Here is a 108788-nt window from a genome sequence, read left to right on the forward strand (position 1 = left end):
AAATTTTTATTTTTTTTTATCACTTTAATTCTATTACACATTTTCAACGGATGAATTTTATGAAATTAGCAATACACAACCAATGTAACTATCTATATATTGGAAAAATTATTTTATTGAATTTTATCTTAGGCGGGTGTGTATGCTTAATTTTGCTAAATTTATTAAACAAAGTTGCAACACTAGATTAATGTGACAAAAACATAATACTTCAAGGGGTAATTAAATCAATTGATTAATTTGAAGGGTAAAATGCAAAAAAATTAATTGTTAAGGATGACAAAGTGTAATAAAGCTTTATAATTTGAAAAAGGATTTAATAATCTTTGGTGTATAACCATTAAAATATAGGAAATATATGGTTTTAATAATGTAATTTAATTGGACAGTATTGATTGGACGAGAATAGGTTAGGTTTTGAACCAAACTATTTTATGTAAAATCTAACTTAATTGGATAACTTGGCAGAGGTTTAGAATTCACTATTTCCTTGAACAGATGTATTTGAATCCCTCAATTTTGTTATTAAAAAAAATATGTATAATATTTAAAAAACAAGAATGTTGGAGGCATTAATTTTGTCAGTTTCAATTGTGTCCAAAGGACAAGGAAATAAGCCTAACATGGGTGAATATGCAAGCGTTAGTGGATCTTGTTTGGCTCGATGAGATTTGAATATATATACATACCGACCGTGTGTTTAATATCTTAGAATATATTCTGGAAAGTCAGATAACAATTTTTTTTTTTTTAATGATGATTTTTATAATTCTATAGGTAGATAGATATTTTTTAAATGATGTTTTTTTTATAATAAAAGTGTATATAATATATATATATACATATATGTTTTCGGTGGATGATGAGATTTAATTATATGTTTGGTTGAGAGAGTAGGGCCATGCACTATTATTGCACACTCAGACAAACAAGAGGCTGGGAATTGAGAAGAGCCATGTCAAATTCATGGACCAACTTATTCTTCAATCTTTATCTACTTCAATTCACCAACCCACAAAACAATCCCCCACTATACATTTTAAAATATTGTATTAAATTTACTAAAAATACAATATTAAATTATACAATTAAATATAAATAAATGCATTTAGATTCTGATCAGTGATCAGGATCCCCTATTCCAATCACCCTTATGTACATGTCATGTCATGCATGATCAAATAAAGGTTCTTAGTTCTTGTTTTTCTTCTTCATTTTTGACTCGCTCCCCTACATTGACTTTGACCGTTCTTTCTACATCTGACTTTTCGCCTCTTCCAAATGCACTGTCCATGGAGGCTTTGACCATTATTTGCTATCAATTATTGTTGCAAACACTAACAATGAATAAAATAAATACTTTGTTAACTTAAAAGAAATATAAACGTGAAACATGTAAGAAATTTTGGATCCCTATTTAAAAGTAAACAATTGACTTTTTTTAGTATGATATTACAGGTTTCTTAAGTTGTCTCATGGTAATTATTCTACCAATGCATGTACCTAAACCTTACAAACGAAAGGATATATATATATATTTTTTTGGTAGATTACAAAAGAAAGTAAATTTATCAGAATACTGATGCGGTTGTCCCAACAAAATTAAAAAATATTATTTTTCTAATTTATCTAATAATTTTGAAAAAAAATTAGTCATATAATTTTAATAAATGGGAGAGGAGATTTAATTTATCTATTTTTTAACTGAAAGAGAGAGGAGATTTTAGTGCTAGACCTTATCGAACCAAAATGTAAAAACGATCATTTATAGCCATTATCATCTAAAGTTGTTATAATTAATAAATAATTGCACAGTTGAACTTGGTATACATAAAAAATGCACTGCTGAAAAAGGAAAATTGTCATTATTCTTTAAATTGAAGAAAAAAAAACAAATATATAAGGTAAATTATAAGTTTTCAATTTATTATTTTAAATATTATTTTTATTTTTTATTCAAAACTATTAAAATTAACTAATAAAAAGATATTTGAATTTTTTTAATAAATATAAAAAATTCAAAAAATTAACATTGATTTTTTTTTTAAAAAAATACGTGATTTAAATAAGCAAAACTGATGAAATTACCCATTATATAATCTCTGTTAGAATAAGCAAGCCCACATTCACCCAAAAAAAAAAAAAAAAAAAAAAAAAAAAAAAAAAAAAAAAGGCAAACAAACAAAAAAACAAAAGAATTAGTAACCCCACATATTCAGTTTTGATTAAAAATGGACAGCGTATCCATTAACAAATCAAAATGGGTCCCTTTATTGATTTGACAAGTCGATACATCTTCACCTCATTCTTTCCTTTCACGGCCAGGATTTATTATTATTATTATTGTTTTTTTCCATGACTTGGAGTTTGCCCATCTTTATTTCCATAACCTTTTTAGTCCTGCTCTAACAAAAATGAGTGGTCGCAAGTTCATTTGTCTCACACGTTAGTTTATTTTTTCTCGGTCGAAGCACGTCGGTTTACTTTCAAAGGTAAGATAATATTTTGGGTGAGAAAAACTTACATGTAAAAGTTATCCAAACAAATAATGAGTATGAAATAAAATCTATTTTATTTAACAAATATATATTTTTTATTATTATTGTTTTTTAAATTTTATTTTTTGAATACAAATTTAATAATTATGAAAAATATATTTTAATTTAATAAAATAAAATAAAATTTATTTGTGTCTAATTATCCTAACAAATAGTTAAATATACTGAAACAATTTATAAATTTATACACTATAAAAATATTGTATGTGAATCTTATAAGGTAATTATTTTACCATTTTATGTAATTATTTTTAAATGTTTGTAAATAACTAGTTGACTTGTATTAGATTATCCATCTAATGATTATATTTAGTATTTTTTTGGTTTGAATAAAGTTAGACAAAGAGATTCTTCCTTTTATTGCCCTTTAACAATCCATGTTGGTGAGAAAAACTAATCGGATTCTTCCTTTTATTGCCCCTTAGCAATTCATATTCATGGAAAAAACTAATGGGTCCGTTTGGGATTTGATTATAGAGAACGTATTTGACTGCTTCTATCTTGATTATTCAATAATTTTAATGTTCACAAAAATTATTTGAAAAGCAGATTAAGCTATTTTGAAAATTTGGTTATTTCATAATCAAGATAAACAGTTTTAAATTTTCAAAATATCTATCATTAATCATCAAAATTACAATTTTATTATTAATAACATTTATTTTTATTTTCCTTTTAAAACCAAAGTTGTCAAAGAATATGATGTTGTACAATTAACCAACATAAGTTCATGAAACTCCTCCAACCACGATGAAGTGGCTAAGTTTTGATGGTCAAGCACCTTTATTGATGTCTAAAGAGCATGAGTTGGAGTTATTTGGATAGATAGTCTAAGAGCTAATAGAAAAAAGAAAAAAAAGAGAAAAAAGGAAACTCTTCCAACGACTATCCTAATCCTCCCATAGCATTTTGTTGACATAATTGCATCCAATTGACATAATGGATTCCTTTTTTACCACTAAAATTGCCCCTTCAAAATCGACCCATTAAACTATGAAGACTATTAAGCAAAGGAGTTTAAAGCAACTCATCGAATAGGTTGGGATTGACTGCTTTAATAAATATTAGACAACATTCATTCCACCCATTTAATTTTCGCCAAACTCGTTCAGCCAAAGAAAAACAAAAAAAAGTTTTTGCCAAACTCCATCCCTCATTGGACAGCGTAGGCTTGACGGTAATCAAATTTTTTTGGCAATTTTAGAACTTTTTTTGAACTTTATGCAGATTTTGCTGTTTAGGATCATTGATGAATGTATATTTTGTATGTTGTTGCACGAAACACACATTAGAGGACTTGTGGGAGTCAAAAAATTTGTCAAGTGTAATTACTGAAGGACCTTCAATAATTATCAATAAAACTTTCGATAATTTTTACAGCAAGGACAATTTGATTACCGATGATTTCATCGGTAATTACCTAAGGTCCTACGGTAATCAAATTTTTTGGGCAATTTTAGAACTTTTTCCGAACTTTATGGAGATTTTGCTGTTTAGGATCATTGATTAATGTATATTTTGCATGTTGTTGCACAAAACACATATTAGGGGACTTGTGGGAGTCAAAAAATTTGTCAACTGTAATTACCGAAGGGCCTTCGGTAATTTTTCCAGCAAGGGTAATTTGATTACCGATGATTTCATTGGTAATTACAAAAGATCCTACGGTAATCAAATTTTTTTGGCAATTTTAGAACTTTTTCCGAACTTTATGGGGATTTTGCTGTTTAGGATCATTGTTGAATGTATATTTTGCATGTTGTTGCACAAGACACACATTAGGGGACTTGTGGAAGTCAAAAAATTTGTCAACTGTAATTACCGAAGGCCATTCAATAATTACCGATAAAACCTTTGGTAATTTTTCCAGCAAAGGCAATTTGATTACCGATGGTTTCATTGGTAATTATCGAAGGCCCTACGATAATCAATTTTTTTTGGCAATTTTAGAACTTTTTCCGAACTCTATGGGGATTTTGCAGTTTAGGATCATTGATGAACATATATTTTGCATGTTGTTGCACGAAACATACATTAGGGGACTTGTGGGAGTCAAAAAATTTGTCAACTGTAATTACCCAAGGGTCTTCTGTAATTACAGATGAAACCTTCGATAATTTTTCTAACAAGGGCAATTTGATTACCGATGGTTTCATTGATAATTACCGAAGGTCCTACGATAATCAAATTTTTTTGGCAATTTTAAAACTTTTTTCGAACTTTATGGGGATTTTACTATTTAGGATCATTGATGAATGTATATTTTGCATGTTGTTGCACAAAACACATATTAGGAGACTTATGGGAGTCACAAAATTTGTCAACTGTAATTACCGAAAGGCCTTCGGTAATTACCGATGAAACCGTCAGCATCGGTAATTACCAATGCACCATCCGTATTCATTTTATTTTTAAATGTTTTCACTTCTTAAGGTCTATTTCTCTCTTATTTGGTTTCGGATAAACACTATTTAAATGTTTTCACTTCTTAATGTCTTTATTTCTTTTATTTTGTCAACGGTTATCATTAATAAAGCTAGATTTAACACATTATTGGTAGAAACACACACTATCGAAGCTGTCGGATAGAATTGTGGTGATTCTTTTGCGACGGTGAACAAACGTCAATTACCAACGATGCATCGGTAATTACCATTGGGCATTAATAGCATCCTTGTAACAGTAAGAAACTTACAAAATACTGAACACAGAATGATATTTTACCAACACAATACGATAGATGACTCATAAAAAGGAGAAACGCAAATCTAAAAGAGATTGGAAGAAGCTTTCAAGCTGGGAATAGTCTCCAATCTAAAACTAACTAAATTTTAATGCATACCATTCAAACAATTGTTAAATCTGTAAATCCAAGAGAATCCTTCACTTGCACGGATAACTTTTGTTTTCTAGGATTCGCAACAAGCATATGAAAATCCTGCCAGCAAGCATATATATATATATATATATATATAAACATATATGATCATTTAGAAAAACTTTTACAACTTCATTTGAACACAGATGTCGAAGCAGAATTGAACCATGAATGGAAGACTTGACTCACAATCAATGCAATACTAACATTTCTCAACTGCATTGAACCATGAATGGTTAGCTTGCATATCTCTTCAACGAAAGTATCAATTCCACCCACCATGCATCCTTTAAAAGGTGCAACATGACTCATCCGCATGAAAGTTCTATTCCATGGACACAAATCTTTTAAATTTCTCATTTCTTGACATTGGCACATCACCATCTGCTGGAACTCAAGCAAGTTCACACGATCTAACTGAGCATTGACTTGTAGTCTCCTCAGAGTTTGCTCAAGCTTCATCAGCACTTCCTGCTCTTGTAATAGTTGTGTTGTAGCAGCGACAAATCGTTTCATTTTCTTCACTTTCCTCTCCATTTTTTTCAATCTATATTCCTAGCCAAACCACTAAAACCATTCTGAATAGGATCATTACAAAATTGTTCAAGACGGTGATAAACAGGATTGGCACACTTCCCATGTATGCACAATCATACAAAGAAACCAAAAGATATTACGTGTTATTGTTTACATTTAGATGGAAATTTCAATTTTTAAATAAAGAGAAGCACTAAAACAAAAAGTTAACATCACACTGGTAGAACATATTCATAAATGAATCAATGAAACCAAGTTGGCCAGGAAGAGTTTCCAATAACCTACTAAACGAGTGGCTAATATTGATTTAGATTTCCCATTTTCAAAAGAAAAAGTCAAAAAGTAGTTTTAAATTCTCCAAGATTCTTCATATCCTATCACCATTAATGCAAGTACCTTAGACATTTTTTAACGCAAGAAGAATTACATGTATCATGCAATCATATTAATCCAATCAAACAACCAATATCAACCAGGAAGACCAGATTGTTTATACTTTTATGTACCTTCCAAATCTAGTTCCTTGATCTTTTCTAATAGTGGAACAACAGGCTCCATGACAATATAGATAGCAACCTTTGTCGCATTACTATGAAAAGTTTTAGTCTCCATACTATAAAGGAATGATAAAATATTTGGATGTTTGACCTGAAAAGAACAAACGTGACTTTTTTATACTAGTAGGTATCGCAGAAAAATTCCTTTACAGAAGGCTAGTAACAGAAGGATAAAGTAGCTAGATAGGGAAACAAAACATGTATTAAAGCTTTAGAAAAATAGGCATACTATCAAACAAAATCTATGGACTCTGGAAAAACAACCATGTTGAGTTAATACTTGATAAAACTAAAAATTTAAACATTTTGTTACAAAAATATTACACTTAAATTTTATCAGATTATTGGATTTCAAATTTCAGGGATGTGAGAATCTTTCATATCAATTCCCTCTTTGATTTTGATAGGTGTATGTGACAAGAAAATCCATAATGCATGAATCCGCTAATATCTAAATTCAAAAAAGTAGCAATCAAAATATTGAAAATTGCAAAGAGAAGGATATTTAAACCAATCCAAGAAACCAAAGAGAATAGGAACTTTCTCAAGAAAAATACTAACCACATCAAAGAGTAAAACAGATGAGAACTTATAGTTCTGAGGCGCTTTACACCATTACGACCAGCAGCTAAATGTCCATCCTGGGCATTACTTCCAAAAAGAGAAAATATACATACAATAGATCCATCATCCTAAAATACCAATTAAAAGTATATCAACATATCATGTATTTATATATGATAAAATTTTCGTAGATTAGAGAAACTAAAGATTGAAATTCGTAATTGACGTATAGGAAATAGCCAATAATAAGATCTTAGGAAGATCTGAGCATATAGACACATCCAAGACTTTAACAAAACAGGTTATGCAATATCTTCACTACTAAAATTTTCTCTTCATTTGTATAAGCAAAAGCATTATATAAATTCCACCACACACATGCAACCCAATAAAACATATCAACAAATAGTTAAAATGCATATGATTTTGGCCCCAAATAATAAAACCCAAAAATAATAGCATTCTAAAAACAAGTTCAGTAATTAATAATTACTATATCCCATCTATAAGATCCATTAACTTTATATTTTCAATTGTAATAATCAACAAAATTTCCAGAATAGCTAATAAAAACAAAAACAAAAGCAGACCCAAAAAACTGGATGGAACAAAAAGTAAAAAAAGATTTAAGGAGGCTGAATGATCATCGTCACCTGATGAGGTTATTGTTTTAGTTGTCTTAGTGAGTCAGTGAGAAGCAGAGGAATGAGAAAAGTGGTGAGAAGAAGAAGAAGCAGAAGAAGAAGAGGAAGGAGGAGTTTGTTGTAGACCTGCTCGCCGACTCTGAGGCCAAGACCAAGAAGGGCATGGCAGAGCTGACTACTGAGCCTTGGATGCTTCCTCCACTCGCTCCTCCTCCTGAAGAACTCCGATTGTCCTAAAACGCTTTGCCATTCTCTCTCACTTTCTCTTTCTCTTCTTCTTTGTGCTCTGTTTAGGGGAAAAATAGCGTAACCTTACATTTTCATTCTTCCTTTTCACATTTGAAAAGGGTAATATGGGGATATTTAAAAATAGAAGAGTAAAACAAAAAAGATTGGAAACGGATGGGTAGTTTTCATTAAAGCCTTTAAAACAAGGGTATTGGGCCAAATTTCCCATATTTCAATTGTCTTTTTAGAATGTGGCTTTTTGGGACAGAAAACTGGGCCGTTAAATGTCATATTATAAACGGGTCGATCATTACTATGGGCCTATACATTTGAAACATGGGCTTGGACCAGCAGATCAATTCATTCCCCCAACATGGGCTTGGGCCTATACAACTCGATTTTATTTTATTTTATTTTATTCGTGTAGATGCTAATCAATGACAAATATGTGACAAACATTCGCCCATCTCTAATATTTAATATAACAATTTACCGTTATTTTATAAATAAAAACAAAGTAAACCTTAAAAAAATAAAATAAAATAGTGACGATTAAAAATGTAAATTTTTTGTAATCAATTATAATATCCAAGCTTTGACCGAAAAAATATATATATAATATCCAAGAATATCTACCCAAAAAAAGATAATGAAACCTTATGGATTGATAAACACATATTCAACAATAAACTTAACATACTAAACCGTGCATAAAATAATGAATGAGTTTTTATCATTTATGGTTAATTTATTTTATGTGTGTCTACAGCCCTGGCTGTGCATGTGGCCAGAAAGCCTGCTCTCCTTTCCAACCCAAAAACAATGGTTGATAATTCTCAAACACCCAAAAAAAAAAAAAAAAAAAAGAAAAAAAGGAAACAAACAAACAAACAAACATGAAAACAATAGGCACGGCTAAATCAAGCCTCAAACAGGATATAAAGAAAACAAAAACAGAAAAAAAAAAAAGCCAAAAAAAAGAAAAAAAACCATTGATTGATTTAAATTCCCTCCTCAACATGCCCACTTTGGCATTCTTCATTGGTCTTCATCGGGAGCTCCGCTCCTCTTTTGAAAGATAAAAAAGAAAAAAGAAAAAAAAAAGGCTCTCCTTCTTCTTGCAGATCTCCATTTCAGTTCAATTCACTCTGTTTCTCTCTCCAATTCCCTAACAATGGAGAGCTCTGCCCTCCACTACTCTCTCTCCACCACCTCCTCTTTCTCTCTCTCTTCCCGCACCTCTCTGCTGCTTCACAATCGCTCTCGTCCCTTCTCCAAATCTCCACCGTCCATCCCCCATGGCTCTGTTAATCACTCCTTCCCGACCCTCCGATCATCCACACCACTCTTTTCCCACAAACCCAGTATCCTTTTCTCTCCCCTCTCAAAACCCCGCAAAACCCACTTCTCTATTCGAGCTTCTTCTTCTTCTTCTTCCCCACCACCACCACCACCACAATCCCAAACCAATAATCCCCCTCCGAACCCATCACCGTTTCAGGGAGCGAAACCAATCCCATTAATCATCTCCATCGCCATTGGCGTCGTCGTTCGCTTCTTCATCCCCAAACCCGTCGAAGTTTCACCGCAAGCTTGGCAATTGCTTGCCATTTTCTTATCCACCATTGCTGGTCTGGTTCTGAGCCCATTGCCGGTCGGGGCTTGGGCTTTTCTCGGTCTGACGACTTCGATAGTGACTAAAACGCTTTCTTTTACGACGGCATTTAGCGCCTTCACGAACGAGGTGATTTGGTTGATTGTAATTTCTTTCTTTTTCGCTCGTGGCTTCGTGAAGACTGGGTTGGGGGATAGAATCGCTACCTACTTTGTGAAGTGGCTGGGGAAGAGTACATTGGGTTTGTCTTACGGGTTGACGATCAGCGAGGCTTTGATTGCTCCGGCAATGCCCAGCACGACGGCGAGGGCCGGCGGGGTCTTCTTGCCGATTATCAAGTCGTTGTCGCTCTCGGCGGGAAGTAAACCGGGTGACCCTTCAAAAAAAAAGATTGGTTCTTATCTAATTCAGTCCCAGTTCCAGGTTACTTATATTTCTTTACTCGCTATTATTTAATTATCATGCTCAAGGGTCGTTTTAGTTTTTACTATTTTTTCTTTTCTATTTTTGGTGTACCTTTTTTGGATTGAATTTGTTGAAACTTAGATATGTTATATATTTATGTATGTATGTATATATTTATATGAATGTTTCTTTCTATCAAGGCTTGTTGAATTATAATTCTCTCTCTGTTTTTCTATGTTTTTTTTATGAGTAGTTTTATTATCATTTTGCTTTTCTGGTTTTGTTTTACAAGTTGGTAGTTTGTTGTGTGACAAGGTAAACACGTTTTATACTAACACTCTGGAAGCCTTAAAAGCCGTTACTTTTAGATTATTTGCAGAGGAAATCATCTTATTTAAACGTTAGGGACACTTCACTTCTGCATGGTTCAGTTGAAACGGGGTCTGGAAGCCTTAAAAGCCGTTACTTTTAGATTATTTGCAGAGGAAATCATCTTATTTAAACGTTAGGGACACTTCACTTCTGCATGGTTCAGTTGAAACGGGGTTGACTGTAGGAATTTCAATGTCCCCAGAGATTGGTTTGGTATGATATGCATTGATGGAATCCGTTTAAGTGTGCAAGTGGTGGTTCCCATGTCAAACATTGAAGTTTTTTTAAATGAGTTAATCTGAAATGCTTGTTCAGACAGAGAGATTTCAATTTGCTGATGAACTAAGCAGATGACTACATTCTCTAAATTATAGTGTGATTTGCTTCTTGTTAGACCAAGGGATTTCTTGTTGCGCTATTTCAATGCTGAAGCATGGAACTTTGAAGATTACATTGCTCAAAACTTGGTTTTTCTCTTAAGATCTTTATCAAGAGGTGCTTCATTAATAACTTACAGGATGAGCGTCTAAGAAAGATGATTTGTGTAATGGATAATGCAATTTTCAATGTCTTCAAATTCAAGAGGGAGGCAAAATTGACATAATGTAAAGGGTAAGCTTAGATATAGATTTATTTTATCATTAAAATAACTTCAGCCACTAGATATGAATTATTAGGTTTGAATGGGCATAAATCCGTGGTAAGGAGCCATAGTCAATGGATCTTACTGAAGTATGTAGAATCCATTTGTATCAGGTAGACTTGATTGTCAATATGAGATGGGATTGATAGCATCAATGATGTTGCATGGAATTGAGTTAGTGTAGGGTGCAGGTGTATCTGATGGTGTCAAAGTGGATTTTCACTCACCTTACATATTATGGAATATTTTCTTAGGTTAAAGCAAAAGTTCCAGTCCTTTGACATAGTCCTCCTATAGTGACTGGATAGCTAAAAGTTTCACACCTTGTCAAAAGAACCTTCTTAGAGTGTCATAGAAGGTGTCATATTTGCCTAATCCCAAAGTCTTGGGACATATAGTCTTGGTTAAGTTATTGTCTGTTCCTTTTGTGGCTTCTACTTTGGCAGTGTGTTTGTGCACATTCAATAATGACTTTGATAGCGGGTGGACACATTACTCAAAACTGTGTTGTAGGTTTACTAGTATATAGATATTATGTAAAGCATTCAGAGAGTGTCCATCTTGTAGGTTTATGGGTATGTCAACTATTCTGGGGCATCTATGTATGATGGGCACAATGCTTCCTGATCATCAGATATCTGCACTTGTATCTTTCCTCAATGTGATTATTAGCTTTGAAGGATTTGGTAATAAATTTTACATTGTAGCATATAAGGTTTTTTTGGTATATATTGGCGGTGGTGGACATCATCCCAGAATAAAATAGAAAATGGATGGAGTTTCTTTATGATTTAGGTTATTATGACAAGCTTTATTATGTTTCTGATGGAGTTTTCTATTAAACATCTATAATTTTGTCACTGTCATCACTATAATTTTGCCTTTTTTGCTTAGCTGGGTTAAATATGTTTGTTCTTCTTCAGCATTTGAGATGATGCCGTATTCTTTTACTTTTTTTAAATTTTTTTTATTTATTAGAGCACGGTAATGATTATCAAGAAAGAAAAAGGCCATCTGATACAGTTGTGACATGCATTGTCTTGTATGATGTGGCAGTCTGCTGGTAACTCTAGTGCTCTTTTCCTTACGGCTGCGGCCCAAAATTTACTATGCCTTAAATTGGCTGAGGAACTCGGGGTAATAATTTCAAGCCCTTGGATTGCTTGGTTCAAGGCTGCCAGTTTACCAGCTTTTGCTTCGCTTCTAGCTACTCCACTAGTTTTATACAAGCTTTATCCTCCCGAAACGAAAGATACACCTGAAGCCCCTGCTATGGCTGCCAAGAAACTGGAGCTTTTGGGTCCTGTGACACGAAATGAATGGATCATGGTTGGTACAATGCTTCTTGCAGTGTCACTGTGGGTCTTTGGGTATGTAGCATTCTTTGCTTCGATTATTATTTAACTTCTCCATTACAACATGTCATCATAATTTTATTTTTTCTTAGTTTTTATTTTCTTTTTCTCCCTCTTTGGGATTTGTAGATGCAAATCATCAAGAAAATGACAGAGCCTACTTTGTACCTTCTATATGCCTTAGCTGTTAACAATACTCATTATATTTTGATTGAAATTGTTTGATGACTATGGGAGCTAGTTGATGCAACGTGTAGAGCCTTTGTTTGTTTTGTATTTTGGTTCTTCACGCATTGAGTTTGTGTGTACATGAAATATTTCACAAGTATATAATCATTTGAAGATTTTCTCATCTAAAATTGTCTTTGCAGATATTGGTTCCATGCTGTATTCTCAAGATATCAAGTAAAAGGTCATTTTAATGTGTCAAGTCTGAAATGTAATTATTTTGTTGATGTAGTACAGATAGGGTAGAAAAGAAGCAGAAAAATTAAAGATAGGGTTCTAATATGACACTAGAACAATTTTAGGAATCACTCCTAAAATCCCTAAGCATCTCACCTAATTTTAGTTTGCATCATGCAAAATCAGATAAAAGAATTTCCTAGAAAAATTTTCTTATTATCATCCGTTGTCTCATAGGGTTATAAAGACCCTATTTATAATAAAACCACCTAACAACATAAGGAAACTAAAATGATAGGAAACCCTAATTAAATAAGGAAACTAAATAATAAAACCACCTGAAAACATAAGGAAACTAAAATAATAATAAAACCCTAATTAAATAAAGAAACTAATTAAACTAAAACTACTTGGATCCTTAAAAGTCCCAAATAAGCCCATCTTCACCCCCTGATCATGCCAAATCAAAGTTTAGGTCTTAGAATCTGGTTTTCCTTTCCTTTGATAAGTTTTCAAAGATTGTTTCCATCTTGCATCTATCCCTTTTTCCATCTTGCATCATTTATATACATGATAAAAAAGTTGTATTTAACTTCCGGAATGCAAGAGGAAGAAAGGTCCTGTGGAAGATACATGAGCAGTAATTGGCTAACTGCCATATCCTTTAATAATATTTACTTTAATATATCAGAAGCATAAAATACCTCTGCTTTTGTGTGCTTCATGGTGACTAGAATAGATAATGGAGCCATTCAGAAATTAATTTTACTTCTTGTTTACCTTGACATGCCCTAGTTATATTCTTTTAAAGATTAGTTCATGATCGTAGTATTCTCAAATCAATTTGCTTTTAGCTTTGGTGTAATCATGACTTAGTAGTTGCAAATCAGCTTGTTATGTTCTTATGAACAATAGTCAACAGCTTTCATAAAATCTTTGAGATATGCTATTTGTTAAGAATATACATCCATTTCTCTTCTATTTCTGATTTACCATGTGTTTTTGGTATGGTTGCAGAGAAGCTCTTGCTGTAGCAAGTGTTGTAGCTGCAATGATTGGTTTATCTATACTCCTTTTGTTAGGAGTCCTTGATTGGGATGATTGCTTACGTGAGACATCAGCATGGGATACCTTGGCGTGGTTTGCTGTTCTAGTGGGCATGGCTGGGCAACTGACAAATCTTGGTATTGTAACCTGGATGTCTGGTTGTGTTGCCACCTTACTTCAATCCTTCTCTCTGAGCTGGCCGGCTGCATTTGGTGTTCTTCAGGCAGCTTATTTCTTTATCCACTACCTGTTTGCAAGTCAAACGGGTCATGTGGGTGCCTTATACTCTGCATTTCTTGCTATGCACTTGGCAGCTGGGGTACCTGGTGTTTTGGCAGCATTGGCTTTAGCTTACAATACAAATCTTTTTGGTGCTATAACACATTATAGCAGTGGGCAGGCTGCTGTATACTATGGAGGTTTGCTCCTCTTTACCCATATGTCACTACTTATCTGTTTTCCGTTTAACTTGTCATATGTAAAATTGGTACCTTTTTTTTTTATGAAAACAAAGTCTCCCCTCTACTTTGACCATATTGTCGATTTGACCCTGAAAGCCTTTTCTTCCTCTTGAACAATGTTAATCTGAAACTTCAGTTATCTGCAAATCAGGTCCTTCAGTGAATATTTTTTTCCCCTTAAATTTAATAAAATTATAGCATGTATATAATGAGTGTATATCGTAAGTGGTACAACTAAAAGATCATTTAAGCTTATTTGACAAAGAAAAGAACTTAGGAGGAATTATAATATTGAAATAAAATAGCAAATCATAGTCAATCTTACAAAGACTTTATAATATTTTTTGATCCATTATTTTTTTCTTCAGAAAAATAACATTATTATTGATCGGTTCCTTTTCAATTTTCTCACATTATTGTCAAAATTAGCAAAATTTGATATGATGGACTGTATTTCTAAGTTTTTGGTACTTCAAAAGCTTAGAATCAAATTTATATTGGTCAATGCTTTCCCTTCTCTCTCTCTCAATGGGTTTCTGGGATTTTGGACTGACAAGTTTTATTTCCCTTTTTTCCCTGCAGCTGGTTATGTAGATCTTCCTGACGTGTTCAAAATGGGCTTGGTGATGGCTTTTATTAATGCTATCATCTGGGCAGTAGTTGGATCGTTCTGGTGGAAATTTTTGGGCCTATATTGATTTCCAATTTTCCTGTAAGTAAATAGTGGTCCTTGCTGTTGTATAATGTCCTATTCCAGGTCCCAGTAGAGCTCATCACTTTTTCTGAAAGAAAATTTTCAAATTATAGTTTTGAAATTATATTAGGTTCTTTCTGTTTTATTTACAACTTGTTGCAATGGTTCTCAACTTCTCATTGAAAAAAGAATGATTTTTTTCGGTGAAAGACAAAATAAATTATCAAATACAATTTCCTCAATTTCTTCTTTGGTAACTGTGCATGGTTTACTCTTTCCTTTTGCTCTATTCTTTTATATGACCTTCTCTAAATTATTACCATGTAGTTTTGTATGTTATTGATGTTTAATTTGTTTACCTAAAGAGCTTTTCTTTTATGTTGTCTAACCTTTTTGGATAATTTTTCCTTTTGGGACATGTTTACAACCTTTCTTTGTCATAGCATTGGGAATGAGGAGTGTACTTGAATAGGTGGGTAGAATTTCTGTCTGAAAGTCTTTGCACACTTTCCAGTTTATTAGAGTTGATTTTATCTAGATTGCATTATTCATTTCATAAGCACCCTTATTTGGTATTCACTGAGGCATTATTCATCTAAATTTGACAGATAATGCACATACAGTATAGAGAAACCTGGTACTCTTTGGTGGGTAATTTTGTTTAGCTGCGGCAATATGTCCCTGAATATTAGACCACAGCACCTGTAGAGTGCAGTTTTATTTAAGCTACTATTTTTCTTGCTTCAATGTCACAAGCAACCAACAAATATACAACCCATGCTCATCCTGCACCATTGTTAATGCCGAATAATCTCTGGTATATACAGTTATTAACAATAGATTCTGTGATTTTGTATTCTACAAGGGTAATTACATAAACATCCCCATTTTTCTGTTTTTCTTTTTTCACATATTTACCATTATGTTCTGATTTATTAGAAATATATCCCTTTCTATTTATTTTTGATGAATTATGTAGCCGTTTGTCATTTAAAGATGACAGGCAAAGTTACTCAATTGAGATTAATTTCTCCAAAATATCCTTTCTATACTTTTATTCAATTGTAATGCAATATTCCATCAATATTGTTGTGTTTTCCGTATTATATCATTTTTGTATGCTTAAGATTGTATTAAATGTTTTATTTCTTTATTTTTCTATTTATTATAGTCTTACTATCGAATGCATGTGTTCCTTGCCGTGTTGGCTTATGGTTTGTTTGTACCCATCCTTTAATCTATGAACTCTTCTTAGTCATTGCTCACTGTCATTATCATAGACAAGCAAACCTGAGATGATAGTTGTTTTATGCTTTTACTTGCCAGTTTTACTCAAGAATGAGTGGGAGTTTGTGTTCAACCCTAACACCTAAAATATTCATAGCTTGCTCATATGATTGAGCTTGATTTCAGCTTAAGCTAGATTTAAGTTATAAATTACATAGTTTGAACTTAATTATACTTTATGAGGTAATAAGTGGAGCCTAGCTCACTATATGATTTGCCTCATAGAATGGTTTATTTTGCTGCTGCCTCTGCTTAGATTGTGAAAAATGATGGCATGGTCATGTTGCATATCTATCAATGATCAATGTTTGAGACTCTCATATTTTGTGCAAATTGGCTTTCTTGCTCAATTCTGCAATTCAGGATGGGTTGATTAGTTTGTTTGAAATTAAAGTTGCTAGAAAATAGATGATTGTCACACTGCTTCTTTTGGTGACATTTTGCGAAATAGTTGTAGAGCATTTTAAGTTTTAATTTTCCATATCGAAAAAAAAAAAGAAAAAAATGGAATTGTTGGATTTGGAGAAAGAATGAAAGAAAAAGCAAAAAAGACAGACGGAGGAGAAGATTGTAGCCACAATTTATTTCTGATAATAGTCTTGACTTTTGGCGTGAATCTCTTCCGTGGTTCAGGCCGGGTAACATATTTTTTGAACAATTTTATTCTTTCTTTCAGAGTCCTAAACTTCTAGTGCTTTATCAAGTTTGACAACGTAATTAAAAAAGGAAAAAATAAAAAAAGAAAGCATTTTTCCGAAAGGAGAAGTGTTCTATCATGCCACCAACCAATCAATTGTTGCACAAATGATCTATCAAATGTGTAATTATATTTTTAAACGCCTAAAATCTCATCCTTACAACCTTACAATAAAATTAAGTAAAATTATTATTATATTACATTTTTTATAAGCTTATCATTCTATCCTTCAAAACATATTTTTTCTAGTTCAAAATTCCTTAATTTTCTGAACTCATAATTTATTTAAATAATAATGATAATTATATTTTTTTCGTATTAACTGAAGCATAAAATTTTTAGTTTTAATTTTATTCAAACAGTATTTCATCTCTCTCTCTCTCTCTCTCCTTTTTTGTTTTTTAAGAAAGTGCATATATTATTTGTTGTCCAATAAATAAAATAGTTATTTAAATGCATAGAAAAGTTCAAATAAGAAAATCAATAATAAAAAAGCTAGGTACTTTTGATATATAGAATAATTATTTTTATAACGAACAATAGTTTCTATTTATATATTTGATAAAAATATTGAATTAAAATTAAGGTTTAACTTTTATAAATATATTTTTTTAAAATGTTGAAATTTGATAAAAAAAATAATTTTAATTTAAATTTTAAAGCTCCTAGAGATTTAAATATAAAAATATAAATTTTGAAATTTTAAAAAAAAAATTGTTGTTCTTTCAAAAGAGAAATATCTATTCTATAGGATAATTATTTTTAAATTCAAAAAATTATTATAAAAAAACTAAATTTATGTAATAAATATTTAGTTACTATATTTATTCCATTAATCATAATCCTCTCTTTATTTCTTATTTTTGTTGCCTTTGCGTAAAAAGTTTTGCTATAAAATAAAAAAATATGATTTATTTTTGACCCAAAAAAATTTGTTAATGACCTCTTTTTTATTTTTTATTTTTTTTAAGAAAAACTTTGTTAATGACTTAATGCGTTAATGAAAATGCTCTTACTATGGAATGCTTTTACTAATTATTAAATGTGTTAATGAAAATAAATAAAATAAATAGACAGTCCGTGCAATTTGGGTAAAAGTAAAGGGTCTCCGGCAGCAAAATTTCCCAAACGCTCGTGTTAGTGGTATTATCGCTATTCCTCAAAGATGCAGAGCAGGTGACAGAAGCAATTACGATTGATCCACGTTCTATTCCCAACTTTCTGTTTGGTTAAAAAAAAAAAAAAAAAAAAAAAAACCCCTGAGGTATCGTAAAAGAAACGGGCTTTCAGAGTCTTTGCTTTTCAAGTTGTTTATCTGTTTATCTGTATCTGAAATTGTTCTTTGCTATCTTATCGGATCAAAATGGCCAAGAAATTGAAATGCGAATGGCATCACGAGTTGTAGAATGAAAGAAGAAAAGCAAGAGGAGGCTGAGGCCTGGGAAGGTAAGTCTGAGAAGCTTGTTTTAATGGTTTTTGTGGATTCTAATTTCGACTTTTTTGTTTTGATTTGTGTAGAAATGCACTTTTTTTTATTTTTTTGGTGGGAAATTGTTCCCTAACTTATTTTGTTGTCGTATTATATTTTGATTGCAACAGAAGGATGATTTTCTCAGGTAAATGGTTTTGTAAACACGATTAAACTGTCTTATTTTGAACTGAAACAATCGTTTTTCTTTGATAAGTTCAATTTAAACTTGATTTGTAGCTTAATAATTCATGTTTAGTTAATTTCACATTGAAATTCTAATATAATAATATGTATCCCTAAGCATAATTTTATATACTTAGCATGGAATTCAATGTTCACATTTATAGTCTGACACATTTATATTACATTCAAATTTCTAATATATTATTACCTGGTTGTTAACGCCTAGATCCTTTTAAGTAAAGGAGATGAAAAAGAGGGAGGTTAGGTGTTGCAACAAATGATCTCATACAAACCCATAGTTAGTTATTTTGATTGACATTATAATGTAAAAAGTGCAGCCTGTGGAGTGGATGCAGCTAAAGTGGAATGTGATAAGGACCCAATATTTGCGGTCCTACGACGAACTACATGAAATGAACAATCTTATCAGAATAACTCCTTTTTTTGTTTTTTGTTTTTATGTTTTTTTTTTTTTTTAAAAAAATATGCCATGTATGCATTTCCAAAAAAATGTCTAGGAGATAGATAATTATTCTCTTTATCTCTCTTCTTCTATCTCATTGGCAGATTAAAATTCTAGTTTCATGATGTTTGTTCCAATGTCTCCTCTTACAGGCTGTTTCTAACTTTTGACCAGAGATTGTAATGCTTTGTCACTTTGCAGCCAGGAGAGCCTTTTACTTTTCATAAGTTGAACATTAAGTGTGTTAAGAGTCCTGGATTATTTGAAAGCTTGAGTTATGGAAGATTCTTATTCTGTTAGCAGCCCCAGAAGAACTCTTAGTGTATCGAAGAAGGGGGGAGCAACGTTGTCCTTTCAAGAGCCAGATGACAAGGCATTTGGATTTGGGTCGTCTGGAGAATATGGTCCCAAATCTTCAGAAGTTTATGGATTTGTAGGGTCTATCACAACTATTGTCGCTACAGGTCTTCACATTTCCTCTTTATCTATCATGCATGTTAAGTTGAACTCATACTTGACTGCAGTGGATACTCTAATGCTGTGATAATTTTATGGTATTAACTTTTGAAACAATAATTGGGTTTTTTTTTTTTTTTGGTTGTTGTTGTTGTTGTTGTTGTTTGAGAACATATATTTTGCTAATTTGGATATTAAACTTTTAATATACTCATGAAAAATGCGTGAGCCTATTTGTATGATGTTGCTTGGACCTCAGTGTCAATTATATGTGCATGTATATATAATATTTGATAATGCATTTAATTATTGTATGTGACTACACAAAAGTACATGCATCTTTATATGTGGTGAGGTTTTTTAAGAATACACTGTTGTATTGTACATTGCTATGAACTTGCTAAGGCACTGGGTTCTTGAGTTCTCATATGGTTTAATTACTACCTCTTAGCAGCTGTATTTTTGGTATGGGCATACGTTCCAGAGTCTTGGCTACATTCTATTGGGATCTCTTACTATCCTAGCAGGTCAGCTAATTTCTATGATATGTGCATCTGGTGAACTTTGATATACTTCTGCTATAAGTAATTTATGGTTTATTGAACATGCAGTAAGATTTATTTAGTGTTTTTTTTTTCAATTTAAAAAAAAAATAAATAAATAAAAACCATTTGGTTGAAAGAAAAAGACCATTCGCACTTTGATGTTGTTCAGTTAGTTTGGGCTCACAAAGGATGTGCTAATCAAATTAAGGTTCAATTTTTTCACGTTGAGAGAACTATATGGCAAATGGTCCTTCCAAATTAGTTAGTAATGGAGTTTTTTAGAAGCTATTTAGATATTTACTATCCTGGCTGGTCAGTCTGGTTTGTTTCTACGATTTCTGTATCTGGTGTGGCTTAAGTGTTTTACGTTTTAAGGAAACTTATTGAAAGAAAAATCTATTTCATTTTCTCATGTACAAAACCTTTGAAAAATAAAATTATCAGCAAATCTTGATGCGAGTCAGCTAATTTCAGACTCACATAAGGTGTGTAAGTCCAATTGAGTCTCCAGAAACAGTGTGGCGAATCCTTTCTAAAATTAGTTGAATTATGGTCTCTCCAGAAACATCCCTGAGGAAGTTGACTATGTGCATAATAAAAGTTATGACAAAAGTCCAGAGGAAGTGGCTTTTGGTGATTATATTCAAATAAATCAAACATGCAAAGAAAATATTGTAGCTGTTTTGAGGTTCAGTGTTTTGGGGAGAGAAAAATTATATAGCTAAAATTTCCTTTTGTTTGGATTGAATGATGGAATCTTCTGAAACTATATCAAGAAAATAAGTAGAGATGGGCTAACTTGCTGTGTTGATGATGAATAAATTTTGACAAAAATGATAAGAAGCTTGGTTTTATGAACAAGTTCAATAGATAATATTAAAAAAGAGGAAAAAGAAAAGAACAATCTTAGCTATTATTAGGTTCTACTTTTTGTAGTGAGAAACTTTTTGGTTTTGTATTTCCTCCAAATTTAATGGTCAAAAATTTCAACAAGAAAGTCAACTATGGTTATGCAATATGAATAAATACTTTTTGAAGAAAATGATGAGGATGCTGCTTTTCTATGAATTTATTTCAGAATATGTAACAGCTTTAAAAAAGATAAAAATGTTTGAGCTGTCTAAGTCTAAACTTAAAGACACGTTTTGCAAAAAAAATAAAAAAATAAAAAATAAATAAAAAATAAAATAAAATAAAATAAAATTTCCAAGGCTACCTATTTTGAAAATCTTTTAAGTTATTGATTATCTGAGGATATTCCTTTTGAGTACTTGTCATTGAAGTGCACAAGTATTAGTAAGATGTATGTTTACCCTTTTGCCTTTTCAGGTATTGGGCACTGGCAGTGCCAACCTACACTATTATGGCAATTGTATTAGCATTGGGATTTTACATTGGCCTCAACTTTATGTCCACTCCTCCTCCTACTTCTTTAAATACAATGTTCGGTGAGTCTCAAATTCTCTTCTCAGAAATATGCTTTGGAGTTTAGGAAGTTCCTTGCCTTGCTAAAAGCTTGAAACTTTTTTATTGCATAATAGTTTGAGCAATTATAATAGTATTAATATTCTTTATATTATTTTCTTAATTTTGGTTCTGCTCATTGTAATAATAAGTTTTGTAAAACCTTCTTTGCAGATGAATTCAGTAGAGAACCCTTGGCTTTTATGCTTTCGCCGGGAGGAGAAGATCAGCCAATCGAACCCATATCTGATATTGGCATCCACAAAATCAATCATTTCATGTTTAATGATGGTAAATGATAATCCACGCATAAGGCGTGATTAACCTTCCTTGCTATTTGATTAGTTTTAAGCCTTTTAGCAATAACTAGATCAATGTATATTTTTAATTCAATGAGAATTTAGTTCCAGATAGAAAATGTTTCATTTAGGCGTGATTAACCTTCCTTGCTATTTGATTAGTTTTAAGCCTTTTAGCAATAACTACTTTTAGCAATAACTAGATCAATGTATATTTTTAATTCAATGAGAATTTAGTTCCAGATAGAAAATGTTTCATTTAGAATAGCAGTACTGAGTAGCTTCTTGTTCATTAAACTGACCTGCTAGCAGGGCTAAAGATTCCAAAAGAACTGCAGCCTCAGTGATGTATATGTCCATATCAATATTATAGCTGCTAACAGGAATGAATTAATTATGATATACAATTATTACTTATTTATTTATTTTTTTGTGATATACGATTGTGATCTAGATAGCCACTATTATTGACGTGTATGAGATAGGACTCTTATATTAGCATGTTCAATCTCGAATGATGGTATAGGTGAAATATTTTAATATTTGAGATTATTTTTTAAACTTCTTTATTTAGACAAAATTATACTTATCAAGCATGTTAATAGTTCTATTTTCGATTTTTCAGAAATGAAAAAGAAAAAGAAAGCAAAAAAATAAAATGAATACCGAACAGGCCCTTGGCTTTCAGTCCAAGTTGAATGGAACAGGAAGCTGAAAAGATTCACTTCTACTTTCCTGAAAGCAATGCAATATTGGGGAGAACATTTTACAATTACATTAATAAACATATTTAGAAATGTGATTGTATTCGTAGACTTTCAATATAACAATTCTTCATAAGAGCGTTTTAATTTAAAATTTTTTCAGCGTCTTATAATTTTACAAAACAAAATATCATGCAAGATTTCTGTTAACATACAAAACTGCTGCAAAATCAACCAGTATATTAGCCTCATTCATGAGTGGGAAAGAAATTTTCCCATTTCCCATTCCAAAATACGGTCGTGTTAGACTATGCATCGTGGTCATGTAAGTTTCCTGGTGTGACCTTATCGTTGATCTGCCTTTGATTTCCATTCAATCTTATCTGTTCAAGCTTTCCGTACCTTCAGGGAATTCATTGAAGGATCCTAACCTTTCAAGGATCAGATTCTCTTGCTTTGTGTCTAATGATTGAGTCATTAAGATAGTCAAAAGGCAAATGTGGCATAGAATATTATGCATGCAGAAATCTTTAAAAATGTAATTGATGTTGATATAAAATTCAGGAAATTAAACAAAATTTCTAGATCAAACACCTCTATGAAAGAAGAATAACGGGGAAAAAGAAAAAAATACAAAAAACACACACACACATAACACAAAGCCCCTAGCATAGTCAGATAGGAACAGTGTCAAAGGGCCACCGCAATGCAAACGGGGTTGAATAATTATTCCAGCTAATACACATCATACCCATACTCCCTAAATTTTGGCATGTTTGCATGCATTTATGCACATTCAGATCCACATCCATGGTCATATGCATGTCTATATGACTAAGCATGGACAAAAATTAGAGAAAGGAAGATGCAGAAAAATAAAAATAACTGGTAAGGAAAAAGAAACGCAGACAATTAATTGGGAAGGATACATTCCATATCAGGGTTTTCAGTGAAATTTGAGTGCAGGGCATTGCCAATGCTGTCCACGATGGCTGAGGTAGTCATGGATGATTCAATGCATAAAATGGCTGTAATGGCATCTAACCGAGTGACCTCATTTCTGAACATTAGTCTTGCATGTGCTACAATATTAAGAAAGTTATAATCTTATGGAGCAAAACTGGGTTTTAATATGATTTTTCTATTGACTGAGTTTGACATACCCTGAGCTAGGCGTATCAAACTTTCAAGCATGCGCACAGTCGTCCTAGCTGAATCACAACAATTTTTGTTTTTAAATGGATAGAGAATAATGATAGGAATATTTAGGAAATAAATTTTGTTTAGTAAGTACCTGCATTCTGCGTTGCCGATCTTCTTTGTAATTGATAATAGCTTGAGATAACTTTTTCAGCCTCCTTAGTAAGGACAGGCCTAAAGTATCCTTTAACAAAGTGAATGTACCTGAAAGGTGCACTCAGCAACTTGACACTCATGCTTCCTCTTAAAGCAGAAATATGTAAACTTTAAAATCTGTTCGGTTAGTATTAATGTGAGAGCTTAAAATTATTAGGAGGTGAATCCAACTATTTACACAAAGCTAAGATAATAGATATTTAATATCCCTTACCAACAGGCCTAATTGGGACCCACAGGTAGCATAATTAACTAATACAAATATAGTTTGACAGGATTTGAACATCAATTAGACAATTATGCTCCAATACTCTGTTAAGTTACTGTTAAATCCCAGAGCTAAGACAATAAGTGGGCCTAAACATATATCTAACAAAATAGTAAATAATAATATAAAATATGGTTGCAAATAAAATTTGCGACATTACAGTATCTAGAGGCACTGCAATGCTAATTTCATAGGGAGAAATTTAATAGATCTTAAGCTTTGACTTGTCTTGTAGTGGCTAATAATAATGGCTACAACCATGTGCATTAGCACAATTTATTTAACTAGTTTCTGGTTTAAGATATATTTTCTAAAAGATCCCTTGTCAAAAACAAGCAGAAAACCAAACTGAAATTAGTGTGACACGTCTACGGTATGCTTTATATACTTAGAATTATTATATGGATCAGTTAGCGTATTCATCAAAATTTCCCAACCTTAACTTAGAATACATAAAATACAAATAAGTAAATAAATAAACGTACAATGGAGAACTAGTATAAGTTAAAAGCTGATTGGTCAGAATTCAATCAAGTATATATTGAGCTAGCAGTATTGCATTAAAGGTATAGAAAGGTTTTAGTGCTAGGAAATTATTTGACCTCCGAAGCATGGAAAAGGGCCAGATGTCTGATAAGTCTCCAGCCTGTTCATCTTCATCTGGTTCTCCCTGAAAAGTATTTTAGTAACAGAATTGTGACCTAGGTACATCAATGATCTTTAAGCAAACAACAGGATGCCATCTCCATGACTTTAGGACTGGAATACCTCAGAAAGAATGTGAGATGACACAACTCTATCCCATTCAGGATTCTTTGTATCCAAAAGGACGAGGACAATATCAAATCTGCTCAATAACGGTCCAGAAAGTGCAGTATTGACAGACAAGGCTACAAAAAAAGAACAAAGATGAAAATCAGGGAAAAGAAACAAGCGAAAACCAAACACAACCACCTGAAAGGCTGAAAAATTAGAAGTTTTAATTGTCCATTGTGGTATCTTGAGTTGCATACACTTAACATATTAAACATTTGGGATTAAATAACTTAACAGGTATCCGTGTATAATTGTCTAAATGGTCTTCTGTTCAAATCCTGCTACCTTTTGTTTCTATTTGTATATTGTACTGCTTAAACTCTTAACAAGGTTACTATTACATATTTATATATTCCCCTTAGCCACTAATATAAGAAAATAAATTTAATAATCTTCACTCACAACTTGGAACTTTCAAAATCTAGCAAGCGTACTGAAAAAAATAAATCCAATTACTATATCCACTGGCTGAGTAATACATTGATCAGGATCATAATGTCCCTTGGGATTTGTGGCACCAAAAACAATTGTCCTAGTATTTAGAGTTGTCACAAGACCAGCCTGAAAAAAAAGGGACAAAAAGGAAATCCTCAGTATCCATTCTTCTCCCAAGCTATCAATTGATAAAGATATTAACTCAAATCAACAAAAATGTTAACTGGACTTCTGTTTGGGAGAACTTTACAAAAACACAGTAAGAAATTTTAAGAAGTTGTATAGACATGGAAAGAAATGAAGATGGCATTGTATACATTAACTAAACAAATAATATGGCACGGACATTGCAATAAAAGAATATAAAGATATGCATATAACATGTAACAATACAATAAATCCTATATCACAGGTCCTTCACATAATCACTAAAATTAATTTGAAATGCCATTACGTCTGTCTTTTCCCTTTAATTGCCTACAGCTTAAAAAGTTCTGTCCGGAAATCATAACTGAGGCCAAACAGAACATTATAAGTCAAGGATATTCACTACAATTGAATTTGGTCCTCTACAAGAGATGAATATCTTTTACTGGTGTGAAATGCTGGGCTTCCCATAATGCCAGCATTATAATGAGACCTCCCCTCATAGAAAACTAGCCGTCACAATTTCCCTAATTACTGTTCAATGCAACCTAGCAGGGATATTTTATGCGCAACCTAGTATGCCTTGGTCCCCTACTGAAAGCACCAAGGTCAGTGGCCCATGCCTCCTCTGAGGACAGCTTTCACCCTAAGTTCTATAAAGCTTAGTCCAACAACGTGAAGACACTAAACTCCATTCAGTTCCCAAGTTACACTGAAGACTAGATTTCATATACTGGCCCCTCCCATTCTAACCACCCACCAGACTGCTTGTGTTGAACCAGACAATCAAACCCATTATAACTCTTCAAACATACCGCCCTTCTGCTCCCCTGGAGGCACTAGCCTTGCAACCCGTTGTGAAGAACTAAAATAAGGTGTGGGGATTGAGTACAGGTCAGAATACCAGAAAAAACCACAATATGTGTCACCTAGCCCCACTCATATGGATCGCTGAATGAACCCTAAACATTTTTTATAATTATGCTTTCAATCATTAGACCTTGAACTTTTCATACAGCTCCAGTTACAAGAATCAAGAAATGGAAAAAAAAAAATCTAGTAAGGAGTTGAATATTCCAAAGCAACCCTTTGCAGAATTGTAACGGCAACATTGATACACTTCTATAAGGATAGTAATCATTCTCCAGTTTAAGTGCAAATAACAGACTGCAGTTTTGTTCGTCACAAAAAACAAGAGAAAAGCTACCTTGGCAACACTTATGGTCTGCTGCTCCATTGCTTCGTGTATGGTTGCCCTATCGTGTTCTCTCATGCTGTCAAGTAAAAGTAACATTATCTTGTTTTTATGTGTTGATTTATCCCAGATTTTCCACATTGCCTAAAGACTCATGTTCCTCATTAGTGACAAAAGAAAGTAGTGAGGATAGACACATCATCATTGAAGATGCAATTAGAGAATTTTAATTTAGATTCAGTGGAAAGAAGAGATTCATGCATTCAATGCAAAAGTTTTAAAACATGATTTCTAGATATAGTATTTAAAGCTTTGGCTAAGAAGATCCAAATGCCACATTTAACATTGCAAGAGAAAGATAATGTTTATTTTTTGGGTTCTGACCAGATTCACAATGGTAGCATTTGAACTTTATTAAAAGATGTTTCAGTAAAGAACATTAGTTTGGCTTCGATGAGATCATGATCAAAGTATTAGATCATTTGTAAAAGGTTAAAATGACTGATATTTCTCCTACAACCACCTGTGTTTCTCTTAGGTCAATCACATCATTTTAACACAAAATACTCACCAAATTACGCATAACCATCTCCAATGTAGTAGTAAAGTATAATAATGATGAGGCTAAAAATGAAGCAGCGACAATATGAATAATGTTGAAATAGTAAATAAAAAGAACATCATGGCATGGCAATGTAATAAACACAGATTATGTATGGTAAATTGAATATAAGAGAGTCTAGAAATGAAACATAAGGAATTCAAACATTGTACCTATCAAATTCATCTATGCAACAAAGCCCTCCATCGGCTAAAACAAGAGCCCCAGCTTCCAACATCCATTCTCCTACAGCCGTCATGTTGATTAATCCATGTAAATTAACATTGAATTAAAAATATATATTGTATATAACAATAGGTGGAAAATAAACCATAGATGCCAGATAATGTTTTATATTTGAAGAATACAAGATAATATGTTTTAAGAGAGACTTTAGAAGAGCATATCAAGTAAGGTCATCTATGGCCAAATGAAATGCAAAACATTCATCTAAATTTTTCTATTTTGGCATGCTAATTATGAAATGGAATTGCTACATGTTTCTACATTAACCATAAGAAGGAGGCCCCCAGGTATGTGCCCCAAATGTGGCTTAGACCCTCAATATTGGTCATAGACCCCAAACAGCATAAAGCAGTCAATTTCAAGATGGTTTAATAGGAGTTCTCTCAACTTATGATTCATTGAAAGAAAGAATATATACACTCCAAGGATCTCAAAGGACCAAAGCCCTCCTGGATTTTCTACTAGCTAATTACTTTGATAGAGAAAAACTACAACCTGTGTATGTCAGAAGCAAAGTTAAGTGTCTTTTGCATAATAAATGTACTTTCCCCCTCGTTATCATATATGAGCACGTGAAGGCCTTGACTTGGTGCAAGGCTAGAAGCAAGTTATGAGTTCATTGTGCAGAAACAAATTACCTATAGCTAAATACACCCTTCTAACGTTTCTAAGAGAAAGTCTAGTTCAGAACAAATACAATCCCCTTGGAGGTGACCCATTTAGAACACCGGTTCAATTTTTGAAGGACCTACATGTGAGGGGAAGTGTTGGATTGGTTTGAAAAAGTTGTACATACTCCTTAATAACTAAATATTTTGGAATGAAGGACTTAATAAGAATCAAATTTGATTATTTTTAAGATAGCCATGGCTTGACGTTGTGGTTAAAACAAATCTGGAATTTTTTAGGAGCAGCACAGCTGAATGTCTTTGGAAGCTAGAGTAAGGATATAATGAAAATCAGACACTAATATAAGGAAAGATGATTGTTCATGGATAAAGTAGAAGACAGCTAAAATGGAATTAACAAGTAAACTTGAAAATTTGACGTGCTATTCTAGCCTATCCAATCTGTTGAGATTTTTTAGGTCAAATTGATGGAGTATATTTTGGTTCTAAAAAAGGAATAGGATAAATTGATAAAATGGCACTTGATTGAGGTCTTGATAAGGCTCAAATTGAATGTACTAGTAGGAAAAAAAAAATTATATACATACATAAATAAAGAAGATGAAATTAGAAAACTTTAAACCTCAAATTCAGTGTTAGCTGTGCTTTTGATCTTGTGGTCCATGTCAACCATGAGAATGTTGTTACTCCAATATTGTATTAGTGCAATAAGAGGGTTAAAGGCATGGATAGCCATGGTAGAGGAGTATGTATCATGTTCGTATGATCATCCAAACAAGTACAACTCTTCAGTAGAAGCATTTACAAGACAAATGCCCTTAGTTATGATCAAGTATCTTATATTTTGCACAGATGATTACTACCCATTTCTTCCCCAAACAAGTACAGTAAAGAGAGATGAAAAATTAGCCTGCATCCAAAAACTTTCAGTAGAGATGAAAGTGGTGCGGTAACAAACTTATTGCAACTACAGACAGAATTCTAACTTACTTAAAGATACAAATAGAGAAATGAAAACCTACCTCCATCCTTCACTGCAGTGACAGTTAATCCAGCGCTTGTGCTTCCTAAGCCAGTAGTAATAACAGATCGGTTGCTTAACTTAGCAGCAAATTTCAGAAACTGAGACTTCCCAGTGCCTAAAAAATCTCCAAATTAGACAAGACTTTAGCATGTATAACACATATATGGAAATGCGCATCTACCATGATTAATTGCACTGACACCCAACAATCATAAGAATGGGAGTCTAGGTTAAAATTATAATCAACTATGGAATGGTTTGCAGTGGCAAAGCAAGAATTTTCATGGTGGGGGAATAATAAAATTATTAAAAACAATTTCTAAAACATCTAATATTCATAGACAATAAAAAAATTAGAATAAGAAAAATTTATTCATTAGTTACTAATCAATAAAATGGCTTTTTTTTTTTTTTTTATTTCCCTTTTTTTTTTTAATTACTGTATCATTTCCTTCCAAATTCCAATTCCCCAAAACTAAAGAAATTGGGATATGCCTAAACTCCTTTGAAGAAGATGTCCACAAAGAAGCCCAAAACTTAACAATATCCAATAAAATCTTTACATCTTGAGTATTATCTTAAAAAATCCTAGCATTTCTTTCCAATCGCAAGGACCAGAACAATATATTTTTTTTGGAACAACCATAATAATTCATTTCTAATTCTATCAACCACAATCTTTTTAATGTTCACTTGCAATTTCTCTCATCTATATAAAGCTTTTTAGACTCATCAGTAGATATCCGACAATATATTTTTCTTTTCAACTTAATTATACTCCTTTTGAGTCTAAGTTATTATTGTTGATGGTTTTCTGTTCATGGTTAAGAATTTGTGATTCTATCGTTTCTTATATTTTTGTTAAGCATCCAATTATGCAAAATAAGTTGTAGAGTTATTATCTATTTGCAGGTTTTATGATCCTAAGTAATAAGAAACTATTTTATCGAGACTCACCTGGATCATCAACAAGAAGTAAATGAGATTCTCCTCGTACCTTTGTCCCAGAAGCATCAACATGTTGCACACCTCCAATAAGTGTTAGTGCAACTAATTTAAACAAACAAACAATGAATGTTATCAATTTAACCGGAATTGATTATGAGAACTATATTCTGGAAAGAAAATGAAAAAATTTGGATGAAATGTTTATTATAACTGATTATGAATTTCACAAATAAACATGATACATGAATACAAACAAGTATGTACCTGCAAGCTTTACAGTGAAGAGCCCAAAAACTTGAGGGCAAATACCTCGCAGGATGGCATTTCTCCCTAAACAAATTTCAAAATACATTGGATTTTACTGACAAAAGGATTCTGAAACTCGAAGCAAAATATTTCATGAGTGACAACTTAGTGGAAAATAATCAATATCGAATTATTCTTCATCATCGTTGGGAATAATATTACTCGTGAAAACAACGTGCATGAAGCAATAATCCACCTTCCAAAGGGGTATCTCTGAAGCTCGACCAGAATTGCTTGAATTGTGTAATAACATCATCAGGAATGTCAATGGCTGATTTCAGCTCATTAGTTCTCCTATATATGAAAAAGGTATACGTCAATAATACAAAAAAGAAAGACTATAGGAATGAATAGGCAAGACAAACCATTTTGCTAGTCCATATACTTGAACATAGTTGACTAAAATTTGTTACTTATATGCTGAAAGTACTCAATTTCTGCTTATCCCAACGAGTCAAAACTCAATTTTAAAAAATCATTTTTTATTGTTCTTCTTTTTTGTGATAGGGAGAGGAGAAGGATGTTGACTGTTAAATCAATCAATAAGAAGAATTACTTAGCAAATTTCAAAGGTCTTATGAGCAGTTCCTGCTAACCTTCCTTTATGACAACATAAGTCTCACTTTCTATTTGATTATTTGATGGGCCTCCAAGTATGGTGGAAGCTTAATCTTTTGGGATTGCTGGTAACTTATCACAACTTGGTCCACTTACATAGTGATTACCCCTAAAGATTATAGTTTAAAGAATTCATAACTGGTTTTGAACCACTCCTTGCAAACTATAATTCCCTTTTAGGGCATGAAATCAAGTTTCAAGTATAAAATGCAAATAACAGAATTATCTATATACGACCTTGACAGATTGAAATAGGATTCAGCAATGTTCATGGGGTACTATTACCTCACATTATTTGCAATCAATACTGGATCAAGGTCACAGCGGACATCTTTTACATCAGGAGACCATTTTGCAGTTAAGATTCCAGTAACTACAACGTCATCTGCCCAACATTTAAACTACTACTACCATTAAAATGACAAAATAAAATAAAAATAAAAAAAGAGGTGCAGTTCAAATTTATAATAAAAAAACTTATCTAAGGAATTTAAAGTAGAATTAACAGAAAATTTAACAACCCTCTAGTGACGCCCAACAGAAATTCCGCTTCAAGTTTTAGAAACAAATTTGAATCTTATTTTATTCAGCAATAAATGGCCATCTTAACTTGCATGATTCAATAACTAAAGGAGTAGATTTGACCATTCAGCTAAAATTCATAATCAAATGCTTCACTATAAAATTACTATGAGAGTCAGTATGTAAGGAGGTTAATTCAAGAGAATTGAAAACCCAAGCTCCCACATGTGGTACCTCCAGCTTTAACAATATCGACAAGATCATCTTTTAGAATGACAGCGATTGAACGAGGAATGGCTCCAACACCCAGTAAACGTGTACTCTCTTGGATTTTGATTTCCTGATAATCATGGCATATTATAGAACCTTCTAAATATTTGAACTTTGTTCCTCCACAGGGTTTAGAACTCTGCCATCAGAAACATTATATCGGTCACTAAACTCTGAAAGGACACTTTGTATTATTACACCATAAAGCGAATAAATATCTTATTGCATAACTTCAGGATTCAAAAGATGCAGACTCAAAAACAAAATAATGAGTAAAACTCTCATCCTTCGACTACTGAGTACTAACCTAAATGCACTTATAAAATTGAAATTTCATTCGTAAAATCTAAGCTAATGTTCTTTATTGCTGGCAATATTTGAACTTAATGGTTCTAAAAATCATAAAATTTCTCAAGTTAAGATCAGTAGATGTGTATATGACACTTTTAAACTGTTATACATGTAGCCATGTTATGTTAACTACTTCATCGATACCAGGTTCAAAATCTCTGGCTTTAATAGATAAGAAACTAATGGTTTGACACAACCTATGTTAGCAGACAATATACCTGAGAAGGGCAATGGGATGGTAGTTTTATGGAGTTTCTGGTCTCTATCTCTGGAAAAATTAGGAATCTGCAGACACACATAGCAAAGAATCTGTAAGATACACATCGCAAAATACAGCTGGCATAAAATCTTTATCTCCCATTAAATCAGGAAATACAAATTTTTTGTCAGAGTAAGAAAAGAAATATATCACAAGAGAGATGAAACAAATTTTCCCTTTTTATAATAAACGAAATGACTTCATCAGTAATTGCTAATAGTGTTAAGTGTTTTTGAGTTGGCTGACATGCATAGTTGGTCTATTTGCATCAACTTAAGCTATTGGGATTGGAAGTAACTTAACTAGTATCAGAATAGGAATTTTACTAAAATACAGCTTTCCTAAAATACATTCTATCACAAGTTGGAATTCTGCACTAACATTGATTTCCAAGTTCCTGGTTTGCAAGCCTAAAATTCTCAATGGCTTCTTCGATAGAAAGGTTTTGCATTAGATTACTATTGTGGAGAATAAGAAGAGCTTGGAACATGAGTAAGCACATGGGACTATGAAACAACATGATTTAATGGGCTCATTTTATGAATCACATTATTAAAAATAAACACGTACATTTATTGCAACATAAGTATTCAAGGAGGGTATTATTAATGTTACTTCATGATTGAAAAATACTCCAAGAGCTTTCAAAACCTTATGCAACTTACGTGGTATCAATCTTTTCTTTCATAGATTATTTATTTTTTATTTATTTTATATCAATTATGGAGATCGAGTAATTGAAGGAATAATGCTTCTGTCCCACTGTTCCAAACCGACCTACTAACAAGCCTTAATCGAGGTTAACATTATTTATACCACGGTTGGTTGTTTAATAATATAGAATCTAACTGTCTGATTTATCCCATTTACAGCTACATTAGTAACTCTTCTCTTCCTTTACGCAAATCCACAGCAGGCAAAAAAAAAAAAAAAATAATAATAATAATAAGATAGATTGGACCATTTTACTCAAACTTACAAATTACCAGTTTTCCATAGCAAGCAATATAGGAGAGTTCATATGAGAAATACATGTGCAAGGCTGTGTGTACTACAGTAAAGTGATTAGCAGCTCAGAACAAAAACCTACTTGTGCTGACATTTCTGGCACATATACCACCTCTCTCCTTCATACATTTTTATGGCGCCAGACCGGATTACTGTCCCTTTAAGTGTGAGAAGAATCCCACGATGCTTAACTCTCACACTTCCGATTCGAGGAAAAGTCTCTAATTCGCAGCAAAGATACATTCAACAATCACAAATACAGAACAGAATAAGAATTTACACATTTGAAACAACAGAATACATTAAGCAATCTCAAATAGAAGAATAAGAAGAAGAAGCCGCAGCATACCTGGGCATTCAAGTGGGGAACCGCCGATATCGATCCTAACATGAATGAATTCCTTCTTAATCCCTTGGTTGGAACCTTTCAAATCCTCCAATATCACTTTCTGCAAAAACCAGAAAACATACCCACATCAAAATTCATCAACTCAAAAACCATTGTTTTCACGAACCAAAACCACCTATGGATTACAATGTTTGAGGCAATGAACAAAATTCAGCAATATACATACATGAGCCCAAACGGCTGCCTGGTCGAAAAGCTGCAAATACTGGATGGGTTGTGAGAAAACGAGGCGAGCGAGCCCAGGATTATCATCCATTAGCTCTGCGAAACTGACAAACAGCAATAATAAATAATTTTTAAAAAAAAATTAGAGATTTTTAGAGATTAATGAGACAAAATAAATAAAATAAAATAAAATAAAGAAATTGAGTTGAATTGGGGGAAGTAAGTACTCGACATAAAGAGGGTAATGGAGCTTGGTATCGGGAGAGAGAGTGATGGAGTGGAGTTCTTCGGAACGACGGCGTATTAGAAATGTCGCGAAAGCTTTGACTGGATCAGGATCTTCCTTCTTCATCTTGCGAGGTCTGATTGAGAAAAAAAAAAATGATGAAGATGATGGAGAAGATTCAGAAAAGTAGAGCCGCTGTGGATGTATTTAGGCGGGAACAGAAATAAAATATTAAAATTATTATTATTTTGTTAATCGCGGACAGTGGGCTCTGGGCCAATATGACCCGACTCTACACCGAAAACCTATCTAACCCGACCCAATATTAAAAGTCGGTTCGGCTAAGCCGGCTAAAGGGATTTTTTTTTGAAAAATTATTTAATGCCCACCAGGCCACACCCGCACTCCCCCAGTCTGTTTTTCTGAGACACCGAGAAGAAAAAGAAAGAGAAGTACAACGAAAAAGTAGCTCTAATTCTACTCAAATTCCAGGCTTCCAGGTTAGTGAGTCCCAAATCCCTAATTTCTCACTATTATTTTTGTTTTTCTTTGTTTCTTGCATTCAGTTCCAATTTCTCAGAGGAATCATAATTTGAGAACAGAAACTCCAATTTTTCTGAGTCTCTTCTTAGGTTTTTTGGACAAGCTTGTGAAAAGGGGCCAAGTATGGAAGACGAACGTAATATGGCGCCGCCTTTGATGGTGTTGCCTAGAGGCGGAGTCGGTGGCGGCGGTGGCGGCGGCGGCGGCGCTGCTGATGGAGATGTGGGATTTAGGAAGATTATTGATCGCGAGGATAATTATCGGAGGCGGAGGCTGCCACGTATTTCATTGAATGTGGAGGTCGAAGAGGATAAAGGAGTCGAAAAAGATGTTGGTCAGGTTAAAACCAGTTGAAACCAAGATTTGTTTTGTTGCCTCCATCAAGAAGGAAAAAAGAAGCAGGAACAAGCAATTAAAGCAACACTTTAAAAGCTTTCTATATGTCTGTCTTAGCACTTAACGTGAGGTTTATCTCTCTAAATTTTGGATTTTTTTTTTTTTTTAATGGATTCAATGCGTTTTATTTGTTGTTTATATTAGAATTTTTTTATTTTTTATTTTTTATTTTTTTTAGTCTTGTTATTTTAGAAATTTTTTTTCTCATTGTATGTAATACATTTACACACTTTTAACAGAGATTGAATTGAATACCAAAACCATCCGAAATTAGTTTGCTATTTTTGTTGAAGTAGGAATAGTATATTTTGAGGAATCTTGTTCTATCCCAAAAAAATAAAATAAAATAAAAAAATAAAAACAAAATTGTTTGCTTTTCAATTAGCGAGGAAATACCCATGTAAAAAAAAAATATATATATATATATATATATATATATTTCTGTGGACTAGTAGTTTCTGTTAAATACATGGCAAACTTTCTCTGGATTGCACAACCTACTATAACTTTCAAGCGCTTGAACCATTTCTTGTAGCAAACGATGCATCGATATCTTGTTAAAGAAATCCATAGATATCAAAGATTTATCAACGAGAATACTTACTCTGGCAAAGAAATTAACCGCTGCCATCTAGTATTCACTTCACGTAATCTCTATCACATCCTTTAAAGAAACATCAATATCAAGAAAGAACTCCTTTTACTCTATCATCAAGTCTGTCATAACTTATCATCAACACATTTTGATTGGTCGCCGAAGATTTTTGTTTAAAAGCATTCAAATGAAAAAGCTCAAGAGCTTCATTGTAATTCAATAGCTCAACTCAACCTTGCGTGTAAAATGAGCTCCTTTTATTGTGAAGCCCTTGTAGATGTCACAATTATTCTACTTCCAGCGGCAAACTGATAGTTTGAGAGTAATGGTTCTCGAACATCATTGTTGTTCTTTATGGAAAGAATACTTTAATTATGTTTACAAATTACTGATACAAGCAAGATACTGTTTAATTGAATAAATCTTCCAAAGAAATAAAATTGAAAGGACAAAAATCTAGTTACAAGTAGTTTTATCTATTAGCTGACAGTTGACGAGTAAGGTAATGTACAAACTTATTTTAAAGTAGAAGACAGTCTGATAAGAAGCAGATCACTCATATTATTATCAAAGAGTTTGAAATATTAATTAATGTCCGAGTTTGACATGCACTTCACTCTAATAAATGCTAAAATCTGAGTTGTGTATGATAAGAGTGTTCTTGAATTGCATTGGATTCTTATCCATAAGTACTTTAACTGTATATGGTTCTGGTTATTTCTGTTCGATGGCTTTTCACCCACAGAACACCGATTACGAACAAGAATGTTTAGCCAAGGAAAAAAGAAACCAAAAAGAATAATAATAATAATAAGAAGAAAATCAAGATGAATTCAATTGGTATAAATCGCTGCATTAAATATTCCCTATAATTAAGAGTACAATTTTTTCAACACAAAAAATAAACCAGAAAAACATAAGAAAACAAAAATTTCTTGGTGATTGTCCAACTGTAAAAACATAGAAAGTACACCAAAAAAACCCAGTAGAAAGCAAAGTTAAAAGATCCAGAATCAACAAGTGGAATTAACAGATGACGACGATGATGACGGGATTAGAGATTTCTTGGAACAAACCCACTTTCCAAATCGCCAATCAAGATGAAACCTCAAACGAGAAACAGGGTAAGCGATCTCTTCCCCTGTTGTTTTGAAGTAGACATAGTAGTTTGACCCTTCTTTCTTAGTGATTTTTCCAACCCAGCAACCGTCATTGTCGAACGCATCCACCTTGTCAATATATGCAAAATCAGCAGCCACGATCATCTCGGCGGCACCGGCATGATCTCGTCCTTGGACACCGTCTCCATCAACGGTCCAGATTCATCATTCTCCAACAGCTCTTTGTACTTCACAACTTACATGTTGTTTTCCAGACAAGCGACCACCATAGCTGCGTAGTATGAACCCACAAACCCATCTTCTTTACTGCAAACTTCGACCTTATCTCCTTTGTGAAATGCCATTGATGTTTCTTGAAACCAAAAGAAAAAGAGTGAATGGTTATTAGAGGTTCCGGAGGAGAAAGGCTAAAAAACTATCAAAACTTGGAGACTAAGAAATTATTTTGAAAAAGTTGGATTTTGGTTTACGCTTTGGAATGAAGAGAAAGTTGGTTTATATATTTATATAGCCGTTGAGAATTTGAAACGAAGTCTTTCTGTCTTTTCGGATTTGGAAATCAGAGAATTTATTCATTTATTATTATTATTATTTTTAATTTTTCTTTCAAAGCCCTAATCTATAAGCCGAGAAAAGTTAAACTTTATGTACGTGGAAATATTTTACCCAACATATTCGTTAGTAGGAGCGTTCACCAAAGCTACGACAAGTTATCGATCATTGTCATTGAAATAAATAATATTGTAATCCAACTCTGGATAAAATATGAAATTTTAGTGATTTGTCATAAATATTGGTAAAAAACATTGCTAGTTAGAACCCTATTCTAAATAATATATATGATGTGCTAATTTTTTTATTCAAGAATTTTTTTTCGTGTTACAAACTATATTAATTAAGCACTAAATTAGAAAACAGGAAAACAGTGTTCTTTATGTAAAGAATACTTTAGTTAATGTTTATTTATATTGTCAAATAATGAAGTTAGTATTTCATTGTGATCAAGGTACTTTTGTTTTCAGAAAAAAAAAAATAATAATAAATAATAAATAATTAAGATCGATTATTCAAAAATGTAACACTTTCAATATAAAATATCAACAATATATCTCATCCTTGAATCTTTTGTAAATGGAATATACAAATAACTAAGAAAAGGGGAGATATATCTCATCCTTGAATCTTGTAAATGGAATATACAAATAACTATTAAGAGGGGAGATATTAAGACAGTAAAAAAGGAACAGTACTAATTTATATATGTATAATTTCATGAATTACATTAAAAAAAATTGACTTTCAGTTAATTATAATTGTAATGACAATGTTTACAGAGCTTAATCAATTTTGTACGAATACATACATACAAAGGTAAAAAGTAAATAGAAATATAAGAACTACAAATTAAAATCATCCAGTACTCCAAAATCAAGGATAAAGTCATCAAAATCATCATCCTGTGGCAAAGGCAAAGGTTGTTGTGGCAATAGCATGACAAATTCATCACCTAGTTCTGGCAAAGGCAAAGAAGATTGTGGCAATGGAGGTTGTTGTTGTTGTTGTTGTTGTTGTAGTTGTGGGCATGTCAGTGGCAATGGCAAAGGATAAACCTGCACATCAGTGTTATGCCCATGATCACCCTCCACTGCTAATGGCAAGTCTTGCGGCAATTTTGGAAAAGGAGGTTCTCTTTGGCATATTGGCAAGGCTTGCGATGGTGGTATTGCAAACATGCCACTATCATGATTACCACCATGATTGGTTTTCTGGTTCTTTAATGGTGGCAGTACATAATCATCATCATTAAGGCTCATGATCACGTTCTTCCTCTTGTTCTTGTTCTTCTTGTTATCGTTGTCGGATGAGCTTTTCTTTCGGATTTGGCAGAGTACAAAATCATTATCAGGACCGGTGATGCAATGTTCTAGTGAACCGGCAAGGCAGTACTCGAACATTATCCAACTCCCATCCTGATCCTTCAACTGCTTGTTCTCGTAGTGAAATCGTTTCTTCAATCCCATAACAACATTGTTGGCTTCACCACTTTCGCTATAACCGCATATCTCGGTGCCGGAATTTTGTCCTTTCCATGTCCCGGAGCCAACTTTGCGGTTGAAACGTTTCCCTTTTGGTGTGGTTTTCTTCGGCTTCGTGAAAAAGTAGAGATCATCAGGATCAGTATCATGATCATGATCATCATGTGGTCGAAACATGTTCCAGATTTCCCAAGGCTCTTGCTTGCCGAACACGTCAAAGTCATGGACAATACTAGGGTTAGGGAGTGGAGTAGAACCAGTGATTTTGTTGAGGAGATAGTACCCCACTAGTTCTTCGTCGGTGGGACGAAACCTCCAACCCTTCAACCGCTGCGGTACGCGAACTTTAGCCGGAAACTCCATTAAGGCTGCTTAATTAATCAGCTATCTATATTGAAAAACAAGCTAAAGCTTTCACAGTAGTACTGGTCCACTCGATCGGAGCTTTACAAATGCTATTTCTTCAAAGTGATAATTCCTATTGCTGAAATTAGTACGTAAATAATAAGCGGTTAATGATATTAATTTGAATGTAAGTAGGATTGTAGATCCATCATGATAACTTTTGCTGATGCAGTGAATCTTCGTGTACACGTGTACAAATTAATAATTAAATTCAAGAATCAGGATAAGGTAGATGAGAAGTGACAATTAAGCACTTAAATTGATTAAAGATTTCTTCACTACAAGCTATTGTATAAAATATGTGTTAAAAGTGTATATTTATAATTAATTTCAATATATATATATATATTATATACATATTTATGCATTCTTATTCTTTAATTTTTTTTTAATTACCATATCTGTGAATCATTTATATTTATTTCTGTTCCGTCCTCCGTTTTTATTTATATATATATATATATATATGCTGCTCACATGGATGTGAAGAAATCCTAAAAAAAAAAAGAAGAAGAAGAAGAAATCCTATATTATATATTATATATTATTCGATATTAATTTATTTCATTTTAATTATTATTCAATTTGTACCTCTATAGTCTATATGTACATGATATCAATCAAAGATTTTCAAGTTCACAAATAATGTCTTATATCTTGAAGTCTTGTACGATCTTTATTGTATGTACATATATATTAGTTAGGTTTAACCAAAATTACATGTTTTTTTAGAATTTATAAGGAAGATAAGAAAACCATCGATCAATAAAGAGAACGCATCCTGCAGTTACTATAGATTCAAAACTTCCCCCCCCCAAAAAAAAAAAAAAAAAGAACTGACTCAGACTCAAATATACTTGTATATATATATATACGTACATATTCAGAAAAGTACCATATAAATAATTGTAAGAAAGTGGAGATCGATGAGTACCATAAATATGTGACATATCTAGAAAAGTAGCATATATATGATATATTTGACTATAATTTTCAAGTTCATAAATAGTGTCATATATCTTGATAATAATATTTGTATACGTTGATTTAACAAAATTACTCGTGTTCTTAAAATTTATAAGGAAGTTAAAGAAAACCATTCAATCAATAAAGAATGCGTACATTTTAATAGACAACTTTGCCCGCGAAAAAAAAAAAAAAAAAGGAACTGACTTAACATGTGCATGCATAAAGTATAGTTGATAGAAAGTGAGATTTGTACCCCAGGAAGAATATTGCGATGAACAATTAATGGTGGGTCGTCTCGATCAATATCTTTCTTCAATGCTGGATTGTGCGAGTGGAAAAAATATCTACTATATAGAGATTATTGTAGAGTGGAATATAGATGGGTAATTTTATATATATATATATATATGATATATAATTTTGATATAGTAAGGATTTTATGGTAAATATAATTTATGTGAAAAAAATATATTATTTAAATGATACTACAGAATTTAAATAAATACTTTATTTTTTTATTTTTTTATTTTAAATAAAACTTAAAAGGAGAAGTACTAATCTATCATATATTAATTTGCATGGGATCCACTTATGATTATTATATTGTAATGTAGCAATCAATAGATGATAAAGCTTGCACATAAGATATCTTTACCACAAGGTCTTAATAGCGTCTGTTCTATATATATATATATATATATATATATAGTCTTTTAGGAATATATTATTAAGATAAGGTGAGAAAGTCTTGACGTGTCAAATATAAGAGGATGATCATCTAATTAATAATTTGATGTTAAAATTTTAGTTGAAAAAGCAACAATTTTTAGCATTATGGTATGTTATTAGATATCCAATATTAAATAAAAATTATATTTTTAACAAATCAAAGCTGTATAATTATGTATATTCAATGAATAATAATTTATTTTTTAAAGAAAGCAAAAAAAAAAAAATAGTATAGGTGTGCTAATGGCATGATAATGTTGATCATAATGGTTGAAAAATTAATATAAACTAAATATGAATAAGTAAATTATTTAACAAAAAAACAAAACATAATATCAAATTAATTAAAAATTGTTACATCATATGTCATGTTATTTAATTGATAAATTAGCATTACTGATTTAGTAAAATTGTAGTAAGAAGTGGAGCTTATTAATTGATTAACAAGGAAAAATTAAAAAGGTGTATATTTAATTTACATAGAATATATTAATTATTCCTAAACAATAAACAAATGAAAACATAATGGAAAAATAATTTAAAAAACCATATATTTTAATTGTTAAAACTTCAAAGCATCATAAAATATATTACACCAAAAATATATTTACTATATATTGGGTTTGTAGACTTGGCCGACTAATAAAACTATGGGAGTTTTATATTTTAACTTGGTGAAATTTCTCTCACACCAGTTATAAGAATGTTGTCCAGTTTCACTATTGCTGACACATAAATTAGCCACGACAAGCTACATTTTCTGCGGTACTAATTTGAATAAAGTAAAAATTTCGAATCCTTTTTTTATATTTATTTTAAGAAATTTCTTCTACTTGCTATATATATATATATATATATATGTATTTAAAGACAAATTCATATTGCATTTCTTTCCTTTATCCCCAACAAGAATTTTTCACTCCATTTTTACCAAAAATAATAATAATAACAATAACAATAACAATAATAATAATAATAATAATAAATATTTTTAACTCCATGATTGATTAATTGATAACTAGCATAAACTCAAATGAAATTAATTAAACTAATATTTAACCTATATTTTTAATCATTAGAAATTAGAAACTAATAATTAAAAATTGAGATCAGTTTGATTCTTTTTTTTTTTTCTTTTCTAAATTTTAATTAGGAGAAAAAGCACACCACAGGCGCACATGTTGTGCACTTGCATTCTTCGCATGCGTACTCACAATTATACAGCTCTCAACACTTTGAAAACGACGACGTGTGGTATTTTGCGACTTGAGTGCTTTCTACTCCTTTTTATTACCATGCACTGACGTTGGGGGTTCGCTAATTGAATTTTTTTTTTTTTTGAGAAAAAAAAAATAAAAAAAAGAAAGATTGAAGAGAAAGGCCATTTTAAAATGTAGTTATCATATTAACATTGCAATGGTACATGCACACATAACACCCGCAATTTTTCATTTCAAAGTCCATTTTATTAAGTTTTAGAGACGTTTTGTTCATCATTTCTACTGTAGTCTTTTTAGAAGAATTTGATCTAAGAGATGGCAATGTTATAACTCTGCAGCCAGCAGAATGCACTGCATGCATATATATATATATATATATATATGCTCAGATCCTGGATTATTTGAAAGCTTGAATTATGGAAGATTCTTAATTCTGTTTAGTAGCCTCAGAAAGAATTTTTAGTGTTATAAATCATTAGTTTTTCCCATACAATAATAGTGATTAATTCTTAATTATTTTTTTTGTGATTTAATATTCATGTTTTATTAATTTGGATAATAAATGTGTTACATAAACCTACTAATGAGTAATACCCTGAGCATAATTTTATAATGTATTATTACTTGGATAGTAATTAGTGTTGAGCATTTACTAATTTTTTTATATTTTAAATAGGTGATAATGCGTTTAATTGGCTATATATATGCTACTACACAAAAGAAGATGCATATTTAAACATGGTTAAAATTTTTCAAAATCTACGATTTTTTTTATGTCTTAATGAACAAATAGTGGAAAATGAAGTGCATTTTCGTTTTCTCATTTATATATCTTTTTGTTGGAGAAAGAAAATCATCAGTAAAGATTTGATGTAGATCAGCTAGTTTCAAACGCGCGTACGTAAATGTGTAAACAAATTGATGTTAAATTTGTAACAGAGAGAGAGAGAGAAATGTATGGCCAATGCGTCCTTCAAATTAGTAAAATAATGGAGCATCCAGAAACTATTTTGGATCATTTACTGTCTAGCAGGTCAGATAATATAAGTCTACTATTAACTACTTTATGGTTTATTGAACAAAGTAGTCGAAAGTTAAACCTATTATGTCTATTAATTTTTAAACCTTTGGTTGAAAATGGAAAATCAACAAAGCTTTGATGTAAGTCGGGTAAAATTATACTCACATTTAATCAAATTGACTTTCAATTCATTATGAAGATAGCTGTATGGCCAATAGTTCCACTAAATTAGTTGAATGATGGAGACACTTCATGAGGAAGTCAAATACAAAGAGGTTATGCTAATAAGATAAATTATGACAAAAACAATGATGAAAATTCTTTTGTGGTGAGGTTCGGATAGATGTATCAAAATGTGGAAGGAAGAACATTGAGCTATTTTGAGGTTCAATTTTGTATGGAAAGAAACTGTTTGGCTAATATATAGTTTCTTTAGCTTAGCCTAAAGCTGGAGTCTCCTGAAACTTTTACTTAGAATTATGACCATGGTTATAGGCTGCCTTGTTGAAATAAATTTTAACACAATAATGGGAAGCTGAGCCTTTGTTAATTAGTTTACAAAGATAACAGTAGCAAATTAGTGGGGAAAAAGGAACAAAAAACACTTTGAGCGGCCTATAGTCTAAATTTTGACACAAGTTTGCTAACGGTGTAAAAGGAAAACATGTTACTAATGCCTACCCGTTTTGTTGATTGGAGGATTGTCTTTGAATACTTGGCATAGTTATATATGTATGAATATAATTAGCACCATGTTCGTCTTTTGTCCTTTTCAGGTATTTGGGCACTGGCAGTACCAACCTACACCAAGACAACAGTTGAATTATCATTGGGATTTTACATTGGCATGCATTTATGACCTACATTGGCATTTATGATCACTCTCCCCCTACTTCCTTAAACACGGTATTTGGTAAGCCTCAACTTTCTCTTCCCATAAATATACTATGGTTGGAGTTTAAGGAAGTTTGTTCATCGCCTTCGTATAAGCTTCAAACTTATTTTATTGTCGAAGTTGTAATTTGAAGGGAATTAGAGAGTGCTTATATGTTATTTTGTGTCCTATTTTTTTTGCAGTAATACCTTTATTTTTTTAGTGCATGTGTCACACACTTTTCTTTCTTCTTTTTTGACCCCTCCAAAACACATAGATTTTAAGCTCATTGTTAAGTTGTGTATGACCTTTGCAGATGAATTTAGCAGAGAACCACCGGAAGGAGAATATCAGCCAATTGAATAAATACCTGATATTGAAATGAGATCACAAGTATTAGACCATTTGTAAGAGGTTAAAATGACTGATATTTCTTGTAGGTTCCTAACGCCTCTAGTGTTTCTCTTGAGTTGATCACATGAAATCAATGCAGAATAATCACCAAATTATACATCATCATCTCCGATGTTTATTACCCAAAAAAAAATCATCATCTCCAATGTTGTAGTAGTAACAATATGAATATTTTTAATAATAAAGAAAAATAAAAATCAGGGCATAGCAATCTGAAAAAAAGAAAGGAATCTGAAAATTTTTTGCAAGCAGCACATAAGGGGGGTTAAAGACATTTTTATTGCCATGGTAGAGGAGTATGCATAATGTTCCTATGAGCATTCCACTCAAGTACAACCTAATAAGAAACAAACAAACAGAACAGACAAAAAAATAATAATAATAATAATAATAAATAAATTTAATTGAGAGATTTTAAAAAGATTAATAAGTGAAAAATAAATAAAAAGAAATTGAATCGATGGAGAGGAATTTTTCGGAACGACGGCGTATTATGATTCTTGGGAAAGGACTAAAATAATATTTAATTATATTTTTTTTATTAATAGTCCGACGTCGGATTGGGCCAATCTAACCCGACCCTACCCTTCAAACTATTCAAACCGACCCGATATTGTAAGTCGGTCCCGCTTCGTATATAATGCCACCACATGCTATTACGATTTTCTCGCTTACCCATTTAGTTCAGGATTTGGCCGTAAGGCACACTGAAAAGTAGGGAGTGAGAAGAAGAAGAAGAAATACAGCCAAACGAGCCCTAATTTACTCAAATTCCAAGCTTCCAGGTCTGTCCCGAATCCCAAATTTCTCTCTAATCTTTGTCTTCTTTGTTTTCTCCATTCAAAAATTTCGATTAAATCTCTCAGACGCAATCCTAATTTTGAAATCCCTCACGAACCCTCTTTTTTTTTATTTTTTATTTTATTTTTTATTTTTCAGTCTCCTAGGGTTTTGGGAAAACCTTGCGAAAAGGCCACAAGCATGGAAGACGATCAAAACAACATAGCGAAGACGCAAGAGGAACGGAGGCGTATGGAGCAGCAGTTGGCTGCGCTCAACTCCGTCGCGTACGACACGGATCTATACGGCGACACGAACAGGGAAGCCTACGTCTCGTCTATTCCGGCCACCGACGACGATGAGAACCTCGACGCCGTGGAGAACGACATCGCGCGCAAGATGGCTTCTTATACCGCCCCCAAATCGCTCTTGAAGGATGCTCCTAGAGGGGGCGACGCCGATGAAGATGTGGGGTTTAATAGGCCAAAAAAGATTATCGATCGCGAGGATGAGTATCGGAGACGGAGGCTGCAACGCGTGTTTTCTCCGGAGAGAATCGATCCATTTGCAATGGGGGAGAAGACCCCGGACCCGTCTATGAGGACCTATGCGGATGTGATGAAGGAGGAGTCGTTGAGGAGGGAAAAGGAGGAGACTCTGAAACTTATTGCGCAGAAGAAGAAGGAAGAAGAGGAGGCTGCCAAGGCCGGGAAAGTAGATTCCGGTGGTGCTGCTGTTGCTCCTGTTGCCACGCAGAAGAGGAGGAATAGGTGGGACCAATCTCAGGACGATGGAGTGGAGGCCGCGGCGGCGAAGAAGGCCAAGACTTCTGATTGGGATTTGCCCGATAGTGGTGGCCCTGGAAGGTGGGATGCTACCCCTACACCTGGTAGAGTCGCTGCTGATGCAACCCCATCACTTGCAAGGAGGAACAGATGGGATGAGACTCCCACTCCCGGACGCGTTGCAGATTCCGATGCTACGCCGGCTGGGGCTGTTACACCTGGTGCTACTCCTGCTGGGATGACCTGGGATGCTACTCCGAAGCTCGCTGGGCTTGCCACTCCAACTCCGAAAAAGCAGAGGTCTCGGTGGGATGAGACTCCAGCGACTATGGGCAGTGCAACTCCGATGGCTGGAGCTACACCTGCTGCGGCTTATACACCTGGAGTGACCCCTGTAGGAGGAGTTGAGCTTGCTACACCAACGCCAGGGGCTATAAATCTGCGCGGCCCAATGACTCCGGAGCAGTATAATTTGTTGAGGTGGGAGAAAGATATTGAGGAGAGAAACCGTCCCTTGACTGATGAAGAGCTTGATGCAATGTTTCCTCAAGAGGGGTATAAGATCTTGGAGCCTCCGCCTACATATGTGCCTATTAGAACACCAGCTAGGAAACTGCTAGCAACCCCTACTCCTATGGGGACTCCTCTCTATTCGATACCTGAAGAGAATCGTGGGCAGCAGTTTGATGTTCCAAAAGAAGCACCTGGTGGCTTGCCTTTCATGAAGCCAGAGGATTACCAGTATTTTGGAGCGTTGTTGAATGAAGAGGACGAGGAGGAATTGTCTCCTGAAGAACAGAAAGAGCGTAAGATTATGAAGCTTTTGCTTAAGGTCAAGAATGGTACACCTCCACAGAGGAAGACAGCGTTGAGACAGCTTACTGATAAAGCTCGAGAGTTTGGTGCTGGTCCACTGTTTAACCGTATTCTGCCATTGCTTATGCAACCCACTTTGGAAGACCAAGAGAGGCATCTTTTGGTTAAGGTTATTGATAGGGTGCTTTATAAATTGGATGAATTGGTGCGTCCTTATGTGCACAAGATACTTGTGGTGATAGAGCCGTTGTTGATTGATGAAGACTACTATGCTCGAGTGGAAGGTAGAGAGATCATTTCGAATCTTAGCAAAGCAGCTGGTTTGGCTACTATGATTGCAGCAATGCGTCCCGATATTGACAACATTGATGAATACGTTAGGAACACTACTGCAAGAGCTTTCAGTGTTGTTGCTTCTGCTCTTGGTATTCCTGCACTGTTGCCATTCTTGAAAGCTGTTTGTCAGAGTAAGAAGTCATGGCAAGCACGGCACACTGGAATCAAGATAGTTCAGCAGATTGCCATTTTAATAGGCTGTGCTGTTCTGCCCCACTTAAGGTCTCTTGTGGAAATCATAGAGCATGGACTGAATGATGAGAATCAGAAGGTGCGAACAATTACTGCATTGTCTCTTGCTGCGCTTGCTGAGGCTGCTGCTCCATATGGTATTGAAAGCTTTGACTCGGTTCTGAAGCCATTGTGGAAGGGTATTAGGTCACACCGTGGGAAGGTCTTGGCTGCATTCTTGAAAGCCATTGGTTTTATTATTCCTCTTATGGATGCTATATATGCTAGTTATTACACCAAGGAAGTCATGGTTATATTAATTCGAGAGTTCCAGTCACCTGATGAAGAAATGAAGAAAATTGTGTTGAAAGTGGTGAAACAGTGTGTGAGTACCGAGGGTGTAGAGTCTGACTATATTAGAAATGATATTCTTCCTGAGTTCTTCAGAAACTTTTGGGTTAGAAGGATGGCATTAGATAGAAGAAACTATAAGCAACTAGTAGAGACAACTGTGGAGATGGCAAACAAAGTAGGTGTTGCTGATATTGTTGGAAGAATTGTTGAGGATCTCAAAGACGAGAGTGAACCATATAGGCGAATGGTAATGGAAACCATTGAAAAGGTGGTAGCAAATCTGGGTGCATCAGATATTGATTCTCGCTTGGAGGAACTTCTGATTGATGGTATTCTTTATGCTTTCCAAGAGCAGACCAGTGACGATGCCAATGTCATGCTTAATGGGTTTGGAGCGGTTGTGAATTCTCTTGGGCAGAGAGTGAAACCATACTTACCTCAGATATGTGGTACCATCAAGTGGCGCTTGAATAACAAGAGTGCTAAGGTGAGGCAACAAGCAGCTGATCTAATTTCAAGAATTGCTGTTGTCATGAAACAGTGCCAAGAGGAACAACTGATGGGTCATCTTGGTGTTGTCTTGTATGAGTATCTGGGAGAAGAATACCCAGAAGTTTTGGGATCAATTCTGGGTGCACTCAAGGCAATTGTCAACGTCATTGGTATGACAAAGATGACACCTCCTATAAAGGATTTGCTTCCCAGACTTACTCCCATTTTGAAAAATAGGCATGAAAAAGTACAGGAGAACTGTATTGATCTTGTAGGTAGAATTGCAGATCGTGGTGCCGAGTTTGTTCCAGCGAGGGAGTGGATGAGGATCTGTTTTGAACTTCTTGAGATGCTCAAGGCCCATAAGAAGGGCATCAGGCGAGCTACTGTAAACACGTTTGGTTATATTGCCAAAGCCATTGGGCCACAAGATGTCCTTGCAACCTTGTTGAACAATCTGAAGGTGCAGGAAAGACAGAACCGTGTTTGCACAACTGTGGCAATTGCAATAGTAGCTGAAACCTGTTCACCTTTCACGGTTTTGCCAGCTCTGATGAACGAATATAGAGTTCCAGAGCTGAATGTGCAGAATGGTGTGCTGAAATCTCTCTCTTTTCTGTTCGAGTACATTGGAGAAATGGGAAAAGATTACATTTATGCAGTCACGCCGTTGCTAGAGGATGCTTTGATGGATAGAGATCTAGTTCACAGGCAAACAGCAGCTTCTGCTGTCAAGCACATGGCATTGGGGGTGGCTGGATTGGGTTGTGAGGATGCATTAGTCCACTTGCTGAATTATGTATGGCCAAACATATTTGAGACTTCCCCACATGTCATAAATGCTGTCATGGAAGCCATTGAAGGGATGAGAGTGGCTTTGGGTGCTGCTATTGTTCTAAACTACTGCCTCCAGGGGCTGTTCCATCCAGCCCGGAAAGTTCGAGAAGTGTACTGGAAGATCTATAACTCGCTGTATATCGGAGCTCAAGATGCGCTTGTAGCAGCTTATCCATCGCTGGAGGATGAGCACAACAACGTATACAGTAGGCCCGAGCTGTTGATGTTCGTCTGAGGTGCATTTTGTTTGTTGCCAAGGGTGGGTTTATACACTCATTTGGCAACAAGTACTTCCTTTTCTCTTTGCTTCTTTATTATGTTAGAAATCTATAGGCTTGGTAGACGTTGAATTATGTTATGTGGGATCCATATATATATATATATATATATATATTTTTTTTTTTATAACATATCATTGCTGATTGATGGACTACCGTTTCTAATATGTAGTAGCTTATTTACGTAGAAAAAATAAAAATGGGTTAGCTACGCTTTTGGGCGCTCTGCCCCATGCGTTTAGTTTTAATTGTTTCAATTAAGTGCTTCCATTTCGCTTTTGGTTTTAATCTAGGTAAATTGATAACAGCAGCTAATTGAGGAGATTTGTTTTCATATACATGCCTTTCACGCCTCCATGTGGAGTGTTTCACCATCTTCGATGGAAGATTCAATCAATAATGCCAATTGGTAGTGTGATTTATTATTTTCAAAGAATATATAGTTAAAAGCAATATGTTATTTTAGTCTACATTTTTTCTTCAGATACTTGTCGAATGCAAACTAAATAAAATCTTCGCACTGTTTGGTATTATTTTCTGCAGAAAGGTTCTTTCTATTTGCTAAGCAATCTGTGGTGCATTCGGATCTCAATTGATCATGCAGAGATAAGGTAAGAGTTCTTTTAGAAAGAAAATATCTGAGGAAGGTGTTGAGAAGAATGTAGGAATCCAAATGTGACCTATCTGTAAAATTGGTTTTGGTTTCTATGGGGCCTTGTACTCATCTACCATATACCATATTGGAGGTAAGAAATTGAACGATGAAAACCCCTTTCCTTCTCTCTCCCACTCTCATAGCCAAGGTCCTCTCGTTATTGACTTTTTCTTTATTGCATTTTTCTCTCTAAAAATGCAAAGAAGGTTGACGTGTTTGGAGGTGAGAGAAACAAGTGGCAAACTCTGTGAATCCTTTGTAACAATTTACTTCAAATTGAAACCTAAAACTAAATAAAAAAAATTAAAAATGGAGGTCATTTTGGAATTGGAGATAAAACTATCAAAAAGTACATTTTAACCCCATAAAAATCTTTAATTCTTAATCATCGTCCAATGTTTTAAGGCAGAAATCTTTTTCAATAATCATGGGAAGTGAGACCAGGCTCGTAATCGGATTCATCTGCCCCAGTATTTGCTTCATCAAAGTTTGTTTCAACCAGGTACCATCTACAAATCAGAAACCCAATATCAGAGCATAATGAATGCAATAACTTAATAGTAGTGAAACATGAATGTAATTTTTTCTCAAGGCATAACGACCACATAAAAATGTAATTGTTCCAAATCATTAGGTAAAAAACGAAGCAATGTATACAAACATACTTAGGAACAAACTCTTTCAAAGAATTATATCATAGACAATAGACAAGGTGTCTCTATTTGAGCCGAATTCATTTGCATACTGTGAGAATATATTGCTTCATGGTTACTCGTGAACAATGAAGTGCAAGCATATAATTTCAGACATTGAGGATGTCTGATGTAACAATATGACTCCTCAAAGGTGATATTGAGGATTAGGGATTTCAGCGTTATTTATACCATCTGTTAAAAGGTTGACATACTTGGACCATTATAGTGGACCTTCATTGCCTTAAAGATCTGGAGCAACCAATTGAAGTAATCTTCCCCACCATTTTTCAACCTTAGAAAGTCCACATTACCAGCAGATGAAGAAGATGGAAGGCAGCAGGCCTGAGAATCTTTTGAGATTCAAGAGAGATAAAAAGATGAGAGAGAGAATATGAAACGTGATACTTCTTCGCTCTTCTTCTGTTTCTTGCAAAATGAAAGAGACAAATAACGGAGGCTTTAAAGCAAAAGTGAAAGAAATAGATAAAATATTTTTTGAATCTATTTTCAACTACATAAACGCATAGCCATGGCAAAAATAGGAAAATAGAGTGCTGTTTTTAATTATTTTTTCAACTGCAATTTGACAGTAGATGGAATGGTACAAATCATATTAGGGAGGACAAAATAAATAAGAAAATTCTAACTTGAATTGGAAAATTCAATTGCTTTATATATTTCTTTCTTCTTTTTTCTTTTTTTTTTTTTTTTTTTTTTTTTTGGGGGTAAAAATTCAACTCAATTACTTTATTAATTCAGGACCTACGTCAATCCACAAAATGTTTTATCTGATGTTCATCTTAATTTAATACAATGGAAATCGTTTTCTCCCAAAAAAAAAAAAAATTTGCTTTGTTGATTTATTAATCAGTAGTCTGATATGCAAACATAAGTTTAATTAAAGTTTTGGGATCTACTAAACAGGAAAAAAAAAAATGCTTAAGATATTAATTTTCTTATACTTTGTACTCTTCTTTTATATTATAGATCTCTTTTCTTTATAAATATATTTCAACAAATATTTGCCTTTTTTTTTTTCCTTGTTGCATTTATTCCTTTTTCTTTATAAATTACACACTGCATGGTACATGCACAATTTAGCATTGCTGAGAAGTTTAGTAAACCGTCTATATCTGAATGAGGAGACCAATATATATAATCTCATTGCAAGCTACTATAGAAAGTATTAATGAGAGATTCAAACATCTATTAAAATTAATATAACCCATATATTTTTGAAATAATATTAATATATCTATAAAGCAAAATAATTTCCATACACCTACTCCCCTTTAATTAACTTCTTCTTTTTATTTAATTTAATTTAATTTATTTTATTTCCTATTTTTGGGTATGGGGATATAATGTCAGTCTTATTATTATTTCTAATTCTCCATATATGTATATATTGTAATTTCGGATTTTGTCTAATTGAAAAGTAAACTTTATTCAAAATTAATAGAAAAAAGAAGGAAAAAAAAGAAGAAGAGACATTTCAAAATGCTAAATTAGTGATGCTCGCACTTGAACGCAGACAATTAAAAAAGTGTATGAAATTAATTTATTTTGGCTAATTTATCAAAGGTAAATTAGAAAAATTAACTTCAACTTTTTTTTCACATAATTAAACAGTTGTATATTATATAATCTTTTTTTTTTCAAATAATTTTATAATTTATAGTCTTTTTCCAAATAATTTTCAAATCTCTGTAAAGGGGGGAAAAAAGAGCTGAGAGCATGTGTTATCAATAATAAAAACAAAAACATGTATTATTTTAAGGACGGAAGAAAGCATAAGGGTATAATAAATAATACAATTATTATAATGCATATTTATTTTCAAAATGTTTATTTATTTTTGGAATTATTCCCTATGATAACGCATGTCGAAGCCTTCTCTGTAGCCTATGGTAACGAGGAGGAGGAAGCGTAATTGAATTCAAGGATGAAATAAAAACAAAAAGATGAAAAGAAGAAGAAGAAGAAAACATGGGTTCTTATTAATAATAATAATAATAATAATAAAGGAGGAGACAAAGGTTGTTTTTTCCAGCTCTATATTTGACGGATATTCACAACAAAGACTTTTTTCCAGCTCTCCGCATTCCATTTTTATATATTTCAATGCAGGAGACATGATCATCATTTACTATGCCATCCAAAATCATATTTTTAGCAATTTGAAATTCTTCACCCACTAACCTTAGGGACTCATTTCCAAGTGTGAGCCCTTTTGGAAATTCACCTTGCATTTCTTCTGCTAAGTTATTAATGTGACTTGTCCAGCTTATTAGTAGATTGCGGTTCCATCTAGATTTTGCTCTATGTTCTTAACATCCTTGTCAATTTCTTCAACATGCTTTAACCACGTTGTTACTTCTTGTCTCCTTTTCTTCGATGAGAATCTCTCATCCTCCTCTAAGTCGTCAACGACATCATTTCTTCTGGTTTTTAAAAAATTGGACTGTTCGACCGTTAAATTTTAAAACAGTTTTCTATTCTATAAAACAGAAAACTGTTTCCAAAATAAAAAATTATCTATTTAGCTATCAGTTTTCAAAAACGGTTTTAGAAAATAAATTAAAAAAAAAATTAGAAAACATTAAAATGATATTTTCTGTTTTTTATTTTTTAGTTTTGAAAACTGTTTTTCAAACATCACTAGCCAAACACTTTTATTTTCAAAAAATAAATAAAAACAGTTTTTTTTAAATAATATTTTGAAAATTAAAAATATCAAACAAGATCAGAATTAGATAAATAGAAAACAGGATCAAATAGGATCCAAGTTTGTATCTAATTGTGTGTAACTTACTTTTCATACCTAATTAAGAGGAAATGAATTTGAAATTAAACTAATAATGAAAGCGAATCTAAGTGTACAAGTTTAGTGCACGCTGTCAATAGTAATTAATGAACTTGCTTGCTAATCATCAAAAATAAACATTGGACTTGCTTGCTACCATATGCACTAAAATTTCTTTATGTAAAATTTATTGAGAGGGTATTCTAGCATATGAAATTTGTTTATGATAAAATTGAAAATTTACCACCAACACACTTATATATAAAGAAACAAATCCTATATATAATATATCAACATACCACGAATCAGTAAACATGTATATATATAAGCACACTTTAGTAAGTGTAACAGAACACCAAAAAAAATAATATATATATATATATATAAAATAAAGAAACACTTTTTTTATTTTTTATTTTTATTTTTTTTTACAGCAAAAAACAGAATAGCAAACAAATTTTAACATTGTCTTAATATTGAAGGCAATGGGTTAAATCAGGGCAATGTAACTAGTAATTATTAGATACCTACCAGATTCTCCACCACTTTATATTCAGAAAGTTGGTTTCTCTTGATTTTCAAATTTTACATTAATATACAATAGCACGATCGAATTCATAGACAAACCACAAATAACTAGCTAATTCCTAATCTACTACGAATCTAGTTCTTAACCTTTTTAATCAAAAGTGACGTGGTGCACGCAGAGCAAGGTCCAGGCTTAGGTCGTATTAAATTGTTAGAAAGATGGTTCATCTTTGTTTTAAATCACATATGTATTGGACAGAATTATTTCAATAAATAAAAAAATTAAATAAATAGAACAACAACTTGAATCAAATTTAACCAACAACAAACAAAACCAAAATTAACATATCGTTTTACCACCAAAAAAAAAAAAAAAAATTACTTTAAAATATTTAATCAATAACTACCAGGGCAACCAAAATTAAAAGTTGATTCATTGTACCTTAAAGTTTAAACATATATAGACTAAGCACCTATAGTTTTTATTTTTTCAATATAATCAGCATTGAGTGTGCTGTATTATAAAATTTTCTCTTTTTCTGGTAAATTATTGTATATTTTACTCAAATAATAGCAAGATTAAAAAATAAATAAAAACTCTAAACTAAGACATGCATAATACAAAATAGCCAAGAAAGGTTTATATAAAATTTGTTCACCAATTGGAATAAAAGGGAAAATCGACTAACAGATAAACACGTCGTATTTATGGACCTACCATGAATCAATGAAACTGTTTAAAAAAAAAAAAAAAAACGAAAATTAGTGAAGCAATAGGTTTCATTCAGGGAAGTATACATTAGATACAGAACAAAGACTAAGAGTAGGATTATAAACATAACATATTAGAAAATCAAACTGAATTAGTCGAGAGGAAAATATCAGAGTCAGAGTCCCACTATGGCGAGTTTATGTTCAGAAAGACCTTTTTTTTTTTTGGTTTACAAATTTTTACAATATTTAGAGAACATCAAGTTATTGATAGACAAACATTAATTCCTTGCCTTTTTAATCCAAATTGATGTGGTAGGTCCAATGGGCTTGCTGAGGTCCAGATGAAATGTTAGTTTTATTGGACTAATTATTGGGGCAATTTCGATTTATATTGATAAAGATCAATCTGTCTGGGCTTGGTGTGAGTGGATATGAATTGGTCCCTGTTGTGTGACTTGGAAAGGTTTCGGCCCGCACGCAATGTTTTCATTTTTATTTATTTTTATTTTCCTTTTTTTGGGTTCAGGGATAAGGATGAAGTTTCCAAGTTACCATGCACCATTTGACAGGAACAATTGATGTCTTGCAAAGTTGACTTGTCCGAGTCTGTAAATATCAAAGCTAGTGGATTTTTTTTTTGGCTTTTTTCTTTCTGAAGTGTGATAATTTTTATTTTTATTTTTTATGTTTGGATATTTAATTGGAAATTTTAAAAAATATTGGGCCTAAAAAAATCAAATTTATACTACTCATTTTGAGATTCCTAATGAATTAGTTTTAAAAATTTTTAAAATATAAATTTGTTTTTTTATTTATTATATAAAATTATTTTAATTAGTTATAAGCCCTAAATTCTCCATTACTTACTAGATATAAAAGAAAAAAATTGATTGCCAGCAATATAATTTTTAGAAAATTAAATTACAAAAATTGGTCCATAAAAAAAATATGATACTTTCCAAATATAATCTTTTTCAGATCCGATTTTAGTACCAGATAACCAAGGCATAAAAACATTATCAAAGTGTATAATATAAATAAGGTTTTCAAAATCTTGATAATTACACGCTACATGCATAATTTAGGATTGTTAACAAATTTAGGGCCTCTTCAGTGTCATTTTGCAAAACAATTTTATTTATAACTTGAAAAATGATCAAAAATGCATTCGTTGACTATTTTTGAAATATAAAATTTGAAAAAAAAATATTAAAAACATTTTTCAAACTAAATATAAATTTAGAAAGCATCATAAAGATATTTTACATGTATTTGGAAAATTTTAAAAACAGAGATATTAAAAGAATGAATAAAGTTTAGGTTGATTCAGTCAACATATCACTTACACTTAATTGTTGGTTCAAAAAATGGAAAAAAAAGAAGGAATTATTATAAATGATAAAAGAAAATTTAAAATTAAATTAAAATAAATATATACAATATTTAGCATATATCAATTAGAAATATGAATTAAATGTAAATTATCATTTTCATTTGACAAGTACTTGATAAACCGTCTATATATCCTAATGAAGAGGCCAATATAATCCCATTGCAAGCTACTATAGAAATTATTAATGAGATATATAAACACTAATTAAAATTAATATAACATATATAACAAAATATTTTTTTTCATCAAAATAATTTCAGGGTGCACCCACAACGTGGATGGTCACCTTAAATGTTCTTTTTTGCAGGCATGGGGATACGACGTCAGTCTGATAATCTTAAGCTCTAGATATATGTATGTGTGTGTCTGTACATATATATAAATATATATATATATATATATATATAGAGGGAGAGAGAGAGAGAGAGAGAGAGAGAATTTTGTAATTTGGGATTTCCTCTAATCGAGTAGTAAACTTCAAAAAAAATAATAGAAAAATGTTGCTAAAATAAATTAATAGAAAAAAAGTAGGGAGAAATTTCAAAAATCTAAATTATAAAAATTTCCGATAAAGATTTAATTTCAATATCAATATAAATATCAAAAGTTTTAAATATGAAAATTTTTATGAGAATATCGAAAAGTATCGAATATCAATAATTAACTTATAAAAATGATGAAAATAGATGGATATTCATTTAAAAAAATAAATTTTTTTATTAAAACTTTAAAATTAATTTATTTAATCAATCAACTATCAAATTAATTAAAAAATTACAAAAATATTGATTAATTTATAATATGCAGTAATTATCACAAATAAATTATTATTAATAAAAATATGCAAAAAAATATTTATTTGATAAAAATTATTTATTAATTAAGATAAAATAATTATTACAATTATATTATATTTCATAAATCTTCCTCGATTTCATTTTGAAATACAAAATGTAAAAAGTAATTATTAAAAGACGCAATTTCTTGATGGTTTTTCATATAATTATTAATATATCAACCGTAAAAATTTTGTATTAAATGTTATTATTATTTAGTATAATATATTCTATTATTTTTTTATTTATATTTGCTTAATACTATTAATTTAAATACTATTAATACTAATTTTACATAATATTGTTTTTCCATGTTATTATTTTATATATTTTCTTTTTTATTCTTATATAGTCGACTATTAACTTGTAACTATGGAATTTTAATGAGTTCATCTTATACACATGTATAATAAATATATATATATATATATATATCAAGGTTATTCAATTTAATTCATTCCGTTTTATTTATATCATTAAATATTTAAAAAATAATTAAAAGATAAAATATATATATATATATTACTAAAGTTAATTTAGTAAAATAATTTACTAAATATCAATAATATTTATGAATTTTTTATAAAAAAATTTAAAAAAATTATAAATATTTTTAAAATTTTAGTGGAAATGTCAACAATTTACATGAAAATTTTTAAAATTTTAATAGATATTATGGATTTTTTAACTAAATTATTAAGAATTTAATGTGGATATTTTGATGGAAATTTCCACGAAAATTTCGATAAAATTTAATAATTTTGATAAATATTATGAAAATTCTATCTGTTTTCATTTGGAAATTAAATTTCTTTTCGACCTCTTAAAAAAAAATTTTGAAAAAATTTTAATAGAAATTTAAGATATTTAAAACCTTGTTTCCGACATGCCCTATAAATAATAATATAAGTAGTATTTTTAAAAAGCAGCTCTTCAATGACAATGCTAATAATGATATAGTCTAGAAATTATTAAAATAAATGTCTATTTTTAAAATTTTTTAAATAGTAAAACATTTTTTAAGCAATAATTTCTTTTTTAGAAAAAAAAAGTTAATAAAATATATAGTTAATCAATAACCATAAATAATGTTTATAAATATTACTATTGGAAAGTAATTTTATATTTTACTGTATATTTATGCCATATATATTTAGACAAAATCAATTTTTATGATACATAGAAAGCAATCCATATTCATCATTAAAAATATTAATTAAATATTTATCCAAGGTTAATTGAAAAAATAACTTCAACCTTTTTTCTACATTCATCATTGAAAATGTTAATTAAATATTTATCAAAAGTAAATTAGAAAAAAAAATACTTCAACCTTTTTTTTTTAACATTTACTATTATATAATTTATAACTATTTTTTTTTTTTCAAATAATTAGATAAGTTGAGAAGAGTAGCGACACCCAGGGATAAAAAATATTAGTATCAATTTGTCGCAAATATATATGTATATATATATATATATATATTTGAGTATCAATAAAAATATCAAAAATTTATGATTTAATAAAAATATCAATGCAAATGTCAGAAAAATTATGGAAACACTATACTTTTTTATTAAAAATATAAAATTTAACACATAAGATATATAGAATTAGAAAACAAAATAGTAACACTGATATAAAATATTAATATTAACTAAATGGTGTATAACATTGAAATTTTGAGAAACAATAAATATTTAGTCGTATAGAATTTCTCAATATATTAACCAAAAAAAAAAAAAAAACAACAAAAAAGAATTTCTCAATAGAATAATTTTGAACAATTGAATCATTTAGTAATGCAGCAAAAATTACAGCTAATTAATTATTCAATTAGATGCCAGCTGTGAAAATAAACTATTGAATCAATTAGAAGTTTAAAGAATTTCTCAATATGATAACTGGGAAATTTTAACACATCTAATTTGTAGCTCCACAATTATAAAATAATAATAATAATAAATAAATAAATAAAAATTTATGTAGTATTCTTCCAAAATTTTTTACGAGTATGTTAATTATTTTATGATTATTTTTAATAACTTGTGCAAAACATTTTATACCTAAAGCTTTCTTAAATCACTAGTTAATGAAAACTGAAATTTCTCATGAAGTAATCTTACAAAAAAAATTACTTCAACATCAAGGCAGGTGGGCATAAACTAAATACGTAAATGCTTACGGTTCCATGCTATTTCATTTAAAAATAATAACATAGGAATTAAAACAAAAACCAAAATAAATAAATAAATAAATAAATAAATAAATTGGACGGGGAAACTGTCTCATCCAATACCTAACCAAATATATATATATTTTTTATTGGGTCTTTGATCGCAAGGTGTTCCCATACCTATAGGGTATAAAATTAATCCCAATTTAAGGATTAAAACATTAATAGATATCTGTTTTCACAAAAGAATTACTCCAACTTGAACATGACTTTCGGCCAATTAAAGTCCTTAAGGTTGTAGTTTGCTATCAATTTAACCAGCACCTTATTTACTTATGAAAGCAACCAATAGATAGGTTTTTAAACTTCACATGCATGTTGAACTATTTCTAGAAAGGAAATCTTATTATCTAAAATGAAAATGAAAGGGCGTATTTATTTATTTATATTCTGTTTTTTAGTCTCTCAATCCTTGTGAGCACTTGTGACCTGGAAGCATGAACTAAAAGCTAAGCCTTATATTACAACAACAACAACAACAAAAACCCTAAAACTTGTACATGCAAGAAACTCTACTGGATAACATTTTTTAAGGCTGAAAGGGATGCTATGGGTTAAGCATTTGACTTTGAATGTTGGAGCTAAAGTTATTTAATAAGGGTCTTCTCCTACTTATTAATTAGGACTCCCTTTTTAAAATCTCCTCCTCATGAAATCCAACTTTTTTTGAATGGTAAACTTTTGAGACGTTAAGAATGAAAGAAAACCAGTTGTCGATTGATTAAAAGTGGATTAGATTAGTGGCATTCATAATTTGATTGAAAATTTACTTCTCTTTTCTAATTGAGTGAGGTTCCTTTTGGGTAAAAAAGGTCTCTTGAGGTGTGGAATCCTTTTTCTTAGCTGCCACTCTTATAAACAGAACTTTCTGTTTCTTTTCTTTTTTTAATTAAAAAGAAAAAAGAAACTTAAACACACTTTCAATTAATTAGTCAATCGTTTTGACACTTTTATCTATCTTGATACTTTGTTCTTTGGTGTCTTTGTATAAACTTCTAGGAAGACTATAAGAGCATCTTCAATGGTTCTCTATCTATTTAAAAATCTTTTGGCATATCAGATAAATAGATAATGTTTTAAAAAAAATCTTTTCCAATGGTTCTGTCCATTAGTTCTGTTAAGTTGATGTGGCACTAAAAGAAATAAAACTGTAAAGAACACTGTCTATTTCTGGAAACTCTATTAGACAGGCTGAGTCACCATTTTATTTATTTTTATTGATTTTTATTAAAAAAAAAATAACTCTTGCATGGGTTTTTGATTTTTTTTTAATTATATATAATTTTAAAACAAAAAATTATACATTAGCATTTCAGAACATTTTAAACAGAATCCATTGAAGAGAAATTATCTAAAATATTATCTATTAAATAGAAATAATGTCATATAAGCATGAACACTTTTCAAAATCAATGACACATAAATTCCAATAGACAAAACCATTGAAAATGCTCTAATATAGGCAATATGGGCTTTTTGATTTTTTTCATCAAACATCTACAACATGATAACCACTCAAAATTTGCTAATTTTAAATATTTGACATTCGCAAGTAAAATTTGTTTGTAATGGTTATGGTGCTGAAGCTGCTAACCAAAATTGATATGTGCTACTATATTTAAAATTCCTAGAAATCCATTCATGTGCAAAATGGCACATATACATGTAAATTCAACCCAAAAAAATATAAACTTTTAAATTACAAATATGATATTGTATTGATATCGTAACATCAACATGTTAAAGCAACTTGTTAATAATCCGCATGATGCATCCAATACTATCACACTCCTTATCAATGTAAAGTGGAGTTCCGACCTATAAAATAGGCAAATTCATAGTCATCTATACAGGGCAAAATATACATACATATATATATGTATATAACATAAGTACATCAAAATTGTAATTGTACCCTAGCAATGCCTTGTACAACTACAACCACTAGGACAATTGGATCTTACACTTGGGTATAATTTCAAGGATACGAGAGCATAGTTTCATCTGCTACTTCCTTCTTCTTCTGCTCCACCAGATTGTCAGTATAGGTCTTAGATTGATTGATAGTAGCATCTACCTAGCTCTTTTCACCCCAAATCTTTTCATCCCCATAATCTTCCTTAGCATCATCTACTTTTGTTTACTTGATTCCTCCTCAATATATTTTTAAGATAATTTGATACTCAGATTCTATAGCCTTTCTAAGTCATGTGCTCTATTGAATTTGATACTCTGATTCTATAGCCGCTTTTTTTATTCTATCAACTTTTGCAAACCAAATCTTCACTACATCCCTTTCAACTTCTTTCCCTCCTTTTTGTGATGCCACTTCCTCTACATACAATCGTTTGTCATTTATATCATTCTCCAATCCTATTAGGGTTGCTAACAACTCTCTTCTCTAGGGGTTCATCTTCAAAGATTTTAACCTTTTCTACGACGTTTACTTTTTTCTCAACATGCTCCATACTTGTACACAAAGAAACAACAATGGCAGACAATATTAAAAAGCAAATTTTACAATTCATTGTTGAGTTCTGTGATATTTTTTATGTTGTATATACAATATCCCTTTGTTCTGTGCAGTTTCAATACTAAAGCGGATTGTATTTCTCAATCAAAATGCAGATACATATGATTACATAAACACAAACACAAAAATAAAATAAAAAATAATAATACTGATTAAACTTATTATAGGAAAATTAAAATAAAGAATTATGATTTAGAATTACATCAAGTGAAGACCTTCAATGCAACATATACGGTTTACTAAAACATAATAGAAAAAAAATTTCGGAGATATACAAAATGCCATGATTACAAGACTTGAAATAAAAAGAAAACATGGTGATGTAGAATAGAGGAGAAGGAAATAAAACTGAAAATTAAAATATAGACTCTAATATCACACTAAAATAATTTTATGAATTACTCTTAAAATCCCTAAGCATCACACTTAGTTTTGATTTTCATCACACAAAACAGAGAAATATCTCTCTGAAAAATACTTTTATTATTAATCAACTTATCTAAAAGAGTTATAAAAGCACCTATTTATAAAATAATACCTAACAATATAAGGAAACTAAAAGTAAAATATCCTAATTAAATAAGGAAACCAAGTAATAAAACTTCCTTAAAACATAAGGAAACTAAAAAGATCTAATAAGCATAATAATATTAAAACCCTAAAAATCATAAAACTCTAGTAATTATAATCCTATGTTATCTCTATTATTCTCCATCACATGGTTATCATTCATTGCTACTCTTATCCTAAGGAATCTCTCTATATGCTCAGAAATCTATTTAGACAATTGTTCAGATCTTTGTAAACTAGAGTGAGGAAAGGGTGTTGAAGCAATTGTATTTGCTAGTAGCTTTTTTTTTTTTATTTTGATCGTGGTTGGCTTGAGAAACTTTATTTGTTATTTTTAGTTGAAGCTTCACCATACCTAGATACTTGCTCCTCTATATTACTAACCTGAACATTAGGAGACTTCAGTTGTACTACCATATGTATTAATAATTCTTCATATCTGCCTCTATTCCTTCCAAAACATGTAGTCATGACTCTTTAAATTTGATCACTAAGGTTACTGTTCACATAGCCGCCAGGGTACTATTTATGTAAGTGCTTTTCATGCAGGGTTACTATTCACATAACTACTATTCATGTTGATTACTATTGATGAGCATTGTTTCTATGGAGGCATTGTTCACGAAGAGGGTTGGATCTTTACTCTAATACCAAACTGATATAGGACAGGTGAAGAAGGAAAGAAAACTGAAAATTAAAATATAGGTTCTAGTATTAATTTTAGGAATCACTCCTAAAATCCCTAAGCATAACACCTAGTTTTGGTTTGCATCACACAAGATTAGAAAAATACCTCTCAGAAAAATACTTGTATTATTAATTGATTTGTCTAAAAGAGTTACAAAAACTTCTATTTATAACAAAATCACCTAAGAATATAAGGAAACTAAAAGTAAAATATCCTAATTAAATAATAAAACTAAATAATAAAACTTCCTTAAAACATAAGGAAACTAAAAAAAATAATAATAAGCATAATAATATTAAAACCCTAAAAATCATAAAACCCTAGTAATTATAATTCTATGTAATTTTCATCATTCTTCATCACATGGTTATCATAATGCTAATCTTATCCTAAGGAATCTCTCTACAAAGAAGCAACTTAAATCAATAACATTTCTATGTTCTTGCTGACATAGTCTCAATCTTCATTACTAAAAGAGAAAATAATAATCTCATCCAGATTTGTTGAATAATGTATATACCATGTGAGACAAAGAATTCTATATATCATCTATATGTTAAAATATAAATAACATGAACTTAAATATATATAGGTATATATATATATATATATTAACATGGTGGTAGCAGACAAAAAATCTAAAAGTAGACCTAGTCACTATCACCATGAAAGCATCAAAAGCATGAAAAAGAGTAAAAGAAATTAAAGCAAAAACAAAGAAGATTTTTTAAAATTTGTTGACCAATAAATAAAATCTTAATTACCCTTGAAAAATATTGCTCAAGCATTGATGCTAAAAACATGAGAGAAACTGTATCCTTATCTGCCACCAGGATATGAAGACCAATCCTAGATTATGGGACATTTTTAGTGACAAAAAATTCATTCAAATTTCATCCATTTTCAAAGACATCTCTTATGAAGAAAAACAAACAAGAAGAAGAAGAAGAAGAAATTTCAATTACCAACATTAACAACAAAGGTTGTGTTTCCAACTCTCCCTGTTCTCTTCCTAAATATTTCAATGTTTGAGACATCACCATTCAATAACCTCTCAAAGATCTTATTTTTAGCTTCTTCAAATTTTGACCCAGTAGTTGAGAGATCACTGTGTCTTCATGTGTAGGCCTGGCAAAATCTCATAAACACAATAATACAACACGAACCTACATGTTAATTTGCGGATTGGATTGAAAATATCGTGTCAGATCCATATTAATGTTATCCAATAAAACTTAATAAATTAACGGATTTTAACGGGTGGAACACAATAATACACAATAAACCCAGTAGACCCAATAAAGAAATGTATTTTTGTAATTGTACAAAATTTATAATCGTATTTTTGTAATTGTACAAAATTTATAATCTTCAAATTACTTAATTAATTGTTAAACATATTTTAATTTATTCTTTTTTAGTTTAATTTCTAAAAAATCTAAAAACAAACAAGTTTTTTTGTAAGATTTTTTTGAAAAATATATATAAATTTAAAAATTTAAAATTGACCTAATTTTCGAGATAGTGCTTTTTCAACTCTCTCAAAATGGAATATATTCCAAACATATATGCCATGGGTTGGATAACGGGTTGCACGATAATTTAACGAATGAGTTCAGATTTATCTATTTCCACGTGAAAGTTTAACGGATCATATTTGGGTTAACTAACTTTCACACGAACATAATTCAACACGATACATTACTGCATCTATTCATGTGTCGGCCCCATTGGAAATCCGCCTAGTTTTTTCAGTTGTGTTGTTAATTGTCGACATCATATTGCCATAAAAATTTCCAATACCATTTACTTTCCTTAATTTTTTTTTCTCTATATCCTCAACATCCTTCTCTACCTTTTGAACATGTTCTAACCAGATTTTTGCTGCCATCATCGTTTTCTTTTGTAAGATTCTCACTGCAATTTCTAACTCTTCAATGATGTTATCTTTCATGCTTTTTAAAACTTCCAGTTTTCTTCTCGTTCTACGAAATGTAGTCTCCATGCCTAAAGACAAAATAAACTTGAAGTTAGATGAACAAAATTGAAAGTGTACATAGCCAACAAAATGATAGTTCATGTAGAGAAATTAAATTTATTAATAAACACAAAATATCAATACTAATGAATTTGCTTGTCAGATGCATTAAAATTAATTCTTCATGGAAGCACAAGAATCAGATTATTAATCACTACTATTTAGAGAAAAGCAAAAAAGGCGATGCAAGTAAGCATTTGAGAATCAAACATTGAAGGAAAACTCATTGTGAACTATTTCCAATTCCTTTTTAATGAGCGTACATATATGATGAGTGGCTAATGTGCTTCTTGTTCTACAAGTATTTGATTGAGCAAATAAAGATCATTGTACAAAAATTATATGAGAAAAATATATTGATGTAATAATTGTTGAATTTTGGTTATTGCAACCTCTGTCATGCCTCTTAAATGTCAGATTTGAACTTACATATGCATGGGACAAAATTATTTACATGAAGATTAGAAGGGAAAAACAAAAAAAACAAAAAAAGGAAAACAAAAACAAAAAATTATTTTAATGGAGATATATATATATATAATCAATTGAATAACAACTTGAATCCACATTATTTTTCCTTTAAAAAAAAAATACCTCAACAAAATTAAATCAAAATATCTCACAGGGAAGTAACCAAAATTAAAAGCTAATCCAATCAGTGTATCTCTTAAACATGAAGTGATATGCCAACTGGATTATTCTATAACTTTATGCCATAAGCCGTATGCTATAGGTATACGAACTATATATAACAGCAAGACAAGAAACAAAAAAAAGTAAAAAATCTAAACTAGGGCATCCATAATACAAAATAGCAGAAAAAAAGAATCATATAAAATTTGTTCACCAATCAACAAAATTATAGAGAGAGAAACAAATCCTATATAACTACCTACTAGAAATCAATATTTACAAATAATATTGTATAGCAGAAGAACCAAAAAATTCTTAAAATATTGAAGCAATAGGTTTAATTTAGGAAAATATTAGATGCCTACTCACAATGACAGTAATATGTAAAATATAAATTACAGAACAAATTAGTTGGAAGAACAAATTAAAAGAATTGAACAAATTCTAACATACCATACCGTAATATCAGAGCCGGCTATTACTATGCGGACGTTTTCTAAAGTTTATTTATTTATTCATTTTTGTGTTTCGAAATTTTAACAATATTAGAGAATTAAGAACATCAAATTTATAGATAAATGTTAATTCCTAACCTATTAATGTAATTCCAAACCTTTTTAATCTAATTCCACGTGATACAATGGGCTTGACTAGATCATCCAGTTTCCTGGTTTGGATCGTAATGCATGGGCTCAGGTCCAGTCCATCTGAATGTAAGATGGGGTCCACATGGCTGAAGTTCGAAGATAGCATGTAGTCTTTGACAGGAACAACTCATTCCTTTTTCTTTTTGTTTTGTTTTTTGTTTTTTTCTGTTTTTTTTTTTTTTGTTTTTTTTATTTACGTTTTTGCAAGAGAAAAACTAATATCTTTGAATGCTAGCTCTTAATAATAATAATAATAATAATAATAATAATAATAATAATAGTAATAAATAAACAAACAAATGAATAAATAAATAAATAAAAACTCTTCTTTAACGTTTAGTATCAAAATTTCTAAACGAGCATTATCAAATTTTGGTTCAATGGTAAAAATATTAAAAATATACATCCCACCTCAATTTGTTTTATATATATATATATAAAATATTATTGAGTCTATAATAATAAAATAATAAAAATAAAAATACTATAGAGACGCTTTTCAGAAGTCTTAATTTTATATATATTTATTGGGTGAAAAAGTCTTGATTTCTCTTTAATTCTCCTTTCTGGTATGGGCATATCATCTATACCACATAATATCTGTTTTTTTCTTTTCCACTGTAATTTTTTGGTAAGTCTTCGAGGCTTTTCCAGTTGCAATTGACATTGTCATCTCCACTTTATTTTCGTTTGTTTTTATGGCGAAATTATTTTCTTTTTCTCTCACTCTCTTAATTAAGCTCCACATTTGCAAGTCTCCCTTCATAATATGCATAATATACCTGAAATACATACTGATCTAAATCATATCGGACGGATGAATCATGGAATAATGCTATACTAGTAAAGAAGATATAGTGTGCATATAAGCCTATTTATATTATATGACTAATAAACACCAAAGTTTTAACTTGCGTGCTGTAATTAATAATTAATAATGACATACTAAATCAAGTCATTAAGATGAATATACCTAATCACACAATCAAGTTATAATGCTATCCATAAATCATACAACTGGGATCAACGAAAGCCTAGAACAATACATAACTAATTAATGAAAACTGAAATTAAAAGCTAATTTTTAAAATAACATGAAATTTTATAATGGTCAAACAAGAATGGAGACAGTAAAATAAGGATAAAAAATCTTCATATAGTACTCACCAACTTTAACCATATTTTTTAAAGTAAAAAATTTGACCAACTTTCATCATAAAAAATAAAAATAAAAATAAAAACTTTGACTATACTGTGAAAAGCATCAAATTAATATATAGGTTTTAAAACTTCACATGGAATGTTCAATTATCCATATCTATATTAAAAAAAAAAAAAAAAAAAAAAAACAAACACGTATGCACCACATGTCAGCATATTTTTCTTCCAAATTCCCTTTAAAAATATTTTTTTTATTATTATTTATTATTTATTATTTATTATCTTACCTTTTATGGATATAACCAAATATATATAAAATTAATTTTTTTATATAAATATCTATAATTATCAAACAATTGATAAAATTATATATGGTAATAATTTTGAAATAAATTTAAAATAAATAAAATATTTAATTTATCGTATTTACCAAATATATATTTATGGCCTAATTATGGCTTAATTAGTGTACATATATATTATAACACAATTATACATATATATGGCCTAATATTAGATAATCTAATATATATTATAATGGAATTATATCCTAAATATATATATTATATATATCTATATAATATATAAAAATAAAAGAGTCAACAAAAATTTTTAACGTGTATTATCCTAATGTTTATTATATTATCTCCAAAAATATTAAAAAAAATTAAAATTCAAAAACAAAATTGCCTAAAAAATTTTACAATTTTAAAATTATTATCATATATTTTCTTATATTTATTTTACTTCCTTCTAAAGGTATTATAAATAATTAAAATCCAGAAATTAAAAAATTTCACAATCTTAATAAAACTTTAAAGGAATAATTTAATCTTGATTTTTTGAAAATTTCTATAATGTATGGACATTATTAAGATTTGACTATAAACATTTGTAATAACATGTATAACACTTTTAGCATAATTCATATAAATAATATTTTTACAAATAATTTATATAAATAATATTTCCAAAACAAAATTATATAATTTTCTTAAAATTTGAAATAAAAAAAATTGGTCTTAATTTTTAAAAATTTTCCTAATATGTGAGTATGAAGATTTTATTTTTGGTGATGGAATAAAACTTGGCAAGAGAAATTTTTTTTTTCTCTCCTTGTTTCGTTACTTTTTGAATTTTTTAAAAATTAGGAAAAAAATGTATATAATAAAAGATATTTTTTTTATTAAAGATATTTCACATAAAAGCTCTATACATTAATAAATATTTATATATGAATATGCAATGAATGAAATTTTACTATAAAATAATATGATTAATATATGGTAATTACTAATAAAATTGATCTCTTAATTAAAAATTTAAAATGGATAATGTATTTTTTCAATATTTTTCAAAAAATGCTCAAAATGTACTTATATATATATGTACACATATGACAAAATTTAATTAATATGGATCAATATAAAATCAATTTTATATAAAATATGGATTTTGTGTTTTAAAATATAACTGAATACTTACAATGTAATGAAAATTGTACAAGACTAATAACCATTAACTTGATTTGTGATTATGACTAAGTTGATTTTTATAATCTTATTCAATCTCAAATCTTAATTGTTATCCCATATTGTTTTTATTTTATTAACAAGAATGATAATATTATTAAATAATTATTCTACTATTTAATTATTTTTTATAATTATTATATTCTTAAATATAAAAAATGGATAAATTCAATCTGAAATGGTACTAATTAAATTCAAATTTAAATTAAAAAAATTAATAATTATCTATAATTTTAATATTTAATATTTAATATTAAATTATCTAATATCTAATATTTAATATAAAACAAAATTAAAGATTTTTCAGAAATATGTTAAGGCATAATCTTTATTAATCATAAATATACATATTTATACAGAGTTTGACTAATATTTACAAGATAAAATATTCTATATATGGTATAAATAATTGTAAATAGAAACAATGAGTTATAAAATTTAATGAAAATAATTATTTTATTAACAATATTTTAAAAAATATATAAAAGGAAATATCCCTTAAATTAAATATATATATATATATATTAGATAATAGAAAAGATATAGAAGATGTTATCATTTCATTTACATTGAATTTTTTATTTAATCATATTAAATATAAGGATTTAACATAAGAAAATTAATTATTTACAAAAAATCGAAAAAATATATTTTAATTTTAATTTTAATCCCCATAGATGAAAAATATTATATAAATACATTTGAATTTGAATTTTATAAACAGAAAAAATTAAATAGGTAAATATTTTTTAATTTAATTCCATAAATAATTTATCTTATAAGTTAAAAATATATTTATAGGATAAATAATAATAATAATAATGATAAATAATTAAATTATATTATGAGTATTTAATATATAAAAATTAATTATTTACAAGGAACCAGAAAATACATTTGAATTAGAATTTGAATCTATAGATGGAAATATTATTTAAATATATTTAAATTTAAATTAAATTATATAAATGTATTTGAATTTAAATTTAAATTCCATAGATGGAAAAATTAAGTAGAAAAATTATATAGATGGAAAAAAATTATATAGGTAATTTATATAGATAATTTTTAAATTTAAATTTCATAATTGAATAGTATTATATATAGAAATCAAATTTATAATTCTTAACAAACTTTTATAGTAAAAATTGGAAAAAAAAAAAGATCTAATATACTTATTAGCAATAAAATTTTTAAATAAATTTTTGAATATAATTAATTATTATATATTATATTTAACATCATCTATTATAATTACATAATCTATTATAGTTATATATATAGTACATCGTACAGAAATGAATGTTAGTTTCTATAAAAAAATCTTAATTATTTATAATGAAAATAAAAGGTTGTCATTTTTTTTTTTTTTTTTGTTTAGTCTCTCAATCAATCGTTGCAAGTACTTTTCGGCATATACTACAGTCTCAGCCTTGATTTTTCATTTCAAAAAAACAGCTCAGCCTTGACCACTCGAAGAAGAAACTCATGTATGCAAGAACTCTCTCCTCTGTTTCTTTAAATAAAAAGTTAAAAAAAAATAAAATAAAAAAATAAACACCCTTTTTTCGAGACCCGTTCAATATCTCTCTTGATATTCCCTTTAACTATAATGTACTTTTTCAATACACTTTCAATTAATTAATTATTCAACCTTTGTAACACTCGATTTGTTTTCAAATTAGTCCTCACCAATTCATCGACACCAAAAGAAAAATGAGTATGAAATCCTTAGCTGAATCCTCTGGTCTCACCTCCATTCCCTCCACCTACACCTTCACCAACGCCTTCACCAACAACATCAATAATCTAGTTTTTGATCACGATCATGATCGCCTAGAACAACACATTCCCATAATTGATTTCTCGGACCTAATTGACTCTAGTAATCCTCACCTACGCTCTAAAGCTATCAAAGATCTAGGCCAAGCCTGTGAACACTTGGGATTCTTCATGGTATATACGTATATATGTTATTTCTTTTTTCTGTTCATTAGCTGTTTTAATTAGCTAACATTTTCCATATTTGGCTTCTTTATTGGTCACCATTTTAACATGTATACACAAATATATATATATATATATATATATATATATATATATATATATATATATATATATATATATATATATATATATATATATATATATATGTATAGGTGATCAACGATGGGATTCCAGAGGAGCTTGTGGGTTCAATAATGGAGGCCTGCAGAGGATTTTTCAATCCAAATGAGGAGGAAAGGAAGAAGTTTGAGGGTGAGCATTTGATGGATCCAATCAGGTGTGGCACGAGCTTCAATGCTTCTGCAGACAAGGTGTTGTTCTGGAGGGATTTTGTGAAGTTATTTGTGCATCCTGAGTTTCACTGCCCCAATAAACCTTCTTGCTTAAGTATAACATTTTCTCTAATTTGTTATATATATATATATATATATATGGAAATTCTATGGTGAGGACAGTTTGCATGAGGATCGCAGTATTAGTGACAGTTTTTTACAGTATTAGTGATAGTTTTTCATAATATTAACGCCTAGTCCCTCGGCATGGCCATGGCATGGTTTGTCTTGCACCATGCCAAGGCAAGATAAGCATGGGCGTGTGCCTGTGGTGGGACAGCGATGGCAAGCAAGACTTGGTGATATGCTGTGTTGGTGCATGGCAAGGCATGGCATGGGCTGGTGCCCAGCGTGCCTCAGTTGGTGATGTGCTGTGTGGGTGCGCAGCAAGGCATGGCATGGGCTGGTGCCCAGCTTGCCTTAGTGATGACATGTTGTGGTGCGTGTCCGATGTGTGGTGCATGGCTGAGCGTTGGCACGGGTTAGTGCCAAGATGGCGTGATGGGCGCACACTGCATGAGTAGGCATGCAGGTGTGTGGGCGCAGGCCAACGCATGGGCACAAGTGATGGTGTGGCAGTCTTGACGTGCAGGCTGTGCGCAAGCGCTTAGCGTTGGGCAAGTGTGCGGAGCATGTTGCGTGTGGTGTTGGGCGCACATGGAGTTGGGCGTCAGGCGCACGGGCAGCGCCTGACGCATGCGCGGATCGGTGCGCACGCGCTCGCATGGAGCAGCGCCTGAGACACGCGAGCGCTGATGTGCGCGCGCTTGCGCGGGAGCGCGAAGAGCTGGCGCGTAACCCTGTCTATGCGCGGGCTGTGGGCTGCGTGGCAGGCAAGCAGGCAGGTTTCAGAGGGCTGTGTCTGCATGCCACACGTGGGCACCATGCACTTGCTGGGCTGACTTGGTTGAGCGGTTCCCATCGGTTACGAGCGGTTCCCATCGGTTACGAGCGGTTGGACTTGCTGGATGGTTTGGTGGCCTTCATGCAAGGGTGTTGGAGACCTAGTCCTTTGAGGTGGCACGAGAAGACATGAGACAGCATGTCATGAGCAGTTGGCGAGGCAACTGCAAGGCCAGGTGGCTTGATTGTGGATGGTCCAGCATACCCATGGCAGTTAGGGTTGTTAACTGCCAATTTTGTGAATGTAATGCTGGAACCATGCTTGAGACACCAGGGGAGTGTATTGTGGTGATCCTTGCATTGGTTCTTGGCCGGATTCCTTATTCTTAATGAGATAAAGAAAAAGGTTGGGGTGGTCCCCGTAAATATTGGTGTTGCTTTGTGTTGCCTTGTGTTGTGATTGTGTTGCTTGTTGTTTGCTTGGTGGCATTCATTGCTATGTGAGAACCTCGGTTTTATTGAAGGGATTATTGAGTAGGCTGACTAAGGAGGAGTTCCTTAGGCCGCACAAAGGCAGAAAAATTTGATTTGAATTTTAGCCCTTGTGACAATTGGTATCAGAGCCTGGTTATGGCTGGTGGTGCTGCGATTGAAGCCCTACGTGAGCGGGTGGCATGCCTGGAGAGTTATCTCGGTGCCCCTCCATCCGATGAATCAGCGAGTGTTTCTGAATGGATGGATCAATTGGCTGCAAACCTGGAGTCCCTATCTCACAGCGTTGCTTCTTTTATCACAGAAACGCAAGAGAAGCAGACGGCATTGATGCAGGATATGGAGACTTTCACAGGTGTTGTGAAGGTCCAGTTGCAGGTGCTGGAGGGGGAGGTGGCTGTGCTTCGGAGGACTGCACACAGCATACCTTCCACTTCTTCGGTTGAGCCCCTTCCTTCGAAAATAAGGGTTCCTGAACCAAAGCCTTTTAATGGGGCTAGGGATGCGAAGGAATTGGAGAACTTTTATGGGACATGGAGCAGTATTTTGATGCTGGCCATTGTCCAGACCATGAAAAAGTGATGATTACTAGCATGTACCTCATCGGTGATGCTAAGCTTTGGTGGAGAACTCGTTTGCAGGACGATGAAAATGCAAACAGGCCAAAGATTGAGATGTGGGAAGTGCTGAAGAAGGAATTGAAGGATCAATTCTTGCCCTGCAACACTGCTTGGGTGGCTAGAGAATCTCTGAAGAAACTCAAGCACACAGGTAGTATTCGAGATTATGTAAAAGAATTTCGTTCTTTGATGTTGGACATCAAGAACATGTCCGAGGAGGACAAGCTCTTCAACTTCTTTTCTGGGTTACAAGGCTGGGCACAGACAGAGTTGAGAAGGCAGGGTGTGAAGACCTTGCCTGCTGCCTTTGCCGCTGCTGATGGGTTGTTGGATTTCAAGTATATTGGCTCCTCATCATCTTCGAGTGATAATGGTAAAAAGAAGAGTGCTGAGGGCAAGAAATCCAAAAATGGCAAAGACGGGAGTCGATGGAAGAAACGGAAGGAGGATGAGCCTTCCAAGTCCAAGAGAGTGGACCAATCCGGTGGGAAATCCAAAAACAGCACCAAGGGTGGTGGTGGCTGTTTTATCTGCAATGGTCCCCATAGGGCACGGGATTGCCCAAAGAAGGAGAAAATCAATGCATTGGTTGCTGAAGATGCAAGTGGTGATTGCAGTCAAGTGGCTCCTTTGCGTGTGGCCCCTCTTCAGTTGCTGAAAGTGGTGACCGTCGAAGGATCCAAACTGCAGCATGGACTCTTATATGTTGCAGTAAGGATCAATGGGAAAGAGGTGATGGCTTTGCTTGATACTGGTGCTACACACAACTTTGTAGCACAGAGGAGATCTCAAGATTTGGGGTTGAGTGTTGTGCAACACTCAAGCCGAATCAAAGCCCTCAACTCGGCTGCACAGCTGGTGTGTGGCATGGCGGTGGCAAATCTGAAGGTGGGTGGCTGGGATGACGAATGCAGTTTCATGGTGGTCCCTCTGGATGACTTTGGCATGATTTTGGGCATTGAATTCTTCCTCAATGCTCAAGTGACCTTGACACCTTACAAGCGGGGTATGGTGATTTCGGGTGGCATGTGCCCTTGCTTTGTTGAATGTACCTTGGCTGGGAAGGTACAAGAAAAGGAGCAGCAGAAGGTGATTTCTGCTTTACAATTGAAGAGCGGACTGAAGAAGGGTGTGGACACTTTTGTTGTGGCTTTGGTGGAAGTTAAACCTGATCAAGTAGTGGAGGTGCCCGATGCAGTGGCCAGTGTTTTGGAGGAGTTTGCAGACGTGATGCCTCCTGAGTTGCCCAAAACACTACCCCCACGCCGCACATTTGACCACAAAATCGAATTGGAGCCTGGAACGAGACCCCCTGCTCGTGCCCCATATCGAATGGCCCCATCGGAGTTAGTGGAATTGAGGAAACAGTTGGATGAGTTGATTGATGCAGGGTGCATTCAACCATCCAAGGCCCCATATGGTGCTCCTGTTTTGTTTCAGAAGAAACAGGATGGTTCATTAAGAATGTGTGTGGACTACAGAGCCTTGAACAAGATCACAGTGAAGAACAAGTACCCTGTGCCCAATGTACAAGACTTGTTTGATCGGTTGTCAAGGGCCTCTATTTTTACAAAACTAGACCTGCGGTCAGGTTATTGGCAGGTTCGAATAGCGGAGGGTGATGAGCAGAAGACGGCTTGTGTAACAAGGTATGGCTCATACGAGTTTCTTGTGATGCCTTTTGGCCTCACAAATGCTCCTGCCACGTTTTGTAATCTTATGAACGATGTGCTGTATGAATTCCTTGATCGTTTTGTGGTAGTCTATCTAGACGACATTGTGATATACAGTGAGAATTTGGATGCTCATGTGGAGCATATGAGATTGGTGTTTGCAAGGTTGAGGCAGCACCAGCTGTATGTCAAGAAGGAGAAATGTGAGTTTTGTCGCTCGGAAGTGATGTTCCTTGGCCACTGGATTAGCCAAGGACAGATTCGTATGGATGGGAGAAAGATTAAAGCAATAGTGGAGTGGGTTCCTCCAACAAAGGTTGCTGAGTTGCGGTCTTTCTTGGGACTAGCCAACTACTATAGAAGGTTTATAGAAGGCTATTCCAAGAAAGTGAGTCCTTTGACAGATTTGTTGAAAAAGGATGCAAAATGGGTGTGGGATGAAAGATGCCAGAGGAGTTTTGAGAAGCTTAAAGAGGCCATTTCCACAGAGCCTATTTTGAAGCTGCCTGATTTTAGTATGCCGTTTGAGGTGCATACTGATGCTTCTGACAGAGCAATAGGTGGTGTGTTAGTGCAGGACAACCACCCTGTTGCCTTTGAGAGTCGAAAGTTGAAGGAGGCAGAGCAACGATACTCAACACATGAGAAGGAAATGACTGCAGTAGTTCATTGCCTGGATGTGTGGAGGCACTATTTGCTGGGTACTAAGTTCACGGTGGTGACTGACAATGTGGCCAATACTTACTTTAAAACACAGAAGAAGTTGACCCCGAAGTAGGCATGGTGGCAAGAGTACCTGGACGAGTTTGATTTTGAGTGGATACACCGTCCCGGTAGGCAAAATCAAGTCGCCGATGCACTAAGTCGAAAAGAGGTGCATGCATACGTTGCTGCCATCTCCCATGTTGAATTTCCTGGAGCGTATCAAAGAGCAAAGCTTGAAGGATGCAGTGTACATCAAGCTTACTAAAGAAATCCAAGAAGGCTTGGTGAGGAGATATTGGGTCGAGAGGGACCTAATTTATGCCAAGGGTGGCAGATTATATGTCCCTGCTGGTGGTGGGATTAGGCGTGAATTGTTGAGTGAGACTCATGATTCATTGTGGGCTGGCCATCCAGGGGTGGAGCGCATGGTGGCGTTGCTGGCCAGGTCTTATTATTGGCCTAAACTCGAGCAGGATGTTGAAGCTTTTATGCGAACTTGCCTTGTGTGCCAGCAAGACAAGCTAGAGAGAAAAAAGGCAGCTGGGTTGTTACAACCATTACCTATTCCCGAGAGACCATTTCAGTCAGTTTCAATGGACTTTATTGTTGGATTGCCGAAGGTTGATGGTATGAGATCGATCTTGGTGGTGGTGGACAGGTTTTCTAAGTATGCCTTGTTCATGGCTGCACCACATGCATGCCCTGCAGATGTTGCTGCTGAGTTATTTCACAAGCACTTTGTGAAATATTTTGGTGTTCCGGAGGACATCATTAGTGATCGGGATGCACGTTTCACTGGAAGATTTTGGACAGTTTTGTTCAAACTATTGGGGTCGGAATTGAAGTTTTCTACTGCAAACCATCCCCAAACCGATGGTCAGACAGAACGGGTGAATGCATTGTTGGAAGACTACTTGAGGCATTTTGTCACTGCAAGTCAGAAAAACTGGGTTAGTTTACTTGATGTAGCCCAATTTAGCTACAACTTGCACAAGTCATCCTCTACAGGGTTGAGTCCTGCAGAGTTGGTCTTTGGCAGACAGCCAATGATGCCTCAAGAGGTGGTGAAGCAGAGACGTAATGACGCATGTCCAGCAGCATATCGGTTTGTGTATGAGAAGCAAGATTTGGTGGAGCAAGCTAGGGATAGCTTGGCCAAAGCTTCTAGGAGGATGAAGAAGTATGCAGATGAGAAGAGGAGACCTGTAGACTTCCAGGTGGGGGAGAAGGTGCTGTTGAAATTAACCCCACAGATTCAAAAGCAATTGATTGGTGCTGGAGTGCATAGGGCGTTGGTGCACAAATATGAAGGACCATTTGAAGTGATAAAAAAGGTGGGAAATGTGGCTTATAGGTTGTTGCTGCCCGATAAGATGAAGATTCATCCTACATTCCATGTGACCTTCCTCAAGCCCTTTTATGAGGATGTTGCTCACCCAGATCGTGTGCAAGCAAAGAGAGCCCCTCCTGTGGTGAGAACACAGTTTGACAAGGATATGGAGAAAATCCTTGCTCACCGAACCATTGGATATAGCAAGAAAACAAGGAGAACGGATTTCCTTGTACAATGGAAGGGAGAGTCGGGGGCTGATGCAAGCTGGGAGAGAGATGCAACACTGTGGCAGTTTGAGAAGCAGGTGGAGGAGTACCTGAAGCGTAACCCGACGAGGACGTCGTCTGTTTCAGGTGGGGCAGGTTTGTCAGGACCCTAGTCCCTCGGCATGGCCATGGCATGGTTTGTCTTGCACCATGCCAAGGCAAGATAAGCATGGGCGTGTGCCTGTGGTGGGCACAGCGATGGCAAGCAAGACTCGGTGATATGCTGTGTTGGTGCATGGCAAGGCATGGCATGGGCTGGTGCCCAGCGTGCCTCAGTTGGTGATGTGCTGTGTGGGTGCGCAGCAAGGCATGGCATGGGCTGGTGCCCAGCTTGCCTTAGTGATGACATGTTGTGGTTGGACTTGCGGTTGGACTTGCCTTAGTGCGCAGCGGTTGGACTTGCTGGATGGTTTGGTGGCCTTCATGCAAGGGTGTTGGAGACCTAGTCCTTTGAGGTGGCACGAGAAGACATGAGACAGCATGTCATGAGCAGTTGGCGAGGCAACTGCAAGGCCAGGTGGCTTGATTGTGGATGGTCCAGCATACCCATGGCAGTTAGGGTTGTTAACTGCCAATTTTGTGAATGTAATGCTGGAACCATGCTTGAGACACCAGGGGAGTGTATTGTGGTGATCCTTGCATTGGTTCTTGGCCGGATTCCTTATTCTTAATGAGATAAAGAAAAAGGTTGGGGTGGTCCCCGTAAATATTGGTGTTGCTTTGTGTTGCCTTGTGTTGTGATTGTGTTGCTTGTTGTTTGCTTGGTGGCATTCGTTGCTGTGTGAGAACCTCGGTTTTATTGAAGGGATTATTGAGTAGGCTGACTAAGGAGGAGTTCCTTAGGCCGCACAAAGGCAGAAAAATTTGATTTGAATTTTAGCCCTTGTGACAATTGGTATCAGAGTGGCGCAGCGGAAGCGTGGTGGGCCTATAACCCACAGGTCCTAGGATCGTAACCTGGCTCTGATACCAATTGTCACAAGGGCTAAAATTCAAATCAAATTTTTCTGCCTTTGTGCGGCCTAAGGAACTCCTCCTTAGTCAGCCTACTCAATAATCCCTTCAATAAAACCGAGGTTCTCACACAGCAACGAATGCCACCAAGCAAACAACAAGCAACACAATCACAACACAAGGCAACACAAAGCAACACCAATATTTACGGGGACCACCCCAACCTTTTTCTTTATCTCATTAAGAATAAGGAATCCGGCCAAGAACCAATGCAAGGATCACCACAATACACTCCTCTGGTGTCTCAAGCATGGTTCCAGCATTACATTCACAAAATTGGCAGTTAACAACCCTAACTGCCATGGGTATGCTGGACCATCCACAATCAAGCCACCTGGCCTTGCAGTTGCCTCGCCAACTGCTCATGACATGCTGTCTCATGTCTTTTCGTGCCACCTCAAAGGGACTAGGTCTCCAACACCCTTGCATGAAGGCCACCAAACCATCCAGCAAGTCCAACCGCTCGTAACCGATGGGAACCGCTCATAACTGTTGGAAACCGCTCAACCAAGTCAGCCCAGCAAGTGCATGGTGCCCACGTGTGGCATGCAGACACAGCCCTCTGAAACCTGCCTGCTTGCCTGCCACGCAGCCCACAGCCCGCGCACAGACAGGGTTACGCGCCAGCTCTTCGCGCCCCCGCGCAAGCGCGCGCACATCAGCGCTCGCGTGTCTCAGGCGCTGCTCCATGCGAGCGCGCGCGCACCGATCCGCGCATGCGTCAGGCGCTGCCCGTGCGCCTGACGCCCAACTCCATGTGCGCCCAACACCACACGCAACATGCTCCGCACACTTGCCCAACGCTAAGCGCTTGCGCGCAGCCTGCATGTCTGCACGTCAAGACTGCCACACCATCACTTGTGCCCATGCGCTGGCCTGCGCCCACACACCTGCATGCCTACTCATGCAGTGTGCGCCCATCACGCCGTCTTGGCACTAACCCATGCCAACGCTCAGCCATGCACCACACATCGGACACGCACCACAACATGTCATCACTAAAGCAAGCTGGGCACCAGCCCATGCCATGCCTTGCTGCGCACCCACACAACACATCACCAACTGAGGCACGCTGGGCACCAGCCCATGCCATGCCTTGCCATGCACCAACACAGCATATCACCGAGTGAGGCATGCTGGGCACCAACCCATGCCATGCCTTGCCATGCACCAACACAGCATATCACCGAGTCTTGCTTGCCATCGCTGTGCCCACCACAGGCACACGCCCATGCTTATCTTGCCTTGGCATGGTGCAAGAATTAAACTGGACTAGATCAGTAACTGCAGTTTTGGGTCTAAATTACAAAGTACAGAAATTAAAGGAACTTTTTGTTTTTTTTTTTTGGTTGGTGGCGGTGAAATTTTCCTTGAATTTAGCAAAAGAATCCGCGAAGTGGGCAAAATTACTAGAAGGAATATCGGAAAGTTTGGGACTAGAAACCAAATACATAGACGAGACATTGAATCTGGAATCTACAGGTTTTCAATTCCCGATAGCAAATTTATTTCCTCCACGTCCACAACCAGAGCTTGAAATGGGATTGCCCACTCATTCAGACCATAGCCTTTTGACAATCCTCACGCAGAATGGAATCAATGGGCAGCACAATGGCAAGTAAATCAATGCCAAATCCATTCCAAACTCATTCATGGTCGACATTGCCGATCAACTTGAATAAGAAATATTTATATTTCAATCAGTTTTCTTTTTATGGTATATAAATACTCATGCATATGTATTAATTATTGTTTGTTAGATTTGGAGTAATGGAAAATACAAAAGTGTTGTCCATCTAGTTGTTGGTGAACAGCAAAGAAACGAGAATATCTGTAGCATTGCAAGTGGACCATCACTAGACACCATTGTCAATCCAGCACCAAAATTGGTTGACAATGGAAACCATGCACCAGCTTACATTGGGATCAAATATAAAGACTACTTGGGACTCTATCAAAGCAATCAATAAGATGGCAAATCTTGGATTGTTAAGCAGAGTAAATCTTGTTACAGAACAAAATTCTAATGTACATAACAAAATTCTTGTTACATATACTATACACTATTGTATAAATTTATTTTGTTTTCTGTTCTTATATTCTCGGTTTGTTGCCTTATTTGAATGTAGTTTGGTTTGGACTTTGGAGGATAAATTTTTGTGGTTTTTGGGTTTTCCTGAAGTTCTTCTAGATAATTGATCATATGGTTCATACAAAAGGCTGATTATGGGCAAGTAAAAATGAGATAAAAATAGAAGGAATTAAAGCACTGTTTTGAATTCGTATTAAAACTGATTTTCTTTGATACAAATTTTACAGTAATAGAGCTACTAACATCTAATATAATTGTTGGAAAAAATTACCATGAGTATATGTAAATACATGTGGATAATTTAATACAAACTAAATAAAATTAAATTAAATAAAGAATAATAATTAAAACATTTTAGAACTTGTAGGTCTTTGAATTGATTTGCTTTCTAGAAGGTTGACTGAGGCCTGTATGATATTACAGTGTATGATATCACAGTGTCTTTAAGAGGTTTTACATCCACCGATGCAGGAGTTTTGTGGCGAATGTCTCCCAGAATATAACGGCTACAAAGGCTTTTAAATTCAGCACCCTCGAAGCTTTTCTCTTCCAACTATCTGTGTACCTTCACTTTACTACTGTCAAAATTTTTTTATCTAATTTTTTCCGTTCAGCTAAAAAACATTTTTTTTTTTTGTATTTTCTGAAAAAACTGCTAGAATGTTGGAAAAAAACATGTGCCACACTAACTCTCAACACACCAAAATTCTTTTCCTTAAAACTCTCAACTTATCACGTATGAAAATATTTTTTTTATTTTATTCATAAATATTATTTTGGTGGAGAAACAAAACGAAAGCCCAAAATCTTTTAAAGCCCAAATCATTCATATTTTGATTTTTTAGTCCAAAAATCTAACAATAATCACTTAATCAACAGGCTTTCTAGCGAAACTAAAACAGGATTGTTTTGCAGAGCAAATCTGATAAGCTGACATATGGAAAAACCAAATCTTGGTAATCTGACATGTGGTATAAGCTTACGTGTCTTGAGTTATATAACTCTGAACCAACCATATATATTTCAATTCTCATAATAAATGTTTAAAAAACAATTTGAATAAAGATAGGAAACTATATATAATTCTATAATTATATTTTTTGAACGCTTTATAAAACTGTTATTGTTTGGACATACTTTTTTATTTGGCTCAATTAGTCAAGATTAATGCATAAAATGAAATATATAATAAATTATCCATATCCACGTGCACTAATAAGCGTTGGATTGTATGGATCCAGAGGAGCCTCTTTGTCTACATTCAATGATTTGTTCAACGCCGTGACTCACTTGTTCATTTCCTTTATCATCTTCAGGTTTTCTCCGATAGTCACCGAAACCCAAAAAAATAAATAAAAAATAAAAAAATGATGAGCGTCAAATCCTTGGCTGAATCACTTAATCTCACCACCATTCCTTCCACCTATACCTTCATCAACAACCCTCGTGATCTTGAAACTGTAGATTTGGATAACCCAGATGAACAAATTCCCATCATTGATTTCTCTCTCCTCTACTCTAGCAATCCTCATCAACGGTCCAAAGTTATCAGTGATCTGGGGAAAGCATGTGAAGATTGGGGCTTCTTCATGGTAGTGATAATATATGCATTAATATGGTTGATTAATTTGCTTAATCAAAGTAAGTAATTAATATATGGTTCTTAATTATTAATTAACGTGTTCATAGGTGATTAACCATGGTGTTCCAAAGGAAGTGATGGATTCGATTATTGAGGGATGCAGAGGATTTTTCAATCTGAGTGAGGAGGAGAAACTAGAGTTTAAGGGCAAGCAAGTTTCAGACCCAATAAGATATGGAACTAGTTTCCATGCTTCAGCAGAGGAGGTGTTCTTTTGGAGGGATTTTCTCAAGGTCATTGTGCATCCTCAGTTTCACCCTGTCAATAAACCCCCTGGCTTCAGGTACCATCTTAATCTTAATAATTTCACACAAAGCATAAATATAAATTAAGTTAACTAATTACAATTTAATCGATACTGCGAAAATCTAGACGTTATTGAAAATAAAATGAAATTCAATCATGAGCTCGTTCTATATATACTTTTAGAAAATTTGTAAAAAAAAAAATAATAATAATAATAAAATTACATAAAATTTCCAAATATCTAGCTACCATATGCTTAATTTGATTTATTTATTTTATAAATTAGAGTTATAAGAATTCAAACTGCGGATCATTGCTTGCATATGTACATACATAAAAATTCTTATATTATTTACATATATATTGTTTTTCTCTTGTAAAGTATGCATCGTATGCAGGGTCCAACTGTAAGCCCATTGAGAGCCAGTTGTGACTCTTAATTGTTTGTTGTTTGGTGCAGTGAGGTTTGCTTTGATTATTGCAAGAAAACCGAGAAACTGACCCAGAAATTACTTGAAGGAATATCAGAAAGTTTGGGATTGGAAGCCAGTTACATAGACAAGGCCATGAATGTGGAATGTGGTCTAAGATATCTAGCAGCAAACTTGTATCCTCCATGTCCACAGCCAGAAATTGCAATGGGAATGCCTCCTCATTCAGATATTGGCCTTTTGACAACCCTCATTCATAATGGAATTGATGGCCTTCAAATACAACACAATGGCAAGTGGGTCAATGTCAATACCATTCCCAATTCCATCCTTTTTAACATTGGGGATCATCTTGAGGTGAATTACTATATTCCTATTCACCATTTCTACATTTCTTAATTTTCTTTTCCCTACATTTCCACATTTGGATCCAATTTTGTTTTATTATTATTATAATTATTTTGGATGTATAGATTTTGAGTAATGGAAAGTACAAAAGTGTTGTACATCGAGCAGTTGTGAACAACAGAGCAACAAGGATATCTGTGGCGATTGCAAACGGGCCATCACTTGAAACAGTTGTGAGTCCAGCACCAAAACTTGTAGACAATGAAGCCCATCCACCAGCCTTCACTGGGATCAAATATAAGGACTATTTCCAAATTCAACAAGCCAACAAGCTTCATCGCAAATCTTGTTTAGACAGTTTACGCATTTGAATTCAAATTTTATGTATATATGCTTTATAACTTGGAACCAAATTCTTGGAATAAGTACTAATGGCCAAATAAATTTGATTTCTGTTATTAATTCTCAATTAATAGAATGAAAATATATCTATCTGGTCTCTCTGTCTCCTCTCTTGTAAGCCAAGTTTTATTACTTTCTTTTAATATATGTAGTTTGGAGGATTAATTATGTTTCTGTTTGTGTTTTTATAGAGAGTTGAATATGGTTTATATAATTGGTTGAATTTGAACTAACAAGCACTAGAAGTTAGACAACTAATTTACCTGCACGGTTATAAACAGAAATTGTACAGCGAGGTTGCTGTGGATGTATGTCAGTTAAACTCCAAAAATAAAATTTTTCTTTGTAAGCGCAGATTATAGTGAGAGAAACTGAGATAAAATAGAAGAAATTAAACTTTTTGAGTTCCAATTAATTAAAACTGATTTAATGATTACAATTCCTTTCTTTCTTTTTGTGTGTGTGAGTTTCCTAAGATCTTGATTACAATCATTCATGCACAAAATAGGAGCTATTTTATATCTAATTATTTATTCTATATTTGGATTTAGTATTTAGATTTAGAAAAGGGAGAAATTCTTCTATGTACAATGTGTACGGTACACACAGCCACTGAATTTTTGCCATTTGGACAAAAGAATAGAACATATCATTTTACTAAATGTGATTAGAATTATTACAGTAAATTCATTTAACACTATTATTATTCAAAAAAACAAAGGAAAAACAAAAAAAAACAATGCTATCATTATTTTTCTTGATAATGAGATTGTCATTTTTAATTTTGCAAAGATATCTTCCTCATCTGGAAATGAAGCCTCAACACTAGCATGGCTAATCCTAACCGAAGAGGGAAGGAAGTGATTTGTGTGGGTGGCCTTTACTTTTTAATCTTATTTTTGCAGCTTTAAATCTAATTTCCGAATCTTCCACCTCTTAATTTTTTTTCTTTTTTTTTCTTTTTTTTTTTAACTCAAGTGTTCACGGTAATCAATACAAACTTGGGCGAATACGTGTTTTAATACAAAAATAAAGGTATTGATGAGAAATTGTGTAAATTAATATGAATCTACTTCATATTTCTTAACAGAAAAGCCCGCACAATATCGTCAATTATTTTGAGATCAACTAAAAAAATTCATAATAGAATACCTTACTAAAGAGTAAAATATTAACAAGAATTATTATATGTTCTATTTCATTAAGATTAAATACAAGAAAAGATAAAATGGAAAGAAAGCTTAATAAAGAAAAAAGAGGAGGAAAAAGGTTTTAAAATCTCTTGATAAAATATAATGTAAGGTAACGTTAAAAATATTATAGTAAACTTATTTATATTTTTTTGAGTAAAATACATGTTTTTTTATATCTAAATGTCAAAAATTTAATGACTATGTGTACGGTTGATGTGGTACACATTGTGCATCGAAGAACTTCTCTAGAAAAACAAAAGAAAAAAATAATAAATTTAATGAGAAAAAAAAAGATTTAATAAAAATTATTATTTAGATGATTGCTAAATAATAAATATTTTTATATAATAATCATAAAAATATTAAAAAATTAATTAATAGTGTTTTTTTCATTTATTTCCTGTCAAAATAAAACAAATAAAATAAAATAAAAAAATCAATTTATTCCTTTTCCTTTTTCTTCTTTTATTTTTGTTGCATTTTAACTATGACAAGATATTTGAATCAATTTTTTTTTTTTTTCTTACTCTTTGGATCCAAACATACTCTTTGACAGTCAGAGCCTCAGAGGTGTCATGATAAGTAAAGCATATATGATAAGCTGAAAACTGGTAAAACTAAATTGTGGTAAACTGACATGTGATAAGCTGACGTGTCTAGGCTCTTGAATTGTAAACTCCAGCTCTGTTGACCACATGTATTGTCACCACCAGTTGCAGAGTTGTGTGCGCCCTGCCAAGGGCTCATTGTTTAAGCCATTAAAAGTCTTAGGAAGAGCTAGCACGTCTACTACATTATTCAACAACGGAAATTAAAGTTACAATTAGTGTATAATTCTTTTCATTATTATTATTATTTGTTAACATTTCAATACTCATAATAAATGTTTAGAAAGACCTTTATAGATTAGAAATCATATACAAGATTACAAAAGCAACACGACAATTAGAAGCAAAGAAAACATGAAGAAACATAGACTTTTTTTTTTTCTTTTAACCCTTTGTTATTATTGCAACTTTTTTCTGGACATACTTTTTTAAAACCCTTTTATTCAGATCTAGCTCAATAATGCATAGAGAAAGAAATATAATAAATTTAGTCAAAAAAGAAAAACAAAAAAGAATCTAATAATATATCCATCCAATTAATAGACTTGTCTGGGTTTTAGATACTCCCATGATGCTTGGATTGTCTGTTTTCAGAAGAGCTTTTTCTTTGTCTTTTGATTGATTTACCTCCATAAATTATTTTCCTCTCGTCTTTAGACTTTTAATTCAATAATCACCGAAACAAGATAATGAGCGTCAAATCGCTAGTTGAATCACCCCGTCTCACCTCCATCCCATCCACCTACACCTACTTCAATAATCGCCATGATCTTAAAGCTGCAGATATGGACAACCAAGATGAACAGATTCCTATCATTGATATCTCCATCCTCTCCTTCTGTAACCCTCATCCGGTCCAAAGCCATTGCAGATCTCGGACAAGCATGCCAAGATTGGGGCTTATAACTTATAATATATTAATTATTTGTTATTTATCAATAACGATTATTCTGTTTATTTAATAACTTTTAATTGAAAATTTAAATTTATTATTTTTATATTATAATTTTAAAAATAAATTTTTAATGATTACTGTTTAAATTACTATTTAACATATAAATTTTATTAGTAATTATTTATCAGGTAAATAATATTTATTTATATATAATATGTGGATGGATAATTTACTAATTGAAGTAAATAAATATAGTTCTTAGTAATTAATTAATTAATGTGAAGGTGATTAATCATGGAGTGGCAAAAGTGATGGATTCGATTAACGAGGGATGCAAAGTGTTTTTCAATCTGAGTAGGAGGAGAAGCTAGAATTAAAGGGCAAGCACGTTTCAGACCCAATTAAATATGGAACTAGTTTCAATTCTCCAGTAGACAAAGTGTTCCTTTGGAGGGATTTTCTCAAGGTCGTTGTGAATCCTCAATTTCACTCGGACAATAAAACCGCTGGCTTTAGGTAAATTTTTAAAATATTCAAATTATAAATTGAACGTACACAAACTTATATGGAATTGAATGAATTGAGTTAATTACATTTAATATCGTGAATATAAATATATATATATATATGCATCCACAGTACTGTGAAAATTTACTGAAAATGTCAAATAGAGGTTATTTAAATAAAATGACATTCAAAAAGTAAATATGCAAAATTTGTTAAAAAAACAAAAATAAAATTATTAATTTTGGAAACATTTAGCTGTCATACGGTTCATTTATTATGTTGTAATCAGGAGCACATGTTTACTTCTTTTTATTATTATTGGCTGAGTGCAGATTGTACCTTCTTCTTCTTTTTTTTTTTTTTCCTCGCTGAAAAACCATATATCCTAGTATAGATGACAAAAAGTTGTCCTCTCTCTTGATAAGGTATGAGCCACACAGTCCACTTATATGCGGACCAAATACCAATGCCATTTACTATCCTAGCCCCTGAACCCCACTGGGAGCAAGTTGTGATTTTTTGTCTAGTGCAGTGAGGTTTGCTCTGATTTTTCCCAAAAACTGACCCAGAAATTATTTGAAGGAATATCGGAAAGTTTGGGATTGGAAGCCAATTACATAGACAAGGCCATGAATCTGGAATCTGAAGGCTTACAATTATTTGCGGCAAACTTGTATCCTCCATGTCCACAGCCAGAGTTTGCAATGGGATTGCTTCCTCATTCTGATCTTGGCCTTTTGAAACCAGTTATTCATAATGGAATTGATGGCCTTCAAATACAGCACAATGGGAATTGGTTCAATGTCAATACCATTCCAAATTCAATCCTTTATAACATTGGTGATCACCTTGAGGTACATTTATATTCATTTTTCACCATTAATTCTATATTTCATAACTTTTCCATTTTTCCCTTTTTCTTTTGCTTTCTGTTTCATCATTTTTTATTATATTAAATTAATGGTCAATCTTCATGAAAGCCAAGTAATTGACTAAGTGATGTCTTTCACACCTATACCCTTGTGATCGGTAATCTTGGCCAAAAAGGTAGGGGAAAAAACATGCTCTTTCAAAACTAGCTAGCAAGGTATTACATTTATATGGTGGTTTTCTTTTTTCTTTTTTTTCTTTTTTTTCTTTTTTTCTTTTTTTTTTTTTTTTTTTTTGAGAGAGAGAGAGAGAGAGAGAAAGAAAGGTAATTTCTTTTTTTTTTTTTTTTGGTTGCTTATTTGATTTATGTTTCAGATTTTGAGCAATGTGAAGTACAAAAGTGTTGTACATCGAACAGTAGTGAACAAGAAAAAGACAAAGATATATGTGGTGATCGCATATGGACCATCACTTGAAACAATTGTTAGGCCAGCACCAAAACTGGCAGACAATGAAACCCATCTTCCAGTCTAAATTGGGATCAAATATAAGGACTACTTCCATTTTCAACAGGGCAATCAACTTTACGCCAAATCTTGTTTGGAACGTTTGAGCATTTAATTTCAAATTATCTAATACTCTATTATTCAGCGGAAATAATTAATTGTTTCCTCTATCTTTATATAAGAATTGTCATTTTAGTTATTATTACCAATAGAAAACAATTCCATTTAGATTTTTAAATTTGAATTTAAATAGTATTGATAATGCATCCTGATTAAACTAAATCTAAGATTCAATGATTCATGATAAGGAGAAATTCTGTTCATTCCACTATAGAGGCAAATATTGTTTATAAATATATAAGTCCTTCGATAGCTATATCTACCAATCAATTGATACTTTTACATATCAAATAATTAATAATGAAAAAACCTTACTTAAATTCAACTTCAAAGTAATTGACATATATAATGCGAAATTGCACAAACCTTTCATCATCAATTGAACAATAATAATATAAAGACAGCTAATTAGGAAATACATATATATATATATATATATATATATATATAATTGATTTTTTAGGAACCATCTCCAAATTTATTTTAGGAGATATAATAATGCGGATAATAAAAATGAAACCCATATTAACTAATTTATTTGATTTTACATCTTAATTTTTTTAAAATAAATATTTTAGTTTAAATTTTAAATAAGATAATATGGGTCCATTTTTAATTTTCACATTATTATGTTTCCTCATAAAAGGAGGAAGCAGCTCCGAAAAAATATTTCTAATATATATATACACATATATTATTTTGCAAATTAATATTGTCTAGTCATAGATGGGTGGGCGACTATTAGGGGCAGCTAGGCTTGAGCCAAACTCAAGCAACTCTTTGCTTGTGTCATCCTTATGTACAATCACCTCTATAAAGCACAAGCAGTCCATCTTTTCTCCTGTTGCTGTCTCAATTGCTGCAACTAGTTCCTCCTCGCAACTCACCTAATTTTAAGATATTATCAATCTAATTAATTAATAATCAGGAAATTATTTAATATCAACAAATCTTCTTGTATATATATAAATATATATCTTACCTTAGTCGTCCAACATTTGCCCTCACCATTGTGAATTGCATCAATCAAAGCTGTGTAGTTCCAGTTTTTAATGACATTATAAGGTCCATCATGGATCTCTACTTCTATGGTGTACCCACCATTGTTGATTATAAATATAATGCTCCTTTGGCCACATCGTAGCATTGTCGACACTTCCTGTGCTGCCATCTGCCTCCATTTTATAATAATTCATGAGTGATTGTGCATATAATAATGGTTCGTAATTATGCATATTGGATCCACTTTCCTAACAATTTAAACTTTGGGAAACTGTGATAAGTCAACATTTATATATTTAATAATTTATCGTAAAGCATAGGTGTTTTTCAGTTTTAAAGTGGCGCGTTAGTTTCTAGAATAATGTCTTATTGTATAATTAAAATCTTCCAAAATAAAATAAAATAAAATACTAAAATCCTTTTTTTTATTTCTTTTTTTTCTTTTTAAGAAAAAAGTATAATTAACGTCCCAATTAAAGAAACAAACATCCGCAAAATACCAGGTATAAAACTCAGTTTCATAGGAATTATTATTTAAAAAAGAAAAAAGAAAATATAAGCTTGCATATTACTTGGAAGCTCCCATCACCAATGCAAGCAATGACTCGCTTGTCTGGTGCAGCTTGTGCATACCCAAGAGTTGCACCAACTGACCATCCAATCGATGCATACAGCATTTGAAATTCATACCTGCAATCAAATCTAAAAACCCAATTTCAAGTTCAACAATTCAATTCCCTATAATTAATTATATATATATATATATTAATTTTAAAAATAAAAAATAAAAAAGTTCACAATGTTTTCTAACATACCGACACCCTTCAGGCAATTTTAACTTCTGGCAATTAAACCATGAGTCCCCTGCATCAGAAATCACAGCAGTGTTACTTGACAACATTCCCTGAATATGTTTGAAAAGAACATTAACCCTCAATGCGTCTTTGGCATCTGAATTTAGAGGAACTCCATTTGGGACTTATATTCTATGGTAATTTTCGTAAGCTGTAGTGTTGCTTTTAAGCCTCTTTGCTAGAGCTTTAAAAAAGTCTTTCATAAGAATGGATCCAATAGTTGGACCATTTCCAATTGTCACTCTTTGGGGTTGAACATCACTGCCTTCTCCTTGTTGAGAAGGAGTGAGTATCCTACTGAAGTGCAGTCATCGAAAACGGGTCCCGCAAAGAGGTAAGCGTCGGCGGATTCCACGATCTCCGCGCAGAGAGGATGCTCACAGCTCCCCAGTATGTTCCAATGAATCTTTGTGGTGCTCTGGAACAAGCCCTTTTCCTGAAGGCAGTAATGCTATTGGATAACCACAGCAATTGGCTAGCTCAGTGAATGCCTTTGAAGATTTTGCAACTCTGAGTTTTGGTCCTCCCACTAAAACTGGTTTCACTGCCTTGTCCAAGAACTCTGCTGTTGCTTCCACCGCTATTTCTAGGGCCATTTGATTACTCAATCTGTATTACACAAAACAAAGTTTAGTTAATTAATTAATACTTTCTCATTGGCTTCATGAGGAAATTAATTTAAATTAAATTACTTGGGGGTCAAGAAAAGTGGGATTGGCTCCTTGAGCAAACTAGGACAAGGTATTCCAGACAAATTGCAGCTTATACTGGTATAGACAGGCTTGCTTTCTCGTATAGCTGTTGAAATAGCTGCATCAATCTGCTCACTTGCATCTTCCAAATCGTTCACAAAAGCCTTTACAAAATCAACAACATCAAAATTTACCAATTAATATTAAGTTTATAACCTTGTAAATGTATTAAAAGAAAACAACTAATTTAGAATCAATTAAAAAATCTAATTAGTTTTTTGCTTTCCAAAATCATATAAAAGTAGAATTATATACAATGTTTGACATGTTTTGAAACATATATACATGTATGTAAGATAAGGTTTAGGTTAAAACAATATGAGTTTTTAAAAATCAGATCTTAAATTATGATTTTTGATTTGTTAATTTGGACTGAATTTTACCATTTTCTCAATCCAAATAGTAAAAATCTAAGGTTGAGATTTAATACTTTATTGCAAAACAATTATATCATTTTGATATGAGATTATATATATATATATATATATAATTTTATTCTCAAGGAATAGAATTTAGATTATTATAAACGTCTCCACATAATACAACATATTACAGAATGCTTTATTCCACAACATATTACAGCAAGTTGAGGCGCCCAAAAAAAAAATTTCCATATATATACATATATATATATATATATAAAATATGTGCTAATTTACCTGATAGCAACTTACAGCTTTAAAGCACTGGAGCTCTTGGCTGAAATCAGGCAAGCCAATAGTGTGGTGGAGAATTCTATTGGTCCCATAATCATTGGAATTTGGAGCGCCAACAATACAAATGATTGGAAGGTTCTCACTGTAAGCACCGGCAATGGCGTTGATGATGCTGAGGCCACCGACAGTGAAGGTGACAACACAAGCACCAACACCCCGGGACCTAGCATAGCCATCTACACCATAACCAGCGTTCAACTCATTGCAGCAGCCTATAAGGTTGAGCCCAGGTTGGGCAATGAGATGATCAAGTAGTTTTTTTGACTCCGTGATTCGCGGACTCAAATCTATTTGTTAATTGTATTTTGCAATGTTAAATTTTTAATTTTAAAATATTTCATATTTGATTTTAAAATTATAATTTATTTTATATTAGTTTAATTTTTAAATTGATTTCTAAATTAATTAACATAAAATTTTAAAATAAAAAATTGATTAATTTTTTCGGTTAGCAAAAAAATGAGAAAAAATTAATTATTAAGTAAAGATCTTAATTTGTATAATATTATTTCTATCGAGATGTTAAGATATTTAAAATTTGCCAAGTCTATTTCCCATCTTTTAATGGAATATAACCATTCCAATTTTTGCACCTACATTATAAAATTGTATATATTTTTTTTATTCAGAAGTTGTTTTTAATCCTTTATGAAAAGTTAAGATTTAAAATTTTGATATCGTTAAAAATTCGAAAAATCAAAATATGAAAATTTTTATGAAAATATCGAAAAATATTGAATATCGATAAAAATTTATAAAAAATGATAAAAATTTATTTTAAAAAATAAAATTTTTTATTAAAATATTAGCATTAGCTTATTTAATCAATCAATTATCAAATTGATTATAAAAATTGCAAAAATATTGAATAGATATTATATTTTTCTTAATTAATTTAATTTTTAGTAAGTAGTAACGATCATAAATAAACTAGGATTGATAAAAATATACAAAATATATATATATATATTTGACAAAATTATTTATTAATTAAGATAAAATAATTATTACAATTATATTATATTTCATAAATATTATCTTAATACTCATAAAACTTTTAGTTAATTGAAACTGATTCTGATATGTAAAATGTGAATAGTAATTATTAAAATATGTATCTCTTTAATAATTTTTTATGTCATTTTATAATATCTCCTTGGTATAATATATTCTATCATTTTTTTATTTACTTAATGATATTAATTTAAATGCTATTAATATCAATTATATATAATATTGTAATTTTACATTATTATTTTTTATTTTAATATAATTAATTATTAACTTATAATTATAGGATTATAATAACTCCATCTTGTAAAAAATATGTAGCAACTATATATATATATATATATTTTTTTTTTTCAATGAATAGAAACTATTAATGTTATTGAATTTAATTAACTCTATTTTTATTATTAAATATTTAAAAGATAAAAAAAAATTTAATTTAGAAAAATAATTTACTAAATATTAATTATTTTTAAATTTTTTTATAAAAAAATTTATAAATTTTCATAAATATTTTTAAAATTTTTTCAAAATTTTAAAAATTTACATAAAAATTTCAAATTTTTTAATAAATACTATAAATTTTTTAATCAAATTATTAAAAATTTAATTCGAATATTTTGATAAATTTTTTTATAGAATTTTTAATAAAATTTTAAAAATTTTAATAGATATTTTAAAATTTTAATTTATTTTTATTTGAAATTTAAATTTTTTAAATTTATTTCAAAAAATAAAAATTAAAAAAAAATTGATATTTAATAAAATTTGCTGTAATGATAATATAAAAATAATAAAAAATCTGTCCAATCATGAATGAAAAAAAAAAAATATATATATATATATATATATATATGTACGTATATATGCAACCAGAAAAGTTGCAGGCCAAATAATTTAATTAGGATCGTTGCGAATCATACCACATAGCAACCACAAAAGTTGCAAAAAGACAGAAACCGTACAAGATATCAAGCGGGGTTTCTGATAAAAAAAACAAAAGGCTAGAGAAAAAATTGGAAGAAGAAAAGAGAAAGTCATGCAATCATGGATCCTGAATGGGGCACAGGGTAGCATGGTGAGGGGATTGAAAAAAAAAAAAAAAAGGTAAAAAGGTTGGAGATAGGATTGGCTACGGTGGATTACTGCAAAATATCTTATAGATCAGGATCACACTATCCTCATCCTCACTTGTAAGAGTGAGTGGATCCACGTGGGGTAGATCCATGGATCCCACTTATCCCTTGGATGACAACCATGTGTATCCAATTTTTACTTCTTGGAAAACGGAGTAGGATCCTGGCTCGTATACATTTATTTATTTATTTATTAGTTTATTGCTGATTAACGTTTTTCTTTTTGGTCATCTCTTGCTGATCAACTCTTTGGTCCAAAAAATAAAAACGAAGAGAAAACGTTTACAATAGAATTTGTCAAAAAAACGTTTACCGTATTTGAATTGAAATTATATGTAAACTCTCGCATTAATGTATACATTAGAAATATATTGATGCGGACATTAATATAGTTCATATTGTCTAATAGTGAATCTTTGATCCTTCGTTGGTCTCTCTTCCCCACATGTACTAGTGATAACAGAATTTCATGTATTATCTTTTTATCATGGTTGGAACATAACACCATAGACCATAATACCTAGTCATTTTCCACAAATTTATTCTACAACTTTGAATTAAAGGGTGGAAAATCAACACTTATATAAATTTTTATAAGTAATGTGTTGCACATTTAAAACTAATCCAAGATATAGACCACAAATCAAATTCATTCATATTTACAAAAAAGGAAAAATTCATTCATCTATCAAATAACCAATGCAAAAAATTATTAATATCAAATTTATTCATATTTTAAAAAATACAACAACTATAAGATACTGTTTTTCGTAGTTTTTTTTGTTATCAATTCTTTACCATATATTTGTAATTACTGATAAATAATTGTTAACGAAATCACATATAAAATGATAATTTAAATTGTTATTATTAAATATTTATTTTTAGAATAAGATAATGCGGTACTTATATGTATATATATTATTTAGGAAGATATTATTGTCTAATCATGGTTAGGCGGGCGATTATTAGCCGCGGATACCCTTGAACCCCACTCCAGCAACTCTTTGCTAGTATCGTCCTTGTGTACAATCACCTCTATAAAGCACAAGCAATCCATCTTTTCACCCTTTGCTGTCTCAATTGCTGCTACAAGTTCCTCTTCGCTAGTTACCTAATGTTTAACATAAACATAATTCATGAAAATGAAATAATAAAAATAATACATAAATAAATATATAACATAAACATAGTTGTTCTAATGGATGAATGTTTGTTATGAACGGAAATTCTAGGTTGTGCAGGATCGTTTTCCCAGGTTCCCATGTTTCTTGTGTTTAATTGTCATACGGTCTGGTTAGAGAGAGGGGCCAAGTTCGCTCTCTGATGTCTTATGATGCATCTTCAATGCATTAAAAATATGAAAATAAAATTAAAATAAAACGACAACAACAACAACATTGATGTTAAAGTGTGAAAATTAACCCCTTTCTTTTCCCTTTATTTTCCTTTTACAGAAATACATTTTGATCACTTTTTTTTATTTATTTTATTTTTTTTGAAAGGAAAGCTTTTGGATCACTTGAATTATCATCATCCGCTCTTGTATGAACCTCTGGGCCCACCGGGACTGGAATGCCCATCTATACTTTTGTGTTTCAATGGGCCCAAAGGCAGTGAAGACTTTTCTGCTTTTGTACATTTTAGTGGGCCCAGTAGGGGAAAGCTCACATTTTACATTACTTTTCTCTTAAAAATGAGTTTTTATTTAATAACGTGATCTTAATTAACGCAAGTTAATTTTCAATACCAACAGTAGAGATTACTACTCTAAATTATTTAGTAAAAAGAAAATTAATTAATATTAACAAATACTCAAATATATTTACATATTTCTTACCTTAGTCGTCCAACATTTGCCTTGACCATTGTGAATTGCGTCAACCAAAGCAGTGTAGTTCCAGTTCTTAATGACATTATAAGGCCCATCATGGATCTCTACTTCTATGGTGTATCCACCATTGTTGATTAGAAATATAATGCTACTTTGGCCGCATCGAAGCATTGTCGACACATCTTGCGCTGTCATCTGCGTCCATTTTATAAAAATTCATGACTGGTTGTGCATAAACCTTGACTGTTTTACATATTAGATCCACTTGGTTTTTGGAAACCATGATAATTCAACACTAATAAAGCATAGGTATGTTTCAGGTTTAAACGAACATGTTAGTTAACTGTCTATCATCTATACTTTTCATAATGCTTAGCAATTCATTCGGCCGTAAACATTCCCAACAATCACAAGCTCATTAAACTGACTATATTGGACTCAATAGATGGGTTTTGGATGATACTGTGTTTTGGGTCAATTTTTTTTTTTTAACCTCACATGTGGGTTGAGATCATAGGCCCAATAGGTTAAATAATGGTTTTTTTATTTTAGCATCAATAAAATACTAAAACCAACATGTTAGTTTAACCGTCTATAATCTATACTTTTCATGATGCTTAGCAATTCAATTGGCCCTAAACAGTCCTACAATCTTAACCTCATTAATTAAAATGACTATATTGGATTCTGTAGATGGGTTTTGGATTCTATGGTTTTTTGGGTCAAATCTTTTTTTTCACATGAGTGGTTATTTATTTTAGTTCAATAAAATACTAAAACCTCAAAAAATAAAATAAAAGACAAACATCAATAAAACAGTAATAAAGTTCGGTTAGAAAATTATGTTGGAAACCGTGAACCCATCGTCCTAGCTAATTAACCAAAAATTCCTCTAAAATAAATATAAAAACAAAAAAAATACAAAATTTTGCAAATTACTTGGAAGCTCCCATCACCGATGCAAGAAATAACTCGCTTATTTGGTGCAGCTTGTGCGTACCCAAGAGTTGCACCAACTGACCATCCAATTGATCCATACTGCATTTGAAACTCATACCTGCAATCAAATTGATGCAAAACCCAATTACAACTTCATCAATTCCCTAATAGTTTCAACTGCGCATGCATAAGTAAATTAAAAAAAAAAAAATGAATGAATAAATAAATAAAAACTTATTAAAACCAAAATATTCACGTTATTCTATATATTTTTCACGTACCCACAGCCTTCTGGCAATTTCAGCTTCTGGCAATTAAACCAGGAATCCCCTGTCTCAGCAATCACAGTAGTATTACTAGACAACATTTCTTGAATATGTTTGAATAGAACATTAACCCTCAATGCCTCTTTGGGATCAGATTTTGGAGGAACTCCAGCTGGGACATATATTCTATGGTAATTCTCATAAGCTGTAGTGTTGTTTCTAAGCCTTGGTCCAAGCGCTTCAAAAAAGTCCTTCATAAGAATGCATTCAAAAGTTGGACCATTCCCAATTATCACTCTATGAGGTTGAACAATCACTGCCTTCTCCTTCTTCAGTAGGAGTGAGTATCCCACTGAACTATAATCATTGAAAATGGGTCCGGTAAAGAGGTAAGCGTCCGCGGATTCCACAATCTCAGCGCAGAAAGGAGTGCTCACAGCTCCCCAGTATGTGCCAATGAATCTTTTGTGGTGCTCTGGAACAAGCCCTTTAGCTGAAGGCATCACTGCGATTGGATAGCCACAGCAATTGGCTAGCTCAATGAATGCTTCTGAAGCCTTTGCAACTCTGAGTTTTGGTCCTCCTACTAGGACAGGTTTCACTGCTCTGTTCAAGAACTCTGCTGTTGCCTCCACTGCAATTTCTAGGCCCATCTGATTTGTCAATCTGTATGGAAATTATAACCTATATTGATTAATTGGATATTTTTCTGAATTTACTGGAAACCACTATTAGGTAATTAATTCGTTGGCTGCATGATGACGAAATTAAATTAAATTAAATTAAATCTGTTACTTGGGGGTCAAGAAAAATGGGATTGGCTCCTCAAGGAAACTAGAATGGGGTATTCCAGACAAATTGCAGCTTATACTAATGTAAACAGGCTTGCTTTCTTGTAAGGCGGTTGAAATAGCTGTGTCAATCTGCTCACTTGCATCTTCCAAATTGTTCACAATAGCCTTTATACAAAATCAAAAAAAAAAAAAGAACAAAGACCAATTAATATTTATATGCTGCCATATATTAAAAAAATATATACGTTATGGACATTGATCAACAATCAATAGAAAAAAAAAAAAAAATCATACAAAAGCATAAAAATATAAATATATGAAAATTAATGTGTATATAAATGAACCAATCTGAAGCATATATATATATATATATATATGCTAATTAATTACCTGATGGCAAGTAACAGCTTGAAAGCAACGGAGCTCTTGGGTAAAATCAGGCAAGCCAATGGTGTGGTGGAGAATTCTATTGGTTCCATAATCATTGGAATTCGGACCGCCGACGATACAAATGACAGGAAGGTCCTCACTATAAGCACCAGCTATGGCGTTGATGATGCTGAGGCCACCAACAGTGAACGTGACAACACAAGCACCGACACCTCGGGACCTAGCATAGCCATCTACACCATAACCAGCGTTCATCTCATTGCAGCAGCCTATGACGTTGAGCTCAGGTTCGGCAATGAGATGATCAAGTAAAGTCAGATTGAAGTCTCCGGGGACAGAGAACACGTCGGTGACGCCGATCTGGATGAGCCGCCGTGCGATGTGGCGGCCGAGAGTGGAGTTGGTAGGTCCTAAGATGAAAGGGTAGGAGGAGGAGTTTTGAATGGAATTTGATCCATTGAGTGGAGGGTGGCCTACGTCGTTTGTGATGGACTTGCATGGGGCAGCAATGTTCATGATGTTGGTGTCCATTTGGAAGATTTAGAGGAAACGGAGAAGATAATAAATGCTACAAATTTTTTGTTTTTTTTTAAGTGTTGGATGTTGGGGGATCCTTGTATTGTGTTGATAAACAAGTGTTGGGATGTATTTATACTTTCTTGTTTCAATTAAAAAAAAAAGAATGTGAAACAGATTTAAGTGGAAATGATTAATTTAAACTACAAGGAGGTATGATTTAAAATGAAAAAAATATATGTATACTTTGAAGAAATTTTTTCTAAAATTTGTGTGAGAGAAATTTGAATTCAGAATTGTTAATCTTATGTTATGTTAATCGTATGTTATTGGATTATATATCAAAGGATTTATTTTTATAGTTTTGATAGCGATTATTAGTTTGTATAAGAAATTTTAATTGGTTTATTTAATTATATTATTTTAAAATTTTAAAAATATATTATTTTTTTTAAATTGATACATAACATGTGAATTTCACAGATGATTATTTATTAGTGATAATAAATAATAATTTTTTTACTTTACATATTTGATTTTTATTATTAAAAATAATAAATAAATAAATGCTGTCAATTAATAAATTAATTACTACTGTATTAATATTAAATTACATTAATAATGATAAATAAAAATATTTTATTGTTTATTTTATAAATTCAATATCTTCCATATTCGTTGGAAATTGTAAAAGACTTGTTTCTCTATTAGATTTCACTTGTTCTTGCAATATCGTCCTTTTTATGCAATTTTCAATTAAAATCTCAATTAAATACAACATGTTAATTTTATATTTAGATATATATATATATATATATAAACAAATCAACTGAACAATAATTTAGAAGGCCAAAATAAGTAAAGACACAATAATAAAAGGAAATAGTTGTTAATATAGAAGTTAATAATCTTACTTTTGATTTCAACAAGATGATTAAAATGTTAATTTTATGATCGGGGAAACATAATCATTAAATTAGTATATCTTTTAACTTATAGGGGACCATTTCGCAAAGATTATTTTGCCCCTCATTATACAAGCATATAAATGTACAAAGAGTAATGCTAGAATAAAAAGTAAGAAATATGCCTACATCACAATCTATTGTTGTATTGATAGACTTGGTCCAATACACTGTTTATACCCAAGTTGAAATAAAAAAATTGGATTAGTTGATACCCACATGTTACTTTTGCAATATATATATATTTTTATATATATATATATATATATACATATATGTACCACATGTTTGCTATATCTTATAATAATTAATGGTACATCATACCTCGAACTAATATCCATTGACTCAATAAAAAGAGATTAACAAACCCCACGATTTCTACTCCATTTTTTTGTTTTTCTCTTTGTTAGTTTTTTTCTCATTTTCTGCATGCCAATTGATTAATTTTATGAGTTGCAAATTAATTAGATAAAATGCTCACATGGAACGGCTTCTTCTTTTTTTTTTTTCTTTTTTTCTTTTCTTTTTTTTTTTTTTGAAAAAACTATATTCATTAGTATCAAAATATATTTCATGTAGAATAAAGTATTTATGTATGTACGTAATTAGTAATCCAATTATTTATTAAAAAAAAGGGGGAAAAAAAAGAGTAATTGATTCAATAAAAGTAGCATTTATTACGAATATTTTTTTAACAATTGTTTTTTTAAATTAAATTCTTGTTATATATAAAAAAAAAAATCTTTCTTTTATTAAAAGACAGTTAAACTTTTATTTTTGATAAAATAAAATAAAAACAGTTAGTCTATTCATGTTAAATACATGTAGACTTGCAAATGTTAAAAATTAGATTGTTTTTTCATTCAAAAAATTATTGCTGATTAACGTTTGGAGATACTGATTGTGTCTTGGGACATGTGTTCAATTATTGAACTCTTATCAACATTATTTAAATTTAATAGAATTATTATTGGGCGTGCACGGTCATGCTTGATCCTATATTAATTATATATGTGAACTAAGTTCATGTTTTCCCTTTGAACAAAAAGAAAAAAAAAAAAAAAAAGAAAAATATTATTCCTTTAAGAAAAAAATGTAAATTAATTAATACTTAATTAGGCTGCTAGTATTTCTAGTTCACATTTCCCTTTCACAAAATCCCATAAAAAAAAATTATAAATCAAAATCGAATAATAAAAGCTTGTGTACAACACATGGATTCTTATTAATTAATTGCATTTTGTTTTAGAAAATCGTAGTATATTATACCTCATGTATTGCATATGCCACCTATATTCTAAAATATATAATCCATATCAAATTTAACAATTACTTGAAGATTTTAGATGGATAATCATTGATTTTCTTATGTAATGTTTCGAAATACTCATGAAAGCAATATATCTGCCAAGTCTTCTTTGATGTAAATATCTGCCAAGTCATGCGAAAGAGATACAATTGCTGAGGCACTGGCCACTATGTACCATGATCAGAAAAGCTACTACTTACAATTTCTGGTCCGTTTCACTGCATAGAGAATGGTCCAGCGAGAGAACCAAAAATAGTACAACAACTTTTTGGCTGCAAGATAGTGCAGTGAGCTTTCCTCTCACGTCAAATTAACCCAACCCTACACTTAGCCTATAGGCTTTAGCTGATTGTGGAAGCTTTAACCCTTCTACTATCGTCTTTGTAGTCCACTGACAAAACTATATTGTTTCAGAATGATTCCAGAATTCTATTCCCTGTTATCTACGTTATATATATATATATAACCCTCAACTATCCTTTTGAACCACACAACCTCCGATCCTTCTCTTTTTTTGGGAACAGTACACCATCTTCAATTAGTTTAGTCTCTAAACATGCATGCGATTTTCTCAAATAAATTTGACAACATTAGTCATACATATTGCTCAAAGATAAAGTAAAGCATTGGTTAAACAGAGTATATGATTAATTTTTATCAAATTTACTTGTTGAAGTGCATGATTGGATTAATCTGGCAAGAAATATACTTCAAGAGGGAAAAAAAACAAGGGTCTTTGTTTTTTACTTTTTTTTTTTTTTTGTGATTTAGAGGGAATAATTGCCAAATACACCAATGTTTAGGGAGATAAAATGTAATTAATTTATTTTAATATATAATATATTGGATATGAATTTTTATATGCTGTTATATAGTTAAAAGTTATCATCAATGATTATTATCATATAAACTGATTGTGAAAAAACTTTGAAGAAGTGTTTGTTATAATTAGTGATTGATTACTAATAAATCTCATATCTCATTTGATAATTTAATTGCTTCAAAATGGATGACTTTATTTAATTAGACTTATGATATAAAAAATCAATATATAAATATTAAATGCATTCAAATAATATTTGTTATCTTAGCATGGATAACACTGATAATGGTCACTATTGATCCAAATAGTATAAATCAACTATATATGGAATAATTTATAAGGTCAATTCATGTTGTTCAGTAGTCAATATTAACGCCACTCTGTAATTATCATCAAGATCTGGAACGTTAATAGAGGCATATATAATATAAACTCATTTTACAAATAATTTCCATTTCATCCTATTTATTCATGATATTAGGAATACGATTGTAATGGGACAATTCCAATAAGATTATAGAACCAAAATACATAATATCTATTCATTATGAATCAAATAATTTATTTTTAACAAGTTTTTTTTAAAAATTTTATAAGCAGTACCTATGAAAAGCATGTATTTGTTGGTGTTTTAAATTCAAAAATTAAAAGATTCAAATTCAAAATTATTGTCCAAATAAACAATAGCTTTCACATTAGGCTATCTTTGTGAACAGTACTCACAATTAGTATTTAAAATAGTGTTCTGAACTTGTGAATAATGATGCGTTAATGTGTTATGATATTATAATGGTGATGTGTTTTAAAGTTCAAAGGCAGTGTATAGAGTTTCTTTTGTAGCTTAGAAAGAGCTATCTATACCAAAAAACTCTAAATGGGCCTGTGCTTATACATTGGCATTTAGAGGGTCTTCTTCTCCTCCACGTTTGGCATCCAAACGCTAAACGCTAATAGATCAAATATCAAGCAGGGCCCAAGTAATTGGACAATTGTTGTTGCAACAAACAAATCTCACCATCTAAAAACAATTATAATGGAAGCAAGTGATCCGTGAATTGGACTGAATCGGGTTATACAACTTTAAATTTAGTCGAATATTTAAAACAATATAATTCCAAACATGCATTTCAGAAAAAGAATTTAAGAATTCAGAGGAGGAGAAAAGCGCAAAAGTGAGGCAAATGCTTGTGAATAATATTGGTGAAAGACAAGGAGAGAAGTGACGGTGAAGGCTTCAATGCATAAATGTTTGGGCAAAACACCAACAAGCAATGCAATGAGGACAAAAGCATGTGGGGAAAGCTGGTGGAAGAGTAGCCTACGCGGCACAACTCCCACCACCCATTTGATTAAACCTCACCTTTCACGTACTTTCACAATTACATCATCACTATTCACCGAAATTTACAAGTTTTTCTTCATTTCGTTTTTTTTTTTTTTTTTTTTAATTTTTTTAACGACGAACAAAAAATAAAAATATTTTTAATTCCTCCATCATTGTCAGGTTAAAATAAAGTCTTTTTTATCTCACTTTTGAGTAATTCCTCTCTCTTTTCTGCCCTAAACGAGTGTAAACTTGGGAATTTTTTGTGAAATTTAGAGAGATTTTGTAATCTCTCTCAACTCATTATCTTTTACCTAAACAAACAAAACCCCATGAATTCCAAGCCAAAGGTATTCTTTTTTTATTTTTATTATTATTATTATTTTTTTTTTTGGGGGGTCATCAAAACCAGAGGATTCTATAGGTACTTTTCCCAAGTTCGGGAATGATTGTCCATGTCACTTTTGGATGGCTACTTAGAAATTTCATTATCAATTATGGATAATAAGGATAAGTTTGGATGAAACACTATAATTGACTCCCAATTAATTAAATGCCAAGATAGCTTATGCTTTCATATAACCCATTAAGAAAATGAAAATTCATCACAAATTGATGCTAGCTGTTTGACTGATGTACGAGAGTCATACTTCACAAAAATCAATTCGCAATATTTTTTGGGTTTGGATAGCCTTTGGCATATCAATGGCTTTACTTTTTGCTTCTCTTTGTTTAATAAAAAAAAGATGGATCTTTATGATCTGCTTGAACAATCATTCATTTCCTTTTTCTTTTTCTTTTTTTTTTTATCTGAAAAAGAAAAGAAATGTATGAAACTTATACTTGGGAATTTAAATAAGTCAAAATCTAAGGTATGAGAGAAAATAAAATTTAATTATTGGGATTGATAGACATGTAGATGAGATAACTTTTGGTGGGGGTGGTGGAAATCGGTTAAAATCATGACAATTCGAACCCCAAAACTAAGGCCTTCACAACAAATAAAAAGTTGCATTGAGAAAGTCTTTAAAGCATTAAATTGACTTGACAGTAGTATAAGTATGCTAAAATATTATATATATAATATATATTTGATAAAAGCTAAAAATATATATATATATATATATATATTTTTTTTTTTTTTCGTAATTAAAAGCTAAAATGTTATATATTGATGTGAGGATGGATGTGATTTTTAGCTAATTTTTTCAGTGATTAATTTACCTACAAGACCCTAAACGAAGATTCCATTTTTGATACTATCAAAATGAGCATCTTACCTCATAATGTCACACGGCTTGCATGTTGGACCCTCCAATTATCAAAATCTACTGTTCCCTAAAATCAATTTGAATGTAACTTGCATGCATGAATGAATTAAGTGATGTTAGTTGTATACATAAAAAATAATAATAATAATAAAAAAATAAAAACATAGAAAGAAACTGAGATGAAAATTAATGTTTATTTTGATTTAGAAGGATAAAATGGACTTGTAAGTCAACTTACTCAAAAATACATGATGTTAAATGATGGTTTTTCAAATTTGAGAAGCTAAATTGGTGATTTTCAAACCTTAGAGGTCTCTAAATGTGTGTGCGAAGTGTGTGTGTGTATATATTCTGAAATAGTCTCTATGTATATTGTTATCAAATTTACTTTCCTAGAGGTAGATAAAAAATTTCCGTTTATACATTTAATTCATATGTTTCCAAAAAAAATTATACAAAACGGTTTATATTATTTCAAAAATGAAAGAATATAAAAGTCTCGGCACAAAAAGAAAAAAAAAAAAAAAGCAAAAAAAAAATGAAATTAATATAAGAGAATGAATACTTAATTAATTTGAAAAAACTTTAAAGATGTTAATTAATGAAAAAAATAACAAAATATAACAGCTATTTTAATATATATATATATATATATATATATAGGATAGACTCAAATCATGCCTTTAATATTAAAATTAAGATCATAATTTTCTTCAAAACCATTGAATCACATTAAAACTAAAATTTAAAATTATGTGTATTAATTATTAGATCCTAATAAAATTTATCTTTTCTGAATAAAATTTTAATATATTACTAAATTCAAATTAATCAATTTAAAATTTTAAATCTTAATTATAATCTAATTGTTAATAAAGAAATACTTAATATTACAACTATAAAATTGTTTTAATATGAGCTTAACTATATATATATCACAGACAGCTTATGTATATTAGGGGTGATCGACAGTAGAATGTTCACTTTAAGTTGTCCGATGATACCTTGTAGATTTTGCTATGTTTGATTCCTATTTTATACTGGTGGTCTAATTATATGACATAACAAGTGTTTAGAATTGTCATTTCACCATCTAAATTATAGTTTTTAATAAATCCTTAATTTAATTTTAATTGAATAAAAATTGTATATAAATTAACAATATGGACACATATCCGCACACAAATATTTATGGTTGATTATCATATTAAACGTCTATACTGTATTTTTTTTTCCTCCTTTTTTTGTTTTTTTTAATGGAAATACGTCTATATTATATCTCACACACAAGAGGAGCGCTAGTTAATTTTTGATGCTAACCAGCTACCATCGACCTGAAAATGTTTACCTTGTAGCTTTTGTCTTTTGGCGATTCTCTTTCTTGTATATATAATAAATTATAAGTTCTTATTCTTGAGAATCAATTGAAAGAAGAGCGTACATCAATAATTCTAATATTCTTGTCGGCATATGTCTGAGCGAGATAGTAGATATTGTAGGCATCTAAAATTTTGGTACACTACGAGAGAATAAGTTTTTTTTTTTTTTTTTCCCTTGTTAATTTAATCTGTATCCTTTTATTTTTTTTTTGTTAACCGAATAGTCATTCTGTTTGAGGCTTGATTTCAACACAAGATAGATATAACACACACACACACATATATATATATATATATATATAGGCTCTATTTTTCTTGGATCAAAATCGTGGTTTGGGAAAGCTTATATGAAACAATAAAGGAAAAACAGAAGTAAATAATAGCATGTAATTAAGACTGTTAATTAACTACTACGAATTGTTCACTACCTAAAATAATAAAAAATAATACATATTCAAAATTATCTATTATATATTTTGGTGAATATTGAAGGCATTTTTGAACTTAAACAATATATATTCTGGCTGAAAGATATTTATATTATTACTACATGTAACCCATTTCCTTGCCAGTTTAATAGAATCCATCCTAAACTATTAGTATTTACATTAAAATTTTAAATTGTATTTATAAATTATAACATTCTAATTTAAATTAAATAAAATGATTTAATTAACATTTCTACAATGTAAATTTAACACTACTTAGAAATTTTGATTAGATTTGTTCCTAATATTCAAAAACTTATTGTAAATAAAAAGATCAATTGCACTTTTATAATTTTATTAAAGGTATTATCAAATTAAAAAAACAAAAAAAGCCTTCTCCTATTCTTTTGCTCTCCAATTTATCTGGATAACAATAGCTGGTCATGCTCTTGCTACTTCAATATACTTCCATTTTCCATGTTTGTTTTTAGACAAAAAGAAAATGAACCAAAATAATTTTCACACAAGTTTTTCTCTCCCAGTGAAGCAAATAAAGTAGTCTATATATCTTATTGTATCCAATATTTTCCACAAACAAAACTTAAATATAATTGGAGGTCAATAATTGAGATATATGAGATGGGAGTGCATGTTAGAAAAGTTTCGTTTTTTGTGTGGCTTATTTATGGGTACTTCTCATTTTCCAACTGTACATAACAGGCAACTGCCACAATGAGGAATGGGAGCTCTTGTCTAATCGAGTTGTCAATTGTGTCCCACTTACCTTATCCTCTTCACTGTTAGGTGGGAGAGACTATGTTATTCTTCCTTCTTCCCTAAATTCCAATTTGTCCCTACTTTTCTACACTACCAAAAACTATTAGGCCACGATTGTTTTGTTTTTAGACATTTGAAATTCTTTTGGAAAAACAAAGTTTAGTGTTCAACTAATTTTTTTTAGATAAAAATGTGGGCCCATAAGCAATCAATTGTTCAATTTTGAAGAAAAGAAAATTGGATGGTAAATGGTTCCCTACAAATAATGTGTCATTTTTGAAGATAATTTAATCTTTAATTTTAGTACACAATTCTTTTTCTTTTTCTTTTTTCAGTTATATTGAAGTAATGAGATTCTCATTAGTAATTACTAACAAAACATAATATATATATATATATATATATATATTTCTAAAAACTGAATTTCAAAATTTAATTTCTCTAAATTGAAGCCAACATTTAAAAATAATAATAATAAAACCAACACTATCTTGAAGCTTGACAAGACATTGCATGTTAGGGCCAGAACTTTTCTTCTAATAATCTGATAATTCAGTCCATATTTGTCCCTCCCTTTCCACACTTCTCAAACCATAAATCTCTGTCTGATACTTAGTAAGAAAATAATAGACAACTCAATCTTTGAAACTTGACAAGACATAGCATGTTAGGACCAGAACTTTTTCTTCAGATATATCTATATATAATCTCATGATTTACTTCATCATTTCTAATAAAGTTTTGAACTCTTTTAGACCTTATTACCTTAGTTAGATTATAGTATAGATTTTCTTTTTGGGTTTAAAATTTTGATGATACTAAGTACATTTATAAATTCAGCGCGCACGTCTATTGTTCAGTCTCTATCATCCATAATACATAATGAGACACAATTTCAATTATAATTGCAATATCAACTATTCCTGTAATGGATTATTTATATAGTTGGAAAGCGAGATACAAGTTGTCTTTGCTTGACTATGTATCAGTACTTATTTTATAATTATAGAAATAAAACGTTTTTCCTTTAATCAACAAATTTATGCTTATAAAATAAAAAAATATAATTTTTTTTTTTAGGGCTAATGTTTATAATTAAATACGATTTTTTTAATAACTACTTGGATTTCTAAATTGTCTTTTTGTGCCTATTTTTTTCAAAGTCTTAACTCTTTTGAAGGACAGTTGAATGAGGTATAAAAGGGCTAGTACTTAAAAAAATCCCTCTGCCAGTCCTATTGATGTTGGTGGACATTCTCATCATTTTTAACACAGTGTCTGTAATTTTGGCAGAATTGGCAGAAACCCTTTTTGAGCAGGAAAAATATATATATAATTTAACATTCATAAAGAAATGGACCTACAAGTTACCCACAAGAGGAAAAAAAAATTATATATTTCTTTTGGTATAATATTTCATAAAATAAAAAAATGCAAATTTCTGATGTTAAACTTATTAAAAAAAAATTATGTAGACACTCTTAATACAATAGGGACCCATATACCAAACTTTATTGAATCAAGTGGCATATGCATTGTACGATTTATTAAAGGGTACAATTTTTTTTTCCCAAATGTTTGCCCTTTCAGTAGTTACTGATATCAAACTCCATTAATTAATTGGTTCAGACCCCAAAAATATATTGGTCAGCTAAAAGTTATTATCTATGACCAATTTTAAGTGGTGGTACTTCTCCTTTGTTGTTTTTGTGCTTTCTTTTTTCTTCGCTTTTTGCTTAAATTTGCTTCAGAAAATTTAAAATTTAAGCATCTTTTTTTATTTTATTTTTGGGTTTATCAGGGTGTCCAATACTTTTTGGATTGATCCAATAGATTTTGCATTATAATGAAAATAATTAAATAAAAAGAAAAAGTGTTTATTGAAGAAAATAGACCAAAACCAAGTTGTCCATTTGATTTTTTCTCAGCATGTGAAATGGCTGTGACTTAGCTGCCTATAGAAGCCAACAAAAGTCATGGTCCAAAAA

General features: G+C 31.8%; 7 protein-coding genes, 2 long non-coding RNA genes and 4 pseudogenes across 25 annotated transcripts; 7 read left to right on the forward strand and 6 right to left on the reverse strand.

The window, feature by feature from the left end:
- Positions 1-5224: 5224 nt before the first annotated feature.
- Positions 5225-8074, reverse strand: LOC132799502 (uncharacterized). The gene is made up of 3 exons (XR_009634220.1): positions 7748-8074; positions 7092-7222; positions 5225-6003 (listed from the first exon to the last, which is right to left on the reverse strand). It is a non-coding gene; the product is annotated as an uncharacterized LOC132799502 (long non-coding RNA).
- Positions 8075-8910: 836 nt separating this feature from the next.
- On the forward strand, positions 8911-16047 carry LOC107427627 (dicarboxylate transporter 2.1, chloroplastic). 4 transcript variants are annotated; one of them, XM_025077571.3, is made up of 6 exons: positions 8911-10004; positions 12058-12371; positions 13779-14227; positions 14852-14981; positions 15407-15439; positions 15572-16047. In XM_025077571.3, the coding sequence occupies exons 1-4, from the start codon at positions 9141-9143 to the stop codon at positions 14965-14967; spliced, it is 1743 nt and encodes a 580-aa protein (XP_024933339.3). In that variant the 5' UTR covers positions 8911-9140; the 3' UTR covers positions 14968-14981; positions 15407-15439; positions 15572-16047. The 4 variants fall into 4 exon arrangements, with proteins under 4 accessions (XP_024933339.3, XP_048336075.2, XP_015893500.3 ...); XM_048480118.2 differs by having other exon boundaries at positions 15407-15435; XM_016038014.4 differs by lacking the exon at positions 15407-15439.
- Positions 16048-18129: 2082 nt separating this feature from the next.
- Positions 18130-22686, forward strand: LOC107427617 (phosphatidylinositol N-acetylglucosaminyltransferase subunit P). 5 transcript variants are annotated; one of them, XM_060811388.1, is made up of 7 exons: positions 18156-18211; positions 18320-18393; positions 19266-19528; positions 19972-20047; positions 21395-21513; positions 21704-21820; positions 22454-22686. In XM_060811388.1, the coding sequence occupies exons 3-7, from the start codon at positions 19342-19344 to the stop codon at positions 22483-22485; spliced, it is 531 nt and encodes a 176-aa protein (XP_060667371.1). In that variant the 5' UTR covers positions 18156-18211; positions 18320-18393; positions 19266-19341; the 3' UTR covers positions 22486-22686. The 5 variants fall into 5 exon arrangements, with proteins under 5 accessions (XP_048336106.1, XP_048336109.1, XP_048336111.1 ...); XM_060811387.1 differs by having other exon boundaries at positions 18161-18211; positions 19217-19528; XM_048480149.2 differs by having other exon boundaries at positions 18130-18393; positions 19217-19528.
- LOC107427615 (probable DNA helicase MCM9) lies at positions 22616-34605 on the reverse strand. Of its 2 annotated transcripts, XM_016037998.4 has the most exons (20): positions 34333-34605; positions 34107-34209; positions 33881-33980; positions 33614-33752; positions 32483-32549; positions 31878-32052; positions 31407-31506; positions 30700-30797; positions 30462-30527; positions 30207-30299; positions 29248-29364; positions 27524-27596; positions 26762-26828; positions 25452-25533; positions 24925-25046; positions 24759-24826; positions 23827-23936; positions 23696-23743; positions 23462-23614; positions 22616-22994 (listed from the first exon to the last, which is right to left on the reverse strand). In XM_016037998.4, exons 1-20 carry the CDS (start codon positions 34455-34457, stop codon positions 22912-22914), a joined length of 1989 nt encoding a protein of 662 aa, XP_015893484.3. In that variant the 5' UTR covers positions 34458-34605; the 3' UTR covers positions 22616-22911. The 2 variants fall into 2 exon arrangements, with proteins under 2 accessions (XP_015893484.3, XP_060667369.1); XM_060811386.1 differs by lacking the exon at positions 34333-34605 and having other exon boundaries at positions 33614-33750.
- Positions 34606-34697: 92 nt separating this feature from the next.
- On the forward strand, positions 34698-35431 carry LOC125424010 (uncharacterized). Of its 2 annotated transcripts, none has more exons than XR_009634045.1 (2): positions 34698-34831; positions 34964-35431. It is a non-coding gene; the product is annotated as an uncharacterized LOC125424010 (long non-coding RNA). The 2 variants fall into 2 exon arrangements; XR_007242778.2 differs by having other exon boundaries at positions 34706-34831; positions 34912-35431.
- Positions 35432-36780: 1349 nt separating this feature from the next.
- Positions 36781-37445, reverse strand: LOC107427599 (protein AGENET DOMAIN (AGD)-CONTAINING P1-like; annotated as a pseudogene).
- Positions 37446-38383: 938 nt separating this feature from the next.
- On the reverse strand, positions 38384-39385 carry LOC107427600 (NAC domain-containing protein 2-like). Its single transcript, XM_016037984.3, has one exon. It carries the CDS (start codon positions 39383-39385, stop codon positions 38384-38386), a length of 1002 nt encoding a protein of 333 aa, XP_015893470.3.
- A 5909-nt stretch (positions 39386-45294) lies between these two features.
- On the forward strand, positions 45295-50287 carry LOC107427607 (uncharacterized). 8 transcript variants are annotated; one of them, XR_007242765.2, is made up of 4 exons: positions 45295-45439; positions 45594-49484; positions 49797-49912; positions 50047-50287. XR_007242765.2 is itself a non-coding variant. In XM_048480107.2 (3 exons), exon 2 carries the CDS (start codon positions 45636-45638, stop codon positions 49458-49460), a length of 3825 nt encoding a protein of 1274 aa, XP_048336064.2. In that variant the 5' UTR covers positions 45295-45439; positions 45594-45635; the 3' UTR covers positions 49461-49484; positions 50047-50287. The 8 variants fall into 8 exon arrangements, 2 of the variants coding, with proteins under 2 accessions (XP_048336064.2, XP_015893476.3); XR_007242767.2 differs by having other exon boundaries at positions 49812-49912; XR_007242766.2 differs by having other exon boundaries at positions 49815-49912.
- Positions 50288-70885: 20598 nt separating this feature from the next.
- On the forward strand, positions 70886-80481 carry LOC125424235 (2-oxoglutarate-dependent dioxygenase 19-like; annotated as a pseudogene).
- Positions 80482-81779: 1298 nt separating this feature from the next.
- LOC107427611 (2-oxoglutarate-dependent dioxygenase 19) lies at positions 81780-83705 on the forward strand. The gene is made up of 4 exons (XM_016037993.4): positions 81780-82138; positions 82236-82471; positions 82895-83222; positions 83339-83705. The coding sequence occupies exons 1-4, from the start codon at positions 81914-81916 to the stop codon at positions 83582-83584; spliced, it is 1035 nt and encodes a 344-aa protein (XP_015893479.3). The 5' UTR covers positions 81780-81913; the 3' UTR covers positions 83585-83705.
- A 1303-nt stretch (positions 83706-85008) lies between these two features.
- On the forward strand, positions 85009-88309 carry LOC107427601 (2-oxoglutarate-dependent dioxygenase 19-like; annotated as a pseudogene).
- A 721-nt stretch (positions 88310-89030) lies between these two features.
- On the reverse strand, positions 89031-93877 carry LOC112492897 (pyruvate decarboxylase 1-like; annotated as a pseudogene).
- Positions 93878-94690: 813 nt separating this feature from the next.
- LOC107427602 (pyruvate decarboxylase 1) lies at positions 94691-98539 on the reverse strand. The gene is made up of 6 exons (XM_048481048.2): positions 98009-98539; positions 97620-97783; positions 96840-97490; positions 96559-96676; positions 95626-95814; positions 94691-94899 (listed from the first exon to the last, which is right to left on the reverse strand). Exons 1-6 carry the CDS (start codon positions 98537-98539, stop codon positions 94729-94731), a joined length of 1824 nt encoding a protein of 607 aa, XP_048337005.2. The 3' UTR covers positions 94691-94728.
- Positions 98540-108788: the final 10249 nt, after the last annotated feature.

The sequence above is a fragment of the Ziziphus jujuba genome, chromosome 9, assembly GCF_031755915.1.
Source record: "Ziziphus jujuba cultivar Dongzao chromosome 9, ASM3175591v1".
Lineage (NCBI taxonomy): Eukaryota > Viridiplantae > Streptophyta > Magnoliopsida > Rosales > Rhamnaceae > Ziziphus > Ziziphus jujuba.

Excerpts from the sequence above, each read along its gene's own strand:
- LOC107427627 (XM_025077571.3), top strand. The coding sequence starts at position 9,141 with ATGGAGAGCTCTGCCCTCCACTACTCTCTCTCCACCACCTCCTCTTTC. Across the intron at positions 10,005-12,057 it reads TAATTCAGTCCCAGTTCCAG|TCTGCTGGTAACTCTAGTGC; the intron begins GTTACTTATATT and ends ATGATGTGGCAG. Across the intron at positions 14,228-14,851 it reads GGCTGCTGTATACTATGGAG|CTGGTTATGTAGATCTTCCT; the intron begins GTTTGCTCCTCT and ends TTTTCCCTGCAG.
- LOC107427617 (XM_048480149.2), top strand. The coding sequence starts at position 19,342 with ATGGAAGATTCTTATTCTGTTAGCAGCCCCAGAAGAACTCTTAGTGTA. Across the intron at positions 20,048-21,394 it reads ATCTCTTACTATCCTAGCAG|GTATTGGGCACTGGCAGTGC; the intron begins GTCAGCTAATTT and ends TTGCCTTTTCAG. Across the intron at positions 21,514-21,703 it reads TTCTTTAAATACAATGTTCG|ATGAATTCAGTAGAGAACCC; the intron begins GTGAGTCTCAAA and ends CCTTCTTTGCAG.
- LOC107427615 (XM_016037998.4), bottom strand. The coding sequence starts at position 34,457 with ATGAAGAAGGAAGATCCTGATCCAGTCAAAGCTTTCGCGACATTTCTA. Across the intron at positions 27,597-29,247 it reads CACTGCAGTGAAGGATGGAG|GAGAATGGATGTTGGAAGCT; the intron begins GTAGGTTTTCAT and ends TGACGGCTGTAG. Across the intron at positions 23,937-24,758 it reads CCCTTTTCCATGCTTCGGAG|GTACATTCACTTTGTTAAAG; the intron begins GTCAAATAATTT and ends TGCACCTTTCAG.
- LOC107427600 (XM_016037984.3), bottom strand. The coding sequence starts at position 39,385 with ATGGAGTTTCCGGCTAAAGTTCGCGTACCGCAGCGGTTGAAGGGTTGG.
- LOC107427607 (XM_048480107.2), top strand. The coding sequence starts at position 45,636 with ATGGAAGACGATCAAAACAACATAGCGAAGACGCAAGAGGAACGGAGG.
- LOC107427611 (XM_016037993.4), top strand. The coding sequence starts at position 81,914 with ATGATGAGCGTCAAATCCTTGGCTGAATCACTTAATCTCACCACCATT. Across the intron at positions 82,139-82,235 it reads AAGATTGGGGCTTCTTCATG|GTGATTAACCATGGTGTTCC; the intron begins GTAGTGATAATA and ends ACGTGTTCATAG. Across the intron at positions 82,472-82,894 it reads AATAAACCCCCTGGCTTCAG|TGAGGTTTGCTTTGATTATT; the intron begins GTACCATCTTAA and ends TGTTTGGTGCAG.
- LOC107427602 (XM_048481048.2), bottom strand. The coding sequence starts at position 98,539 with ATGGACACCAACATCATGAACATTGCTGCCCCATGCAAGTCCATCACA. Across the intron at positions 97,491-97,619 it reads CCATTTTTCTTGACCCCCAA|ATTGACAAATCAGATGGGCC; the intron begins GTAACAGATTTA and ends ATTTCCATACAG. Across the intron at positions 94,900-95,625 it reads GCAAATGTTGGACGACTAAG|GTAACTAGCGAAGAGGAACT; the intron begins GTAAGAAATATG and ends GTTAAACATTAG.